This window comes from Nasonia vitripennis, unplaced genomic scaffold (genome assembly GCF_009193385.2).
Source record: "Nasonia vitripennis strain AsymCx unplaced genomic scaffold, Nvit_psr_1.1 unplaced0002, whole genome shotgun sequence".
NCBI classification, from domain to species: domain Eukaryota; kingdom Metazoa; phylum Arthropoda; class Insecta; order Hymenoptera; family Pteromalidae; genus Nasonia; species Nasonia vitripennis.
In genome coordinates, this window is record NW_022279781.1 from 237,637 (window position 1) to 381,815 (window position 144,179).

Sequence of the window (144,179 nt, forward strand, 5' to 3'; positions counted from 1 at the left end):
CGGTACTGCAGACACCTTACCTAGGCCGCGGTATAGTAGAACTCGACAGCATGAGAATACAACCAACGCAGCAACACATCGAATCAACCACGCACACAATTATAACAGACAAGACACGTGTTATGACTCCAAAATTAACCAGGAGGTCATCCGAATGGATCAATACCGAACTTGCAACAAGAAACAAGAAGCTGACAGCTGCCCACCTGAAGAAGGGGAGGTACAAGTTATGAGTGCTCGGTCTCGAAAGTAGGTGACAGGCTGCGACCACCTGATAAGCTATAAATTAGCCATGGGGAGAAGGGACGCCGACGCACTTTCGGAGCACCGCCAAAAAAGACAGACCCTTTGCCTTATCCTTTTCCACACCTCCATCCACCTATAAAAACCCACGTACGTGTGACCACGAGCAGGAGCCTTCTGCACCCGGAGTTCGAACTGACAAGGCTCTGCCCGATCGCCAACTGACTTTTTATTCTAAATCTAACTTAGTTTCTCGAGAGCATCTGAACTTCGTAGTCCTATTTGACTTTCTGTCTTAGAATATTTCACTGTAGAGAATCTTTGTAAAGCTATCAGAGAATAAACTAAACTTCATGATTAAACTCACATCATACGAGTCACGTTGTTTATTCAAACTTCCCGCCCTGAGAACGAGTCAACGTAGTAGCCTGCTAACACTGAGTATAGCTGAGCCAAAAACCGACCGACTTCACTACAAGGTAAGCAACTGCCTTATCCGAGCCTTGTTTCAATGTGTGCATGATTGTTTAAGTGTCGTACAAGAATCTAGTCCTTACTCCCTCTTAACAGAATAGTCGACGGATAGTTAGTACGGGCGCGGCCGACCGTAATCACCGCTTTGTTCGCTCGTGTCTACTTGCGCGTTCGCTACCTTTGCCTAAGGCGGTCGATGTGAACCGTCTTGCTGAACTAAAGGTCCTAGCTTTCCGGACAAAGAATAATTATTTCTATTTTACGCGTGTATTCGCTCTGTGCGGCTTACACGGACGTAACAATACTGTTTATAACCAAGGGATAAAAAAGTGATAATTTATTAAATTAGATCTTTATTTTTTACAAGAAACACATTTTACCCAATAACAAAAGTTGCAATCAATCTAAATAAATTAGTCTAGAATTGCGAGGTAACTTTGTATTATTATTACAGTTTTACAATATTTGAAGCTTGATTCTGTGACATCATCTACATCTTGCAAGCTATTATCGTACTGATCAAAATTCTCTTCATTTTCCGATATCCTTCTTTGCTTTTTTACTTTACTTATACCTAGCTATAGAGTCACAGTAATATACTGGTTGCTTTTTTCTATGCTTTTTCTCCTTACATACTGGAGGTGTTGTCATTTGAATATCACTCGTATCGTGTGAATATAGTAGCGGCTCGCTGTCATCCATCTGGTGCAATGCAGGTTGCCTCAGAAATTCCCTATGTACAGCGAAATGCTCCCCTAAGGCACCTGAAACACATAAGTTTTCTCATCATTGATGTCTCAAAATTATGTTTTTTCTTTGGGGGGGGGGGGACTCATCTAAAATTGACTTAGTTGAAGCCAGTAAAGAAAGCACAAGTCGCAAAGTACCTAAGCTCGCCCAAAGCAGAAGCAACGTATCGTGCCGATTCATATCCTATGTTGGAGAGCAAAGCTACCCCTACCGTTTCCAACCGCGTGCACACTATACGCATGATTTAGGATATAGCTAAGAAAAACTCTCATATGCATCATTCAGGCATATACTCGCGGTGTCCCACAGACTCATTCATACTGTGACGTCGCGCAAAACCCTAGGCGATATGTCTTTAAGAGCACAAAATATATTAACCCCGGGTCATTCGAACGAGCATTGAAATACTCTCTACGATCGCGAAATGGTTTGAAGGTAGTAAATAAACTAGAACAGTGTTTGTAGTTAAACCAGTTTCAAGGATGTATATTGTCTCAAAGAACCTAAATACAAGAATCTACTAATTATCTGACTCTAAAGCTAAGTTGATAATTCTACGGACTCGCGACTCTGACTGTCCTCCGGAGTGGCGGTGATGCTGCAAGACCTCTGCTGCTGGCGTTGAGGGCATGACCTTGAATGAAGGGATGTAGTATTTCCCAATCTTCCAGCAATATTGTTTGAAGGTTGCATTTGCAGATTCGTCAGATTCAAAAATATTGTACCAGGGTTATATAACCTTCGGAAAATTTTCCTGCAATATTGCTGTAAGGCATCATGTCCGTTTTTGGATTGCATTACCAAAAGACAATAACCATATTGTGGCAATATTGCTCGAATATTGTTTGTAATATTGCTCGAATATTGTTTGTAATATTGTGCCAATATTGTAAAATATAGGCGAAAAACACTATAGTTAAAAAAATTAAATAGGCTTTTTCAGGGACTCCCATGCCCTATTCGAGGCGGACTACCATCCGGATGATACTTCCCAAAATGGGCATGGGAGCCCTTGAAAAAGCTTATTTAATTATTTTAATTTGATGTATTTCGCCTATGTTTTACAATATTGCAAATAATCTTTGGGCAATATTGCCACAATATGCTTATTGTCTTTTGGAAATGCGATCCAAAAACGAACATGATGCCTTACATCAATATTGCAGGGAAATTTCTTAAAGGTTATTTAACCTTCGCACAATCTTTTTGAATCTGACGAATCTACAAATGCAACCTTAAGGAAATATTGCCGAAAGATTGACAATATTCTGATGCCTAAAACAAACAGAAATTAATATACAGACGTTGAACTTGAAAAGTACAAGATTAATTACAAAATAAATTTTACCTTTAATAACTTATAGAGATAGCATCTTATATCGTAATCCGTTAAAGTCTGGTATAGCAGTTTCGAATCTATATTTTTAACATAATGTTTAAATATTAATGCTGGTATCCTGGAAACTAGATATTTAATAACAGCTTGCAGTGTTATAATGTTGTTTATGTATCTGTACATATATATCACCTCTCTCCAATAACATTACTACTATATTGATTCTTTCCCTAACTGGTGTTAAAATACGTATGCAATATAGGCATTGTTACAAATGCGTTTTTATACGGAAATTCAATAATTTGGCTGATATTTGCTGAATCTTCCATGAATCCAAATAAGTTTTACTTTTATTGACGACATTTATTTTTAAATAACTTGAGCAAGGAATTTCATAAAGACTATTTGTTATTATCGGTTTTTCCCTAATTACACGTATTTATCCGTTTTGAATAAGTCGTATGAAGTTTACAGCAATTACAACTTGTTCATTATCTATCAATATACAGTTATTATTTGAGTCACCGCATTTTATTTTATAATTTTGCACATTTGTACTAAGATGTTAGTAAAATTATTGTCTAAAAGTGAACCTGCAAAATGCACCCAGGACATTTTTATAATTGTATCATTAATGTTATAATTTTGGTCATTTTTTACTGCATCTATTTCACCGCATCTGTGCATTAGCTGCTGCAATGGATGATTGCCTTTTCTTATTAAATTTTGTATCTGTCTTATAGAATTTTCAAATCGAAATGCTGAAAACTGCTTCAAATCTCCGTATTTTCGCACATCATCTACTAAATGTAGTAAATTGTGAATATTATAGAAGATATATTGTGCTTCATACAGATTTTCGAAATGTTGTACGAATGTTTTTAACAAATCTTCTGCGTATTTAAGGTACGGCTCTTTTTTGCTCAGTATAGGATTGCTTAGAATGGATATTGCAATATGTAAAGTTACTAAATTCAAATATATGTCAATTGATACAACATCTTTTAAAACAATAATAACAGTATATAAAAGAAACTGTCTGAGCTTTGTTGCTTTGAATTTCTTGATATAATATAACTTCAAGGTTTCCTAGCAAATTCATAAGGAATATTCACTTTTAATGATACTAATTTATTCGAGATATTATCTATTTTTGTTTGTTGTAATTTATGTGTAAACGTCGTAAATAACCAAAGTAGAAGTAATTTCCGGGAGTAACCTAAATAAATAAGGTGCATTGGGTCCAGAGGTACTCCTATTACGAGACCTAACCTTGGTATTTCATTTAAGATACTGTTCTTTCTTTGATATTCACCTATATACATGTTATCCCTGTTGAAAATATCAAGGTTGCTATTAACCTTGATATCAAGGTTAACGGTATCTTGATGAAACCTTGATTCAACCTTGATGCTACCTTGATTCAACCTTGATGGTGCAGTCATATATAAATCTTACCCTGGCGAAAAAATCACGTGATTTATCGCATGATTATTCGCGTGATAAATCACTCGATTTATCACGTGATTATTTAGCGTGATCACGTGATATATCACGTTAGAAATCACTCGGTAAATTTAAATATTTGTTTATATTGAAATAAATTGTTTATTTTCCATCTAAATAATTATAAAATAGTTGATGATATTGATAATTCACATAAATAATTCGCAATAGAATAGAAAAAAATTCCCTGACCAAGAGTTGAACCTCTGTCCTCCACTTGACAATCCAATGTCTTACTACCTGAGCTATTTGTGCTGTTGTAAGTTTCAAACACCTAATCTAATCATACACAAAAATATATTTATATTTATCACTTTATATAGTTTATATGGATACTGTAAGATAAATAATGGAAATTTCAAAAGTGTTTATATTATTATTATTAATATATGCTGTATGCGTATAATCTTCAAGTCTTGGTCAGGGATATTTTTTTTAATTTTATTGCGATTTATTTATATGAATTATCAATATCATCAAATATTTTATAATTATTCAGATGGAAAATAAACAATTTATTTAAATATAAACAAATATTTAAAGTTTACGAGTGATTTCTTACGTGATTTTACACGCGATATATCACGTGATAAAACACGCCAAATAATCACGTTTATTACGCGATTAGTCATGCTATTATTCACGTGATATTTTTCGCCAGGGGTGGACAGGTATATCATAATTCATATTCATTACATCGGAGTAGAAACAAAGACCCAAAATATGGCCAATTGTATATTATTGACAATGAAATCGCAAATAAATATAGAGCAAATAACCGGATTCAAACACATGATAATTTTTATGTACTTTTTTATCTTTAAACAATCCTTATGCAAAATCATATAAAATGATGTATGAAATAGAAAATGAAGGAAATATTAATGCTCATAACAATAATATAACACCTCGTTATTATCACGTGATAATCATACAAAGAATAAATCATACTTCGCAACATGAAATGAAGTTGCTGTTGTTATGTAGGAAATGATGGCGAACCTCCGTTTGACCGTAATATACGTATTTATCCCAAAACTGAAAAACCACAACAAATAAATATTCTCAGTAAACATCTTGACCCAATGACATATCCTTTGATATTTGCTTTTGGTCATCCAGGATGGTAACCTTATATAAAATGCACAAAAAAAGGATATAAAAATAATAATATATCAACACTACAGTTTTATTCATATAGATTAAGCATACGTGGTGATTTCAATCCTTATTTGAATTTGTAAAATTTATCACAACAATTCATTGTTGTTGTTTGGACAAGGATCGAAGGATGTCGATTATATTACTTACGTACTCACCAAGCACAATTAAGAAATGAAATGTATAAAGGATTAATGGATTACGTTTCCAATCGGGCAAATATTGATAATTCTTGAATTGGAAAAATGGTAATATTACCATCATCTTATATAGGTAGTCCTAAATCAATACAAAAAAAATTATTTAGATTCAATGACTTAACTACAAGTCAACAGATAACTAGATATTTTTATAACAATAACATGTAATCCAAATTGGAAGGAAATTCAAGAGAATTTATTACAGTATGAAAGCACAAGAGATCGTCCTGATTTAATCATAATAGTTTTCCATGAAAGAGTTAAAATTTTAAAAACCGAATTGTTAAAAAATAATATTTTTGGTAAAGTTAAAGGTTATGTTTACGTAATAGAATTTCAAAAAAGGGGATTACCACATATTCATATGTTATTATGGTTGCATACCAATGATAAATTTAGAGATACTGATCAAACAGATTCATCATAAGTGCTGAAATACCAAATAAAAATAAATATTTAAGATTATACAATATAGTAAAAAACAACATGATCTTTAAAATAAAACCTTTCTTAAAAGGTAAAAGGTAGGCAAGTATAAACTGGTTTTGATTTGCTATTAATTTTTCATTTAATGATGATATAATTTATTCAACTTTAAAGTTTTACATGAGATATTTTAATTTTAATTATTTACATTTACTTTTTACTCTCTCCTTTTCATTTTCATAATGTTTGTGTGTATTTTGTGTGTGATTGCATGTGTATTTGCGTAGTGTATACTTTTATTCATGTGTGTGTAATTCTTGTGTGTGTGTGTGTGTCAGTGTACTTGTTCGTGTGGTGTATTCTCTTCGCTCTTCGCTCTTCTTCTCTTCTCTCTTCATTTATATAGGGTTTCTTTTTTTATCTTCCTTCCTCTCTTCTTCTCTCTGTTTCTTCTCTGTCTTTTCCTTTTTTCTCCTCTTTTGTGCTGACGCTTGTCACATTCTTTATCTCTTCCTTTCCTTTCTCTTCTGCTTCTCCCTGCGTGTTCTTATTCTTTTTTGTTCCATTTCTTTCCTTTCTTGTTCTACTCTTTCTGACTCCTGCATTTTCACCTCTTTCTTCTCTATGTCCTTTTTTTCTTTTCTTACTGCATCCTCATCTCACACAGCATCGCTTCTTTCCAACTCTCTATTAACGGCTCTTTATCTGCTTCTTCTTCTGTGATCTTTTTTAGCCCTCCTTCTTTCCTGTTGCAATTGAACGATTCTTCTCTGATCTTAATCCTTTTGTATTCTAATCTTATCTTAAGTTTCTCACCTTTTCCGTCTTCTTTTCCTCTAACTCTCTTACCATCTTTATCAGGTGGAATCTGTCCTCCCTTTCCTTTAGGCTTAAGCCACTCGTCCAAAACATAAAAGTTTTCCTCTCTTGCCACCCATCTCCATTTCCATAATTTCCTTATGCCTTTAACCTCTTCAAAATCTATCCTCAGCATGTTTTCGTTAACCTTTTCTGTCTACCGCCCTTCTTCTCCTATTTTCTTTTTTATCCACTCTCTTACCTCTCTTACCTATCTGTCTCCAGTATAGTCCTTTCCTGATGAACAGCGACTTTTCGTGTCTCTTTCTTTCTTTCTTGTCTCTTTCTGGTTCTTCCTCACTTTCCTCTATTGTTGTTATCTTTTCCTTCCTTCCTTGTATGTCCTCTTCTGTCTCCTTGCTTTCCAATTTCTCTATTCTTTTTCTCAATTCTCTAATTTCCTCGTCCTTCATCTTGAGCTCTTTCCACCATTTCTCTTTTCTTCTTCTTTCCTCCTTGTTTTTTTCTAGCATCCAGATTTCCAGCTCCCGTATCCATTCTAGAGCCCATTCAAGTCACTCCTCCAGTTTTTTCGTTTCACTCATCTTCCTTTTTACTTCTTTCCTCTTTGTTTTCTTTCTCTCTTTATGGTTGTCTGTTTCTCAGCTTTCTAAGCTGTCCGTTTTTCTCTCCGCCTCGTTTTGCCACCTCCCCTCTTTTGCGCGTTCTTAAATTGCTTGTGCTTGACCCACCTGCTCCGCTCCTTGCGTTCCGTTTTCCTCTTCTTCTTTGTTCCGTTCCGCTCTTTTCCTTATCCATTTCATTTGTTGTGGTTTCCCTAGATTCTTCTGTCCTCCAGTTAGTTTCTCTTGCCATGTTCCTTCCGTTTTTGTATTTTCACACTCTTCCATTGTATGTTTTGCCGTCTCCATTTTTTCTCTACACATTCTGCATTTTCTGTTTTCTTCTTCTGTCCAGTATTTATTTGCTCTCATTTCATTCCCCAGTCTAAATCTTGCCTGCGTCTCTAGTTCTTTGTTTCTTTTTTTTCCTCCTTTTTTGACGTACTCTGGTGTTTCCCCGTAGCTCTCTATTACTTCCTTTATTTCTTTTCGTATTCTGATTTTTTCATTCCACTGCTGTCTCTCTATATCTTTGCTTATCTGTTCTAAATCGGGCCATACTGGTCCTTCTTCCATCTTTTCCATATATCCTTGGAGTGAGATTCCTCTACCTTCCAGATATTTTTTCCTAAAATTCGCGTCTTCTCTTACTCTCTGCTATCCTCTCGCCTCCTTCTGTAGCTCCTTTCAACATTCTTTTAAAAGCGTCCCTTCCTCTGCTGTCCTTAGTTTTTCTTCATATTTTAGCGCTCTTTTCCCTGCCTTAACCGCGATTCCTTCTCTTCTTGTTTCTAACATTAAAACGTGTCTTGGGGTGTTCCTATCTGCTTTTAATACCCATTTCATGTATTTGTCTTGAATCCTCTCTATTTCTTTATATGCTTTCCATCCCCACATTTCAGCTCCATACAATATCAGCGATTTTACCAGGCAGTCGAAGAGCTTCATCCTCAGGTGCCAGTTTTCTTTGAACAGCTTTTCCCCTATACCCCATATTTTCCCTAGTGCTGCGTTTGCCTTCCCTTTTACTTTCTTTATCTGTTCCTCTTCTTTATTGTTACATTTCAGCTCATACCCCAGGTATGTGAAACTTTTAACTTCCTCGATTTCTTTCCCAGATTTTTCGCGCCACGGAAGTTTCGAGGATAAGAACATAAGTGGGAGAAGAAAAAAAATTGAAAAGAAAAACATAACACAAAATTTTGGTCAGCTATAGAATGATAACGGATCGTTCATTTTTTACGAAACTTTTTTTAAATAAAAGTTCATTTAATGTCTTTGAAAGTAACATTGATTTGCCTAATAAAATAACGTATTTCAATAAGATATAAAAGTTTGAATATTTTGTAGAGGTTAGAAAACTCTATTTTAAAGAATATAAGGTTGTGGTGCGCCCGAGAGCGCGTATAGTACTCTAGTACTGATACTTGTCATCGGGGGCGCTACCGCGCCCCTTGATACACGGTCCCTGTGGATCACAAAATAAAAATTGTGTTTGTATGAATAAAGATGAAACACCTTGTACTAAAAATTTTCCTAAACCTTATGTCAATCAAACCCACTATAATCCTGATGGTTCTTACCGACTAAGAACAAATAATAATACTATTACGTTTTCAAAACATAGGATTGCAGATAATAGTTTTATCGTACCGTATTATCCATATTTATTATTACTTTTAGAATGTCATATTAATGTAGAAATATGTAGCACAATTAAAGCTATAAAATATTTGTTTAAATATTTTCATAACGGTCCTGATACAGCTCTTGTGAAATTTGCAAATGAACATAGTCCAGGTAATGAAGACAATGTAAAAAAAGTAACGATACATATAAATATGATGAAATATTACAACATCTCTCCACCAGATATGTATGTGCACCTGAAGCTATATATCGCATATGGAAATTTTTACTACATGAGCAATCTTATATAATTAAAAGATTAACTGTTCATGAAGAAGATGAACAATATGTTTATTATCAAGAAGGATGTGAACACGAAATGATTGATAAAAATGTCCATACTACATTGACATCTTGAATTAAATTAAATAAAGAAGATAAGAATGCAACGCCATATTTACATCACGAAATTCCGTACCATTATGTTTTTAATAAAAAAACAAAAAATGGAATAAAAGAAAAAAATTTATAAAACCTCTCATTAGTAGAATGTATTTTGTTTTGTAAATCCAAAAAAGCGTGAAGCATTTTTCCTACGACTTTTATTATTACATGTACGTGGTGCAAAATCATTGGCGGATATACGTACTGTAGATGGAATTATCTATGATAAATATAGAAATGCTTGTATATCAAGAGGTATTATTAGTACCGATGAAGAATGGAATAAATGTTTGGCAGGAGCTGCAGTATTCAAGTTTCCAAAATCAATGTGTGAATTATTTGCATACATTCTTGTATTTCAAAGAGCTATTAATTCGTTAGAATTATACGATAAATATAAATGTCACTTTATGGACCCAAAATTACCAAACATTCAAGCAGAACAAAGACCTTTGATAAACATAAAAAGTATTTTATTATTACATGGGTTGAGATTTAATGATTTCCATATATCTAGTATTGAATATAATTACTTTGAAGAATATGATAACAAATTACAAGTATGTAAAGATGGTGAAAATTTAGAAACATTAATTAATTCTTTGTCTACCGATAAAAAAAAAATTATGATCTGATCATTAATGCTACAATTAACAGTATAGGGAATAAATATTATTTTATCGATGGTCCCGGTGGTAGTGGTAAAAGTTATTTATATTACGTGATGATTATAGTATATTGTACAACTAGGGGAGAAAATTGGCTTTTTCTAGCGAGGGTGATGTTTTGACACTCGTGCTCAAAAAATCACCCGAGATTGACAAACACGATACTTATAGAATTATTGAATTCATTAACACCTAATGGATTGCCACCACATTAATTAATATTAAAAAAATGTGCAATAATTAGTTGCTTAAGAAATTTAGACATTGATGATGGTCTTTGTAATGGTACAAGATTGATGATTAAAGATATGAAACAATATGTTCTTACAGCAGAAATTGTTACTGGAAAATATTTCGGTTAACAAGTATTATTGCCTCGTATCGATTTAGCTCCATCACTAGATGAAATACCATTTGGTATGGTTAGAAGGCAATTTTCAATAAGACGTAGCTTATTGCTATGACAGTAAATAAATCTTAAGGCCATTTGTTTGACAAAGTTAGTTTATATTTATCCACTCCAGTATTTAGTCACGGTGTTTCATTACCAAGAACAACATCAAAAGAGAAATAAAAAATTTTTAAATGATGATCTGCATACAAAAATAATAAAAATATTACAGATACCGAATGTAAAAAACGAAATAAAAACTTACACAAAAAATTGTCTATTCTGAAATATTCAGAAATTAATTATATTAATTATAAAACATTACTAAAATTTAAAGTATCTTTTGATTGATTTAGTAATCGCTACTAATACAACAATACTACAGTATAAATTATATATTGATTTGCCGAGAACTCTGCACTATTAGTGCATTACTGAAATCTGCGTCGTCTCCACTAATAAGACATTACTCAAATTTAAATTATTTTTTGATTGGTCAAATAATCGCCACTAATTATACATTGCCAAAATTTAAATAATATATTGATTGGCTGAGGTATCACCATGAATAATACATTATTAAAACATTAATTTATATTAATTGGCTGAGTAATCGCTATTAATTACACCGGCACACAAAATAAAAAAAGATGTCTGTACAAAAAATCAGACCCATGTATCCTTATGTTTTTCGAGTCGCTGAATTCAAATCCGGTGTCAGTTTGACCCGATCACGTCAGGGTCAAGGTCATTTGGAGGTCAAATTAAGAAGAAACGGTTCAAAAAAATTAAAATGTCATATATCTATGTTTTTTAGGTCGCTGAATCCGAATCCGGGGTCAGTTTGGCCCTATCAGGTCAGGGTCAAGGTCAGTTCAAGGTCAAACTGAGAAGAAACGGTTCAAAAAAATTAAAATGCCATATATCTATGTTTTTTAGGTCGCTGAATCCGAATCCGGGGTCAGTTTGGCCCTATCACGTCAGGGTCAAGGTCAGTTCAAGGTCAAACTGAGAAGAAACGGTTCAAAAAAATTAAAATGCCATGTATCTATGTTTTTTAGGTCGCTGAATCCGAATCCGGGGTCAGTTTGGCCCTATCACGTCAGGGTCAAGGTCAGTTCAAGGTCAAACTGAGAAGAAACGTTTCAAAAAAATTGAAATGCCATATATTTATGTTTTTTTGGTCGCTAAATCCGAATCCGGGGTCGGTTTGACCCCATCACGTTAGGGTCAAGGCCAGTTCAAGGTCAAACTGAGAAGAAACAGTTTAAACCGATAAAAATGTTATATAAAACTTCCCAAAAACGGAAAAAGATACCAAAAATTGTAAAAAGTCTTATTCAAGAGATTTGATCACTTAATATCTTCCTTGTATACAGAGCAAAGTTGCTTTCGTTTATATTTTTTTCTTATTTTTTTTCCACTAGTTTAGTAACTGTCGATGTCTTTCTTTACTCCTTTTTTCTCTTGTAACGAACTCTTTTTTCTTCAAATGACCTATGCAATGGGTTTCTTTTTCTCTTTTTGTTATTTGCTTTAATGTCTCTCTTCAGCGTCCAGCAAAAATCTGCCATCATGTTGACATTCCATCTTCCTTGGTATCGATTCTCCAGTACATTTATATCTTGATGAAATCGTTCTCCCTGTTCTTCACTGACGCCTCCTAGATTAAGAGGAAAGTAATCAAGATGGAAATGTAAGAAATGCATTTTATAACTCATCAAGCAATCCAAATTTTTGAAATTCTCCAACATTTGTGCAACTAGTTCCTGATAGTTCTCACTCTTTTTATTTCCTAAAAAGTTCTCACGAACAGTTTTGAAACTTAAAAGAAGGTATTTTTGATGGTCCTCAAATTTGTACTCTATTTGAAGACGAAACATTTATTACAAAAATGAACGACACACAAAAAGCTGCATGGCAAATAATTAATTTTTTATATTTAGAGATTTCACTACGTTTAGTAGCCTTTTTCTTGACAGGATTTTCACTTTTGAAAAAACTTTTTGTTTTGAGAGATTTCACATCTTTTACAAAGCATATTCTTCTTGCTATTGCACTTCATTAAATCTTGATATATTCGATAGAAAACAAGCTACTATTGGTTCAGACATTGATGGCATCGCGCATATAATCGTATAGCAATATATGCATATATACGCATAGCATTACATGCATATGTCACCGAACCTAACTGCCGCCGACTTTACAAGGAAACTAGGGGTATTGGAGAACGCTATTAGAGAGTTCCCCGGGGAAATCGTGATCGGGAGCGCGAGGGCCACAAAATGGGGCATGCCGACGACGAACCCAAGAGGCAGAGCCATCCTCGAGATGGCAGCCAGGCTGAACTTGATAGTAGCGAACGAGGGTAATACCACTACCTACCGTAGAACAGGCTTTGGAGAATCAATACCGGATGTAACCTTCGCAAGCGAAATGACGACCCGCAATATAAGGGACTGGCACGTCACGGAAGAATATACAGCTAGCGACCACCAGTATATTCTATTCAATATCAACGAAGACCGTCAGACCAGTACAAGGAGAAATCACAGTCGAGCACCAAGATGGAACACCCGACGCATGAACCGAGAGACACTCGCGGTGATAACCCTACTGAAAAAGGGCACCTGATTATCACCTGATAATCACCTGATTTTCACCTGATAATTATGCCAAAACGTCAGGTGATAATCAGCTGATAATCAGCTGTATAATCATTTGAAATTTGAATGTTGTAATACACTCTTATCATTATCGATTGTTATTTTTATTTTATATTTGCAAAACAGTGCATAAAATTAAGTTTTACGCACACAGAATACAAAGGTAATACAATTTTTTATTGTGAAAAGCATTTTATTAGTTAAAATAAATTACATTTTTAAGAAGGTAGAAAAAACATTATTTTTTTTTATCATAGTTTTATATGAAAAGGAAATTTAAGCAGTCCTTCTTCTTTTTTTAAGCTTCTTTAAATAAATCTTCCGTTCATCTCTTATTACACAAGTATTTTTGTACCTTTTATGTAGTTTAAGAAAATCTTTAAATACGCCTGTAAATGTAAATAATAATTAATCATAAATTGACAATGCATATGCGCGTGTGCGTGTGCGTGTGTGTGGGTGCGTATTCGTGTTCGTGTGTGTGTGCGTGTGTGTGTGTGGTGTGTGCATGAGCGTGGTTTGCGTGTGCGTGGTGTGTGTACGTGTGCTTGTGTGCGTGTTTGCGTGTGCGTGGGTGCATATGTGCGTGTGTGTGTGAGAGTAATATACGTACTTAAGTATAAGTCCAATTTTCGAGGTGAACAAACCTTTAGCTCAGCTCCTCTAGGCATGTTTTTTTTTGCTTTTTTTAAATCAAGGCATCGGTATGTTAATATGCTCTTTCTCCAAAGATAACCTGCTAGATCTCTTAAGAAAAGCGTGTATTTAAGGCTCTTCGATAAGCGCCATGAGTCAGTTCCAACAGTAATATTTTCACCAAGGTAAATCTGAAAAGTCCAGATAATAATTTACATCTCAATTAGAAGTGCTGTGAGTTATTAATACTTATTTTAATATATATATATATATATATATATATATATATATATATATATATATATATATATATATAATATTATACATACGTTATCATCATCAACGCTTTCGTATCTCGCATGGTGCTCTGCAATATTTGGCTTCATATCAATTTTCTCTTGTATGTGTACAAATATTTACACTCAACTTCCTCATCAGCTTCTGAAAAATGTAGAAAATAAATGTTTTGCAAAAATTACATATCAAGTATTAAATATTAAGTAGATAAAAAATATTTAACTACCACTGCTTGTAGATGATGACTCTCCATCAGATTCATTCGACTCGTCTCGGTCACTTGGTATATTATTTGGATTAGGCGGACTCAAATTTCTGCCATTGTTCCGTGTTTCATTGGCTGGGAAATTAGATGGTGTATTTGGAATAAGCGGACTCAAATTTATGTCATTGTTCTGTGTTTCATTGGCTGGCGAATTAGGTGGTGATATCAAATGATTTCTTCCATCATTTTCCTGTGTAATATTAGCTAAGACATTTTGCGATGATTTTGAATGACTACTTTTGCCATTTTCCTTTGTATTATCAGCTGGGAAGTTATGTGATGATTCTAAATAACTAGCTTGATTTGTTACATCCTGCAATGATAATTTTTTTTGTAGCCTGCAAACGAGCAAATCTCTTTCGGACTGCTGATTTTAGTGTTGCACATTGTGAAGATTGTGGCGAATCAGTCTCTGATGGAGAAACTTCTCTCAAACGTGCCAATCTTTTTCGAAATTCTTGTCTTTCTACGGATGATGTTGTAGAGGCATCAGATCCGTTAGGACTATTAAGAGCAGTAGACGAGTTTTCACTTAATGAACGAAGTGTTAAAGTTTGGTTCTGTATACTCTTTAAAGGAGTACAAATTTCTTGTGGCTTTGCAAATATTTTTCTTGCTTTTTGCGCTGGTTGTGCAGTCCGATTATCATGTGCAAGGCTTGAAAGACTTAGATTGCTACTCGACAAAATAGGTTTTCATCGTCTGAACATCGTCTACAGGGTGTCACGAGTATTTCACCAGATATTCATACTTTACCGAATTCTAACCCTCGTAGACGATGTCCCGTCGAACAGAGGGTCTCTCTGGACACCTGGACATCGTCTACAGGGTGTCACGAGTATTTCGCCGTATTTCATACTTTAACGAAATCTCACCCTCGAAGACTATCTCTCGCCGACGTGGGGGCTATTTTTACTCCCGGAGAACATCTATAGGAAATTACGTTTTAATTTCTGAACGTTCTTAGTGCTATCTTCCTTGTAGATTTCACAATTATCACGGTTTGCATACACACAGCCATCCGCGCGGACATTTTCTAAAACGTATGAGACGAACTCCAAATACGTTTCTATGAAATGTTAGCGAAACCGAAAATTTCACTATTACAAAGGTTTTTTTCGAAAGAAGCCAAAAAAATCATACTGTTCAATAGTTAATGTGATAAATAACGTTTAATTTTAAAATACTATTGTTACAAATTATTTATATTTATATTAATATGTATTGTTATTTTCCTGGGTGTGTTTATTTGCTGAAACAAAAAAGTAAAATATTATATTTTAGATATTATGCAGGTTTAAGAACAAAAATGCAAGAACAATATTTGATGAAATAAATATGTTTAGTTATTAAATTAACAAAAACTTTGTGTTCCGCGGTAACCTACTTAATAACAAACATTTAATTAAGGGATTTACCTTTTTTTATAGCGCTGATGACTGAGGCGAGTTCCTCAGTTACGTAATCTCCGACTTTTTTCACTCTGTCTCGTAACTCATCACGATCAATTTCTTTCTTCGATTTCTGCTTCTTTCTTAAGATAACATACTTTAAGCATCCTGCAAACGGAAATAAATAATATTATAAGTATGTGGTATCACTTATTTAGGTTTTCAAAAAATACGGTGTGCAATATGAGGAGAAAACCTATTTCGAATTAACGGGATGTCGTCCCAAAAACACTGTTTTGTATTATATAATACTTTTTAAATAAAGCTTGCAAATGAAAAACCGAGTCGATCGGATTTTCTGTTTTTCTTAGCGGATTTGCGAAGCTCTTGGCCGACATCACCTTAAGGGGAAATTTTTTCAGCCCTCGTGTCTCGATATACGTATCTCGGCGTTAAGAAGAGTCAGCTTAGCAAGAAGTGTGTTAACATTTTTTTAATAAATATCTATTATTACTTAACCAAAATTTGGGCCATATAAGGAATGACATGCTGCATCAGGTACTTGTGTCAGTAATGTGATCAGAGGTAAAGAATTCTTTTGTGCTCTTGTCGATAATAATTACATTGTAGCACTAGTGCGGGAATGTTCTATTTTGCGCGCTACTCCCTGGAAGAAACGTTAACGGGTTTCCAGTTGGAAATAAGCGAGACCTGTTCCAATGTTTACAGTTTCGGTTAATAATTTACCTATACAGAGAAATTACTTCAAATACGTTAACAGGCTAATTAACATATTTTCAGCTAAAAACCAGCCATAAACCTGCATTGCATATTAGCTAACGTTTTTAACTACTTTTTAATAAGTTAACGGGCGAAGCTCGTTGACGCTCTATCAGGGGTGTAGGAAATGCCACAACATGATAAATAATAGTTTTTTGCAAATTTCAAACGTTCACAAAGAAAATAACACACGATCTATCAAATTAAAACACAAAAACATTGAGTGCATGGACCCAAGTATGCTTATTAACTTAATATAAAAATTATTCAATAAGCGAAGCACCAATAGGTACATAAAACTTAAGACTCCGACATCTTTGTAAGCATAAGAGATACAAGTTTGTAATTAACTATATTTATATTGCATAATGGTCCAAAAATATCTTAAGCTTATCATTATTTACAGTTACGATGTACAATCAATGGGTTATGCTCGATAATGATAACGTTAATCTAAACGCAAATGAAGCAAGGGCAGATGTTGAATTTTTGCGTGAGAATCTTCAACAGAATCCTGGAGCAGGTACCAGCAAAAATAGTTTATTATGATACAAGTAGCGTAAGTGACACCTTCTGGCACGGCGATTTTCCGTGCTCGAAAATGTCATTGGAGACATGTGTATCGTACCATATTTTATAGTAGTGCCTGAGTAGTATATAGGCAGTTATGGCGAGATACAACAAATGACGTCATCACTGACGCATCCTTATCTTATCATGTAAACAAGTCAAAAAGATAAGGTGTCATGTTTATACACGTGTAATTAAGATAAAGATATCATGTTTACATAAACAAACAAGATATCTTTACCACAATAATAAACAATGACGGTACTTTACAAGTAATAAAGAAATGGTCAAGGTCGCATACCAATAGTTATAAATACATATTTTGTTTATTGCAAACAAACCATTAAGATAAATCTTAACGTTTTGTATACTTTACACGAACATACGTATTTATAATTATTGGTATGCGACCTTGACCATTACTTTGTAAAAAATTAACATAGCTTATCATGTAAATAATCAATTAAGATACCTTATCTTATAAATAAACAATTAAGATAGCTTATCTTGTAAATAATATATAAAATAATGATGCGACAGTGACGACGTCATTTTTTTGTGTTTTGCCATAACAGTTAAATATGACAATCATAAAAAGCAGATGAGAAAGAGAGAGGGAGAGAGGAGATCCGAGTACAGCTGTGTTTGTGCTATGTGACGTCAGTCCGAGAACTTGCAATGGTATCAGCTGATGTAGTATAGCGCACACCACAGAAAAAACGTAGCATACTCTCTCTCTTCCTCTCCCTCTCTCGGCCTTTCTCTCTCTCTCTCTCTCTCTCCTCTTTTTCTTTCCTCCTCTCCATGACGATGAGAAATCACTGTATTGCGAATACTCTCTACCTCTCTCTCTCTTTCTCTCTTTCTCTCTTGCTCAATCGTTTAAAATAAAATACTATTATTATTATTTTATTAAAATATTATAAATATTATTATTTTTAAAAAATTATTGGATATAGAATATAAATTTTTACCTTTTTTTATATGTCGACTAAATTGATGTATTATTATGTTCACTATAGTTTTTATTGTCACTTAAAACTACACTTATTTTAATCCTTCAAAATTACATTTATTTTAATCCTTAAAAACTACATTTATTTTAATCCTTAAAAACTACATTGATTTTAATATTTTTTAATTGATAACGTCGATGTAATCATCCCCCGAGCACTGTTCTAATTTTATAACTATACTCGCGTGCTCGTAGGCCTCAAATTCAATATCGCATGACTCCTCTTTTATGGCTTTTTTCTCCTTCTCGTGAGCCTCGTCCTCTGAGGAGTACGCCAAATGAAAGTCTTCTAGCTCTTCCTCCTGAGCTTCCGAAGACATTGTTCGTTGCAACTCCATCATTTCGATGTCTGCTGAACATGAAAAGTCATCACATGCGCTAGCAGTTGAAAGATGCAGCGGAGGCTGCTCCTTGCCTCCCGGAGTTATTTCTTTCTTCACCGCAGGCAACATTTCGAAGTGAGACTCGTGTACAGCAGTAGCAGCAGCAGATGAAAAAGGTAGTGACGGATGCTCCTCAGCTTCCCATGGCATTTCTATTTTTACAGCCAACATTTCACTCTCACGTGCTTCGGATGATAGAGACGGCGGCGGCGATGGCTACTTTCTATATTTCGTGTTTTCAGACGGTGTCGACGATGGAGATGCCGGTGAAATATACGCACAACTACTCGTCGAGCCACACATCACACACAAATATCCCATTGAAGGCGGCAACGGTGGAGGCGCTGACGATGCTGCTGTTGCTGCTGAGCATTTATGCTTTCTGCTGCACTTAGTGCACAGCAGAAATCGGCACCTATCACAGATCGTTCAGACCGTTTGCCTCGTTTTCATGTAAAACAAGGCCGAGCAATCATCGCACTTGTCACCCACGTCCATACAATCGAAGCGATTCTTGACGCTGTTTTTTTCTTTATTCATCTGGATGATATTATTCATCCTTGCTTCCTCTTTCACTAGCGCCGGTCTTGCTCGTCCGCGTAAATCGTGATCGTGATTGTACGCCTCGCGGTGCTTTACTATAAGTCTGCTAGACCGATCTAGCTTCACTTGTAATTCCTCGATTTTGATTCTGTACTTTAGAATTTTTGCGCGTGAAGATAACAGTTGAAGAGACATCTTGCACCGGTGACTGCTCGATGGAGACTGATGATGTATAAGAGATCAGTCATCTACCAGTCCCGTATAATTCCGAACTTGATATTTAAGCTTTGGCGATAAGGGCACGTGTGCGTCGAAAATCGGCCGCTTCATCCTCACATCCGATACTCTTGCGACTAGCGAGAATCATAAAGGATGTTTAGACAATTCAGGGCTCGGCTTGACTCGAGAGAGAGAAACCTTTGCTTATCGCAGGATGGTTCGTCTCATGGCAAATCTTAATTGAGCACGTTGCAGATTTGAAGACCGTTGGCTTCGTAAAAACTTTTTTTATTTTTTCAGATGAGAGAATAACGTCTTGATTTTATACAATATGCAAGATGAGTCCTGGTTATCACAGGATGTAGCGTCGAATTTTTTATGCAAGTGTAATCCTGTTACCTTAGTGGTAAAAATAACTTGCTATCGTTTTCAAACTTATTTGCGAGCGTAGTATTTATCACAGGATGCGGCGTCTTCTTTTCACATAAATAAATTTTCATACAAAATCAAACAGGATGTCTCATATGGAAAATTTCATTTGATACATGACATATCAAATGCATCCAAGTGAAATCCCCTCTACCCTTGATTTTTTAAGAATATATAAGGCTCGCAGTGACCACCTCATGATTGTAGTAGTCATGAGGATTGCAGAGCAGCAGCAAGTAGTCATGGAGCCCTTATACAATCAAGCTGAAGAGGGAATACGCAGTGCATTCCTACGCATCGTGCTAAGACTCTCTAACGAAAGTGTTTTAATACGACGTCGATGTAATTTGTTCTGGCGACGTCGTGTAAGGCGTATGGGCGCTGTAGAGCTGAAGAGAGAATTTTGGAAATTGCTACGGTGCTGCGGACCTCGAAAAATATCGGTACTGTACTCAACCGTTTTTCGCAAATCAACCTTCGCGGTTAGATACGCAGCAGAGTTTGCCATCAGCCAAAAAATTAATCATCTATCTGTACTGCATCGTTTGATGGATGAATACGAGGAAAATAACGGTAAGTTTATTAGTATTTTTAACGATTTTTACAAGAAAATATATCCTGACAGTGTCGCGTATTGACTTCACGCTAAGGATGACGGTTCGATCCCAACTGAAGTCAAAATTTTTTACGATCATTTTTTACTTTTATTATTATTTATATTCTACATAGTATTATTTTAAAAAAATTTTAACATTTATTTTCGGGTTATCCATACCGATTTTATTTTGAAAAAATGTCTGTTCAAGTGTACATCCATGCTACGGATTGAAGTTCGATCCCAGACAAAGTGAAAATTTTTTTTATTTTTTTTTACTTTTGTATTATTTGCATATTGCGTTATTGCGTTAAAAAATTTTATAAAATGCTTTTTAGTGAAAATTAATTAAAAATTAGTTTTTTAAATGTGTGTACGCCTTTCTATACACGCTGCAAGTTAACGCTGCGTCTAGAAAAAATGTGCCTATATTTTTATTCTTTGTTTCAGCTTTTGAAAGATTACTTGCTGATTTAAGTAGCGAAGAGGATGAAGACGACGACGACGACGACGACGACGACGACGACGACGACGACGACAAACAAGAACAGCAGCAGCAGCAGTATGGATTCAATCAAGGTCGAGAAGATCAGCAACAATTGGAGCAGCCTCAGCAAGCGGCGCTTATAGATGTCGATGTACGGCGGCAGCAGCAGCAGCAAGCTGATGATATACAAGACCGTTTGAAAATGCAGTTGAAGGGCAAGTTCAGATAGATGACGATGATGATGAGGTTGCGGACGAGGAGGCTGCTATCAATGATAGCGATGCTGAAGACGATGGAGCTTTATCAAACATCGATCATGCTAGCCACCTGTAGGGAGCCTAATATGGCAGTAACATCAGTGTTAAACAAATTGGCGACACAGGCATACGCAGAAATTTCAAGTATGGAAGAATACGATAGCAATCGACATGCTGTGAGGAGACAGCAAATTATTGACTTTATGTCAGGCGATATAGAGGACCGTGAACGCGGATACACTATTTTTGAAGGAGAAAGAGTGCGTTATGGATTTTTCGACCAGGACATTGTGAGAGATCGCCAAATAAATGAACGTAAGTAGCATATACATATTTTTTCGTAAAAATTTATATTTATTTTATAAAAATTTTTCAAGTTATTCGGCGCAGTGGAGATTCTTTCGGTAATCTACCGAGTGAAATACTCAGAGAGATAGGTCGTATGATATACGTGAGAAGAGCTCAAGAAATCAGGTGGCTTTATGACGTTTGTAACGACCAAAATTCTATTATTTACGAAGAGTCTGATTTACCAGAACTATTCTCACGTTTAGGAGAAAGCTTTGCTGGGCCACCGGAGCCATAACAAATTTTAAAAATACAAAAAATGTATGAAATTTGTTTACATGTGTTTTTAATTTATTTTTAATAAAATTTCAGAAAACGAAAATTTTAGCTCGTCTTCTTCTTGTTCATCAGTCTACCCCTTAACTATATCACAATCTTTTAGTAGCAACAGCACTATAGGATCGTCAAATTACGCGGCTGACGAAAGCGACATAGCAACGCAAATCGGATGCGGGATTAATGAGTCACCATCATCAGCCATTGATTCTTCTGACAGCGATGCCATGGAGGAGGAGGAGGAGTCGGTGGAGACTGAAAAAGAAGAGGAGGAGGAAGAAGAAATCGTCAATGGCGAAGCGGAGCAGGGGAAGACGGTTGAAGAAGAGGAGAAGGGTCATAGAGATGACAAAGAAATGGATGTCGAGCAAAATGACGATATTCGGCCGCCTGGTGAGCGTTTTATTATACATGGTCATGAGACTCATTATGTAGCCAAGTATAGATTGGATGGCAGGCGACTTTTGTTAAAAATACGTTCTCCACCAGAGGAAAATATTAATCCTATCATTTGGTTGGAATTAGCAATACGCGATATTTATACATATTTAATTTCTTTAACTAATCAAAACGATATGATCGGTATTTCTATTAGAAGTGTTAATTTCGCACGTGGTCCGGGCGGTTTATCTTTACGTTCAGTCAACAACTTTCTTTACAATGATCTATGGGTATTAATTAGTGGATTATCGCAAAGTAATGCTGATTTTGAAATAGACGAGAGTTTTATATTAACCGTAACATTAGTTAACGTACCGATCGGTGAGCGAGGTAAAAAGTTAAGTATCAATTCAGTAAGTAAGAGATCAATTGTTTCTATTTGTAACAACGATAACCTATGCTTATCTAGAGCTCTAGTTGTGGGAGAGGCATTCATATCCTATCAAAAATCCGATAGGCCCGAGGAGCGTGAAATTTGGAAACCTGTTAGAGACGGAAGACGATGTCTGCAAAAAATTCGTGCTAATCTTTTGCTTGTTACCGCAAACGTAGCGATCCCTTTAAACGGTTGTGGAATACCCGAGATAGAGGCATTTCAACATTATTATGCAGAGCGGAATATTGCAATTATAATTTATGATAGCGCATCTTTCGGAAACGGTGAGCCGCCTTTTTATGATGGTAGGCGAATGTTAAATGACGTTTCATATGATATAATATATCTTTTATACGATGCTCGCTCAAGACATTTTGATACAATATTAAACTTGACCGGTGCAGCTGGTAACAGATTTTTCTGCGATCATTGTAACAGGAGTTATCGTTACGTAGATGAACACAGGTGTACAGCGAAATGCTCTATGTGCTTTTGTACACCGCCGTGCAATTCCGACGTTGATTTAATAAAATGTAATGATTGCAACCGAGATTTTTTAGTCCGGGTATGTTTTGAAAACCATAAAAACGACGGTTCGTATAAAAAGAAAAACAAAAAAGTATGTGACATTGTAAAAGTATGTACAAAGTGTTGTAAACGAATTAATCTTTTCAAATCGAAGCATGAATGTGGTATTAATTGGTGTAATTTATGTCACAAAAAACATAACGTATGTTACATTCAACCTATCGGGCGTGAAATTAACGTTAGTAATATTCGAAAAACTCCTAAGAAGAAGAAGAACTTATTCATTTTCTATGATTTTGAGACTCGTCAAGATTCCTCTTACCGAGCTCATGAGTCTATAAAAATTCATGTCCCAAATCTGTGTATCGTGCAGCAGGTTTGTGATGATAGTATGTTAGAGCAAAATATGAATGTACTTTGTCATACGTGTGGGGTACGTGAATATATATTTTGAGACGACCCTGTGAGAGAATTGGTGGGATTGACTGTTCGCGAAAAAACATCGTTCGGTCAAATTATTTGCATTGCTCACAACTCGCGCGGATTCGATGCGCAATTTATTTTGCGAGAAATCGTTGAAAATACAAAAATAGTACCGAATGTAATTTTGAACGGTCAAAATATAATTATGCTTCTATCCGGACAAACGAAATTTATTGACAGTTTAAACTATTTTCATATGAAGTTGAGTGCTCTTCCTCAAGCTTTTGCTCTACCTCCAGCTAGTAAAAAGGGTTATTTTCCGCATATTTTTAATACACTAGATAATCAAAATTATACTGGCCCCTTACCTGATGCAGCTTTCTACGCGCCTAATTCGATGTCCGCAGCAGAGCGAGAAACATTTTTTGCTTGGTATGAGGAGAATCGCTATACTTATGAATTTGATTTCAAACGAGAAATAGTCGAATATTGCCGTATGGATGTAGAAATTTTAAGACTTTCGTGTATGGCATTTCGGAAAATTTTCATTAAATGTGGCAATACTTGTCCGTTTACAGAAGCTACGACAATAGCTTCAACATGCTCTGTTGTATACAGAAAAATTTCTTACGCGAAAAGACTATAGGTATTATTCCTACAGTCGGATATCGTCGTGCTGATAAGCATTCGCAAAAATCATTACAATGGTTAGTACAGTGTGAACGTGAGATTGGTCGTGAAATCGTGCACGCCGGGAGAGCGCGTGAATTTATGCTACCTGAAGGATTTCGTGTGGATGGATTTTTGTCGCCTGAAAACGCGAATGATGATAATAATAAAGGTGTTGTCTTTGAATACCAAGGGTGTTACACGCACGGTTGTCCAATTTGTTTCGATAGAAAAAGGGATAAAACAATGGCTTACGGAAAAACTATGGATGAAGCTTATGAAAATACTTGTCTAAAAATAGAAAAAATAAAATCTTTAGGATACGAGGTTCAAGAGATGTGGGAATGTACTTTTGATCGAATAAAATCCGAAAATCGGGAAATCAACGATTATGTAACGCATCATCCACTTATGATTCGTGTAACGTTGAATCCTCGCGATGCTTTTTTTGGAGGAAGAACTGAGAATATAGTTACTGCGTATACGATAGGTAATAATGAAAAATTCAATATACAGATATATGCTCTCTTTATCCGTACGTATGCAAGAGAGGAAAGTTTCCTGTAGGACATCCGCGAATTTTTATTGATAGAGAGTGCGACGAATTAACACATGGGGAAAATAACAACCTAAATGATATCGAGGGCTTAGTTAAATGTAGCATTTTACCACCACGTAATTTACACATTCCTCTATTACCAATTAAAATGCACGGGCGGCTTCTTTTTGCTCTCTGTCGTACTTGTTGTGAAGAAATGCAGCAGTCGGATTGCGATCACGAGGACCCAAAAATGCGGGAATTCACGGGTACTTGGGTTGTCGATGAGTTGCGTAAAGCTGTAGAACTCGGCTATAGTGTTACGAAAATTTACATAGTTTGGCACTATAACACGGTATAATCAAGTTAACAGTACCGGTGGTCTTTTTGCTGAATATGTAAATACATTTTTAAAAATCAAACAAGAGGCTAGCGGTTGGCCCTCGTGGTACACGGATGAAACAACGAAATTACAATATATAGAACAGTAAAAACGTGATGAGGGTATAACTTTGGATAAAAATAACATAGACAAAAATGCAGGTTTACGCGCAGTTGCTAAACTGTGTTTAAATTCGTTTTGGGGTAAGTTTGGACAACGAAGTAATTTGAAGCAAACTGAAGTAGTAAAATCACGCGAATCACTTTTAAAACTTCTTACCTGTCCTGAGAGAGAGGTTAATGATTTACTAGTAATAAACGATGAGATACTATACGTAAATTGGCAATACAGAGATGAAGCTGTAACACCTGCACCGCATACTAGTGTTGTAATTGCGGCGTACACTACAGCACAAGCACGCCTAAAACTATACGAATACTTGGAAAACTTAGGTAACCGTGTTCTTTATTACGACACAGATTCATGTATATTTATTTCGCATAATGATGCCCCGGATGAGTATCAACTTTTTATCGGTTCCAAATTAGGAGATATGACAGATGAGCTTTGTGGATATGGTGAGAATACTTATATAGATAATTTTGTTTCGGGTGGTCCAAAGTTTTACACTTACACAGTTATAAGCCTTAATATAAATGATAAAATTGAATGTTGCAAAGTAAAGGGCATTTCCTTAAATTTTTCGAATGGTATAAAAATTAATTTTGATAGCATTAAGAATTTAGTTAACGATGCGTTTACAATCGAAGATCATGAATCTGAAAAGATGAATGATGAATGTAATAAAATACACTTGAAATTCAAAGACGAACTAGAACATATGAAGTTGTAACGCGCGACGAGTCAAAGACATGCTGCGTAGTATTAAAAAAACGACGATACCTAACATCGCGTAGGTTTACCTTCTGGTTATAGGAATATTTAATTTCTGTATAGTAATGTTATATATTGATATTGATAATAATAAAAAAATTTAAATAATTTATATTATTTATTTATTTCTAATATATAAAGTACCTCATTCATCCTGCTACACTCAGTCATCGTTGAGACCACTGTTGCTGCTGCTGCTGCTGATTTTGTAAACTAAGCTTATTTCAACGCTTAACTTAGCTTATTTGACGCGATACTTAGCTTATTTGAGCAGCGGTCATTAGTTTGAACAGTGGTCATTAGCTGATGGTTCAGCACACGTTTAATAAGCTTATTTTTACGTGTGCCGCGCCGCGCCGCCGCTTCCACCGTCCGCCCGCGTGCCATAAGCTTATTTTAAGGTAAATCTCTCGTGTGTGTGTGTATGTGTGAGTACTCGGCGAAATGGATATGCGATTCAAACATCCGTTTACGTGTATCGTTAGCGGACCCACAGGATGTGGTAAAACAGTTTTTGTCAAAAGGTTTCTTCGACATCTTCCACTCATGTGCAGTGTAACTTTTGATCGGATATTACTCTATTATGCCGAGTGGCAGTCTACGTATGAGACAGACTTTGTTCCAGGAGGCATAAGTAGGGAGAGTAGAAAAAAATTGTTGAATTTCACGAGGGATTACCTCAGCCTTCAGATTATTCTCAAGACAATGAAAAGAAAAAATTATTAATTATCGATGATTTAATGAGAGAATCTTCGAATAACATTATTCTCGATTTATTTACAAAGGGAAGTCATCATAAGAATTTAAGTGTGATTTTTATTACACAAAATCTTTTTCACAAAGGAGCTGGTCAATGCTCTCATTAAATGCAAATTACCTCGTTATTTTTAAAAATCCACGTGATCGTTCGCAAATACAATATCTAGCGCGTCAAGTCTATCCCGAAGATCCAAAATTTTTACAAGAAGCGTATCTCGGTAGTACGTCAACTGCTCATGGCTATCTTTTGTTGGATTTGAAACAGTCGACCGAGGATGAATTTCGTTTCCGTACCTCTGTTTTTCCCGATGATAAATTGAGTTACGCATATGTACCGAAGAAGAAGAATAAGAAATTCCGATAAAAGTAGAGGATTCTATGATTAAAGCTTCAGTCTGATTGAAACAATGGCAGTGAGAGGAGCGTCTGCGAGAACCGATAGTCGTAGACAGCGTAGGAGACAGCGTGGAGGTGGTTGTGGTGGTGCTGCTACTACTGAAGAAGAAGATACAAGGAGTGGATGCCTACCAAAGCATTTTACAAAAAAGTGTGTTGCAGTATTGAATGCTCTTTGTCATGCAGATAGTCAACAGCGCTTAGCACTGTTACGTGTAGCTGATAAAAAACTCATTAAAAGCATATGCGAGTGCGTGTTAAATGTATTGCGCGGAGTCGTTAAAATAAAAAATCTCACAAGTCAAAGTTAAAAAAACATAAAAGTGTTTTGAGAAAATTATTAAATAAATCCAGTAGTAATAACAGTGAAAAAGAGTGGAAAAAAAAGAAACGCGTCCTTATTCAAAACGGTGGTGCTTTTTTACCAATGTTACTTGCACCAATTATAGATGCACTTGTGTCAAAAATATTTGGAGTCTCTGGAAATTAAAATATGGAGCACGCTCGTAAAATGGTCATTGTACCAGAGGAAACATACGAGAGAGTAACGAAGCAACAGCATCAACAACAACAACATATAGTAGAAGAGTCGAGTAATGCTTTAGAGCCAACGATATAGACAAAGGGTGATAATTTAAGTCGTCTCGATGCTGAGATGCACGATATACTTTTTTCAAAAAGTATCACCGATGAACGTGAAAAATGTCAAAAATATTTACAAATTTTAAGAAGATATCTTCATTTAAAAAATTTGGAACGTCAGGTACTTTTATCAGATGCAAATATACTTGATGTAGAGCATGAAAAAGAAGATATATCGAGTCCATTGCCCGATGAAGCAATACTTGCAAGCATTTCCAAGGGTTATGTGAGAAAAGCAAGTTTATTGCTTCAACATTGGAAATCAGCATCGCATCGTATTAAATGGGATAATTCAGGTACAGTTAGCATTGATGATAAAGCTATACCACACTCAAATATTATAGATTTACTAGAAGACGTGGTACGGAGTAGACCTGTTGAAGAACCTGTAGGAAGATTTCAATTAGCTAATTTTATAGCAACAACTGACACTCCATCCAAATTAATAAGTAATCCAGAGATGATAAAAATTAGTGAAAGTTTGAAACGTGTATTAAACAAAATTCCTTCAACCAAGAGAAATAATTCCGAGAGCGTTCAGACTTTGGAACAAGGTACTAGACTCGCGGCCGCACAACGCTATAGTGCACGTTTGAATATGAAAAAATCCATACCGCGAAAAGAGACGGCAAGTGGTTGACTTATAAAATTTATCATATCTTATGAAAATCAATACTTTGACACTAGACACGAGACTGGATACGCTGGTGCACGTAATCTGTTACGAATCAATGGTAAAAATAAGAAGAAGAAGAAAAGCGAATTTAATGAGTGGTTAAGTAATCAAGATGCATACACACTACACAAACCTATTAGACGAAAATTTCCTAGATTGATGTACAATGTCACTAATGTGGATGATTGTTGGGAAATGGATTTGTGTGACATGCAATCTCTCAAAACATATAACGATAATTTTGCGTATTTACTTGTAGTTATAGATATTCTCTGCAAATATGCTTGGGTCAAGCCTTTACGTGACAAAAGTACAAAAAGTGTTGTAGCTGCTTTCGATAAAATCTTAAAAAGAGCCGATGGGCGACGCCCAATTCTTATACAAACTGATCGAGGCAAAGAGTTTGTCGGATCAGATTTTCAAAATTATTTAAAACAACACAAGATTAATTTTCGAGTGGCACGTAATCCCGATGTTAAAGCAGCCGTCGTCGAGCGTCTAAATCGCACGCTCAAAAAACGTATGTTCAGATATTTTACTCACAAAAATACTCATAGGTATATCGATGTTATTGAAAATATCGTTTACGCGTATAATCACACTATACATAGTGGTACTAAAATGGTTCCGGCAGTTGTAAATATTCGTAATGCAGTTGTGGCAAGAAAAAATTTAGAAAAAAGAGCTCTTAGTCAGAGAAAAAAGTCTAGAGCACATATATACAGCGTGGGTGACCATGTTCGCATCAGTCGGTTGAAAGGCACCTTCGATAAAGGTTACGAAAAGAATTACAGTGAAGAGATCTTTAAGATTACCCGTGTCTCACGTCGTCAAAATCTCTTCATCTATGAATTGACTGATTTAGAAGGTGAAATAATCGACGGATTTTTTTATCCCTAAGAACTAGCTCGAGTTGGCGATGATCGTTTGTCACAAAATAAGGAATTCAAAGTGGAACGTGTGATCAAGAGTAGGGGACGTGGTGTAAAAACAAGTTTTTGTAAAGTGGCTTGGCTATCCTGATAAATTTAATTCGTGGATTAAAGCAAGCGAAATCGTTACACTTTAAACATGGCTGAGGACGAATTTTATTTGATATTACCGAGTAACAGTAGTATGAAATATTTTTCTGAAAATACAACATCTTGCTTCACCACGCCCTTATCGCACGAAGTACATCTGCATGGTAAGTGGAGTGTTGCTCTCACGGAAATCAGCATACCATGCACGATGATGCATATTCAGAAACACGAATGTAATATAAAGTTTGTTAACGCACGTAGAATAGCAGTTGCAAGAAAGAGAGACATATCTGAATATTTACCGGATTGGACAAACGACAAACACAACGATGCCATATTTCCACCAGGTGTTTACGAGAATCTCAACAATCTCACAGAAGCTATAAACAATATACCTGAATCTCACTTACGTATTGAACAGGCAAAGAAAAAAAGTGGTTATTACAATTTACATAAAAAGTGTGAATGTAAGGAAACTCATTTTTTCAGCTTGAGCGAAAAGGTCAAATGTATATTTGGCTTTGAGAATGAAAAATATAGAAATCAGGAATTTATACCCATGATTCCATCTGTAGAGTCGAAAAAAATGCAACATTGGTAGGAAACAGACCTGGTTGTTTGGCAAGAGCGATAGCTGATCAATTTTTCGTTTACTCAGATATTTGTATTCCGTACACAGTCGGTGACGTTCAAGCATCCCTTTTGCGCATAGTAACACTCGATATAATTCAAAATATAACTTTGGTGCGAGAGTGGTCAAACAATTTGCACCGGGAATTTATCTACCTTTGTTAAATAACACATTTCAGAATATAATAATAGATATAAGAGATGAAAATGGGAATCATATACCATTCGAGTACGGGACGTTGACCGTAACACTACATTTCAAGCGCATTCTCTGAGAAAAAAAATGGCTTATTACACAGAATACTATGCCGATCAACTCGGTGGTGGTGATGGTGGAGGAGGAGGAGGAGGAGGAGTACGTCGAGTGTTTGCAGGTTCAACTTATCAGCGAGGTCATGGTGGAATCGGCAGCATTTTGAGTGGATTATTTCGAAGAGTTTTACCTTACATTACGAGTGGTGCTAAAGCCGTTGAAAAAGAAGCTATCAGAGCAGCAATGCATGTACTAGATGATGTGGGAAATCACGGAATCAATTTTAAACAAGTTGTAAATATGCGCATGCGTGAGTCCGGTAAAAATCTTAAGCATAAAGCCGCTGATAAAATTGCCGCTATGATGAAGGGATCAGGATATAAGATACGCGCTAAAAAGCGGAAGCGTCAATCGTCCAAGAACAGTTCAGCTGTACTCATCAGCAGTAAAAGTGGCCGTGTAAAGAAGAAGAAGAAGAGCCGTGTCAGTGTTCGCAAATCTACGAAAAAGAAAGCGGGTAAGAATAAGCCAAGGAAGAAGAGAAAACAACGCAGTGTGAGCGATATTTTTGGATCTACATAGATATTATTTAATATGGCTTTTCTACACTCATGCATGAAATCAGAATTAGATTTATTTACATTACCACCTACACAGACTTCGGTGGAATTTATACATTATAAACCAGTTTCTTCGCTAACAGACGATGGACCGTTGGAATTCGTCGTTCCAGCTGGTAGTGATTATCTCGATCTTGCACACACAATGCTAAGCATTCGTATGCAGATAGAGCCAAATGTTGAAATAACAGAAGCAGCTAAAGCTACAGAGTATCCGAAGGTAGCAGCAATAAATAACACGTTACATTCGGTATTTAACCAAACAGATGTTTTCTTTAATCAAAAATTGGTTTCACCACCAAACAATGCTTATCCTTACCGAGCTTACATCGAAACACTGTTAAATTATTCAAAGAGTAGTATGGAATCACATCTCACGAGTGGACTCTGGTATGCGGATACCCCTGGAAAATGGGCAGTGCCTCCCAATACCAAGCGTACTGATGTAAATGCAAATATTGGTCAGTGTAACCGTCAGTATTTTACCCAGAATGGTAAAACTGTCGATTTACTCGGTCATTTGCATTGCGATGTTTTTAATCAAAATAAATTTCTGTTAAATGGTGTTGAACTGCGATTACGATTGGTTAGGAGTAAGGATGCTTTTTGTTTGATGGATTTTACAGATGATGATAAATTTACTATACGCATTAAGGAAGCTTCACTGATTGTGCGTCGAGTTAAAATAAGTTCAGGTGTTATACTAGCTCATGCTAATGAACTTACAAAAGCCACTGCTAAATACCCAATCAATCGTGTGGAGGTTAAGGCATTTACAATGCATAGAGGTATTTTTGGCGATACACTGGACAACGTTATTCTCGGTCAAATACCCAAAAGAATAATCATTGGATTTGTGGATAACAAGGCATTCAATGGAAATAGAAAGTTTAATCCATTTAATTTCCAACATTTTAATATAAACTATATTTCTCTTTATGTGGATGGTGTCCAGATTCCCAGCAAACCATTGCAGCCTCGATTTACGGGTGAAAGTCAATTATTTATCGACTCGTTTCATACACTATATTCTGGGACTGGAATTCATTTTCTAAACGAAGCATTAATTATCTCACGATCGGACTACGATGAAGGGTATACATTATTTGCTTTTGATCTAACGCCTGATTTATCAGCAAATTCAGTTTCTCATTGGAATTTAATCAAGCATGGCAGTGTTCGTGTAGAGGTAAAATTTGAAAGAGCACTTGAATCTACAATCAATTGTATAATTTACGCCGAATACGACAATGTCTTGGAAATAGATTCAAGTAGGCAAATAATAACGGATTTTAATGCATAATACCGTTAAAGCGATGGAAAAGTAAGAGGAGAAGGTGGAGAAGGAGAAGAGGGATGGGGAAAGAAGCAACAGCAGTGCCTCTATGCTATAGATGAGCAAAAAAGTTAAACGTCATACTCTCAGTGACGTTTGAGAAGTGAGCGAGTTTGGATCGACTGTGTGAATTTTTTATAGTATCATGGATTACGTTATCAATATTCAGGGTTTGAGAGACCGTAACAACAAGTTTACACCTAAAGAAGTTGGTGTACTTGGTTTAGAGCACAGAATCGTCCAACATTGGATAGTTAAGGAACCCCATAGATTTGAAGAACTTGCAACTGGACTTAAAAGAACTAACGACTACATCTCTAATCATTTTCATGGAATTCGTTGGCATGAAGGTGACACCACCATTGAACAACTACAGTATCATTTACAACAAATAGCCAAAGTGGCTATACGTATTTTTACACGCGGTCATGACAATTGGAGATTCCTGGAGACTGTAATGTGTCGAGAAGTTGTGAACGTTGAAGTAATGTATGCCCCGAGTTTTGACGAATTGAAAATAAATTATTCAGGTAACTTCATGTGTTTAAATCATGGCATTCAAGGTATAAACTCCAGTCGCGATTGTGCTCTCAATCATGCATATGTGCTACGAAAGTGGTTACACTCTATAGCTGAAGGTATAACGCAAGATTCTGCACAGAAATTGAGTGATGCATTGTACTGCAAACTAAACTCGCGGGTACGTACAGCTACTTCTTCGTCTATTTACGCGACACACGAAGAGGACGTAGTAGATCATTGCTGAAATAATAATAATAATAGAATGAATACACAAGAATTACTAAAAGCTCTTGACCCGTTAACCGTCAAGACAGTTGGCGTGTATGCTGCGGATAGAATTCCAAACGTTTTGGAATACCCCGCGGCCATCATAGCTAATACAGATGATCACACGAAGAAAGGAACACATTGGATTGCAATCTACATAGACTCAAACGGTTATGGAACATACTTTGACAGTTACGGACTACCACTAATGTCCCAACATCATCTTAAATGACTCAAAAGAAATTGCAAGCGGTATCAGTGGAATAAAAAAAAGTTGCAAAGTTTTGATACACAGGTGTGTGGCCAGTATTTTGTTATGTTCCTTTACCATATGGTTAGGCTACCTAACTTACGCAGGTTTTGTCATAAGTTCTCGCGAGATTCACGAAAAAATGATGCCGTAGTTGTATCGTTCTATAAAAAGCTGTTACGAAATAATAATCATCGTGTACGCTCGAAAGATGTTAGGAGGTTTGGAAGTGAAGCCTCGCGCGGCTCAGGATTTTCACAAGTATCTACCTCAATATTCTTCCAATACTGGATCATTCCCGAAAAAAGATGGGTACAGGAGTTATTGTCCTGACAAGGAAGCAAATAAAGATTCCAAATATCAAGGACACAACAACACTGATTGGGGATAGCAACAATAAAGTCTTATTCTAAGACTTTTATTTATCAATTAAAATCGGTCCTTTTTAGGACCACAATATTTCTATAAACGTACTACAAACTCATCATACATAAAAATCTCATTATCTTATGACGTCATAAGAGGTGTACATGATGTCAGTAACAATCCATATTTATCTTAATTGTTTACAAGATAAATGCTTAAGACGTTGGCGATACCTTAACTTTATTACCTGTTTTCATAATAAAAAAAAGTATCATCATGGATTATTATTGCGGTAAAGATAGCTTCTTTGTTTATGTAAACATGATATCTTAATTACACACGTATAAACAAGATATCCTTATCTTAATTAACTGTTTATAAACATGATACCTTATCTTATCTTTATTACTTGTAAAGTACCGTCATTGTTTATTATTGTGGTAAAGATATCTTCTTTGTTTATTTAAACATGATATCTTTATCTTAATTACACGTGTATAAACATGATACACTTATCTTAATTACATGTTTAGAAACATGACGCCTTATCTTTATGAATTGTTTACATGATAAGATAAGGATGCGCCAGTGATGACGTAATTTGTTGTGTCTCGCCATAACTGCCTATATACTGCTTGCCTGCTTTAAATCCGTCCAAGACACGCTAAGCCGTTGCGTAAACAGCTGTTTCTGGCAGCGTGAGGCATCTAACAACTAAGTGTCTTAAATGTGGATTTAAGCCACGCATTGCTATAATAAGTATTTTACGTTTAGGCGTAATCTACAAGTTTCCTCCATAAATTTTAACTTTACGTTAACTAGCTTAATCCAACGGAGCTTCGCACACTTCATTTTTTTAATGTTAAAAGTTCAAAATCGTAATTAGGATGTTCGTAGGTTGATTGCAGTTGCAATGAAACTTGATCGTTCTTGCACTTAAGCATCATAATGATCATTCAGTTTAGAAATGAGAGGCGAAGTAAACAGCATTCCCTATTGAATCCTGTACATAGGAAATGAGTGAAAAACCTTTGAAAACGAGTACATCGTAAGAAGACGGCGACGAGAATACGTCGGGAGAGATCGGCAACTAATGCCAGAACCTGCCCCAGCTCCTAGACCAACAGGTAGGCCCAGGCGGAATGTGCAGGTAGATGAACAGCCGGCTGCTCGTCGAAGAAGGGGTCGTCCTGCAGCTCCTGCCCGAAATGCTCTTCAAAGGAGAGATAATCCTGCACCTCCACCTGATGTTGATCCTGGTAGACCGCGAAGGAGACGCAGTCCTGCTCCTCCACCTGATGCTGATGCCGGTAGACCGCGAAGGAGAGGCAATCCTGCACCTCCACCTGATGCTGATAGACCGCGAAGAAGAGGCAAGACAATGCTCAAGTAAATATTTTGATTATGTTTATCCTTTGCGAAATATTAGTAACTTAAAAATGTATATACTCACACATACCCAATAGTCTATAACGATACAAGTTGCTTAAGTAGTCCTTTACATCACGGCGTGTATTAGCACACGTATAGCCAGTTTATGACACGAGTACAGGATATATAATAATTATTGATGTGATGAGAATTAATTTAAAAAAAAATTATAATATTCTTCTACAATTATAAATATCATAGAATGTAGCCAATGGTGAGGAGGACTTAGATTTACCAGCTCCCATCGACGAGGTTGGGTTAGTTCCCCAACAACGCGAAGCTGCTGTTGTAATCAACGATGAGGAGTTGGATTTACAAGATCCTAACAATGCAGCTCAATTAGCTCTACAACAACAGGAGGCTGCTGTTGTTGCACAAGTAAACTTTTGAGATATATGAGGAAAAATGAGAAAAAAATTCTTTCCCATAATTTTAAATGTTTAAAACAATGTAAAACCACTTTCCAACATATAAAAAGTGCCTTGGGGTATTTTTTTTAATTGGCCCTTCGAATTTAACCAGAAAAAGCTATTGTTCAATGTCATGTACTTAATTTCTGAAGGCGCAAACGGAAAATTCATAATTCTGTGGTAAAAGTGCGGGAAAAGAGCTTTAATTAAAAAAAATGCGTTACAAGTGCTAGATTCGGTCAAAAGTTACATATAGTTGAAAATATGAAAAAACCATTAAAAAAGGTACGAATTTTTTGACTTCAAAAAATTTATATGACATTTATATGATTCTTCCATATTTTTAATTCTATTATATTGAAGATAATAAAAATATTTTTTACTATTTTCTGCGTAAAATATTGTTGTGTATATAATATTGAAACTAATTTGCAAAAGCTATTATTATGGTTTCATACATTTGATCAAATGTATGAAATCATATTGTGATAATGTTTTGCTATAAAAGTACACTCACATCTAATACCTAAAACTGGTCATTAATAACAGATATTTCAATGAATTCAAAGAAAATAATATATTCTCTTCGAATTATTAATAACATATATTGCAGTTGGTGGTGAAGATGATTGGGATATGCTGGCGCCTAACAATCAGGCTTGGTTAGATCATCTGCAACACGAAGCTGCTCTTGATGCACAAGTAAATAAATATATATGGGACGTTTCACGTCAACCGGACCATCTGTGCACCCAAAATTTGGGTTAACCTAACAGGACGTTTGAGGTCTCAAAATAATCGTCTGGCCAAGGGCTTCTGAAAAAGTTCTGGCCTTTTCAAAAATCCAATGTGGCGCATAAAATATGGAACCTGAAACCCACGTTTTCATAGTACATTCAACAAAACCAATAGTAAAAATGTTCTAATTTGTGAAATATCCCACCAAAAAGCATGTACAACTCATGATAGGACATATTATTGACAATGCTGACGGAATTCCAAAATCAAAAATGGCGGAATCAAAATGGTGGACATTATACCTCCACCAAACCCATTTTACCGCAACAAATGATTTTTGATCAGTTTAAAGTATCGATATGGGGGTTTTCAGGGTCACTGAATCTTATCTTAACCTCGACATTTCAAAATTCGAAATGGTGGATCCAAAATGGCGGGCATTATACCACCACCAAACTAATTTTACCGCAACAAATGATTTTAGATCATTTTAAAGTATCGATATGAGGGTTTTTGGAGCCACTGCACCTTATTTTAACCTCGAAATTTTAAAATCCAAAATGGCCGATCCAAAATGGCGGACATTATACAACCACCAAAACTATTTTACCGCAATGAACGATTTTAAATCAGTTTAAAGTATCGGGGTTTAAGGGGCCGCTGAATCTTATTTTAACCTCGAAATTTCAAAATTCAATATGGCCAATATAAACTGGCGGATATTTATCATAACCCACCCGCAGGCTCTCTCGCGAAAAGCCCCTGCTAACGCGCAACCCGCCGAACACGCCACGCACGCTGCAGCGCTTATCACCGCGGCGCGCCGCTAGGCGACTGCGCATTACCCACAAGTGAAGTAGCGTCGCGGAGGGCACATAAGGAGGCCGGGTCCAGCGCTGTACCTCGCCTCTCTTCCAACAGCCTAATGCTGCAAGTACACGGCTCGTGTCCAATGACAACTTGTGCAAAGACTTCAGCAGATAAAACTGTTTTGTGGCAAAGGAATTTATTGCTTTCAAGTGATTTATTTCATCCCTCTTTTTTACCTACACCCCCAACCCCTTCCCACGTTTAGCAACCCATAGAAAGGAATATTTTCTTCAAAGAATGCTTTCTTCATCGGCGACTTTTTCTCCAACAGTCTTTTTCAGGATAGTTGGTGAGCAAGTCCATCAGCGGCTTTATTCATAGGCGACTTTTTCTCCAACAGTCCTTTTTAGGATAGTTAATAGGTACATTAATAGATACATTCCTTTTTAAGGCAGTTGTTGAGTAAGTCTTACTTTATCGGCAACTCCTTGTTCAATTGTACTAGCCGTAATTTTGTTATTTCTAACATTTTTTTTGTTTTGGTTGTGCTTTCTCATATCCTACAACAATGTCTTCTCCTGCGAAAAAATATCGTATCGATAGATGCGTTAATCCATTTGATATTAATACAGGACACAGCAAATCTCTTAGGAAGATCTCCAAAGAATTCAAGATGTCTATCCTGATTATCCAACATCTTCACTGATTTGTGATCAGTGAAGATGTTGGATAATCAATGCATCGGTTTTCGTTGCACCTTCGGTTTCAAACACGGATGCACCTATGGAAGATGATCTTACAGATATTTTAACTGGACTTAAAAACAAATTCCAATCCCTGCCGGAGAACGATCCATTACGTGTCAGTATTCTTACTATTTTGCCCGAACACTGGGCAATACGTAAAATTATGAACCAATTTGGTGTGTCTCACAGAATGGCTCGTAAAGCAAAACAGTTAAGAGAATCAGATGGAGTTTTGGCTTCTCCTGTTGCAAAACGTGGAAAAACATTACCTGCAGAAACTACTTAGAAAGTTGAAGATTTTTACGAAAATGATCTTAACAGCAGAATTATGCCAAATAAAAAAGATACCGTCAATATTTATTTATATGGTGAAAAAATAAAAGTGCAGAAAAGATTATTACTTACTGATATTAAGAACCTTCATAATCAATTTAAAGAACAGTTTCCTGAACATCCGATTGGGCTTACCAAGTTTGCGGAACTGAGACCAAAATGTTGTGTCTTTGCAGGATCCTCTGGTACACACAATGTATGTGTATGTACGATACACCAAAATTTCAAGGCGATGATTGACGCTGTAAATATAGAAAAAATCTCAAACAATATTCTGAAGAATTATAAAGATTGTTTGAACTTCGTTCTATGTAAGGATCCCAAACCAAGTTGTTATTTGAATGAATGTCCAAATTTTGTCCGGACATTCAAAAGTTTTCTAATTACGTTGAGAACATTATGGATGAGCACAATATTGATCAAGTCATCTTCAGCACGTGGCAATCAACCGATAGATACACTTTGATAAAACAATGCCTAACATCGCAAGAATTTATTGAAACTTTATGTTCTAGCCTAGAAAAGTTGATACCTCATCACTTCATCGCTAAGGAACAATCAAAGTTTATTTCTGGGAAGAAAAATAATAATCTTTCAGATGAAGAGGTTGTTGCTCAATTAGATTTTGCTGAGAACTATGCTTTTACAGCCCAAGATGCTGCACAGGCATTTCATTTTAATAATGATCAAAGTACGATTTTTCCTGCTGTTGTTTATTATAAATCTGAAGGCAAGCTAAAGCATTTCAGTACAGTATCTATGTCCGACTGTACTACTCATGATGCCACTGCAGTATACATAATGCAGCAAAAGCTTATACCTGAAATACGCAAGGTTTGTCCCACAGTAAAAAAGGTAATATATGCTACTAATGATGCTAAACAGCATTTTAAAAATCGTTATCAAATGAGTAGTTTAATGAGTCATAAGAGAGATTTTGGCGTTGATGCTGAATGGCACTGTTTTGCAACAGCACACGGAAAAGGTAGTTGCGATGGAGTTGGAGCGATAGTAAAGAGAGAAGCTACAAGAGCGAGCTTACAAGCTGCAAAAATAAAGCAATTCTAGATGTTGAAGCTCTTTATTCATGGGCTAATGGGCGATCATTCAATATAAAATTTTTCTTATACACCAAAAAAGATCACGAACAAACTCGTCAATTCCTAAAAAAGAGATTTAAAAACTGTCCACCTGTCACAAATATACAAATGGGGCATGGATTTATCCCAGAACATAATGAAACGTCGATAATACATTTATAACTATTTACCTCACAAACCCCCATATCGATACTTTAAACTCATCAAAAATCATTTGTTGCGGTAAAATGGGTTTGGTGGTGGTATAATGTCCGCCATTTTGATTCCGCCATTTTTGATTTTGGAATTCCGTCAGCATTGTCAATAATATGTCCTATCATGAGTTGTACATGCTTTTTGGTGGGATATTTCACAAATTAGAACATTTTTACTATTGTTTTTGTTGAATGTGCTATGAAAACGTGGGTTTCAGGCTCCATATTTTATGCGCCACATTGGATTTTTGAAAAGGCCAGAACTTTTTCAAAAGCCCTTGACCAGGCGATCATTTTGAGACCTCAAACGTCTTGTTAGGTTAACCCAAATTTTGGGTGCACTGATGGTCCGGTTGACGTGAAACGTCCCATATATAAACAATTTTATAGCACTGCGTGGCATAAATCAGCATTTATGTCACGCCTATCCGTGGCATAAGTAGTCCTTTATTGCACCGTGCATATCGCATAACTACGGTAACCTTACGGTGCAAAAAAAGACTGCTAATGCCACGGATAGGTGTGACAGCGGATTTATGCTAGACAGTGCTATAAAATATCGTACGATACATGCGTCATAAGTCGATGTTCATGGCACTCGCTACGCTCGGGCGCTTATACACGCCGTGCCGTAAAGTACGACTTATGCCACTAGTATCGTAAAGTACTATATTAAGTTAATTTCTATTAGCATAACGCTGATGATAATGCCAATGTCATTATTAATGCACATGGAGCAGACATGGGCCAAATGCTTGATGATATTAATAATGAGCCGCAAGTTGTAAATGAGATTCCTAACGTATTGACGAGACGTAAGTATATATGTTGATGAAATGTTTTTAATTTACCGGATTGCAATGATAAGTTTATATTTTTTGGCTCTTCCCTGGTAGAAACGGTATCCAAGTTATTTGGAAGTTCTGAGGTTGTCAATCTCAAAACTTGGTAGTTTTATTTGTCAGTTTTTGTTACAAGATGTAACGCTTTTTATCCTAGTTCTTTAGGTTAGTTAAAGTTCTTAGCTTTTTCACCATTTTAAATCGGGTAATTTCTACCAGGGTTACAACTCGTTTAGTTGCTTAACATTGAAACTATATTCATTACTACAGGCTTGGTTTTTCATTGCAAGCTTTGTTTAATATGTTATATGTAATAGAAAAACACTGTTTTTAGCTCCCGCATCCCCTTAACTTATGTATTATTTGCAAAATCTTCAATTTCTCAACTATTTTTTGCGTTATATTAATTGTGTGAGTTGCGATTCTAAACTTTTTATAAATCCGGACATCTTTCTCTACACATTCATATTATAGCAAAGGCTGGTTGCAGTATATATATAGCATACACTTTACATAGGGATTATTGTTGAGAAAGGTTTTTAAATCAATATAAAATTGTTTTCCGTGAACAATGAACAGTGTTATTACAGACAGAGACTCTATTATATCTCAGAAACACGAAGTTACCACCAGATGGTGTATATACACATACATCAATAAAATTTTTCAATTACTAGTAAGACAATGCGGTCCGATTGACGAAATTCAGTAGTCCCGCATAATCATTTCTGGTACATAGTTAACGATCTTTAAATCTTCTGCCGGAATATCGTACTACATTTATTAGATTATAAAATATACAATAAAGGTGAGAATAATTGCATTGAAAGGAAATCTTTTTATTTCAATAAAAACTTATGTCCCGCATATAAACCCGGTGTGAAATGTATACTCTGACTTGCCATATTACCTGATCGGCAGAAGCGCCGCCAGCGGCGCGATAGTATTTTTCTTTGCCAATGTCTGTCTGCAAGACCATCTATTACATATAGGCTCAAATAGTCTTCCACCTCCTTTCGGATTGTATTTATTCATCAGCACCTTAGTGGTAACTTTAAGAAATAAAATCTGTTTAAAATCATTTTAAAATCAGGGGTAAGGTGAAGGTAACACACCTGCATAAGTAACATAACAGTTATTAATATTATATTATAATATAGATTGTACCAAATCTAGATCATTATTAACATAATCGATTTTTATCTACGATATAGAACCAGAAAACAGGACAAGAAGGCGTCGAAGAGGAGCAGGCAAAAACAATCGTAATAACAATATGAATTATGTTATATTGTATAAAAGTGTATTGAGTTAATGGACAGTTCTATTAAAACAGTAATTTATTTGTAAGTATGATAATACTTACAAATAAATTACTGTTTTAATAGAAGGCTCTTTGATAGTTTCATGAGAAGTTAATTAGAAAATATGTAAAAATTTCTTATATTTAACTATAATTAAATTTATTTAAAACAAATCTTGTTGAATAAACAATATTATTTTTGAATAAGTTAAATTGTACGATTGCAAAAATAATCATGACCTTAACTCAAATATATCGTTATAAAATGTAACATGCCATTCAAATGTTATTACTGGTGAAACATATGCACAAAATTTATGAGATTATTACAAATATACGACTTTATATTAATTTTATAATAATTATTGTAAACAGATAAGGTAACTTAATCACTAATGAAAATTTGTAACTTTTTAAAAATTTAATTTAACTAGCGGCTTATGAAAAGTTAAGCACGATTTTATCGACATTTTTCAATATTTTCTTTTTAACATTCGTTTAAATTCATACATATAGAAAAGCAATAATTCAGCAAGTTCACAATGACGTTGTAATCACAAGTAAAAAATAACAACCAATCAGAGGGTGAACAAAAATGTTGAAGATGCTATTAAGGGGTCCCATAGTTTCTCGTTTCTAAATTATTGGTTGACTGTGGATAATGAATATGGTAAATCCAGTATCTACGCTAAATGAACGACCGTATCGTTTGTTAACGGCTTTTCTCGAAATTATTTCATAAGCTCATCTCATTGTAATCGCGAATAATAAAATTTAGACAAATGCTTATTTGAAAAGATCAGAATTTTTACAGTTTATTATTTATACACTTAACATTTCTCACGATCAAGAACAAATCTTTACAATGCTGTAACAAGCGCTTACTTGATTACTAAGAATATGCGAGCACGACCGTGTTCCTACTCTTTGGTCTTCAAGTATAGCTTCTAATATACGTTACACTTTTAGCTTCCCTAAGCATACGAGCTCTGTTACAATGCGGCTACCCTAAGCGGGTCTTGGGCGTTGTCGTCCAGATCGGACGGGTGGGCGCCTATCACCACTACACAGCGCGTCCTTAGGTTGCGGATAGAACAGCCCCTGAGAAAGAGGTTAGCTGCGAATAAATTGAATAAGCAGCCGTGGACAGCCGATAGGAACAGGCGTGGGTGTGATAAGCCCACACTGTCGAAAGCATTCATCTAGAAACACTACGCAAGCACCACAACAAAAAAACACTTCACATTATCTCTTATCTCTCAATCTATCTCTTTCATCACACATTACAAAAATGGGCAAAAATCCTGCTGCCGAGGAGGATGCGGGAGCGATGACAACTGCCCCGAAAGGGGATGTGTAGAATGATTCGTCACCTGGTCTTACACGGTAACGATGCCAGCGAAGGCGCGCTGCCTTGCAGGGGGTCGTTAAGATGCGAGAATGAAACCGTAATGTGTCTGACGACGAGTTGACACTGTCCTCGTCAAAGTCGGAAAGCTCTCATACTTAGTTCTAGAGAAGTATGGGGGTTATCACCTCTAGAACGGTGGACTCACCTGCGATCGGAACAGGATCTGAAGCGCGCGGGTTTAACATAATATCATGGCTCAAAAAATCAAATCCGAACCCAAAGGGACTTAAGGGTTGGAACTTGGAATGTTCGCAGTCTATACAGAGCAGGTGCGTTTAAAGAACTCGTAAAGGAAGCTGATAGGTACAATCTAGATTTGGTAGCAATACAGGAATCGCGGTGGCCAGATGGCGGAGTACTAGCATCGGGTAACTTCACGTACCTGTATGGGGCCGGCAGTGGGGGATCTCTAGGCACCGGATTTCTCGTAAGCAAAAGCATCATACATTCGGTTAAAAGTTTCAAATCCGTCAATGATAGGCTCTCGTACATCATTATCGAAGGTGAATGGTATAGCTATGTATTTATTAATGTACACTGTCCTAGGGAGGACAAAGAAGAAGAAGCTAAGGATCTCTATTACGAAACTTTAGAACAGGTAATAGACCAGTTCGCGTCTTACGACACAAGAATAGTATTAGGCGATTTCAATGCTAAAATAGGTAGGGAGGAAATGTTTAGGCCTACTATAGGGAAGGAAAGCCTGCACGAAGCCAGCAATGATAACGGTAGTAGGGTCATAAATTTCGCGGCGGCAAAAGATCTTATAATCAAAACTACGTGTTTTAAGCACAAGGACATACACAAGGCAACGTGGACATCGCCGGACGGGGCCACACAGAACTAAATTGATCATTTCCTCATTGAAAAAAGACGTCATACTAACGTTCTCGACGTAAGGGCTTACAGAGGGGCAGATAGCGACTCGGACCACTTCCTAGTAGTAGCCAAATTAAGAGCTAGACTAGTAGCGAATCAAAATAGTAAGCGATCAAACAAGGTAGAAAGCTTCGATATTGAGAAGCTACGAGAACAGAGCGAATTAGGTACCAGATAGAAATTAATAACAGGTTTCAGGCACTTGAAGAAGCAAACACATCGCCGGAGGGGAATGACGAACCGAATAGCTTATGGGGGGACATCGAAAAAACGGTAAAAGAGGCCGCGAACAAAGTACTGGGTAAAAAGAAAAAGCCAAAGAGCAAACCATGGTTTGACGAAGAGTGCGAACTCTGGTTTGAAAGGCGCAAAAAGGCTAAATTAGATAGCTTACAAAATAGAAGCGATAGGACCGTAGAAGAGTATTCTAACGTAAGGAAACAGACGAGCGCGATCTACAGAAATAAGAAGCGGGAGTATCAAAAGAATCTTATTAGAAAAATAGAAACTAACAGTAAGGAAAATAACCCCCGCGAAATGTACAGAGGGATTAACGCCATCAGAAAGGGTTTTAGGAGTAGAGCACAATTGATGAAGGACGAAAACGGGGACCTCGTAACAATTGACAACGAATTACTGTCGCTGTGGAAAAATTATTTCGATAAATTATTAAACGTGCACGAAAATAGCGAAGAATTAGGTGACGAAATTCACACTGCTGAACCCTACGTGGAGGAACCGAGCTACCAAGAAGTAGAGGCCGCGATTAAAAAATTAAAAAACAACAAAGCCGGCTTATGAAAAGTTAAGCACGATTTTATCGACATTTTTCAATATTTTCTTTTTAACATTCGTTTAAATTCATACATATAGAAAAGCAATAATTCAGCAAGTTCACAATGACGTTGTAATCACAAGTAAAAAATAACAACCAATCAGAGGGTGAACAAAAATGTTGAAGATGCTATTAAGGGGTCCCATAGTTTCTCGTTTCTAAATTATTGGTTGACTGTGGATAATGAATATGGTAAATCCAGTATCTACGCTAAATGAACGACCGTATCGTTTGTTAACGGCTTTTCTCGAAATTATTTCATAAGCTCATCTCATTGTAATCGCGAATAATAAAATTTAGACAAATGCTTATTTGAAAAGATCAGAATTTTTACAGTTTATTATTTATACACTTAACATTTCTCACGATCAAGAACAAATCTTTACAATGCTGTAACAAGCGCTTACTTGATTACTAAGAATATGCGAGCACGACCGTGTTCCTACTCTTTGGTCTTCAAGTATAGCTTCTAATATACGTTACACTTTTAGCTTCCCTAAGCATACGAGCTTGACAATTGACAACGAATTACTGTCGCTGTGGAAAAATTATTTCGATAAATTATTAAACGTGCACGAAAATAGCGAAGAATTAGGTGACGAAATTCACACTGCTGAACCCTACGTGGAGGAACCGAGCTACCAAGAAGTAGAGGCCGCGATTAAAAAATTAAAAAACAACAAAGCCGCGGGAAATGACTCTATACCAGCTGAGTTACTCAAATATGGGGGCGTCGAGCTCACTTTCAAAATCTATAAACTAGTATGTGCCATCTGGAAAAATGAAACAATGCCCGATAATTGGAAGGAATCTATCATTATACCGATTTTTAAAAAGGGGGATAAGACAGACTGCAATAACTATAGGGGTATCTCACTTTTAGCAACGCGCTACAAAGTTCTGTCAAACGTAATACAAGCTAGACTCACTCCATTCGCGGAAGATATAGTAGCAGATTATCAGTGCGGATTTCGGCGCAACAGATCGACGAGCGATCAAATGTTTACCGTAAGACAGTTGTTAGAGAAAAAGTGGGAATTTTGCGAAACCATACACCAACTATTTATAGATTTTAAAAAAGCGTATGACTCTATTAAGCGAAGCAAAATGTATCAAATTTTAGTACTTCTCGGTGTACCGAAAAAACTCGTGAGATTAATTCAAATATGTCTGAACGGAAGCACAGGAAAGGTCCGAGTAGGCGGTAATGTATCAGAACCCTTCATGATACGCGATGGTTTAAAACAAGGGGATGGGCTCTCTACGGTGCTGTTCAACTTAACGTTAGAGTATGCCGTTAGAAAAATGCAGGTTAGCCAGCTGGGCGCAACGCTTAATGGAACAACGCAGATACTAGGCTACGCAGATGATTTGGATATACTGGGGGATTGTAGGGAAATGGTAGCAAGAAACGCAGAAATCCTCATAAAAGCGATGGAGTATACAGGGTTAGAAGTGAGTGAATCAAAAACAAAGTACATGATTGTGGATAAGCTAGGCATCTGCAGAGGGGAGGAAGATCTCAGAGTTGGGAATTTTACTTTTGAAAAGGTTAGCGTATTCAGGTATCTGGGTACGACCATAAATGATAGAAATGAGATTAATGTCGAAATAAATAAGAGACTCCATTCGGGTAATGCTTGCTTCTACGCCGTGAGTAATTTACTTAAGTCGAGGCTGTTGTCTAAAAACGTTAAAATAAGAATATACAGGACAATAATACTGCCGGTGGTTCTGTACGGGTGCGAAACGTTAGCTCTCACTAAGCAGGCGGAAAACCGTTTTAGGGTATTTGAAAATAAAGTCTTGCGAAAAATATACGGGCCGTAGAAAGATGAGGAAACCGGGGAATGGAGGAGACTACACAATGATGAATTACACAATCTGTACGCGTCACCAAATATTAACAGAATAATAAAATCGCGCAGATTGGGATGGGCAGGGCACGTAGCGAGAATGGGAGACGACCGTACGGCAGCGCGGGTCATGAAGGGCAGGCCGATGGTAACGCGACCTCTAGGTAGACTTAGACGTAGATGGGAGAATAACGTAAAAGCGGATCTAGTAGAAATAGGACGGGTGGGTGTCGATCGGAGAGGTGCATCTTGGGTGGGGTTGACACAAGATAGGGCAGCGTGGAAGGCTTGCGTAGATGAGGCGATGAACTTTCGAGTTCCAAATGCCACGTAAAAAAAAAAAGCATACGAGCTTATGATAAAGTTGAATGTGACCAATGAATATAGGTAGTAAAATATCTGTATTTGGTTAATGTAGTTACTTTATCATTCATTTTTTGTAAACACGATGGCAGTTTTATTAAAATCATTTGAAAAAATGTGAAAAGCTTTTTTGAATATAATAGCAGAATATTATTTTAGTATATTATATAACCTTTAAATAGCATTATAATCCATTATCAAATGCAATAACATGATTTCATGAAGTTAATAGTTAAATTTGTTTCAATAATTATAATTTTATTGAATATGCATGAGAAAATATGTACAGCTTACGTAACACGATTTCGTTTAGCTAGTGTAGTGCATAATATAAAGTCGTATATATATATATATATATATATATATATATATATATATATATATATATATATATATATATATATATATATTGGCGTTAAAAAACGATGTATATACAATGTAGTTTTTATTGTTATGTATATTCTGAAAAAGGCTGTTTCCTACACATATATAAGTGTATAGTGACCGTATAGGAAAACAGCTAATTTACTCCTACTTCGTAGTTGTGAAAAACGCGAAAATCCATACATGCGTTACAAAAACTATGTCAATTCGAACTGCAAACTTCACACTACGTCTAAAGTCCACTTTACGCCCTTGATACACATTATACTAATTGTTTTAAGGGTACATTTTAAGCATGAACTTAAATCGATTTTCTTATAAGACACATATATAATTTAATATCACAAATAATCACATAAATATGTCATATGTATAACACCAATTTTATCCAAAAAGTATGCTGCGTCTGCTCGGCTCGCTCTCGAATTCAAAAGCTTTGGCCCTGCGGTCATCGAATTTGTACACCCTACATTCAGAGTATCCTTAGACAGCAAACAACTCTGAATTTACCATCATATGATTGGAACGATGTTTTAATCAGAGAATATGGTCCAGTAATTGGTTAATAAAATTGTTGAAAAATATCAGGCATTGTTCTTATTATAATTAAGATTTTGCTATCATACATTAAAAAATAATTTCTTCTCAATTGATAAATTATGATGAAACAAATTCTATTTTGGTAAGTAATAATTCATACATATATTTATTATTAATGTATGAAATTGATTCTTTAAGATAATATCGTGCGAAGCAATTGATTTTAGTATAAAAAATCGCTGCTAACTTCATTATTAGTAGGGAAGATGCGCCCAGTATAGAACTAATAGCGAATTTTTCTATAACTTTCTATTAGGACCGTGAAAATTGCACAATCTGCAGGATTTACTTGCTGTTATAAGGACCTTTGATGTACTGTATAGTAGGGCCGTTAATTTTGCAAAATAAACCAATAGAATTAAGCAAAATTGTAAAACCTAACATGGGATATCGGAAAAGTGTCGCCCAGATTAGAATACCATTGATATTTACAATAACTAATATATGTATACACTGCAAATGTCCGAAAACCATTAAAATGCTCGCGTTATGTGAAGAAATTTAGTTAAGGGAAATCTCCCTTATGCTTTGTACAAGAGATAAGATGATTAAAAGTTGTTTTGATTATCTTTTCAAAATTTAAGATTTTAACTCATTAAAGCTGTAAATATAGAAAACAAAAAACTTGCAATAAGCTTTGATAGCATAATTTTGGAATTATAAGAAATTACGTCCATTTTCATAGAATAGCAACACAATACGCGATTTACTATTCCGACAAACATAACAAATTAGTTCCTGTTGTGAAAGAAGCTTAATTTAATTAAAATAGACAACTGTAAAGCACTATATATACATTTTCCAACATGTTTACTTTTTATTGATATTTATTCATGAACAAAAACATGAAAGATTCCAGACATGGTGATGAGATATTTACTCTTGAGTTTCGGAATTTCAGAACTTGAAAAGATTCATTATATATACCTAGACTCTTCCCCTCAAAAGATCAAACGTTTACGTCAAAATCCGGTGCTTCAGTCGTTTTATTTTAACAGTGTTCAGACGATCAAGGAAATCTGGAAATCAAGGAAAAGTCATGGAATTTTCTGGGAAATGTATCAGAAAAAATAGGAAATTTTAAACAAAGTCTAAAATTTCTAAAATGCAACTTTGCATACACTAAATCAGAATAGTACATTGTGCAACTAGGTTGGGGGAAGATTGGTGTTTTCTACAGAATATTGTGGGCAAAACTATAAATTGTAAATTAAAATTTATTGCAAAAACACTTTTCGAAGATTTTCAAAATTTTTATAAGCTTCATTATGTCATAAATTATATATATATATATATATATATATATATATATATATATATATATATATATATATATATATATATATATAATTTATAAACTGCGCATACATTTTTGCTTGGGAATTTAAACAAAATGTGTGTATACATTACCAGCAGAGCAACGAAACCATAGATTACTGGCATATCACAACAAACCAAACGCATGATTATATTCATTTCCATTTAGTAAGCAGACACTTCACGCCATACATAAAAGTAGAATCCAATACGTTGCCGGACTTCGAACATTCCGAACCTAAAGAATCATACAATGCAAACAGCGGCAACAAACAGTCGCATGGTGCGAGCGACAAACAAAACCTCTTAGGCCAAAACAATTTGAAAACCTCTCAGATTCAACATGCAAGCAGCAACAACACTACTACACCGAAATCTGTTTATATGAGCACTAGAGAGGCTATGATAATTGAAAGGGATAAAAATGCACTGTTGAATCGGTATCTTGTAGTAAATACATGCCACCAAGGGAAAAACCTCCATGGTCAATATAGTCCGGGCGCAGGATAGAGGTCGAGTATGCAATTCGAGGTCCAGAAGGTAACTCAACATTTTTATACGTTTTTTGGGGCGCTGATTCGATTTTTCGAGGTTACTAGGCCCAAAAATGGGCCGTTTATAAGTTAAGGCCCCTTTTGACCAAAAAAAGCGACTTATATCGTTTTTCGCCTAAAAATTGTGTTTTATTTTTATTTTAATGCATATTTATTGTTGTAAATAAACGACTTTTTTATTTTTTGTTAATTTCATATTTTATTACGTAGATATTGAATAGCTTCGACGCAGCGCAAAGAATAAAAACAATACTGGATCTCATTTGCGTTATTTATACAGTATATACAGTGATAGGGTATACAACATCTGCATTACCGAAAGTATGTACTTTAAAATAAATAATTTTTAAATGAACTTTCTTTGGAATCAAATGTTTCTCTTGTTGAATATAACCGAATTCTAAAGGATCTAATTTTGGACATTCTGCATTTAGCAAATTCATTTGTTCAAAGGTTGCATAGAAGGCTCTCAATATATATAATTTAATTGAGTTACTAGTTGGTGGGAGATCTAATATCGATGCTGTATTTCCATAATGATACATCCAAAATCTAAGTTCGTCGAATGTTAGACAAGCGTTACCTTTTAATATCACTTGCACAAGGTATTTCTCGGCTTCCTCGATAGAATTTTCTATTTCTAACTTCGATATACCTATAATAAAATTATACATTTTTGTATAAACTTTACTTCATCATAAAATTTTTTGTTGTTGTTTTAATTATATTATATGTACCTTGGGCAAAGCTTCTAAGAAATTTTTTGGGACTACTTTGTAAAGCACTATATTTGGTACCAATTTTGCTGGTGTAATCAGAGCCTGTAAGGTGGTGTACTGCTAGCAACGTTGAACAAAGTTGAATGCCAGTTTGTTCATGTTTAGCAACAATATGTACAAGTAAAAACCGTTTTTTTTGCTGCTGCTCCTACTCTAATCCACGATTCCTGAAAAATTATTTTTATTTATCGATAATTTAATGTACATATACGCATTTAACTGTAATATTTACGCAAAAATTACCTTTAAGTTTTTCTCTTCGAATTTAACCCAATAATATAGCAACAACATTACAACATCAGTATCAGACGACAAAACTACTATTTTTTTTTCACCCTCTCTGCTAGCTTGCATGACGTGTATAATAATTCTAGAATCTGCCTCTTCAATCTCGTTTCGTTGTAATTCTTTCAATTTTAAATTGTCTATGGTATGATTAGATTCGCATGATAGTTCATTGGTAGCACTGCATATAATTTCTACACCTGACCAAATACTCGAGCTTTTTTCCAGGACGTATTTGCGAATAGAATTCTGCAATCAAACTTTATTTTTATTTGATCCCCAAAACAGTTTTTCTTCTTTCGGAGTAGGTACGTTTTCATGAATTACGTGTATATCTATTGATTAATTTTGATATCTAATCAGTCTTTCTACAAACTTCTTAGATGTGTCTGTGTAAGAATCAAAAACAAAGTCGATTCGATGTGCTGCTTGGTTCGAAATGTTGGAAACTGAGCCACAAAAAGCTTTTGCAAAGTCTCCAAATGTATCCATCTTTTTGAAGCTCAATTGTCTACAAATGATCATAACGTCTACAATTAAAGTAAAACTATGAAAATCTCTCACATCTACATTGCATTGAACATCGGTTTGTTTTTCTAATACTTTGACAAGATCGCTTTTGCTAGTTTCTTTCTTTAATGAACCATCATCGTTGAATAAAATATTATTTGGGCATAACTCAAACGAAAATAATCTTTCTAAACTAAAATTTCTTTCTTTTGCAATATCGATTATTTTATGAGCCATTACATTAATTTTTTTATTAGAAACACTTTTATCTACATTAGACTGTGCTTTTTTTTGCGTCTTGAAATTTGGTAAATTCACATTAGATATTTTATCAGACAAGCTTTTTACTTTGTCAACAAATCTTTCATTATAAAAATGTTTATCAAGTTTCAGCTATTCTGAAAAATATTTAAGAGAGCCTCGGTATTCTCAGAATTTACAAGCTCTTGAGTTACAATATTTCGAAGCTGCTGTTCACCTTTTTCAAAGGGATTACTATGAGAAGTAATGAATTGTATGATAGTATCGACTTCTTGTTCAGACCGTTGATTGTCAGTCGAAGTATAATCATGATGAATTTGTAACTCATCATTTTCTGGTCTGACATTTGTTACTTCTCTATAATAATTACTGATAGATAATATTTCGTGGTAATTTAAATTCCACGATGCAACAAATTCTTTTTTTTTCGTGCAACCTATGATTCCTGAATTACTCTTTTGAGCTCGATTGATCGTTTGCTCAAGACCTTGATCAGTCGCAACTGACGCACCAGAAATCGGCGACCTCTTGACAACGAATTTGCCTTTCAAAAATTCTTCGTATATTTCTGTTTTTTTTCTGGCAATTGAACGATATCTTGAACATAAAGTGAGCACCAGCGAGTGTAATTCGTGCGGTCAAAGATAAGTAAGATTGGAAAAAAATTTTTAAACGTATTTACGTGCAAGTTCCATTTGCAACAGCATTAAAACATTCACCCAATATTTAAACGACATTGACTCTTCACTTCTTTTTTTAATAAAATTTTTAAAATCATTCATTAATTTTTCAAAATTTTCATTGAATATCTTAAAAAGCGACCTGCATTCGTCAAAACTTTTTTCTGAAAATGCATCCTGTAGTGCCTGTATTGTTGTTAATTCACTATCATATTCATTCGAATTGCATTCATCAAAAAAGCTTCTATTAAAAGACGCTCTAACGGTTCTCCAAGCAGAAAAAATCCTTTAATTGATCTCGCATAATGTGTACCACATGTCTGTATTTTCAGGTTGAACGGTATCTATCACTTGATCAATAGTTACACTTGAAGCATAAAATAAAGTACTTTTACTGCAATTCGAAGGTACAGAATATTCTATTTGGTCGCCATAATTTTTTATCAAATAATTTTTTACATCTCTGTTTTCAATTTTTCTTTTTTTAAAATTAAGATTATTTATTTGATCTCGAATCTTAGATAACGAAAATATTTCACCAGATTTTACTCGATCCATAACAGAATCAACTACGATTTTTATTGCTTCACTCTTGCTTGTAAACAAATTTACCGTATCATTGTTAGAGCTATTAATATCGTCCTGTAATTCGCCGCTAGTATCAACTTCTCGTGAATATTTTTGCTTATATGATCTCAAGCACTTACTATGATAATATAAATCAGCAGCAAATACATCATCTGAATTTTGCAAATGACATACACGTGTAAAAACATATTCTTTCCAGAAATTAGCCATTTTAAGTAAACGCGTAGCTCTTTCAACTTCGCATATTCTATATAATTCTTTGTTTTTCAAAATTCCATATCCGCACACAACACATATTTTTTTAGTGCTTACCCCACTTACGGTTGACTGCGATCTTGTTACTTTTCGTGAAGTGTCGGGAATACTTTTACTTGTGCTTGAGGAAGAAATATTGATATTTGTGCATAATTTATTAGAAGCTCTTTCTACTTTATTTTTATCTGTATAAGTTTTGTAGCACGAATTGGTCATGTGATAACTAAACAGTTCATCTGATTGAAATTTCCGCAATCTCTCTTTCAATACAGTATCATCTCGCTCAGTTGCAGCTCATCGAACTTTTTCACAGCCAGTAGAAGTACTTGTTAGCGGCTGGTCACCCGCAAGACAAATTATACACCTTTTTTCAGACATCTTTATAGTCTGACGCTCCAAGAGATACTGATCGACGCGCGGATTTGATCCCTGAACGGAAAGTGCAATGCTGCCTTAACAGACAAGCTCGAGCGTGAAAAAGCCCGACTCGCGCTCGACGCGTACGCGACTTGCAGTGACTTGCGCGCTTGAGACGAGCTATTTCGCTAGGTGGAAATGTCAAGCAAATATTAGCAGAGAAAGCATACTTATTATTATTTCTTGAAACTTTTATTTTATATAAAAAAAAAATTGACAGGTCGATTAACTGAGAAAAGTATGATTTGATATGGTATTCTATATCGATCATAAAGGTCAATTTTATCATATACATCGCTACGTAATTATTATTTATCAATTTTAAAAATGAATATGATAAAAAATATTAAAAATGTGTTTATTAACAACAATAAGTATGCATTAAAATGAAAATAAAACAAATTTTTCTGTGAAAAACGATATAAGTCGCTTTTTGGGTTAAAAAGGGCCTAAACTCATAAATGGCCCATTTTTGGCCTGGTAACCTCGAAAAATCGAATCAGCGCCCCAAAAAACATATAAAAACGTTGAGTTACCTTCTGGACCTCGAATTGCATACTCGACCTCTATCCTGCGCCCGGACTAATACCAGAAAATCAAGTACCTGCATTATTTTCCGATCTAAAGGAAGTTCCAGAACATCCATTCAGATACAAAGAAAACTTGATTTTCTTACTAACCACAGACATATACCTGGAAACGGAAATCCTTGACGCTATGCTGGAAAGAGGATGTGTAAATGAAAATACTCCGAAAAACACCGAAAGAAATTTGGGAGATGTTTTCATAACAGATTTTAAAGGCATGAAACTTTTCGGATTATTCGTCAAAAGTCACGTTAATGAAAACCCGCTGAAAGCGCATTTAAGGAAATATATTAAAAATCTAAGATCAGAAATTGCAAAATCAAATATAAATTCTTTTGAATTAATTAGAGATCTAGGAATGTTGAGTTTATCGGAGTGGGCGGACTTCATAAGCCTATTTGAGTCGATCCTCAATGGCATACCAGCCATTGGAATAATTTATCTTAACTCCTTACCTGTTTCTCCGGTGGCAGACAGGTACAAACTAATTAAGGAATACCACGAAGCCGCTATGGGTGAACATAGAGGCATAAACAAGACTATAAGTAAAATTGTAAACGATTATTATTGGCGTAATATGAGACCAGATGTACGGCAATTTGTATTGGGCTGCCCTCAATGCCAAACCAACAAACTTATAAGGGTAAAAACAAGAATGACCCTAAAAATAATGGACACGCCGTCTAAACCATTTCTGAAAGTCTCAATGGACTTTTACGGTCCGTTAAAAAGTTCTAAATGTTACAATTATATTTTAACAGTACAAGACTGGCTAACAAAATATTGCATTTTGATACCGGTAAGAAGAGCGACAGCTGAAGAGGTTGCAAGAGCATTCACGGACAAAGTAATATGTTATTTTGGCCCGCCAGCAGCTATCTTGACAGATCAAGGCACACACTTCCAAACTAGACTCTTGGAAGAATTTGCTAGACTGTTCAAAATAGATAAATACTGCTTAACAGCCTATCACCCGCAATCAAACGGCGTATCGAAAGAATGCATCATACACTAACTGAATATTTAAAAAAGTACATCGAATCACAAACAGATTGGAGTAGGTGACTTCCAATTTGCCAGCATGCATATAACTGCACGGAACACGAGGCGTCGGATTTCACGCCGCACGAGTTAGTCTTCGGACAAAAACCACGTACACCGTCAAGCTTCCAGCCGAGAGACACTGACACGTCCATAACTTATAACCAATATATTACTAATTGAATGAACAATTTATCTCAATTGCAAATTTTGTCAGTAATGAACTTAGTTCAGGCGAAATATAGATCAAAATACTACTACGATAAGAAACTGAATGTAAAACATTTTAGAGAAGGGGAACTAGTCTATATGCAAAAAGAACCACAGAAGTGCAAGCACGACCGAGATTACGAAGGACCCTACGAAATCATCGATATAGATTATAAGACAAAAAATGTCAAATTGAAAAACGGGGATATAATCAAAATAACGATCATGGATAAAGTTAAAAGATGCACGGCGCTCAAAGATCCACCGCCTTGCTCTCAAAGCATTTTACAACACACCGAGGCAAATTCGTCAAATCACAGCAATCATTCATATGTACAGAATTAAAGTAATTTACAATCCACAGGATCGATCATCAGGCGCAATATAACACTCAACGTCATATCATTTTATTACTCGCATTCTACGAACACATTATTCAATTTATCAGAAAAGCTTTCGTCTTATTTATCCCGCGGCCATAGGGCGCGCGGCAGTACGCAAAAAAATGTTAATACAAAATTAGTGCTATACATTTTTTTGCTGTTCTCAGAATAACACCTGCACATCTAGCAAAACTGCAGAGGAATAAATACATTTCTATTTATTCTTAACATATTCATCTCACGTAACTAGTGTAAAGTTATTATATATCAGAAACTAGATGCACCATTATGATAATTTGCAACACACAATATACCTCATCAAAATAAGTGAAGCCAAAAAAATCAAAACACCAATAATTCTTACAAAAAAAAGAGAGAAGAAAATTTACCGAGCAAGTCTTTAACCTAAAATATTAAATTAAAATGCATTATCTACCCAGAAAAACAAAATAATCAACCACTCAGAATTCAACAAAATTTAATATGCTATTAAATATTGATAGATTATACGCTTGGTCAAATTCTAGCAAAGTATGTGGTAAAAGTTATAAATATTTTAATTCACAAAAATCTACATTTTTTAAGGATTATTGCCTGATTTATCAATACTGATCATTTATAATTCATCCAAACTTTACAAATTTGTCAACAAACATTCAACGAGTAAATTAATACCTCGTAAATTGAAATTTATAACAAATATCTTTCTTCTCGTTTAAGAATATTCTATACCTTTAGCTGGCAGGGTGAGGAACGGAACATTCCTCTGCGATATGCAACGGCTCACTGTACATCTCCTCGCACAGCCTACAAATTTAGCATTTTATTCACGTTACAAGTAGTAGGGGCTATGCGGGTTCTGCGCCACTTACCATCCGATCTGGCATTTCTACCATACCGACGCCGGTAACTGTCGGTATGGCAGTTCTGCCTTATCGGCCCGCTTCCCTGTGTCATCTCGCGTCCAGCGGCACCCTGCATTTTCAGCAGCCCGCGATCCCTGGGTAAAAGAATCGATGATCTATAATGATTATTCCTGCCATGCCGACGTCTGTAACTCGCAGACATATAAGTATTTGGCTGCTTATATATTTTTTTCATCCATAGGCCCGATGCCCGAATCCCGCGTCCCGATTTTTTCTTCACGATTACAGGCTGCTGCCCGTGGGCCGAGTCTCACTACAAACTTGATGTTTATTAAAATATTAATCACCCGAGTCTCACTACAAACTTGATGTTTATTAAAATATTAATCACTCGAGTCTCACTACAAAATTTGATGTTTATTAAAATATTAATCATTGAATTTGTTTGCGAGGCTAGCTCCCCACTTTCACGATCACTTTTTTTTATATTCACTTTATATTAATTATAAAATAACAGTGTTTTATATAATATAACGAATAATTCATCAACTGAATTTGGAATGAAGAGGAGTATAGGTTAAATAAATAAAATTTGCAGGTAAGATTAATACATATATTTAAACAAAAATTATAAAATTATCAGTATTCTTTTACAAAATGTCTTAAATTCACTAGGCTGTTTTTTTTATTCTTCTTAAACGTCTATCAAATAAATTCAATTAGACAATTGCCTAGATATTTTAATCCAACTTCTCTTTTTTTTAGTATCTTCTTTAAAATTATTGTACGCCTCTTCTTTTTCAACGAGTATAGCGTTAACTCTAGTTGGTAAGAAAACATCAAACAAAGAATCTAGCTGTAACACAATTTTCATTCCAAACCTAGTAGCAACTTTTTTCACGTCTGTAATCAAATACGATTTATTAACTTCCAAGTCTCTTAATTTCTTAGTTAGAAGGTAACTTGGATTTGATTGACTTATTCATATTTTTTATTTTATAGGTGCAAGAGCTGCAGGAGCCACTTGAAGAGCCGCAGCTCGATGTACAGTCAGATCAGAAGCTCGATCTACAGTCAGAGCTGCAGCCCGATCTAAAGTCAGAGCTGCAGCTCGATGTACATTCGGAGCAGAAGCTCGATCTACAGTCAGAGCTGCAGCCCCATCTAAAGTCAGAGCCACAGCTAGATCTACAATCGAAGCTCGATGTACAATCAGAGTTGCAGCTGGAGCCGCGGTCGAACCTGTACTCGGAGTCGCAGCTCGATCTACAGTCAGAGACGCAGCTCGATCTGCAATCAGAGTTGCAGCTGGAGCCGCGGTCGAAGCAGGCCCTTGAACAACATCATCAGGTATTACACATTTTCTCTTTATTATTATGTATTTATACATATCTGAGTATTTGGATTATTAACAAAAAAAAAAAAAATCCCTGCCCTTATACCTATTCCCATTGTAAGTCCACCTTATGAAATTCCTGAATAACGTATAAAAAAAAAAAAAAAATCCCTGCCCTTATACCTATTCCCATTGTAAGTCCACCTTATGAAATTCCTAAATATATCATTTTTCTACTAAAGTGCCATATTAATTAAATAAGTTATTTAGCATAATTTAAAATTGATATTATATAAACTTCATTATACTTTTTTATGTTTTTATATATTAAAATTAAAAGAAATTATATATTCAAACAATCTGTTCTTATTTGTTACTATTCATAATTTTTTATAATATAAAAAGCTAATCATAAAAAAATCTATTTACTGTGATCTAAAATCTAAAATCTTTGATAATTTCTTGTTGAAAATTATAATTGTTTGAAAAAGTTGATTTATTATAGATTCAAACCGTAGTTGCTAAATACTATAAATGTCTACTTATGAGTTTAAATGATATTAGTTTAGGCGCTGCATTCTTCTGCTTAGTTGGTAGCAGTCATACAGGCATACTCTTTTATGAATTCGTATCAATAACCTTGTAAGAATCCCTTTTACTAACTTCTATAATGACCTTCAATTTATCCCCACTGACTTGTTACAATAACCTTGAATTAATTCCCCACTATCATACTTTGACCTTGAATAACATGGAATATAAGGAGCGCTACAGCTTCGCAGAGTCACTTTCTTTTCTATCGTGTACACAAAAAAGTAAATCATGACGATATTAGTTGACGAATGTGTTACTTACTTGAAGTTTTTAGAAGAAGCAGCTAATCTTCTAAAGTCTCATAATCCAAAAGAGGTACTTGATCGATGGAAAAAACATTACAAGCTTGCTCTCAAAACTTTGCGAAAAGTCTTGAATAATAGCAGTCTAACAGTGCAACAAAAGCAAAGTGTTTTACACATTACAGCAAGAGTGGAGTGTATTCACGTGAAACTTCATACTTTAGTAGTTAAAAAAGGTGGAACACTCATACAAAGTTTAAGTCAACGTATACAATGGATTAATTTAGATAGTGCTTTTAAAAATCGCATGCGCACAAGCGTTATTGCTAATATTGAGCATATCGATATTAGTGCATTTTTAGATGACTCATGTCAGCTTTTTACAAGACGTATAAAGAACATTTTAAAAAAGTGTGGAAGCGCTTTAAAAATAAATACTGTTTTATCGTGTAAGTTTAAAAAGTTAAGTGCTGAAGGTGATAGTACATCTAATGCAGAAATTTTCTTATCAACTTCATTAAAACAGTGGTTTGTTGAGAACGTTAAACTACCTCTTTTAAATGCGATTGAAGAATTTCAAGATAAGGATTCCGGCTGGACATTAGATTCAATTATCAATATTCAACTAAATATGAACAATTTAAACGCAATGCGAGGTGGTAGTTCATATATACCATTACCTAAATTTATTAAAGAAAGAAAAGCTTGTATAAATGTTAAAAATACAGACAATCAATGTTTTAAGTGGGCAATTTTGTCCGCGCTTCATCCAGTTTCTCGCACAAGATCATCCTGACAGAGTCATTAATTATGTCAGATTTGATGGAGAATTATATATGAAAGGAATTGAATTTCCAGTAGCTTTGAAACAAGTATCTAAATTCAAAACGCAAAATAATGAAATTTCAGTGAATGTTTTTGGTTTAGATGGTCGAGAGGTTGTACCACTTCATCTTACGTCGGAAAAGAAAGTAAATCATATTAATCTCCTTTTGATTGAAGCTGGAAAAGATATGTATGATAGAGATGATGATAGTAACATGAATTGTAACGATTATCATTACGTTTACATTAAAAATCTATCAAGATTGGTGAGTAGTAGTCTGACACATACAAAGAAGAAGATTCACATATGTGACCGATGTCTACACTTTTTTTCTACTCAACAATATTTAGAAGCACATCTGCAGCAATGTATGCTGATTAATGATTGCAAGGTTAAATTACCAAAAGTTGGTAATGATATCATAACCTTTAAAAACGATAGATTTAAAGAAAAAATACCATTTGTTATCTATGCAGATTGTGAATGTTTATTAACACCGATTAATGAGTCAGAAGATGAAGAAGAAGATGAACCAAAGAATACTACAGCATACCAAAAACATGATATCTTTAGTATTGGATATTTCTTGAAATGCAGTTATTATGATTCTTTATCTCGATTTAGCAGTTATCAAGGAGAAGAACCAGCATTGTGGTTTGCTAAGGAATTGAAATTGATAGCTGAACAAATAGATAATATATATGGAAATCCTATACCAATGGAAAATCTTAGTTTAGAGCAACAAATATCTTTTAACGAGTCAGATACCTGTCATGTTTATGAAAAATCGATAGATGGTAGAATTAAAGTTCATGATCACTGTCACTTAACCTCAAAATATCGAGGATCTGCTCATGCTGGATGTAATTTGAACTATCAAGATTCAAGAATAATTCCAGTGGTTTTTCATAATTTAAGTGGGTATGATGCTCATTTTATAATCAAAGATATATCTAATTGTTTTCTAGGCAAAGTTGATCTTCTTCCCTTAACAAAGGAAAAATATATTGCTTTTACTAAGCATATTGAAAATAGTGTGATAAAGCTCCGTTTCGTCGACTCATTCCGCTTTATGGCATCATCTCTCGATCAATTAGCATCTTTTCTGAACGAGTTTAAAATACTGAAATCTGTTTTCTCAGATTTGGAGGCTAGGAAATTTCAACTTTTGACAAAAAAAGTGTTTTTCCCTACGAATACATTAATTGTATGGAAAAACTAAATGAAACTGAGCTGCCTGCTATAGAGAAGTTTTTGAGTTCACTCACAGATTCAACAGTACCGCAAGATGATTATGCTCATACGCAGAAAGTGTGGACAGAGTTTGAAATAACAACTCTTGGAGAATATTCAGATCTTTACATGAAAACAGACATACTACTATTAGCTGATGTTTTTGAAAATTTTCGTGATCAGTGTTTGACTGTATATGGTCTTGATCCAGCACATTATTATACAACACCTGGCTTCACCTGGGATGCAATGCTTAAAATTACTGGTGTTAAATTGAAACTGATCACGGATATTGATATGTTACTTTTTATTGAGCATGGTATCAGAGGAGGATTAAGTCAATGTTCTCATAGATATGCTAAAGCTAATCATAAATATATGAAAGATCATTATAAATGCGATCAAGATAATGTATATCTCATATATTTAGATGCTAATAATCTTTATGGTTATGCAATGACACAATCTCTACCATATGATGCATTTGAATGGATTCAAGATTTTACAAATATAAACGTTCAAACTATAGACGATGAAGCACTTGAAGGATATATCTTGGAAGTAGATCTTAAGTATCCTAAGGACATTCACAGTATACATAATGATTTACCTTTCTGCCCAGAACATATGAAACCTCCTGGATCCAAGCAAGAAAAACTATTAGCTACTTTGATGAATAAAAACAATTATGTTATTCATTATTGAGCTTTAAAACAGGCTTTAGCAAATGGACTTGAGCTTGTTAAAATTCATCGAGTGTTAAAGTTTAAACAATCTCAATGGTTGAAGCCTTACATAGATTTAAATAGTTCTATGAGAGCTAAAGCAAAAAATGAGTTTGAAAAAAATCTTTTTAAACTAATGAATAATGCTGTTTACGGCAAGACTATGGAGAATGTATATAAGCATGTTGATGTAAAACTCATGACAAAGTGAGAAGGACGATATGGCGTGGAAGCTCTCATTTCAAAACCAAATTTTCATAGCAGTGCAATATTTAGTGAAAATTTAGTTGCTATAGAAATGAGAAAGACTAGTGTATATGTGAATAAAACTTTATATATTGGTTTGTCAGTATTGGATATTTCAAAGACTGTTATGTACGGCTTTCATTATGATTATATGTTAAAAAAGTATGAAAATAATTGTAAGTTGTTGTACACAGACATTGATAGTTTGATTTATGCAGTAACCTGTAATGATTTGTATGAAGATATTAAATCAAATATTGAACGATTTGATACATCAGATTATCCTGAAAACAATGTTTTTGGAATGCCACGTATGAATAAGAAAGTTGTAGGACTAATGAAAGATGAATGCAATGGAAATATACTTACTGAATTCATTGGATTGAGAAGTAAAATGTACAGCACACATGTTGATAATGTGGATTTTGTAAAGAAAATCAAAGGTATAAATAAAGTCGTCAGTTGTGAAAAAAACTATTTGTTTTGATGACTATGTAGACTGTTTGCAAAATCAAAGAATTTTGAAAAGAAAGCAATCTGTTATTAGACCAAAATTACACAATGTTGAAACCATACAGCAAGAAAAAATTGCACTAAGTCCGTACGATGATAAAAGATTCCTGATACCAGACAGCAATGAAACACTGGCTTGGGGACATTATAGAATAAAGTGAGTATAAACCTTTACAAAATCAATAATGATACATCATGTTATTAGAAATATTATGAGAAAATTTAAGTTAGTATACATTAATTTCAGGTTATCGAGTGCTGATAATAACTCAAGCAAACAAAATAAGAATCTACGTTTTAGTGATAAAGTTTTGATTCATAATATGTGTACATGGACGTTTGCATATCAGAGTGCTCGACGTGGTGAATGGATGCAGGCTGCATGTGATCGTAAACGTTTTAGAATGAGGATTGAAAGAACGGGAGTAATTATTAATCCAGTGCTTTTAAAAAAAATCTCAGTTTTGTTAATACTAAGCAGAAAAACATATAATGGAAAGTTATGTATATGTATATATATAAATAAATTAATTAAAACGAAATTAGTTATAAATGTTGTTTATTAATTTTTTCCTCATTACAAATCATTTTTACTTATCCAACTATTATGTGTATCATCGAATCCTAACCATTTTACATAGTAATTATTACCGCCCTTTTTAACAACTTTTTCTATCAAATAGACATCCGGACACTTCGTTTTTTGTAGTTCTTCTTCATAAAATCCTCCAACTATCGATAGATTTTGATAGTCTTTCAAGAGATAAGTATATGGACTCGTATGATGTACTCGATCAACAGTAAAAATCTCAGTAGACCAGTTGGGTGTATAACCTTTCTCAAAAATCTGTTTACTTTTACTTACTCGAACTCTATCACCTACTTTGAATTTAGCACATTTAAATAATAGATTTGGAACTTTTCGCTTCTTGATTTTGTCATATATACTAGATGCATTATCAACTGTGAGATTTCTAGGTTTAATGACAATTGTTCGATGCTTAGTATCATTATATTGATAAATTTGATAAAATTTGCAACCATTTATGATTTCCATTCAAACTAAACAGTTTCCACATTCGAGTTTTAAGTGTACGATTAAAACGTTCACAGATTGAAGCTTTCAGATTGCTGTAGGTAGAGTACAAGTGTATTTTATATCGTTTCATGAGATTTTCAAATTCCTTATTATAGAATTCCTTGCCACGATCAGTTTGTAAATTTTTCGGAACGCGTCCTTGCTTCAAAATAGACAGCATCGCTGCTGCTACATCTTTTCCAGTCTTCTGCTTGATTGGAACTGCCCATGCATATTTGGAAAAAATATCAATTACTGTGAGCATATACTTATAGTTCTTATTGTCTCGAGCGTAAGGTATCATCTCGACAAGATCAGCTTGCCACGTTTCATTAATATCTCGAATATCAACTTTTCTGCGTGTATAATTACGTCGAGCAGGCTTATGCAATTCTTCCACAACTTGATGCCGTTGATCCATAGTTTTAGAATCTTTTATAACCTTGTTTTTCAGGAAAAGAATTAGTATTAATAGAATATTTCTCAGTACACTTCTTCCAGCTATTAGAAGATTGGCTATCTTTTGTTTTCTGATTTTCAAATATATTGTTATCAAGCTTTTTATAGCTTTGTTGTCCAGGAAAAGGGTAAGTATTCGTAGAATACTTATGTCGATCCATATTCACTTTTTTTTTTTTTATTTCAAGTAGCAGTTTGTGTATTGTCTCAATCTTAACTGTAAGTATTCTTAACTTTTCATCAATTTCGTCTCTATGCAGCTTAACTATTTCATCTAAATTAGTAATTTCACTTTTTAGTTGTGATGTTGTAGCTTGAGTAACAGTGCGTAGAGTATTTAAGTTAACAGCATCACTTAAGGAGGTTCGATAGATCTCTGGCGGGGCAGGCGGTGCGGGGGGCACGCCTATGCTTATACACGGGGACCTCGCTGTAGTACCAACCTTAGATAAATTAATTTGAGCGAACTAAATATTCTATTTATGTGTGAATTTTTATTACAAATATTAGCTTTTGTCCTTTTTTCGCATTACAAGTGAATCAATTAACTTTTTATTTGAATAAAAGTGCATATTCATTAATTAAAAGCATCCAGAACTTTGAAGTGAAATCTGGCAACGCTGCATATTAGTGTCGTGTAATCTTATAAGGTGGCTACGCTGTGCTGAGATTGTATACAGTTTCTACGGCGTAAACATGAATGAGCGTCCAAGATACAAAGGGAAAATAATGACAGAAAAGCAGTATAAAAGGCGTATGAAACAAATAGAAAGTGGATTAATGAGAAAAAAGGAAAAAGTGCAAACCAAGAATCAATGTGATGACGACCAACAAGCTGAGTGCATGATAGAACGACGCCGCATTATAGATTTGAAGGTTATGGCGCAACATCTTTACTGTTCATTTTGTACGGAGATTCTTTCTCTTGAAGACATAGAGAAAGAAGCAAAGAAAGGATTGGCTTCAGATTTTACGGTTAGATGCAGAAAATGTCTTGCAACAAGTATTGTTCCTACAAGCAAAGTGCATCTAGGACCTAATGGACAGCTTTTATACGATAATAATACGAAAGCTGCTCTTAGTAAGTTTATGTTGATTTTTGTATTATGTTACAGTCTTTACAAACATTTCATTTAATTTAACATTTATAGGTGCAATACACAATGGAAATGGACATACAACTCTAAAAAAATTCTGTGGCTCGATGAATATGCCATGCATGACTGCAAAAACTTATAAATCTTACGAAAGAGAAATTGGACCTGTCATTGAGAGCGTAGCCAAGGAAAGTTGTCTAGAAGCTTGTAAAGAAGAAAAACGTTTAACGAAGAGTCAATTAGACATTCTACAAAAGCGTTTGTAAGTTTATTTGGATCAATGAGAATTTAAAATCATAAGAATGAATTCTAATCTTTGATTTTTACACGCTGAAATTGTACATTTTTTTTAATTTTGATTAATTATTAACGAACAATGATGAGTCAATTAGACATACTACAAAAGCGTTCGAAAGTTTATTTGGATCAGTGAGAATATAAAATCATAAGAATGGATTCTAATCCTTAATTTTTACACGATGAAATTGTACATTTCTTAACTTTGATTAATTATTTATTTTTGGTAAGGAGATTGATTTTTTTTGTAGTCCCAGTTGTGAAATTACGTAACTTTCAAGCTGTTTATCAAAATCTTATTTACTAATTTTGTGTATATTACATATTTAAACTTTTATTTTCTAATTCATTATTTATAAAGAAAATATTGAAAGTATGAATTGGCTTCAATGAAATTTATTTTAGTTTGGTTATTTTAGAAATTCAGTTATACTAACAGTTTTTGCTCAATTTTATGGAAATAGAACCTTAATTAATAATGAGATATTTCTAATAAATAAAACAGATGTTGAATAAAAAGTGATATATTTACTTTATTTCTCTTTCCTTAGACCACATTCCATCGAACCAAATTTTCTCACTCCAGAAAGAGCTAATTTATCGTCGTTACCCATTGTCGTCGAACCCAATTTTATAGAAAGTTCTACGGCGGATGAAAATCAAGTTCAGTCATCGAATTCATCTACTACTTCTCTACCAGTCATTGATAATTGCATAACGACACCTCTAGACTTATCAAAAAATGCGAAAACTACATTAGTTTCGCAACCTTCATTAACTATCGACTCAAATAATAATAATGAGAAAATAAGAATTTTAGCAAGTTACGACATGGGTTGGCACATACGCGGGTCAGGATATCAGTATGATAGTTTGAGTGGAGTAGGGCATCTAATCGGTAGTCAATCAGGAAAAGTGATAGATTTTGCGACCAGAAATCGGAAATGTCGCATGTGTGACAAAGGTCGTGCCAAGACTGATCATGACTGTAGATTAAATTACTTTGGAACAGCAAAAGCCATGGAGCCAGATGTAGCCGTACAATTAGTTGCTCGAAGCTCAGTGTTGAAAGAAGAAAATCTCGAAGTGGGAGTTTTCATTGGAGACAATGATAGCTCCAGCATCTGTGCAATTAAAAAAGCAGTAAACCATAATATTGTAAAACAGTCTGATAAAAATCATACGTCTAAAGGTGTGAAAAGTTTATTGTATAAATTTGATAAAAGTAAAGATCCAGATAAAGAGTTGACTTCAGAAGCGATAAAATATCTACATAAATGCTTTACATATGCTATGTCGCAGAATCGTGGTAATGTTATACAAATGGCAGCTGCTGTAAAAAATATTCCTTATCATGCCTTCAATATTCATGATGAATGTGGTGAGTGGTGTGGATATGTAAAAGACAAAGAAAATTACGAACATCGCACAGTAATTGGAGGTTTAAAAAATGAGGTGCTTTTTGAAGAACTTAAAACTGTTTTCAAAAGATTAGCTGACAATGCTGAAACTTTTGTATGTTACGCTTCAACGCAAGCAAACGAGAGTTTAAATAATATTATTTCTAAAAAAGCGCCAAAAGCTGTACCGTACGACTGCTCGGAATCATATGATTATCGAGTGGCTAGTTCCATAGCACAGAAAAATATAGGTGAAAGGTATCTTCAAGACACATTACAAAAATGGAACTTGAGTCCTGGATCTCATCTATCTAAACACATCGAACAAATCACAAGATCTGCAAAAATGCGATCGAATAAAGCTAAAACACCAGCTTTCAAATTACATCGACATACTCTTCAAAAAAATCGAGCTCAGTTGAAAAATCAACGTGAGGCTATGGAAGGACCAACTTACGAAAGTAATATAGGATTATTCAAGATGGCTGCGGATATTTCTACCGAGAATAGTACTATAAACAATGAACTCGTAGACGATATTCAAGATCAAACTGAACATTCTACAGCAATAGTTTTTTTCGATCTCGAAACCGGTGGCTTTTCTATGGATGACGATATTTTACAAGTATCTGTGAAGTATAAAAATTCCGTTTTTAATAAATACGTTAATTCTACAAAACGTATTAATCCAAAGGCTTCTGCAGTACATGGATTATCCAATGAAGGCAGTGATTTGTATCTTCGTGGAGTAAGAGTACAATCATCGCCTATAAGATTAGTTTTAAATGACTTGTTAACTTTTTTAACTGAGATAAACAAGCCCTGTGTATTCGTGGCACATAATTGCAACTTTGACTCTTCCCGACTTCTATTAAGAATACAAGAAGCTTCTTTAAAAGAAGAATTCCGCAAAATAGTTGTGGGATTTAGCGATAGCTTAAGTTTATTTAGAAAGCGATTTCCTGATAGAAGAGAGAAAGGTGCTTTGAAATTAACTACGTTAGCCGAACAGTTAATGAATTTACCTACCAAAGATGCACACGATGCCATGTGTGATGTAATTTTATTAGAAAAATTAGTTTATAAGTTTCTATCATATAATGATATAGTGCAAAGTGCAAAAACTTTTGATTCTCTTATAGAATCTATGGATAAAGACAAAAGAAGTCAAATTTATCTAAAAAGTTTAAATCCTCTTGTACAAGTAGTATCTAAACCGATGTTGAAAAGAATGGCCGGTGCCGCTATTACTTACGAGGCTTTACTAAGTGAATACCAAAAAAGTGAAAAACATGTGATTGATTTACTTGAGCAAAGAGTTGAAGGAAAAACTCAAATAATAAAGAGTAAACGAGTATTAAAAAGTATTTTAGATTTTTTAAGTAAAAAATGAACGTTATGAAAAGACTATATAAACTTTATTTATATGTAATTTAACTGAGAAAAAATAAAAGTTTAATTATGTTCCTATTTATCATTGTTATTGATTTAGATTATAACCAATTTATTTTCTAATAATTATTGCTGCATTTCCAACTAGAAGCCAATCGAGGTATTCAAATATAGCGGGTCAGTCAGACCGTTGAATATAGCGTACAGCGTTGCCATATTTCCCTCCATTGAATCAGATGTTTGTCAAAATTTATCACAACGTAGCCTATTCATTCTATTATCTCAATAATTAAATTGTAAGTGCATAATTTTCTTGTTTTAAAACGTTCAATAATATTTAATTATGAAATTACAACTTTACTTTTTCCGACTCTAACCATTTTCAACAGAAATATTCACGTCCCATTAAAATTTTTTGCTTAGCTCCCATAAGAGCCTGTGTATAAGAACGTGATTTTTCATATCACTTTTTAGAAAAACTAAATTGGCAATCGATCTGATATTTTTACACCAAGCGTTTCTCATGTTTATTAACAGTTTTAAATTATTTTAAAAACTTTCTAACCATTTTCATTTCGGTATCGAACCTCCTTAAATCCTTAGGATCTGCTATGTTGCATAATCTTTTATCTTGTAAACTATATTGACCGTCAACAGTGAGTTTATATCCAATTCCTGGAGGACCTCGAAGGCCCTCTGAGCTATTCAAATGCCGTCCGAACAGGTCAACACTCATAGTTCTTTAATTATAGACTGAATTTCATTCACATGGTTTTGATTGCCAGCTGATGTTTCAGCTATTAATAATCTCAATCGATTAACAAGTTCGTTTGGATCATCCCAGTATATATAATCAGTATTTGTATAACGTCTTGCAATTTTGAAGGGAGGGGGTAAACCTGAACCTTCTTTAGACGTACGTTTATTATCCTTAATGACTGACATTTTTGCAATGTAGTCGACGAATTTTTTTGAATTTGAATCACGTATTGATTCCTCTTCCTTGTAATATTTCTTATGTGCACTAGTTTGTTTAACAATTTTAGCATAGTCTGATAAATCAGTTTTATTTATATTAGTGGATTCGGGTTCTTTTTTAAACAATAATTCAATCAATCCGGGACTCTTTTTATACTGTTTGTTTCCCAGAATAATAAACTCATTATCGTAGGAAAAAGGAGTGTTTCCAATATAAAAATCATCAGATTTTTTACGTACACCATATATTAGATCTAATGCTTTTGTCTCACCTCTTCTTATCATCGTAATATATTTATCTATTACCAAATCTTTTTTATTACCTCTACTCAGTGTATTAGTATGTTTTACTGTATCTACTTTTAAGCTTTCATCGACATACACTGGTTTTTCTTCTTCTTCGTTCACTACTTCCCTTTCTTCTTGTTTTAATTCATAATCATCAATACCATCATCGCTATTTTCTTCTTTTTTCACTATACCTTTTTTTCTTGAAACTACTCTGCGTTTCTGTGATATCAATCAATTTTTCAAACAATAGGTTTAAAAGTAGTATTTGCCACATGTTCAGCATCTAATTTACTTAATTTTAAACTATTATATTTTCGTTTGATAGCTTCTCGAGCTTTTTCCATCTGCTGAAGAATACCAATTTGCTCTTCAAAATTAGCCATGTTGACCTGTTAGTGTCTTACATTCAAATGTTTGATCTATTTCAAATTTGTCATATTTATAATGAATTGATCAAAGCCTTTTCTATATCTTCCATTTTCCATATTACAATCTTTATTAATTACAATAAAGCTATGATTATCAGTCCAGCAAAATCCACAGAAATCTTTAAAGCGCTGAAACGACATATCCGTATTAACGTGGTCATTATAAATATGCTTTAGATTCATATCATTTTGACGGAATATAATTAAAAGGTTAACATTATCACGTACAAGATGTTTAGGAACTTGAGCATATGACTGACAGAGGTAGAAAGAATCTACACACTTATGTCTACCCATGCAAAAAAAAAATGCTTTAACATTATCTTGTTTTTCACAGGCAATATCATCCAATATCATTATCGAATTTTCTCGAGCTTTGTCTGGCGATACAACAAGATCATGTTCACTAAACGGTAGATATTGAATCCCCTCGATAGGTTCAACGAGTTTCCTTAATAGCCGATACTTAGGTTGATTCAAAGACTTTGAATAAACGTAAATATTCTCAAATTTCAATCCATTTGGATGTGTAATAAGAGATAACAGAGCATTTGTTTTACCACAGTTTGACGGTCCACAAAAAAACTGCTCGGATGTTATCTGGTAAAAGATCCCCATGTCTTTTTCCCTTACGTCGATCTGACTCTGTCAGTGTCAAAATTTATAACAGGAAGTTTGAGTAATTGTTGTTTCACATCCATACTGTATGAAATCTAAATCGTAACTGACATACGAAATTATAAAAAGTAACATTTTATAACTTAAGTCCAGTAGTGTATAAATCATTGAACAGTCATGATCGTGCTTTAAGGTCAAGGTTTAATAGATAAATTTATTAATAAGTTACCGTTTGAAATGCATATTCCAGGCTATCAATACTGTGGTCCAGGTACAAAGCTATATAAACGGCTAGCACGAGGAGATCCTGGCATTAATCCTCTAGACGCAGCGTGTAAAGAACACGATATTGCACACTCCAAAAATCGTGAAGATATAAACGCTCGGAACGCTGCAGATCGAGTATTGGCTGAAAAAGCTTGGCAACATGTTAAAGCTTCAGACTCTAGTTTGGGTGAAAAGGCTGCAGCATACGCTGTTACAAATATCATGAATGTTAAATCAAAATTTGGAATGGGGTTAAAGAAGTGTAATAAGAGAAACAAGAAGTTAACCTTCAAAAAAATAATAAAACTGCTTCGAAAGCGGTAACACATAGCAATGACTCACGCGTTGCTATTAAAAGTACTGTTCAAGTAGCTCGCACTATCATGAAAAAAGCTGGTGATAAACGTAATGTGAGTTTACCAAGAATACTACCTGTTCCAAAAGTAGGCGGCTTTCTTCCTGCACTCATTCCACTGTTTGCAGGACTAAACGCAGTTGGTTCATTAGCTGGTGGTGCTGCTGGAATAGCGCAAGTTGTAAACAGAGCGAATGCTGCTAAGCAACAACTAGAAGAACAGCAGCGACATAATAAAAAACTGGAAGCACAAGCACTTGGATAAGGTTTATATTTAAAACCTCATCACAAAGGTTACGGAATACTATTGAAAAAACAGGTTGTCAAGAAGAAAAGAATAGTTCGACGAGGAAAAAAAAACTTCGTTGAAGTAAAGCTGCCTAAGCATCCATTGACAGACTATGATCTACAAAAATTTGCTAAAAAACTACAAACATCTGACTTTCGAGGAGTATTCATGAGAAATGCACTTCCAGCTAGCGAACCTCTGTTTAGAGAGAGCGCTATTGTAAATCTTGATGATAATACTGGCCCTGGTACACATTGGGTAGCCTGCCGCAAGAATGGTAAAAACGTTTTGTACTTCGATAGTTTTGGTGATTTGCGACCGCCTATAGATTTAATTAATTATTTTAACCTTGATACTATTAAATATAATTATAAATGTTGTCAAGAGTATAATACTTTTACTTGTGGTCATATTTGTCTCAAGTTTTTAAATGATTTATTAGATCATCCTGATAATTATCATCTATATAAGCTGTTATAAACCTCATATATTTTTAGTTACGTTTGAGTGTTCAAGATGAATGAGTCTCTGACTCTCAGTTTATCAGATACTTCATCAGTACTTGAAACACATTATTTTCCACCGATAGAGCTCGATAGAGACAAAAGTTATGTTCTTGGACTTGTTGAATTACTTACATTCAACTCTATACCAAATGTTGACCTTGGACAAAATAAATTCTATGTTGGCAATAAAGTTATTGAGCTTCCAGTTGGTAGCTATGAAATATCTGATATTGAACATTTTCTGAAAAAGCAACTTGAATCTGAAGAAATAGAGCTTAGCATAAAACCAAACAATAATACCTTACGTAGTGAAATATACTGCAGTCATAAGATTGATTTTCAACCACTAAATTCCATAGGAAGATTACTTGGTTTTACACGTGTTCTGCAACCATATAAAAGTCACGTATCTGACTTACCAGTATCCATTCTCAAAGTGAATGCTCTACGTGTTGAATGTAATATAACATCAGGAGCGTACATCAATCAAAACAAAGTTAATACCATACACGAATTTTTATACGCTGTACCGCCGGGATATAAAATTATTGAAGTACCAAAACAAATAATTTACTTACCAGTGTCAGTGAAAATAATTGACTATTTACAGTTGCGTATTGTTGATCAGAACGGTGACCTTGTAAATCTTCGGGGAGAAGTAGTCACTATTAGACTACACATCAAGAAGGTCACGTAATGGGTATTGTTTATAACAGAAAGGTGGGCTTAGGCTATATAACCAGACTACCATGTCAAAAGAAAGTTATTCATCGACAAGTAATCAAAGGTCTAACACCACAGAACGCTCAGTATCTGAAGAGTCTCGGACTCAAAGTGATCGCAGACGTCAGAAAAAGAAGAAAAACTGTAAAAAAGATCAAATAAGCTGTATTCTTATTTGCTGTTGTCGTTGAAACGATAGAAGAAAAAATGGAAGCGATTCTTAGTGTACAGACACCGATCGTCTTTGACGAATCCATCGCTCACTACGGAATACATGCTCATCAACCATACACTTCACTAAATTTTAATAATAGTGATGAGATACGTATATCAATTCAACATCAAGATTTATGTCTTTTACCTTCAAAAAGTTCATTACATATTTGTGGAAAGATAAAGAAATCAGATAATACAAACGTATCAGCAACAAAGTTGGTAAACAATGCTATATGTCATTTATTTGATGAAATTCGTTATGAAATTAACGCTATTGAAATTGATAAGTGTAAGAATGTTGGTATAACCAGTGTCATAAAAGGTTATGTTTCATATAGTTCAAATCAAAGTAAGCTGTTAGAGAATGCTGGATGGCTTGATATTGAAGAGACTGCTAAAATAATCGATGAAAATGGACAATTTGACGTATCAATCCCGCTATCAATGATTTTAGAATTTGCTGAAGATTATCATAAAATTGTTGTAAACGTTAAGCATGAACTTATACTCACAAGATCAAGAAATAATATTAATGCTATTATACAAACAGCTCCTGCAGCAGGTGCATCAGCTGAAGAGTATAAGTTTGAACTCACTCGGATTGAGTGGATGATGCTTGCTATGTCAGACAAAACGTAAAATACAATTGTTCAGTCATATTAAAAAGGATATTCCTATTGCTATGAGTTTTCGTTCATGGGAATTATATGAATATTAATGATATTCATATAATTAATTTATATAAATATCCAATGCTTCCAGCATCATCAAGACATATTTGGACAGTAAAAACGTCGAATCAATTAGAGAAGCCGAGATTTGTTATTTTAGCCTTTCAGACAAACAGAAAAGGTATAGCTCTAAAAAATGCAAGTCAATTTGATCATTGTAAAATCGCCAATGTAAAACTTTTTCTTAACTCACAGTACTACCCATATGGTAACTTAAATCTCGACATAGAGCAGAATCAATATGCTTTACTTTATGAAATGTTCATACAATTTCAAAATGCTTACTAGGAAAACAAAGATTTACAATCTGATTTGCTAGTTAGTAAAAGTGATTTTATCAAATATACGCCATTTATTGTCATCGATTGCTCAAAACAAAATGAGTGTGAAACAAGCTGCTGTAGATTCGTATTGAATTTGAAACTAAAGAACCCATAGCTCAGGCAACGACAGCTTATTGTTTAATTTTACATGATCGCATAATTCAATATAATCCTATTAGCGGAGATGTAAAAAAACTAGTGTGAATATAGTATATTATAGCATAATAAGTAATATACAAATGTATACTTTTTTGAAAAAATAAATATGTAAAAAATGTATTTAAGTAATATAATAATTTGAATACTCATATTCCATTTCCTTCCATAATTCTCAATTTAAAAAATTAAACACCTGTGTAGAGATGTGAAAAAAAATTATATAATAATAAGCAAAATATTTAGAAGTTTAAAAAATTAAAATCTGTAAGTGAGAAAAGAATGTGACATTATAGGCTTCGTGAGAGTGAGAGAGATAGAGAAAGAGAGAGAAAGAGAAAGAGGGAGAGATATAGCTTTGACTGCATAGGCATAGTTCAAGAGAGCGGCAGTAGGAAGCGCACGAGAATGGCCTTGATGTAGTGCATGAGAGCTGGCGGTGTGATAGCGGGGACCCGCAAGTGGGAAAGGAGCCAGAGATTCGCCTTAGATGCGCGCGCAATTCGAAAGTGCGACCTTGAATCAGCGCAAATGGTCGAGTGGGAGGTCGCGGGTGACCTCGGATCCGCGCGAGAGTAGGAGGTAGCGAATATCCTTGAGTGTGCGCGCATGAAATTTTTCGAACGGGTGGGATTGACCTTGATCTCTGCCTATAAAATCGGCTGCAAATCGCTCGTCTGGTCAATTGGTGCATTTTGTGTATAGTGTCTAGTGCAAAGTGATGGCTCGTTGTCAACCAGTGTAATTTTTAATTCTTTATTGTGAATTTTATTAAAAAATTTTTTTACATAATGTTTTTTTTCTATGATTTTTAGACTCACAATTATGGAGATTGTTGTGGATATCCAGTGCTTTAAATATGCAAATAATATAATTATTAAAGAACTTGCTGCATTCGACATGGATGGACTCTTAATACCGAGAGTGTATGTGTTTCAACCACCTTGTGCATGGAATGAATTATCACCAGAAGAAGCTAGGGAAAACGGTTGGCTGCAGCGTAATTATCATGGACTTGAATTGGATAAGGGAACTAGACCATTCAATGATATTCAGGATGTTTTTAAAGAGCTCAAGATGATTGGAGGAGATGGTGTTAGAGTAAAGTTTAATTGCAAAGGTTTAAATAAAAAGAGAATATTAGAGCGATAGTTAGATGATGTTTATAATTTAGAAGATATGCATTGTCCATCACTGCATACACCAGGATTTCGACGGTCTGAAGTATGCGTATACTATCGAGAAGGATGGGTAAAAAACTGTGCATTGCAAAATGTAATAGCGATACGTGCGTGGATATTTAGAGAATATTTAAATTGGATGACTCGTGAGGGTATTGATACAGTTAATTAAATTGAAAAATAAAGATAATATTATTAAAAAATGAGTATACATTTTTTTCATTAACCATACATCCTTTTCTTCCTTATATTATTACAGTAAATAGTGTAATGAAGTGTTATTGTGTGATTAATATGAAGTGAATATAAAAAAAGTGTTGTATAACAAAATTGTGAAAAAAGTGATAACTAACGTAAAAAATTCAGTGATTAATATTTTAATAAACATCAAGTTTGTAGTGAGACTCGGCCCACGGGCAGCAGCCTGTAATCGTGAGGAAAAAATCGGGACGCGGGATTCGGGCATCGGGCCTATGGATGAAAAAAGTATATAAGCAGCCAGATACTTATATGCCTGCGAGTTACAGACGTCGGCATGGCAGAAATAATCGTTATAGATCATCGATTGTTTTTACCCAGGGGACGCGGGCTGCTGAAAATGCAGGGTGCCGCTGGACGCGAGATGCCACAGGGAAGCGGGCCGATAAGGCAGAACTGTCATACCGACAGTTACCGGCGTCGGTATGGTAGAAATGCCAGATCGGATGGTAAGTGGCGCAGAACCCGCATAGCCCCTACTACTGTTACACTTCAATTTTTTTAGAGGCTCGTACAGTAACGTGAGCTGAAATTTTGTGTAGATCTTCTTAAAATTATTTCAATTGTGCTCAATAATTTTCTTTATATCACTAGACTTGGCGCAGTGCGCTGCGCGCACTATAGTAGACTATAATTTTATTAACTTATTAAATGGAATATAAATACTTGATTGATATTTTTAATATTTGTTTTCTATCACGGAAATATATGAAACTTTACAATATATGATTCATTTCGCGTTCATATAAATCTCAAAGTTGCCGCGGTTTCGTCGCCAACTTCCTTTTAAAATTTTAAGGTTATGTCTCGAGAGTAGAATGTCTCTAGAATATTATAAATACACAAATTATTATTTGATATGTATTATAGTATTATATTACATTTTTAATATTAGAATCAATTTTAGAAATCAAAAACAAATCAAAAAATTCTAACGATACTTTTGACGCATGCGCACTACATGAGCCAATCATATTGACGCATTCTTGGCTTCACTTCATCCGGTCATGACTTTTTTATATAGGGATTCTATCAACCTTGTAAACATCATGCTCTATATTATCAAAATATTCACGTAATTTTCAGTTCATTTTTTTTTTAAACTTTCATGCAACTTAATTCATTAATTTATCATATAAAATTTGAATGCTTGACAGATATTTTAACATTTATTTTCTATCACGAAAGTATATCAAACTTTATGATGTATAATTCATTTCACCCTCGTGCGGATTTCAAAATTTTCTTTTCTCAAAAATATATACTTTACATAATTAAAAACTGCATCGCTTATATCTCTAGCTTTCTTACAATAGCAGACGGATTAGATAATTTTAAATTCATCGAGCGGATATATACTAGTCAAATGTACATGCATCTATATTCATTTAGCTATGCCAGCCATGTAAATAAAAAAAAGGATATGAAGAGCGAGAGAATAAGAGATTTAATTATATATATATACACACACACACACACACACATATATATATATATATATATATATATATATATAAAATTAAATCTCTCTTATTCTATATATATATATATATATATATATATAATTAAATCTCTCTTATTCTATATATATATATATATATATATATATATAATGTAATTGATTTAAAATAATTTATATCCATCAAACAACATTTTTTTTATTTTTTTGATAAAGTCATGATTATATATATATATTATATACAGGGTGACCCAATTTAAACGGGCACCGCTCATAACTCGTCAGGGACAGCCACAATCGAAAAAATGGTAGAGACCAAAGTTGTAGGATATCGAAGGGGCAACCCGATGGTGACCTTGGATTTGACCTTGAACGCGTTTTTCAAGGTCATTTGAAGGTCAACTTTGGATTTTTAAATAGGAACCCCATTCTTTTATTGCGGGAATGGAAAGAGCGGTAAATTTTACGTTCAGAATAGTATGTTCGGTTGCGGCACTGAAGGTCATCTCAATGTCCTGCAGCCAGAATGAAACCCCGCCTACGTAATTCCTCTAGCAACGCCAAATTAAAAAAAAGTGGTAGAGACCAAAGTTGTTGTATAGGGGGGGGGGGGGGGGAGAATTGTGACCTCGAATTTGAGCCAGTCCTACAAGGTCATTTCAGGGTCAAATTATTTTTTTTCAAACAGCACCCACTTTTTCGACTCCGGATCCTGAAAGCGTGTAAAATGTTGCACTTTAAACGAAGTAGTAAATTTAAAATAGAAGAAAAGATTTTAATCATTTAGCGTACCATTTCCTGCGTTTTGTCATCATTATAAAACTTGATGTCCAGGACCCACGACGAGGACGTAGCAGGGTGGATTTTCAGGTCCCATTTTGATCCGGCCGATGAAGGCAAGACGTGAAGACACCGGCCGATTAAGGCAAGAATCATAGCCCGGCCGATGAAGGCAAGACGTGAAGACACCGGCCGATTAAGGCAAGAATCATAGCCCGGCCGATGAAGGCAAGACGTGAAGACACCGGCCGATTAAGGCAAGAATCATAGCCCGGCCGATGAAGGCAAGAAGTGAAGACACCGGCAGATGAAGGCAAGACCATGAAAAAATCACTTTATAAATAGAGTTTAAGCTTTACCTAATTAAGTGTTCAAAAATCCCTCCATGATGTCTAATACATAGTTGAATTCTTCGCTCAAAGCTTCCAACAGTCGACAGAAGCACATGCCTTGGTATGCCTCTGCAAGTATTAATGATTCTTTGCATTTGATTTAAAAAATCTTGAACATCTAAACTTCTATGCGCAGGTGCACCATCATGTTGAAGCCACATACGCATTCTGGTTTGTATATTAACATCTTCTAACAGATTTGGTAATTCATTTGTCAGAAAATGGAGGTATCTATCTCTGTTAACATTACCGTCAAAAAAGTAAGGCCCAATTAGATAGCCATTAACAATACCACACCATACTACAAGACTCCATTGATGTTGGTGATCGACTGCACGGGTCCAATGAGGATTTTCAATGGACCAATAGTGGGAATTGTGTCGGTTTAGTTGACCTGTATTATGGAAAGTGGCTTCATCGGAAAACATGACGTACCTGAAAAAATGTGGATCGTTTTGCAATCTTTCCTGTGCCCATTGGCAAAATCGTAACCTTCTTTCAAAATCACGTTCTGTTAGCTCTTGGGTCAAAGTAATATGATATGGATGGTAACGATGGAGTCTTGTTATTCTTCTCACTGTTTCTCTCGGGATGCCAGATCGTACTTCTATTTGTCGAATTGAAATATGAGGATCTAAATAAATCATAGCAAGCACCACCAATACTCGTGGATCATTTCGCTCGATAGTCATTACTCTATGACGTTGTCGTGATCTTTGAGGTCCTCGCCTCTCTCGCTGTTCAATTCTCTGGATCGTACTTCGAGATGGATGATGATTTCTGTTTGGGAAACGCCTCCGATATAATTGTGCTGCTGCATTATAATTTCTTCGACACTCTCCCAAAATCAATAAAATATCAACAATTTCGCTTCGACTATAGTCCGGCATATTTACTTAGATTATAAATATTACAAAAATAAAAAAAATGACTCAAATCACATATTTTCAATTATTAAATTAGTATTTGAAGTCGATAAATATCTAAATAAATTTAAAAATTCTACTGCATTACTAGAACTTAGACTGTTTTCTGCAAAAAATAATAAATAAAAAACTACTTAAACAATTATTTAATTGCAAATAGTAATTATTAATTTTTTATTATAAAATAATTTATTGATTAGGAAGCTTTTATGAAATAGATAATAAATAAATATTTTGTAATTCCAAAAGTGTTAAAAGTAAATTTTAATAGATAACTTATAAAATAGTTAAAATTGTATTTTAGTAAAAGATTTATTTTAACTTATTAAATTTTATGAAGTGAAATCAAACTTATACATACATTTAAAATATGGGTAATTAATCGGAATATTTAGCTCTTAAACAATATTTTCTAGAATAATCGCTATGACTTGAAATTATATCAAACATTTTTTAATTTTAAGTAAATTGATTCTTCAAGAAATACCTTCATTACGTATTGCAGAACTTTTTTTATACAAGACATTAATACAAAAATTTTAATAGAAAATGTATATTCGTATTATTTTTAATATTAAATGAAATGATGTAAAAAGTACAATCTTCATTTGTTAACAATAATAAATATTCTGTTACGTTAGATAAAAATTTTTTTACATTAACATAACTTTAGATGCAATATTTTATATTAATATGTATGTTATTAATTAATTATTATCGTGTTAAATACAATATTTTACAGCTTACATATTGTACAAGTTTAAATAATGAACATACATTTTTTAGTGTTGTTGGTTGTTTATTATTACTTATCTAATAGAAAAGTGCAAAAAATTTAAGTACCTACCAATTTCTGCTGCAAAAATATTTCTAATAGAATTAAAATATTTATACAGTGGAATTATCACTAAATAATTATATTAACTGTTGCCAGTAATTGTATGTATAATCTGTGTGACGACATGGTATGTATTACAAACTTTATAATTCTGCTTATACATATGTATTTTCAACATGCGTGTTTACATGTATGTGTGTATAGCATATGTATACAAACATACGTATGTATGTATATCTATGCATACTTAAAACAATAATAATTTATGAATAAATTAAATGGAAAAACAACAACGTTATTTAAAAAAACATAATGCAATTTATTTCTGATTCAAATAATAAATGTGTGTAAAATAAATATAAAAACTTTTTTACTTTATACTTCGATGTTTTACTTTTTCTTTTTCTGTATCGATGGCTTTTTATTGTAAAATTCTATTCATATTTTGGCATTACGGTTTATCAATTTATGATTTTTTAAAAATAAAACATTTAATATTTTTTTTACGTTTTTATCAAACTTTGACGTTTTTCTACAATACTTCGATGTTTTACTTAATCTTTTTCTGTATCGATGATTGGCTTGTTAATAAAAATTTTCGTTAATATTTTTGGCGGAAGGCCGAGTGTGAGACTCTTTCGACAATTTTCGGAGGCTATTTTTATTTTTGCAAATCGAAAGTTCGGGCGGCAGGTACGGCGCGGGGCCGGGGCGCCTGCTTGAAAATCATTCGTGAGTTAAGCGTCGTAGGGGAAGGTTCGACGGAGTCGCGGTGGCAAGACTGAGCGCGGGACTTATTTTAAAAGGCTTATTTCGGGAGCCATTTTTATTTTTCGCACATCAGGAGTTCGGGTAGGTAGGTGGCGACCACCTAGAGGAGTCATTCGCAAGTTAACCGTCGGAAGGGACCATTCGGGGAATAGCGAGACTTATGTTTGGACGCTAGCGAGGGCTCATTTGCGTCTTGGCCGCTGGACAGAGAACATCTAAGAAGGGATTTCATCTCGGATACAAAGTAAAAGTAAAGTTTGAAAAAAAATAATTTGACTTTGAAATGACCTTGTAGGACTGGCTCAAATTCAAGGTCACAATTCTCCCCCCCCCCCCCCCCTATACAACAACTTTGATCTCTACCACTTTTTTTTAATTTGGCGTTGCTAGAGGAATTACGTAGGCGGGGTTTCATTCTGGCTGCAGGACATTGAGATGACCTTCAGTGCCGCAACCGAACATACCATTCTGAACGTAAAATTTACCGCTCTTTCCATTCCCGCAATAAAAGAATGCGGTTCCTATTTAAAAATCCAAAGTTGACCTTCAAATAACCTTGAAAAACGCGTTCAAGGTCAAATCCAAGGTCACCATCAGGTTGTCCCCTCGATATCCTACAACTTTGGTCTCTACCAATTTTTTTAATTTGGCGTTGCTAGAGGAATTACGTAGGCGGGGTTTCATTCTGGCTGCATGACCTTGCGATGACCTTCAGTGCCGCAACCGAACATACCATTCTGAACGTAAAATTTACCGCTCTTTCCATTCCCGCAATAAAAGAATGGGGTTCCTATTTAAAAATCCAAAGTTGACCTTCAAATGACCTTGAAAAACGCGTTCAAGGTCAAATCCAAGGTCACCATCGGGTTGCCCCTTTGATATCCTACAACTTTGGTCTCTACCATTTTTTCGATTGTGGCTGTCCCTGACGAGTTATGAGCGGTGCCCGTTTAAATTGGGTCACCCTGTATATATTATACCCAATTTAAACGGGCACCGCTCATAACTCGTCAGGGACAGCCACAATCGAAAAAATGGTAGAGACCAAACTTGTAGGATATCGAAGGGGCAACCCGATGGTGACCTTGGATTTGACTTTGAACGCGTTTTTCAAGGTCATTTGAAGGTCAACTTTGGTTTTTTAAATAGGAACCCCATTCTTTTATTGCGGGAATGGAAAGAGCGGTAAATTTTACGTTCAGAATGGTATGTTCGGTTGCGGCACTGAAGGTCATCTCAATGTCCTGCAGCCAGAATGAAACCCCGCCTACGTAATTCCTCTAGCAACGCCAAATTAAAAAAAAGTGGTAGAGACCAAAGTTGTTGTATAGGGGGGGGGGGGGGGGGAGAATTGTGACCTCGAATTTGAGCCAGTCCTACAAGGTCATTTCAAGGTCAAATTATTTTTTTTCAAACTTTACTTTTACTTTGTATCCGAGATGAAATCCCTTCTTAGATATTCTCTGTCCAGCGGCCAAGACGCAAATGAGCCCTCGCTAGCGTCCAAACATAAGTCTCGCTATTCCCCGAATGATCCCTTCCGACGGTTAACTTGCGAATGACTCTTCTAGGTGGTCGCCACCTACCTACCCGAACTCCTGATGTGCGAAAAATAAAAATGGCTCCCGAAATAAGCCTTTTAAAATAAGTCCCGCACTCAGTCTTGCCACCGCGACTCCGTCGAACCTTCCCCTACGACGCTTAACTCACGAATGATTTTCAAGCAGGCGCCCCGGCCCCGCGCCGTACCTGCCGCCCGAACTTTCGATTTGCAAAAATAAAAATAGCCTCCGAAAATTGTCGAAAGTGTCTCACACTCGGCCTTCCGCCAAAAATATTAACGAAAATTTTTATTAAAAAGCCAATCATCGATACAGAAAAAGATTAAGTAAAACATCGAAGTATTGTAGAAAAACGTCAAAGTTTGATGAAAACGTAAAAAAAATATTAAATGTTTTATTTTTAAAAAAATCATAAATTGATAAACCGTAATGCCAAAATATGAATAGAATTTTACAATAAAAAGCCATCGATACAGAAAAAGAAAAAGTAAAACATCGAAGTATAAAGTAAAAAAGTTTTTATATTTATTTTACACACATTTATTATTTGAATCAGAAATAAATTGCATTATGTTTTTTTAAATAACGTTGTTGTTTTTCCATTTAATTTATTCATAAATTATTATTGTTTTAAGTATACATAGATATACATACATACGTATGTTTGTATACATATGCTATACACACATACATGTAAACACGCATGTTGAAAATACATATGTATAAGCAGAATTATAAAGTTTGTAATACATACCATGTCGTCACACAGATTATACATACAATTACTGGCAACAGTTAATATAATTATTTAGTGATAATTCCACTGTATAAATATTTTAATTCTATTAGAAATATTTTTGCAGCAGAAATTGGTAGGTACTTAAATTTTTTGCACTTTTCTATTAGATAAGTAATAATAAACAACCAACAACACTAAAAAATGTATGTTCATTATTTAAACTTGTACAATATGTAAGTAACTGTAGTAAAAGTACAATATGTATTTAACACGATAATAATTAATTAATAACATACATATTAATATAAAATATTGCATCTAAAGTTATGTTAATGTAAAAAAATTTTTATCTAACGTAACAGAATATTTATTATTGTTAACAAATGAAGATTGTACTTTTTACATCATTTCATTTAATATTAAAAATAATACGAATATACATTTTCTATTAAAATTTTTGTATTAATGTCTTGTATAAAAAAAGTTCTGCAATACGTAATGAAGGTATTTCTTGAAGAATCAATTTACTTAAAATTAAAAAATGTTTGATATAATTTCAAGTCATAGCGATTATTCTAGAAAATATTGTTTAAGAGCTAAATATTCCGATTAATTACCCATATTTTAAATGTATGTATAAGTTTGATTTCACTTCATAAAATTTAATAAGTTAAAATAAATCTTTTACTAAAATACAATTTTAACTATTTTAGAAGTTATCTATTAAAATTTACTTTTAACACTTTTGGAATTACAAAATATTTATTTATTATCATTTCATAAAAGCTTCCTAATCAATAAATTATTTTATAATAAAAAATTAATAATTACTATTTGCAATTAAATAATTGTTTAAGTAGTTTTTTATTTATTATTTTTTGCAGAAAACAGTCTAAGTTCTAGTAATGCAGTAGAATTTTAGATATTTATCGACTTCAAATACTAATTTAATAATTGCAAATATGTGATTTGAGTCATTTTTTTTATTTTTGTAATATTTATAATCTAAGTAAATATGCCGGACTATAGTCGAAGCGAAATTGTTGATATTTTATTGATTTTGGGAGAGTGTCGAAGAAATTATAATGCAGCAGCACAATTATATCGGAGGCGTTTCCCAAACAGAAATCATCATCCATCTCGAAGTACGATCCAGAGAATTGAACAGCGAGAGAGGCGAGGACCTCAAAGATGGTACGCTAAATGATGAAAATCTTTTCTTCTATTTTAAATTTACTACTTCGTTTAAAGTGCAACATTTTACACGCTTTCAGGATCCGGAGTCGAAAAAGTGGGTGCTGTTTGAAAAAAAATAATTTGACCTTGAAATGACCTTGTAGGACTGGCTCAAATTCGAGGTCACAATTCCCCCCCCCCCCCCCTATACAACAACTTTGGTCTCTACCACTTTTTTTTAATTCGGCGTTGCTAGAGGAATTACGTAGGCGGGGTTTCATTCTGGCTGCAAGACATTGAGATGACCTTCAGTGCCGCAACCGAACATACCATTCTGAACGTAAAATTTACCGCTCTTTCCATTCCCGCAATAAAAGAATGGGGTTCCTATTTAAAAATCCAAAGTTGACCTTCAAATGACCTTGAAAAACGCGTTCAAGGTCAAATCCAAGGTCACCATCGGGTTGCCCCTTCGATATCCTACAACTTTAGTCTCTACCATTTTTTCGATTGTGGCTGTCCCTGACGAGTTATGAGCGGTGCCCGTTTAAATTGGGTCACCCTGTATATATATATATATAACGTCAAAGGAAACTACATGTAAAGAAGAAAAATTGGCAGCATTTTGATATGGGAACAAAAGGAGTGGCAGGGTATACACAAATAAAAACACAAATTTTTTTTTCTTCTTCAGCATACAAAACATTATATTGTTGATAAAACTAATAAAATTTAAAACATAATATTAGCTTTAGTCGGAGGCGCTTGTCACGACTTCAAATAATAAAAAGCTACCGTGACAGCGACACCGCAACATCTTCTGGTACGACGTGCATCCCTCTTGCACGTCGCACCGCAAAAAAATCACATTGAGCTTCTGCACCGTATTTAGATGTTTCACGCTTGACGGCAAGTACGCTGGACGTCGTGATCCGATATGGACAATTACTGAATATGGCTGCAACATACAAACAATTTAAAAAAGATTATGCAATTAAACATATTAGGAAGAAGAAGATTAAGGAAAATATGTGAAAACTAACCTTTCCCCATGGACATTTATACTTAAATATACGGACACGCTTCCCTCTATACTGCACGCTCTTGCGCTCCTCCATGAGCACATCTCCGAACTGTTCGGGGTCAAACTCTTCATAATCCGTACGCTCCATAACGGGCCACATCGACACACGAGTCCCAAGCTATAACAATATACAGTCATATTATAACAATAATGCAATTTAATATAAAAAGATAAATAAAATCATAGTGAATATACACTTACGTAGCCATCATTGGGGCATATGACTGGAAAACGAGTCTCACCGCGCTCCCCCAAGAGATAATGCCCACCACCTGCCTTCCAGTTTCCGAAATCGGTATAGCCATGTACCTTAGTCTCTACATGAAAGTCAAGGTCCTGTAAAAAAAAAAATAAATAAATAAAGAGATTAGAAGAATTTAATACACATATTAATACGTACATCCAAATACACACATATTTGTAATTATACGAAATTAACACGCATTCGCACATTCACTTTTCAAGCATTTACACTCTGTAACATAAAATAAGCACATTCACATACATCTACGATATATGCAACACACTCATACGCAAGCGAGCACGTATCCACACTCTCACTTAAACAAACACACACGTTCAGTCGCATATAAGCATGTACATTCGCATATATCTGTACATAAATAACGTATACTACTTTTTTTAAATATCGCATACAAAAATAAATAAAAGCACGAATATACGCGCATTTACTTTACACTCACTCACATATCATACGAGCGCAACACACGCTATACTTTCATTCATACTCACAAACAAAAACACATATACACAATTACTCCTACTAACATTCACATGGATTCATACGGCGACGCACACACTCTCACTCGTTCAAGCATGCTCAACACATACTACACAATCAATCACACGTTCAATTAGACACATGCGTAAACGTGCACCAGAGCAAACATTTACACTTATTTACACAAAGAAACTCATATTTCCATTTTACACAAGCAATTCAATAGGAAGAGACACCCTCATTGATTTGCAATTTTACACACTCACATACATAAAGCAAACTAAAATTAGGAACATTTCCATTTATGCAGTCTAACTGTTCGGACACACACAGAAAAACAATGAGGAAAATATATCAAACTTTTACTTACGGCATCACAAAATCGGCATTGCAACCGGTCTATCAAACGCTCATGAACGAGCACTCCAAACCGTGTTCAGTCCAGGCTCCGAAACAGCATCCCCTTGGCGTATGTTTCATAATCCGTCAAGGAAGCTGTTGCCCACCTTGCCACGGACATCGCGCAGGCCAGGTCGAACGGCGAATTTATGGAACTCGGCATGAAGCACATGTTTAATCAATTTTAAAAACACTTCCGCATACTTTGAGAATCGAATTAGTTATGCGCGCAGTCGAAGATGCAGCGTCGAAACAACCGAGATCGTGTTGTCCTCGCACCCGCACGGTCATCTCATTCATAAACGGCAGCGGTGGAGAGCCGTCACGCCAAGCAAAGCTCACCTCTCTTCCCCCGCTCCCCTATACACAAGCGCTATGCTCTCTCAAAGCCTGTTCGGAACACCGCTCGAGACATAAACACGTGTAAACGCGCATTCCAACAAGCTGATAAAACAGCGACACTCATTCTAGCCAGTGACAACCATACTAATTCACTTAAAAAAAAAAAAACGATAATTTAATTTCGCATTCTCGCGGCCATTAGGCGCGCAAGTTCATATACAATCAATGCACAAATAACACAGTTTCAGCCTTTTCTTTTGTACTCATAAAATATTTATATTTAAATGTACATACGTATTAATTACTTTATTACCCGCAATTACCGGTGTAATATTTTTATTGACTAGAATATATGTATTTCGAGCGTTTCACATCAATCGTGCTCAGCACAGCATTTAATTTATTGCAATCTAATTTTGATAAAACATATAGAGCATTTGAAATCACATAAAGTTTTTCTTTGTTTCAAAAGGCCCGATATTAATCGAAAATGTAAAGTAGAAATAAAAATACAAGCAAGGATAGTTCTTGTAAAATTTTTGTAATAATAAACGTACAGTACGCATCATAGTTATTATGTAAAATATACATAGATAGTACGTAAAATTTTTGTATTATAACTTAGCTAAAGCAAATTTTGCATCAAAAATTATAATATGCTTCCCTTGTTTTAGATAGACTAATATTTTCTTGAATTTCTACAGCAGGAATGATGTAATAAATGAAGGTAATTCTTAACAAAAATTTTGTGACTATGATCGCGCAGTATACACCACTATGTTATATACTCATCGTGGTATGAATGTGCGCACATCGAGCCTTTCTCATGCAACACATTAAATACAGCGCATACATTTTTGCATACTAATTAAGCTGAAGCATGTTTTACGACAAGAATCACAAGATATTTCCCTTATGTTAAATAAATTGATATTTGCTTAACATTTTTTACGATAGGAATATGAGCGGACTTTCTTTTTGACAAAATTTCATAACAATGAGCATCGCTGCACTGTGTGTTTATTGCGGCACAAATACATACGCATCAGGCTATCCTAGCACATTATACTAATTGCAACATGATAGGCACGGCACGTGAATTTTATGTATTATAAGTTGGTTAAAGCATGTTTTGCCTCAGAAATTGCGAGATATTTTCTCTGTTTAAGATGCTCTGATGGTTATTCGAATTTCTACAATAAAAATTAAGATGTATTTGAAAATATGAACGTATAATATATGTCGCTGTGTTACGCGCTTATCGCGGCAAGAATATGCGCGCGTCAACTCTCTCATGCAACATGCTTAACTCGGCGCGTGAACCTTTTGTGTTATAACTTGACTAAATCATGTTTTGCGTCGAAATTGCGAGACATTTTTCCTTATTCTAAATGCCTAAATATTCGTTCAAATTTATACATTAGAAACTGAGACGCACCTGAAAGTATTTTTCATCAAAATCTAGAGGAAAACATATGCGCATAAGATTTTATATTCTAACTTAGCCGAAATATATTTAGTATCAAAATTTATGAATTACTTCATTTAATTTAGACAGTTCCGTGCTGGTATGAATTTTTACATTATAAATGAATGTATGAATGTAAGTATGTTTTATCAAATCTTCGTAGTAATGAACTATAATATCAGCTGCTGCCTTGTATATCCATTATAGCGCAATATATTGCGCTAGTGCATATAATCGGATACTATTTGCTTAAATTTATTTTGCCAACACATATACTCTGCCACACTTTATTTCAAATAAGTTCAGGCATGTATACAAAGCCGTGATGTTTTAGTATAGCCGTTGCTAGGTTTTTCCCGATTTTCATTAGGCGATTTTGTACCAAACTACTCCGCACACCTGTCTACCTGTGTCGCTCTACGGTTTATATTCCCAAAACCTCCATATCTCGTCTTATCCTGTCCCTGGCGCAATTATCCCGCTTTTACCTATTCAGATAATAGCATTGCTAGCACTTATAAGCGTTGACACCGACAGATACAAATTAGAACTGATGTAACCTCTGAACACACAAGACCTTTTCGGTCTCCGCGACACTTTGTAAATAGTGTAAAGTTTGTTAAAATATATTTAAGTGTTAAACATCATCCATATACGCTTCAACTTATTCACATATCAGTTGTTCGCCATTAAGGGGATGTCGTCGCTAAAAACACTGTTTTTCTATTACATATAACTTTTTAAATAAAGCGTGTAATGAAAAACCAAGCTTGGAGCGCTCTAGTGTTAGGTTTAATAAATCACTCTACCAAAGGAAATTTCGATCGGACATTTAGTTTTTATAAAATCTTGGAAATACGAACAGATGTTTACGCGTACTCGCGTGATTACAGCGCCAACCTCAAAATCTAATTTTACATAAAACTTTTTAAATAAAGCTTGCAATGGAAATCGAGTCTGTAACGCCGTAGTGTTAAGTTTTATGAATCGTTTTACCGAAGAAATTTCAATCAGACTTTTTGTTTTTCTAAAAGTTTGAAAATACAAAATACCCCGTGGCGGATTTTCAAAATTTGGCCAGCTTGCTCTGATCAATTAACTATAAAAAATTTTCTGGTTGATTTTGTACTATACTATATGTATGATAGATAACTTGTACATTGTGCATGAAAGCCCTTGAATCTTCTCTACATTAGGGATGCCATGTTACAGGATACAAGATACAAGGTATATGCAGAGATAATCAGAGAAAAACTGGAGAAGGTACTAGAAGGAAAAAGGAAGCTGAAGAACAAACAAATAGGTTTTGAGTACTATATTAGCTATTATTGATTACTCTTTATTTTCATTCGATTTTATTGTTCATTTTTGCTCTATTTTTATTAACATCTATTATTATTTGTTAGTAGATTTTTAAATATTTTTTTCAATGTAAGAAAACGTCTACCACAACAGGATCATATTGCTTCTATCAATAATCACAGAAAGATTCACTAGAAAAAATACAATTTTATTATATGGTTTTACTATACAATCCGAGAAATTTATATTGACATCCGGTTATTTTTAATATTTTATTTCAAGAAAACTATCTAATTTAACATCTAAACTACCTCAATGAAGTTGTAATTAACTTATTCGAGATGAGCATTAAAAGTAAAACTTTTAATTATTGTACTGTCTTGATAATCAAACTTAGGTTTTCCTCGTAGATCTTCTTCGTACCTTGTAAATCATTTTTCAGTGTATATATCTTATCGAGCATCAAATACAACAACTGTAAAAAAAGGTTAAGAAAAAATATTGTTTTAAAAATGTGATACCCCTGGTAGAAATTTACCCAACCAAAATGGCCAACTTACCAATTATTCGCCAATATTTTTTACCAATATGCTTGGCGAAAGTTTGACGAATTTAAGAGCAACGGTTGGCGAGTTCAATATTGATAATATTTTTATATCCCGGTTGTAGGTTATGTCAGCAATATAGTTTTCGATGCTTAAATGCGAATATCGACTAACTCCGTAACTTTTTGTGCATATATGTGCACATCGATTATGGATGGTATCTAGGTGTATAGGACACTGATGGCGGGATCCAGATTGTGCACCAAATGGATTTTGATATCTACAACTAAATTCAAAGGGCTTCGAAACGCCGAGAGGGGGAAAGAGGGAGGAGGAGGAGTAGGTAAGGCGGGAATTATACTTAAACAAAGGAAATTAGAAGACAGTTTAAAGCCGAAGGAAAAGATACAAAATAAAAAGAAAGATGGAAATCCAGAAGAGGTAGTAGGAAAGGTAAAGAAGGAAAGAACAGGCGGAACAGAGGAAAACAAGTAAGAAAGAGATACGTTTGCTAGAGGCGGGTGAGTAAAGAGGTCGCCTCAGGCGGAGAATAAAACAGGGGAATGGGTAAAAGGGACTATGAACAAGATATTAAAGAAGTTAGAGGAGATAAGCGGAAAAATGGATAAGGAACAAGAAGAAAGGACGAAGATGATGAAAAGCTAGGATCAGAGATACAATGTTTTGAAAGACGAAATTAACAGAAAGATAGATAAAGGGCTGACAACGATAGAGGGTAAGATAAAGGAAGAAAGAGAAGAAAGGAAAAGAGGAAGAAAACAGGGAGACGGTAGAGGGATGGGTAAAAAAGCAAACTAGAAATAGAGGTAACTTAGGAGTGCGTGGTTAGTGAAATGTAAAATATGCAAGATAAGGGCAGAATGTAGGAATTGTGAGGACAAGGGGTCGATGATGAGAGAAAAGGCAAAGCTGTAAGGTTCAGATATTTATATTGAACATGACCTCACATAGAAGGAAAGGAGGAATAAGGATAAGCTAAGGGGATTGTAGTTCTGGGAAGTGGTAAAAAGAAGAAGGAAGAAGAGAGTCCGATGTAGCAGTGCCATAGGAAATGAAGAATGGATAAATCACTTTAAAGAGCACCTAGGCGAAGAAGAAGAGAAAGGAGATGAAGAAAGAAAGGCAGGAATAGAAGAGAACAGAGAGATTATAGGAGAAGAAGAGCTCATAACTGAAGACGAGGTGAGGAAAGCAATAGGAAAATTGAAGAAAGAACTAGCGCAGGTGGGTTTGAGATACATAAGCGGGTTAGACAAGGGTGCCCGCTAAGTCCTACGCTCTTTAACGTGGCCACATGGCAGACACAGAAAGGGAACCAAGCAAGGTGCAAGAAGGAGGGATAGCATTAGGTAAAAAGAAATTTTGGTCGATTTCATACGCGGATGATGTGGTGCTGCTGGCGACGAGCGCAGGAGGGCTAAAGCAAGATGTTGAGGATATTTAAGTAAATAATAATAGATAAAAAAGGCTTGGATTTGACCACGGAATAATCGAAGATTATGGTGTTTAAGAACGGAGGTAAGAGAAAAAAAGAGGAAAGATCTTATTAGGAAGACAAAGAACTAGAAGTAGTAAAAAGTTTTGAATATCTGGGGTATACTATGAAAGAGAACGGGAGGAAAAAGGATTAGATCAAAAAGCTAAAATAAAAAACGAACACAGTAATGAGTTCAATGTGAGGACTACAGGAAGAGCTCTTTCAGAGATAACTGGCAGATAATGATGAGGTTATTTGACACGATGGTCGAAACGGTAATGGAGTATGGGGCGGAGGTATGGGAATGGAAGAGAAAGGAGGACCTGGAAAAGATACAAAAAAATATATGAAATGGGTATTGAAGTTGGACAGGACCACACCGGAACACATACTACATCTGGAGACAAAACGATTCAGACTCGAAAAAAGGACAAGGAGAAGAAGAATGAAATATAAGGCAAACGAAGGCACCGTGTGGAGAGAATGCTGGTCAATGTTGGAAAAGGAAGAAGGGGAAGGAAAGAGAAAAGGAAGGAGGAGAATAGTAAGAGAAGAAGAGATTAACAAAAGAGGCTGGGCACAGGCAGAATATCACTAAAAATTTTTATTTTCTAATAATTTGATTTAAACAAAAATTTTTTTAAATATTAAAAAATAAATATTTTGTAACTCACGGCCAGTGTTTTGGTGTTATCATCTGAATGGTAAAACCGTAATGGCCATCATTATGTGAATTTTATAAATTTTATTAATTTAAAACGACTTCGAAAAAATATACTGAAGGTTAAAAAATGTTTGATGATTATCACCTGATAATCAGCTGATTATCATTAGCATTTTATCTCATATAAACGCATATTTGTAACTATCCGCTTAAATAAAAATATTAAGCTGATATCACCTGATAATCAGCTGACGTTTCGGCATGATTATCAGCAGATTATCAGCTAATAATCAGTTGATTGTCGATCTCCTTTTTTTTCAGTAGGGTGAGAAAGAGAAGAGGGGGGCCAGGAAAAGAGAAAGAGAGAGGAATTTGCTAAAGAAGAGGGAGATATAAGTACATAGAAGTCGTGGATAGTGGAGATAGAAGGAGAAAGATATACATGGGACAAAGAGAAGGAGAGGATGGTGAAGAGAGGAAAAGAGACGGATCAGGGAAGTCAACAGAGGACAAGGACTGAAAAGGAAAGAAGAATGAGACACGTGTACACACAGAGACACAGAAGCATAGCATTCAAACTATGTAATTTGCCTGGTAATATGTATTAAAAATATGTACTGATTTGGGACTGACTATTTAAAATATATTAAATATAAATATAAGTATTTGATGTGGTCATAAATGGTGTTATTATCCTTACTTGTTTTGTTTAAACTTTTAAATGTTAAGTGGCAGATAACATAGACATATGACCTATTTTTGGTGATATCATCCGCATGGTACTACCATTTATGGTCACCAAATATAATAAATGTGTCGCTTTTAAGTTTTATTTTTGATTAAAAATCAGGAAAGTTATTAGTATGTGTTTTTATTACATGTTTTTATCATGTGATTTTATCATATGTTAAATTGAAACCACAAAAACATAAAGTTTAAAATGTAGGTTTTAATCTTTTTATTTCCAGATTTTCAACTTTAGGTTTAGAGTGTACAAAACTGTTATTTTACAATAATTTAAAAAAAAAAAGATTTGCTTAACCGTGTGAAATAAAAGTTTTGGATAACCTTAAATTATCATATAACACCCTTAAAATGAGGGATGATTCCAGCATGGTTGTCAAGTTTGAAACGACTTGAAAACCACCTGCGAATATTTTTTCACAAAAACATATGATAAAAGTACATATTTTTAACATATTGATAAATTCATATGATTTTTTTCAACTGGGATGATAGCATTACAATTAAGTGTAAATCTGTAGAATTGATTTGCATAAAGATTAAAATCCATCAATTAATTCTCTGTGATGATACCATTTTAACATACTTATAAAGTTTAAAATGTAGGTTTTAATCTTTTCACTTCCTCATTTTCAACTTTAGCTTTAGAGCTCATGGCCATAGTTTTGGTGTTATCATCCGGATGGTATCACCTTATTAGGCCCAAATTATATTAATTTTATGATATTTAATAATTTTAAACAACTTTAATGATAATTGATAACTTTAAGTTTTAATAAAAATATTAAACTGATATCATGTAATAATCGGCTGATTGACCTAGCGGAAATACAAAAGTGTACATAAGTGTGAATTAAGTAGCGTATTGGGAATATGCAATGAACATCATGATCTCGATCTACCCTCAAATATAAGTAAAGAAACGCTGAGTAATGATGCGAGGCATACAGTCACTCAGATAAACTCAAACCATAACTCGGAATCTAGAAAGAAATTGCTAAATAATTTAGAAATCATCAGTGACGAAGAAGAAGGAGAAGTGTATGAGAATAGTTTGAAAAGAGAAAATTCACTGTTAAGAGAACTAAATAAAGAATTAACAGAAAAAAACAAGATGCTAAGAGATTTACTGAAGAACAAAAAAGTGACACAAATACAGTGAAAAATAAAACTTTTGCGGAAGTAATGTCTTATTCAAAAACTAGTACCAGGTCAAAAAGGGTACCTAGCATAATAATAAAAAACAAATCATCACATACTATTGATCAGATAAACTTGTTGAAAAAGGATGAAGTGATTGTTAATTGTTTGAATGAAGAAAGTACAAGTAAAGCTTTTAGTATATTAAAGAAAAAACTAGCTGATGAATGTGAAGTGAACAGAGAAAAAGTAAAAGATCCAAAAGTAAAAGTAGTTGGAATTAATAATTTTGAAAACCTGGATGATAACAAATTGGAAGAAGATATAAACGAAAGAAACTTTAGTAAATTTTCAAAAAAATGTATAGTCCTACATACATATAAGAACAACAAGACTAACTTGCAAACAGTGTTAATTGAAATGCCAGCAGAATTGTATCAAAGTGTCATAGAAAGCAATAATAAACTATTTGTAGAATGCAGAGTTTATAATTATTGCAATATTAAACCATGCTTCAACTGTGGCAGATTTGGACATAATGGTCTGAAATGCAATAATAGGCCTATCTTTTTTATGTGTACGGGCAACCATAAAACTAGAGAGTGTGAAAGACAAGGAAACATAATGAAATGTCCAAATTGTATATACAGCAATAGTAAATACAAGACAGAATACAAGACAGAACATATGGTAACAGACAGCCAAGAATGCAAAATTTTGCAAGCCAACATAAGAAAATGTATATTAAAAATAATATTTATGAAAAAACTAAAGTAGAAGTAATTGATAAATTGAGGGTGGTTAACTCAGATCTTAAGCTTCAATCAGGTGAATCATTAAGAGTTTCGGCTATGTACAGGTGTCATGATGTTCCCAAAACAGAATTTCTAAATAGTGTACAAAAATTTCTATCAAAACACATTAGAACCAAAAACCACTGTATAATAGGAGATTTTAATATGGATATAATAGAAAGTAATGTACAAAATAATCATATAGGTGCAATATCAATAAGCCAGGAATTCTTAAATAATTTCTTTGAATAAGAATTCATTCCATACTATAGAGGCGTAAAACCCTCTCTAGATAACGAATCGGGTTCTTGTATTGATAATTTTTTTGCAAAGACTTGAGATGTTAATATTGAATCTTATAAATTATGTACTCCGTTTAACGACCACTATCCACTTGTAATAAGTATCGTTCAGCTTAAAGTGCAGAATGAGCAAGAAAATTGTATTAATTATAGAAAGTTAAAGGAATATGCAAAGAATCATGCAAATCTTGCTTTGGATGAACTAATAAAAATGATACATAGCTGTGTTGGAAAAGCCACTTGTCACAAAAAAACTAAGAATAAACAATTACCTAGGAAAAAATGGATAACTAAAGCAATATTAGTATCGTGTAAAAATAAAGAAAATCTATATAATATATGGAAAAAAAAATCCTACAAATATAACTCTAAAGCATGAATATAAAAATTATGAAAAAATTTTGAATAAAACAATAAAAGATGCTAAATACAAATTCGAAAACAATGAGATAAGAAGAAGTGGCGATAATTCAAGATAGCTATGGAGCATCATAAACAGTAAAATGGGCAAAAGCAACAAACAAATGAAATAGCCTGACTGTATAGTGGTTAATCACCAAAAAATAGTGAACAAGACAAATATAGCGAATGAAATGAATGATTATTTTAGTCAAGTTGGAATAGACTTAAGTAACCAAATAAATAATAAGTGCGATGATCAAATAAGACTGCCAGCAAGAAATAGCAAATCCATATTTATACAACCAACTAATATTTGTGAAATCCATAGATTAATAAGCGAAATGAAGAAAAAAGCTGGTGGGGTAGACAACATCAATGCAAGTACAATCAAGTGCATTGCTATGTTTCTGACAAAACCCTTGGAACATATTTTTAACATGAGTATACAGCAATCAATTTGGCTGAATGCGCTAAAACAAGCTGATATATTACCAATTCACAAGTCTGGAGATAGTACATGTATTGCAAACTATCGCCCAATATCACTGATTTCTAATATAGCTAAAATATTTGAAAAAATTATATGCAACAGACTTTTCAATTTTATAATGAAGCATAATATTATATCAGAAAGACAGTTTGGTTTCGTCAGAGGCAGAGAAGCATCAGATGCGCTTGATTGTCTTACGGATATTATAGACAAAAGTCTAAACAAAAGTAAACCAATAATAACAACATTTCTAGATCTAGCCAAAGCTTTCGATACTGTTGATCACAGAATATTATTGGATAAATTGGAAAGATATGGAATAAGAGGATGTGCCTTAAAACTCTTAACTAGCTATCTATTAGGTAGGAAACAATGCGTTAAGATAAATAATTTCAAAAGTGAATACAAACCCGCGTGAAAATATTATATGAGATCTCATGTAGATCTCAGTACGAATTTCAGTCATATGAGATCTCATATGAGATCTCGTATAATATTTTTACGCGGGAAGATATTTCCATAGGTGTTCCGCAAGGAACCATTTAGGTCCTTTATTTTTTATCCTATATGTAAATAACCTACTGATAGATATGCTAAAAGACTATAATGTCTTATGGAGATGACACAGTCATCATCTCGAGTGATGACTCGTGGTCGGCAGCACAGGACATGATGAATTTTTATCTTAGCAAGGTTGCCAAATGGCTGATTTTAAATAAACTATCGTTAAATGTAAATAAAACTGTATACATAACATATGGCAACTACTGTGATAGTGTACCAGAGGATATAAATATTAAAATTGGAGGCAACTTTATAAATAGGGTTGAAAGCCATGAATATTTAGGGTTACATTTCGATTACAATATGAAATGGAATATACGCATTGACTCCATTATAAAAAGAACAAGATATTTAATTTTTGTCTTTGCAAAAATTAAAAGTATAATGGATAGAAAAACGTTAATGATGATCTACCATGCATTCTTCCAGGGCCTAGTCAATTATGGAATAATTGCCTGGGGTGGGGCATATAACAATTGTATGTACTCGATACAAGGAGTACAAAAAAAATTGTTAAAAATTATTAATAATTAATAGAAATCATTTTGAAACACATAATTCCCTACTAACAGTTAGGCAATTGTTCCAAATTGAAGCAATAACATATCACTATGGGAAACTAAGGGATATTTATAGTAAAAATACGAAAAGTACTAGGAAAAAGAGTATATCATTGCCAAAAATTAATAAATCTATAAGTAAGAAAAGCAGCTACTACAGGGCTGTGAAAATTTTCAATTTACCCTCTAATGATCTCAAAGAGTTAACAGTTAGAAAAGTAACTATAATAAATAAATCAAAGGATTTCATAAGAAATCTAATAGTATGAAATGAATTAGAGACACTAGTTTAACTTCTGTTATAAGTACAAGTAAGAACAGTATGAAAAGATTAATTTTAGTTTTAAGTTTTTAAGCTATCTGTATAATTATTGTGCCATATCCTAGTGGAAATGGATTGTGTGCCAAAATGTGCCATAGTGTGCCAAAGTGTAATAAAGTGTGCCATGCTGTGCCAAACTGTGCTATACTGTGCCATACTTTGTCAAAAAAGAGATGTTTGTTTCCAAAAAACCCATGTGTGTTAAAGTGTGCCAAAGTGTGCCAAAGTGCAGCAAATTTCCGAATTTGAACACTTTGGCACACTGGCACACTATGGCACAGTATGGCACATTTTGGCACACTTTGCCACACTTTGCCACACTTTAGCATACTTTGCCACACTTTGGCACACCCCATTATTTCCACTAGGGTACCTATGTACAGGCAACTTGTTTGCCTCTATAGGAAGCCTTTAAAATGCTTATGTCATAAATAAATAAATAAATAAATAAATACATATGTAATTAAGAACAGCGAGTTGGAGATATGGCAACGTCACGCCTTGTAAACCTTTTCTGTGACTTGTTTTCTATTCCAAAACCACTTTTGCTCTTTATTCTCACTCATATTTTATAAATATTAATGAACAACTTGGTGATCAAAATACAACAGACATGATGAACTACACGCTTTTATACACGGCCATCAAGGTTATAAAGTCGAGCAGAAGCGCGACATTGCCAAACAATTGGTTGTAAATATTGCAACCAACACATATTGGTTGCAAATATTAAAAACTATGGCACTAGGTGAGATATTTTTCAAATATCACACCAATACCCTTTTTCAAAACTGTAAAGATGACTGCATTAAAACCAACTTAAAAAAATTTGGACAAAAAATTTATTTGTGCTTGTCTTTATAGAGAGGGATGATATCGTCGCTTCCTATGAAGACTATCACGTTTCAAATCCCTCTGGAAGAATAGTACTTTTCACTTTTTGCCGTGAAAAGTAGCACAGGTGAAGCTTTTGCCGCAAAGACTAGCACTTTTCACAACTTCGCCATAAAGACTAGCTTGTTTCACGTCTTTGCCATGAAGACTAGCACTTTTCACGAACAAACTAGAGATTTCAGGGCTTTATGCATAAAAATTTGATGATATTTATGAACGCAAAAGTGGTACATTTATTTATTTATTTATTTATTTAAAAGTGCTAATCTTCGCGGCAAACAACGAAACGAATCGACGAAATCTACTACTCTTTGTAGGGGCCAACAATATGATGTCATTTAATCGCACAAATTAATAATCAGTGTACCAAAAAAAGCCAGTTCACATTTAGCTGATTGTTAGCTCCTTATTAATCAATAATCATGCCAAAACCAGTAGCTCATCATCAGATGATAGTTATCCTACTATTTTATTGAAGCTATTAATTATGAATATTTGTTTATGATAAATAAAATGTTAATGATCATAATTTTATTCTAACTTATTTATTAAAATTATTAAAATGAATAATATTCCAGTACCAGCAAAAAATTTGTATTCATATGAATAAAAATCTATTCATCAGAATAAAAATTTAGTACTTCACAACAAGAATTTTGGTGTTTTCATACAGATTGTAACATCTATTTTGGCCCTCATTATGTGAATATTATATAATAATTTTAAATAACTTAGAATGTAAAGAATCAAGGATCCAAATATTATCATGATTATTACCAAACAGTCAGCTTATAATCATTAACATTTTATTCAATACCCTAGTGGAAAAAAGAATGTAAAAATTGTAATAAAACGTAAAAAAGATGTAAGAAAATGTAAGAAACTGTACCTTTTTGTTGGACTTCGGACCTTTTTTCTCCTACGTTTTTGTACACTTTCTTACATTTTCAGATTTGTTAACTCTTTTAATACATTTAAAGTTACATTTTATTACATATGTTATTTTACCGCCTACTATAGTTAATATATTTTTTTAATTATTAATTTTATAATAAAATGTAACAATGCGTAATAAATTGTAAGAAAAAGTAAAAGGATGTAAGCAGAAGTAAGAAAATAAAAAAATCGCCATTTTTGTATATAATATTACACTTACAGACAATTTTTTACATTTTGTTATACTTTTTTACGTATTGTTATATTTGTCATTTCAAAGAAGAGACCCCCATGAAATCCTGGATCAATGGATTTGTAATAAATTGTAATAAAACGTAACAAAATGTAGCAAACTGTAATAAAACGTAAAAAAGGTCAGAAATCCAACAAAAATGTACAAAATAGTACAATTTGTTACATTTTAGTATTAAAATATTAGTGTAATTATCACCTAATGATCAACTGCTGTTTTTTGGCACGATTATCAATTAATAAGGAGCTGTTAATCAACTAAATGTCATCTGATCTTTTTAAGTAGAGCAATTTTTGTACCTGTGTAAAAAAAGTAGTATCACACGTAAAATAAAAGATAATAATGTCGTATAAGTTATTTTTTTGTTTGTATCATGGTGCTTCCATTTGTAGTTAATAAAAATATACATAGCATTATTGCATGATCTTTTTTTCGTGAAAATACTGTATGGTTCTACTACATTATAACTAACTCAATAATATAATAAGTAAAGAAACCGAGGGTTAGATTGCCACATGATCCTACTAAACACGGAGACCAAGTCATTAATGTCATTAAATGAAAGAATATATGTTTAAAAACTCAAAGGATACGTCTCTTAGTACGTTTTTTGTACATTATTCGATAACCACATTCTCTACAGCGTATAGGATCTCTTGGACGAATTTCATTATCATGATGGCACTCTGCAAAGAATAATATCCAATAAAAACTAGTTCAAGCATATATAATTCAAGTAATTATAAGTTTAAATATAACAAACCACCACAAATGTAAACCATAGTTTGCTTTGGAGTGTTATCAGTTTTATTCGATTCCATTTCTGAAATTTAAAGACTTAATCCAATTCTTTTTTCCTAAATTTTAAAATAGAAGAAGATAGAATAAGTATTTGATTTATAGGTTGATTTTTTACTCATTATTAGGCACCCGTTATACCCGTTATAACAAAACGATGCAGACTCACCTCAAAGGCCGCGACACAAGAAATGTCAGTGCTGGGGTCACGATTATTCAGAGGGTCGCTCAAATGCCAACTTCAGGGGGCATCGCGGTAAGAGCATTCCGCTTCGTCCCCTGAAGTCAGCCATCGGGCGACCCTGCATCAATTCGAAAATGTTCGAATTACCGGTGGCTGCACCGATAAATAAGAATATGTCAAACTAAAGCTAAAAAACAAGAACCCTAAGCACCAAATCAAGTTACACAAGATTTGAATATCATACGTAAATATTAATATATCCCTTAAACTTAAATCTACTTTCCCCATGCACAGCGAGATGCAAATAAAAAAATAATACTAAACTAAAATCTGCTAAGACCATCCACACCAGGCACAGCAAATTGCTAACATAAAACGAAAATATTAAATCCTAAGCAAAAATCAAATTAAATTTTTAAATATGTCTGCACGTTGAAGAAAGGCGAGCGAGCGCAAGAGTGAGATTAAAAACTAAAATCTTTAAACCCACCTACTCCATTCAGTAAGGTATATTGTTGTTTAAACGTTCAAAAATTTTAAAATTACAACATAACATTTGATGTGGAGGTGGGCCAGAGAGAGAGAGAGAGGATAATATTAACTAAGATGATAATATCATCTATGGAGAATAATTTAGCAAGAGTCCCTGAAATCAAACTCTTACCTTTGGGTAAAACTAGTAGTGTGAGGTTGGTAGGTTTAGGAATTTTGGTTTTTGATGCTACTTTCAAGCTCACTCGCCTCTTTTTAATATGCCGACGCATTTGAAATAATATTTTACGAGTCAAACTCTTACTGAATGCGGTAGGTGGGTTTAAAGGTTTTAGTTTTTAACCTCACTCTTGCGCTCGTTCGCCTTCCTTCAACGTGCAGACATATTTAAAAATTTAATTTGATTTTTGTGTCGGCTTATGTACTTAGGATTTAATATTTTCGTTTTATATTAGCAACTTGCTGTGCCTGGTGTGGATGGTTTTAGGAGATTTTAGTTTAGTATTATTTTTTCATTTGCATCTCGCTGTGCATGGGGTCGGTAGATTTAAGTTTATGGGGATATATATATTTACGTATGATATTCAAATCTTGGGTAACTTGATTTGGTGCTTAGGGTTCTTTGTTTTTTAGCTTTAGTTTGACATATTCTTATTTATCGGTGCAGCCACCGGTAATTCGAACATTTTCGAATTGATGTAGGATCGCCCGATGGCTGACTTCAGGGAACGAAGCGGAATGCTCTTACCGCGATGCCCCCTGAAGTTGGCATTTGAGCGACCCTCCGAATAATCGTAACCCCAGCACTGAGAACAGTAATAAGTATCATATGACATGCCGTAAGTGTCGTAGATGGCGTGGCTGTTGTACGGCTGTAGGATTGAACGTACTCTCTCAAGGATAAGAGCCTGAGGGTTAGTAATAACCACCAGATTCTTCGAAAATGCTTTATTTGACTACTAGGACGACTTGCCAGTTCAAGCACCAGAAACGTTGTGCGGCACGCAGGCCACGAAATGCGCTCGTTCTCTCTCTCTCTCTCTCTCTCTCTCTCTCTCTCTCTCTCTCTCTCTCTCTCTCTCTCCTCTCTGGTAGTGTCTCAGGTGAGTCTCGCACGCGTGTCAGATCGCTCCATCATCGAAACTAGTTTTCGCCTGTTTTCTGACTCCGTGTGAGTCTGTATATTTTTATAAAATCTGGCCTCCCGCAGGCTCCACATGCCGGAGTATTACTGCATGGTTCCTTAAAAAAGAGCCAGGGAGACCGTGTAAAACTTGAAGTGTCCTGGAGAGGTTAGGAGCGCAGTAGAGCAATTCGGCGGGATTCTGGCAGACTTTTTATCTTGGCCGTTGGCATCCCTGCTCCTTGGTGGTGACGTCAAGACTGGCGCGAAATTTGAGCATCACTCAATTGGATACAGCAATGGCACCAGCGGTTTGCTCAATCTGCAATGACGACTCCAAGCCACCAACAAGTACGTGCCCGACCTGCCGTCCTGGAAGACAGAGACGCTTCCGCCAGAGACCTCTAATCGATGCCTGCAACCAAGTCGGCCCAACAGAGTGACAAATCAGCACAGAGGAATCCCTCCCCGCCTCTTGGAAAATCTCAGGTGAGCGTTCGCGCCGGGCCAGTGCTCCGAACCAAGTCGGCAATATCTCGCGTCTCTCCCCACTAGCAGACGCGGCTCGCGGCGTCGATGAGCAGCTTACAGAGCCGCAATACCTCTACCAGGCGGGTCATTGACATCCAGGCGCCTGCCTCGCTGGGACAGCGGGAGAGTAGCCAGCAGAGCCTGAACGCATCTGTCGAGCGGGTCACCGACTCACAGGCGCCGGCTTCGCTAACTTCGGCGTCGGCTGACGAGTCATCTGCACAGAACACCGTGAATACACAGATGACTCGAGCAAAGGATGTGCCATTGGGAGACACCAGCCTTTTGGGTGTCTCTAATATTTGAATTCCTGTGAGCACGATGGAGCTTTTCTTTCAGCAATTTGACATGCTCCAGGATCAGTTTGATGGGCTGAGGGCTCTCGTGAGCAGGGGTTCGGTGCCACGTGGCATCTCCTCCGCCCTAGTAGAAGGGGGCAGAGGAATTGAATAACCGTATCTCTCGAGACCCAGCTAGCCGATAACATCAGTGCGTCAAATAGATTGCTCGACGCCAACAGGCTGCTCCTGGACGAAAATAGTACTCTTAGGGACGAGTTGCAACAACTACTCAAAAAGCTTCATCGTGCTCGCCAGGACCATGACACGGGCTCGATGCCAGTTTCGGACAGCGGTCCGATGCTGGCCTCGGGTCCTAGTATTATTATCGAGCGTGAAGCCACCGAGTTAGCGGGAGCGCGAAAATGCTCTTCTCCTCGGATGGCACTTACTGGCGACGGCGCGGGGTCGGAGAGAGGCGGTGCTGAGGGGTGCAAGGTCATAATCAATGGATTAATACAAGATGGTGATAATTTCAACGAGAAAATCTCGGACGTAGCTGCCTTCGCACTGCTCAGCACCGTCCTTCCGGCCCTGCAGAAGAGCGACATTACCAGTACTCGAGTACTGCGTATGCGTAGACCAGATAGGGCTCAGAGAAATGGCACGACCGCGACAAAATCAGCGACACCTCGTGCTGTGCTGCCATCACTCGTGGTCAAGCTTGCGAGTCCGGGCTTGGTCAGGGAAGTCATGCGAGCGAAAAGCGCGCTGGCTAACAACTACCTGACCACAAACGACATCAAGTCCGGTGTTCTAGACCCGGAGGCTGCTGCCTGCTTGACCGGACATAAAGTTTTTATAAATGAAATGTTGTCCCAGGAAAAATTCTCGTTGTTCAAAAACTTGAGGCCCATTGCACAGGGACTGGGCTTCAAATATGTCTGGCACGCGGGTGGCAGGTTCCTGGCTAGGCGTAGGTGGGGGGGGGGCTTACGTGTTTGCATCTGCTGCCGATTTGCAGGCCATTTTCACGGCGTGTCAGGCCGGCTCGAAACAACCTCGACGACAGAACACACGCATGACTGTCACTGAAATGGACGTAAACTCTGACACTACTTCAAGTAACGGACCTGAGTCGGACCTGGCGTCTGTCAAGCGTCTGTCCGAAGAGTTATCTCTTCAGATCATCCGGCATGGTCCCACGCATCATCTCTCATCGTCTCATACATGGATTGACCTTATCATGACCGACGATAACGACACGATTCTGAAATCTAAGAATAAGTGGCTGCCTAGTTTCGGCAAGCATTGTGTCATAGATGTCTCGCTAGACATCTATACTCCCACTCCCGTGAGTGACACCTTCTCTTACCGAAACTACAAGTGCATAGACACTTCTAGTCTTGTCGACCTCTTGTCTTGTTGTGACTGGACAGCCATGAATTCCATCGAAACCGATCTGGAGGGCGCCTTATGCGTTCTTAATAACAATGTAAAATTAGTAATTGATGAATTGGCACCTTTGAAAACGGTTTGCCCACGTAGGAAATATGCTTCTTGGTCTGGACCAGAGCTGAGGATCCTCATGGATAGACGCAATGCTACACTCTGGCGCTATGAGCGCACAGGGAGAGCGGAGCTTTTCGATGAGGTTCTTCGACTCACCAATGAGGTCGACATACGTTCTGCTCAAGAGCGTGAATCCTTCCTTCGCCAACAATTATCGGACGCTCTTGATGATAACAGAAATATATGGAAGGTAATGCGTCATCTCGGCCTCTTGCCTGGGAGTAAGGAGGAGGAGTTTTTTGGTTTCACGCCGGGGGAGTTAAATGAGCACTTCGCGTGAGTCTCGGTGTCACCCCTCGAAAATATAGACAATGCAACGGACACTACCTTACTTGCAAGCGAGGAGGGCTTTAATTTTAGCCCTGTTAGTATGAGCGACGTCGTCCTTGCTATATCACATTTTTCCTCGCAAGCGAGGGGTGTCGATGGTATTCCGTGCCGCGTGGTTGTCAAGGCCCTCCCAATTATTGGCGAATTTATTCTTAATCTATTTAACTGCTCCTTCGCTCAGGGAATCTTTCCGAGAATCTGGAAACAGGCACAGTTAATCGCGCTAAGAAAGACCAGCGCTCCTTCCAACGTTAAGGACTTTCGTCCAATTGCACTGCTCTGCTTCCTCTCAAAGGTACTGGAGAAGATTGCGCACACCCAGATCACGGAGTATCTTAATAAAAATCATATACTCGACCCCTTCCAGGCCGGTTTCAGAAAACACCACAGTACATAGACTGCGTTATTAAAAGTGACCGACAACGTACGCATGGCTATTGACAAAAAGAAGGTGACGATTATGCTGCTGTTTGATTTCAGCAAGGCCTTTGACACTGTAATGTCCCACGTTTATACTCTTAAATTATATATTTGTACATCCTGCGAACCGGCAACCGTGTGAGCACGTAGAGAGTGCATACGGATCGCAGGTGCTTTCGACTGCGACATTACACAACTGAGCGCCGAAAAACGGAGCGAGTGCTCTGACCTCTGTGTCAGTACTCCTCGTGCGCGTGAAAGACGACTACAAAGCGTACGCGTCGATCCTTTGTGGCGAATGTTGATTGGACTACCACGATCTTTTTCATCTAAATTTCATAACTGCGTGAATCGATACCGAGACTTTAAAAACCCCGGAGCCGATCCACGCAGTGCCTTTTTGCGTAGTGACTTACTCACTGTCGACTACAACTGATTCTAAGGTGAAGCGGCGGTGTTTGCCAACACCTTGGGAGCGTCCTAAATTCGTCCCTTGACATAGCATACACCGGAGAGCTTTTTGAATACAGATCAGTGCCACAGAGAGAAGTACAAGCTAAGGTCCGTCGATTGGAATCTCCGGCGTTAGCAAGAGCAGTTGACCATCCCTATTTTAAATTGCCATGTGAACGCGGTAGATAATACAGTCAGCATCTGCCGCAAAGGGTGAGTAGAACCATCTAGAGTGCGCAGGATATTAATAATAGTAAATTGTTAAGATAAATCATAAGTACTTTCAATTAAAAAATAAATAAGACTAAACTTACTAAATACAACTGTAAAACAACAACATTCTAAGCTAAATATAGCGAATCTCCGTCAACTCTGTAAACTGAACGTCTGTGAAGTGCTCTGGGCCAATAAAAACATAACGTTCAATATAAATAAAACCCTTGTGTATTAAATTGATAATAACTAAACCTCAATCAGAACAAATAAATTTGAATCAGCTTCGCAGTCACGACGTGCAGGTAAGAGTACTTTACTTGTGGACTAACCATCAGCAACTACACACGAAACAAGTTGAGCGGACATAACGTAGAGTCCGCAGGACACCGAAGTGTCCCAAGCGACTTGCCTGCTACGACGTAAGTACAACGGACACTCACACGTCCACCAAACGCAGTCTAGGACAGAATACCGTCCGCACGCAAAATACGCGTCCGCGCTGCTAATCATCAATTTCACACTCCACCTGAAAACGTCGCGAAGGTCAACGGAAACCTGTCGCGCTAATGGAGTGATATACATAACTCCACGGCCTCGCGACGGCTTGGTGGACCCGGCGGGGAGTGGTCTCGGTGGCGCGATGGTCCTGCCACCACAGACTCTACGTGAGGTGGCGTAACGGGTTATATTTCCACCGCTTACCGTTAGGGCCTCGGAATCGGGGGTACTCCTCCACGGCTTCTGCCCTCTCGATGGCGATGGTAATTGTGAGATCCCCGCCTTCCCCAACTAGTATCTCCAACTCGTCGACCGCGGCGCGACTCGCCTCAAGGGTGGAGGGCTCCTCCTCCACAGGAATCCCCTCCCGTTGGTAGGCCTCTCTTTCCTCCTCCGTGAGGGGCAGAGGGCCCGCGGCGCCAGTCATGGTCTTGCGGGGGAGTCGGGTATCAGTGACGCTAGCACTCCAGCGCTCCTCCTCCTCCGTGGAGCTTGCGCTAGGGCAGGCGGGACTCCGACGAGCCCAAATCTCCGCCGCCAGAGTCATTTTGGTTTTCGGACGACTCTGGCGCAGCTTCTACCTCTGATCCTCAATGGCGCGCAGTTCCCACTCACACTCGCCTTTCATCCCTGCGACGTGGTCCTGGGGATTTAACGTCCATTAGTATGGAGTCAGTAAGTCGTCGCATACCCGTCACCAGACGCAACGACGCTATGGCACAAAACAAGAACAGCACAACCTACCTTCGTTGTGGACGCTACGTGTTCGCGGGACGATTTCGTGAAGGCACATACTTACGCAACTCGCTCAAGTGAACCTTGGCGGTCTGGCGCTTATCTTTTGTCTCCAGGATATACACGAGTGTCGATAACTTCTGGAGAAGCACGGGTCACTATAATTCGCGTCTAACTTTTCGCTCTTTCCGTCTACTCCTTTGGAGAAGGAATGTATTTTCCTACGTACAACGTCGCCCACCTCAAATTCTAATACGCCTTTTCCTTGGTTGTACACGGCGGCTTGTTTTCCCCAAGCTTTCAGTACTATATCGCGAAGAGCATCCAGACGCTTTACTCTATCTATCCACACGGAATGGTCTAATTCAATTTTGGGCCCTCTGACTTTCACCTCCCGGCGCAAACTTTTAACTGGTTGGGGATGGCATCCATAGTTCAAGAACGCCGGCGAAACCCTAGTACTCGATTGCATCGCCGTGTTTACCGCGTGACGAAATTCATGCAAATGTTGATCCCAAGTACGGTGATCTTTCCCCACGAACGTCGCAATCATTGTTTTTAAAGTTCAGTTACTCCGCTCTACCGGATTCGCCTGCGGGTGATACGGTGGGGCGGTCACATGGCTGACGCCATATTCTTCCAAGGTATCCTTCAGAGTTTTATTGATGAATTCCTTCCCGTTATCGGTTAACAGAAAATCTGACGTTTCCCAACGAAATAAAATTAACTCTTCGAATGCTTTTGCTACTGTCTGACCCGTCGCTTTTCTAATTGGCTTCAATTCGACCCAATGCGTGAATAAGTCCTGGAAAACTATTAAGTACTTGTATTGGCTCTTACTTGTGGGAAATTCCATCAAGTCGGCAGCTGCTACCGCCCACGGGCGCTCAACAATTCTCTGCCCCATTTGACCGGTCGTTCCTAACTGGGAGATTTTATAACGCTGGTACTTGTCGCACTCTTGTACGTAGTGGTTAACACCGTGCCATACTCCCGGCCAGTAATATTCTCTCACGACGCGATCGTATGTCTTTTCTATACCTAAATGACCGATATTCTATCGGCACCACCAGGCGCCAACCCTCTGACGAGTGAGTAATCGGGTCTTATAATGGGTCACGGCGGTATCGGTACAGCATCTCGTCCTCGACTTTACACTCCCTAAATTTCTTTGGCGACGTAAGCACGTCTCGCCGGCGCGGAAGGTACCACTCATCCGTAATTACATCAAAGGCGCTAACTACTTCTTCGTCTTCTCCCTGACTACGAGATAACGCGTCGGGTACGTGATGGTTGTCTATTAAGAGCCTTGATTCAAGGTATTGTGAGACTTGCCTGTGCACCAGCCACTCCAGGGCCTTGGAGAGAAAGCAGAGAAGTGAAATCGGACGGTAGTCAGTCAGGGCTGCTGGTGAACTGACTTTGTTGAGTGCACGCACAAGTGACAATTTCCAGGCAGATGGGAAACGGGTTTCGCTCAGAGACAGGTTGAAAATGTGACATAGTAGAGGAGCGAGAACTGGCAGTGCTTTTGAGATAACAACCTGAGGGATGCCGTCGCTTCCCCTGGCCTCAGTGTCGAAGTGCCATACTGCAGCCAACACGTCCGATTCCGTTATGGTGCTAAACTCGAAATGTTCCGGGAGGTCAAGACTTTCCAGGGTTAGAAGATAATCCTCAACAGCAGGAGCTAATGGATCACTGGAGATCGAGCTGAAATGCTTATTGAGTTCATCTGTGCTAAAGCGAGGTGGCAAAGGGGCCTTAGTGGCAGAAATTCCAAGTTTCTCCAGCTCTCTCCAGATCTCGGCAACATCAGTCAAGGTTGACAGGCGTGAATAGTAATAATTCAGCCTGGCTTCCTCGACCTGTTTGTGAGCATTGTCTCTAGCTAGTCTGTATAAGCGGAGATCTGAATCAAGCCTGTTGTCCCTGAAACGCCTGTAAAGTCTCTCCCTCTCAGATACAAGGTCACGAAGAGCCGTGGTGAACCACGGGTGACGCTGTTTTCACGGTGTCACAGTCCGTAATGGGGCGAGATTATTAATGGCGTTAGTGAGGTTAGCGTTAAGTGTAGAGATGCATTTGCCAAGTGATGAAGCGGTGAGGGATGACCAGTCACATGCGCTAAGAAAGTCCCTTAGCTTCTCGGTGCGCTGATTCCCTTAAACTTTCTGTAGGAGTATGTGTTAGGTACGTATCGTGGAATCTATACGTCGAGAGTGGCCGTTGCTGATGTTGTAGCAGAGGTGGACTTAGTCCTCACTTTGGCACCCGTGGCGTTGTTTTTGTCTGCACATGGGAGACAGGCGATGGTCTGCCTATCATTCACCACGATGGCCTTCACGTTGGCTGTGTTCTGGCACCTGGCGTGGTAGTACAAACCACAAAACTCACACCTTTTGGGGTCTTTGTGCTGTATAGGTTGTGTACAGCTGTATACTGTAAACGTAATACATGGAAAAAGGAATAGGGATGAGGAATAAGGAATATGGATCGAGCAGAACAGTAAAACATGTGGTGTAGTACAAGTGAAAAGAGGATAGCAAAAATACGACAGACACAGAAAAAAGAAGTAAAGAGTGAAAAGGGAAAGATGTCTTTTGGAGAAAGGAAAAAAGGAAGGGAGATAAGGGTGCGACGGTGCCTTTTTGCACGTCGCATGAAGGCGAGATATCAAACATGGAGACCACTGGCGACAAAATGTTGCCAGGGCTCTTCTAATTTTCACGGGTTTTCGTCCGAGGTACGGCGCGAGTGGAACAGTGCACGATGACATGGAGCATCACCAGAGCAGAGGAAGATAGCGCCGAGGAAGAAAGAAGAGAATGAGAGAAACGTGTAGAGAGCGGCACTGCGTGAGAGTGCGTGCGCCAATCGGCACCGAACCGAGCCGAGCTTCGCGCGTCGGGGTAACGAGGAGCGGAGAAGATGAGCTGTGCGAGCCTCGTACGCGTCGGGTTTCGGCTGATAGGACCGCGCGAGGAGAACTAAGGAGTGAGAGAAGCGGGAGCGAGCGGTGGAGAGCGCGGTTTTCTCCCGCTCGCGCACTTTTTGTGTGACGCCCAAGCTGAACACACGCGCCGGAGAGAATTAGCAAGTTAGAGCCTTTGTGAGATTTTTGAGTGTGGGGTGTAGAGTTTCGTTGGGTTTCGTAGGGACGTACTAAAGAAGACGAAGCGAGCAGCCAGATCGAGAGGACGACCTGGACTTCCCTAGGCCACTTGATCCGCAAGAGAGAGCGAGAGAGAAAGCTGCGCCAAGGTCATCGTCAGGAAGTCGCCATCCCGAGCTGCCCTCATCGGACCAAGTGTCGAGGCGAAAATAAGTAGGTGTACTCAGGGACGAGTTAGGAGATTCACGAACGTGATCGTGAGAGGAACGCGAAGGCTAGGGTGATTGAGAGTGTGCTTACGTGAGTGAGAGAAAACAAAGGGAGACAACAAAGAAGAGTGAGGCGCGATCGTAAACGCTAGGATAACGACGTGCAGTAACCGCTTCGTCGTGGAAATTCGGCATAAGCCATGCCGGCGTGGCTCACGAGGGAGCGCGCCTTTGTTCGTAGATTGCCACGCAACGCGCGGGAACGGAGGTGAACGCGCGCGCGCGCGCGCGCGAGAGAGAGAGAGAGAGAGAGAGAGAGAGAATGATTGGAGATTTTATATAGGATCGGAGGACGGGTGAGTGAATAAAGTGTTGTTAAACGAGAAATCGAGGGTAGTAATTTCCGATTACCCCCTTGCAAACCCGAGTGAGGGAAAAAGGATTCGGCGAAACCTCCTCAGAGAAACGCGGAAAAAATGTATAAAAATTAGTTGTGCGGGCCTCGTGGAAGACTTTCAAATTTCCCCGAGATTGGCCACGTCGCAAGGGAGTTGAAGAATGAAGTAGAAGGCTGGAAGATTAAAGCGAGATTTGAAAAAGAGAGAAAAGAGGCGCTGGAGAGAAAATTGCAGGAGGTGAGAGAAAAGGTAGAGATGATGAAGGGGAAAATGAAAAGTTTCCAGGGAGAAATGTAAGAGCTGAGAGAAGGAATGCTGGAAAAAAAGAATAAAGTGGAGGCGATAAAGAAGAAGCAGGGGATGGGAAGAGTAAGGAGAGTGGGAGAACGTCAAGAAGGGAATATATTAAGAGAGAGAAGGACAGACGGACCAGGTGAAAGGAAAGTTGAGAGCAGGTGCAAGGTATGGGAGAGAAGTCTTATAGTAGTCGTATAGTACACTTTAATAACTGAACGGAGGAGGACTCGAAGAAACAATGGAGTAGAATGGGAATTGGAGGACACAAGAACAGAGACGCCAAAAAGGTAATTTTTAAAAGGAAAGAGGACATGGAGATGATAGGGGAAAAGAGGGCAGAAATCAAAAAAGGAATAAAAATTAGATTTGAGCAATGGCTATCGTATGAGGAGAGGAGAGCTAGAGCTCCCATCATGAAATAAAAAAGAAGGAGGGAAGAAGATGATAATGAAGAGGGAGATGCTGTGTACAGAAAGGAATGGGTGGCGGAGTTAGAAGGAGAATTATACAATTCGGACGAAAAAAAGGAAATAATTACAGTGAAGAGAGGAAGGGGGACAGACCAGGGAGAAGAGGATAGATACAGGAAATGGAGATCAGGAGACTTGGAGGAGAACGAGGAATATTGAAAGAGAGATAAAGAGAATACAAAAACATGTACACACACAGACACGGAATCAGAACACTCACACATACACATACACACACTAACAACCACAAACATACGAACGCACAAAGCGCCGGAGCACACACATACGCATACACGAGAGCACAGATCCATAACTTAAAAACACAAAACAAAAAACATACACATAACAGAGTTAGAATTAACAGGATTGAAAGATTCGATATGAAATATTGTAAATACTTGTATATAGTAAAAACAATAAAGTTTTTACAATTTGTGCATGAAAAAGGCCCTTTTCAATCCCAGGGACTCGCGAGGCAGGTCATCCACTACGGCTTCTGTCTCCAGCTACTTGAGGTTAAGAGGGACGCCTCTCAGAGCTGTGAATCGCTACATAGTCCAGGTGAGGATTTCTCAGTGCGTGCGAGCGGACTCGAATACCGGCGACGTTTTGTGCCACCGAAATGTCCTCGATAAATACGCGGATATCGTTACGCGAACTGGTGGCAAACTCGGCAAGATAGATATATGCTACGGCCGGTAAAAACATGAGGCCAAGATTTTACTGACATACTCGAGGAGAGTTATAGGCGCATTCAGTTCATTGCGCATCTTTTAAATCCCTATGGTTTTTAAGATATCAAGGTTTCAATTTTTTTTGAAAAATTTTTTGATTCCTTATATTTCTAAAACAATGTAGTCAAATGCTTCAAAATTTTATTTGGCGATTTACAATAAAAAAGCTATCTGCTGCTAAAATGTTAAACAATTTCGTCAAGCGGTTCTTAAGTAAAGAGCTAAAACGTAAAAACGAATTTTTCTCAAAATTTTTGCTTCCTCTTATAGGGGTGTTGTTGCACGTCGTTAAAGTCCCTCCCTATGAATTCATGTAATACTGATATATTCTGTGAAAAAAATTGACGGCAGTGTTCGTATTCTATAATAAAAAAACAGAGGGGTCTGCAAACTTTTGGACAATGAACCATCCAAAACTTATATATTATATATTATGTATCAACAACAGTCTCGTACATTAGCAGGCAGATTATACTGTATATTAAAACAATATTTTATATATTAGACCTATAAATTTAGTTGGAGAAAGCTACGTGCCAATAAATTGGCAGCGGTTTTGCTACTAGGATTAGTAGCGTTTAAGGTTTTTACAGCAACAGGCGACCAAGACATAAGCGTGCGGTAAGCACATAAATAAGTATAGCGGCATATTGCGAATAGACACACATGCGACCGCATAGACAAAAATTGTCAGCGCTACATTTAAGAGCGTGCGTTTAGATAATAAGCAGTCAAGAATGTCGGAAGAAACCCAGAATAATGTAGAAGGTTGGATTTTGTCCCTGGGACCACGAGAAGTCCTAGAAGAAGGGAAAATACCAGCGTACCAAATACATCCACTGCGCCAGTGGCTGTAGGAGGACGAAATCGTGCAGCAGCGTCTGGCAAGCTCGCGACAAGAGAACAGTGGCGAGAAAACGGAGAATAACGAAAATCGGCCGGCAGGCGAACTGATTGAGTTAGATGTGATCAGGGATACGGAAGGCAACAAGTATACGCTGCCATGACAATTCGTAGACTACGTGTAGTCAGCCAACAATATCCAGAAACAATGGCAGCAGCCGCGAGCAACAGAGCGTCAAGTACGAGAATAGACCAGGCACAGCAAAGACTTCCGGAATTCAGCAGGCTTAGCGAGCGATGACAGAGCACGCAGATGACGTTCGGCAGCGACGGACCGCACGTAAACTTCGACGATAAGACGGTCTCAATAAACAGCAGCCCAATTTTACCGAGGGGAAGAGTAGCATCAATGCTGAAGCTCACAGGCAGCATCAGAATTCCGACAGATACGGCGGGCGACGTCCACAGTACGGCACGTAGTCGCAGGCGGCTGAGTGAGAGGTCGTCAGATCACTCCGACGGCGACGAACAAAGCCGTGGAGACATCGGAGCCATAGTCAGGAAGTGGAATTTAAAATACAATAGAGAGTGTACAAGCCAAATCGACTATTTTCTTGATAGAGTCGAAGAGTGCAGATGAATGGCGAAGCTGTCGGAAGACGACATGATAGAGGCTCTGCCAGAGCTAATGACAGGCGTGGCTGATGTCTGGTACCTCAATAACAGACACAGATGGGAAACGTGGGAAAATTTCAAGAATGCAGCACGAAGATGGTACGGGTCAAACCGTAGATACCAACAGAGGCTCCAATCAGATGTAGAAAATCGCTATCAGGGCGAACTGGAGCCAGTGCTTGACTATGTCACAAAACTGTCAGGAATTGTGCAATTCGTCCTGCTCTACACCCAAAGCATGCCATCATTTTTCCTGAAAATCTCTCATTTTACACGCCAATTTCTCATTTTTCCGCAAATTTCTCATTTTTCCTGCAAATCTCTCATTTTACACGCAAATTTCTCATTTTTGTCGCAAATTTCTCATTTTCCCGCAAATCTCTAATTTTTCCCGCAAATGCTGAGGCTGCTCCTTTGATCGAGTAAAATTGTCGACGAAAACTGTATCAAGGATTTCTATGCAATTTTGAGGCCAGATGGCATTGGTGGCTTTCATTAGGCGGGATTTATAGATATCATAAAAGTGGCGGAGACGTAAAAGGGATATTTGGCCCTAACTATATATGAAAATAGTTTAAATAACCAAGATTCCGTTTAAAAGAGTGGAATGCTCAATAAAAACTTGATTACAGATTGTTATGCGATTTTGAGTTCTAAACACCTTCGTGGCTCCCATTCGGCCGGATTGACAGATATCAATTACATTATTGTTATTTATATTAATTTATCTCTTGACGGAGTTACTGCAGAATATTGATGACAAAACCTCTTTATTTATTGTGGCATTAATATAATTGAAAAAAGCATCTTTTTTGTAAAATCATACACACTTCCGCCTGGGGTATAATACTTTTTTTGAAACTATTTATGCTTGGCGAGTGCCTGGAAATCACAAAAATTGATACGATATATTTACTGGCGTAGTTCAAGTTATGATAGTTAAAGAGAATCCGCAAGCTTCATTTTTTAATCTTCTGAATTGATCACTCTTTTTACCGTTGCAAGGTCGGTAGCCAGCTCGCGACGAACGAGCGCGCCAGAATGCCAATATCTCGAAGCTCACTTAAATGCGTCATTTAGACTGAAATATTTTAAAATTTGATAAAAAATATTAACAAATAGGTGATAAATACAATTTTAGACTTAGTAATTTATTCTTAAAATATTTTAATATATACATACATTACTTTGATTGACATAGTAAAAAACTGCGCCTTTGAATTTATTATTTATAATCATAATATTTCATACTAGTTAAAAAGTTTATATGCGAAAAAAATTATATTTAATTTTCCTATTCAAGATTATATTAAATATGAGAGTATATAGTAATTTAAAAACTACTATATTATAACACGTTATGAAATATCAGTTCTAATAAAATAAACTATAAGTGAAAAAACGATATCAAAACATCCGGCTGTTTAAAATTAAATAATTAAAAATCAATTAAAAATAAATATTAGAAATCTACTACAAAAGATGTCGGTTATGAGTTTATCTATTTTAATGTTCTAATACAAAGTTAGCAGTAAAAAATCGTTATTTGAAAATTATTTATATGTATGGCTTTGGCTCCAAAAATAATATTTGTTTTTCTTCTGATTCAGGAATTGTTCTCATCTGTGATAATATTTTTCTCCGCAACTGATTTAGTACCATGGTTTTCTGTCAAAAGCCTCTCATCGGATGACTTTAGGAACTTAATAACCTTTTCTGTAGCTGCGATTCCGCAATTACTAGTTTCATTCTAGAAAAAAATTAAATGAATTATGAAAAACTTACATATAAAAATATGTATTAAAAGACGTTAAATTATATATTTTTTTTAATTTATAAGAAATTAGTTGTAGAAAATAAATCTTCAGTAACGTTTTAATATGTGAAGAAGACACGTTAATATCCTGTCTTAGAAAAATGATGGCCTTTGTTGTGAAGCATTTTAAATGATTCCAATTGGCCGCTGATTTGTCTCCTAGGTAACGAGATCAGAATCGCACTCTGAATTCATAAACATGATTGAAGTTTTTGAGGTGTTTAAAATAAAATGAGGTTTAAGAGTATAAAATCTGGATGGCAGATACAGAAATAATATGTATGATATTACTAGCAAGAAACCTATAGGCATATTATTCATTACCAAGAGTGTAACTTTAAATGTGCAATAAAAAGTGCTATGCTAGTAGGACTAAAGTTGCTATGTTACCTAGAAACGTGTAACCTAGTTTTACTGTCCCATTTTACTGTCTTCGTTTATACTTGTACATCGGGGCCCAAGTAATTTTTTACATTTAATGAATTAAATTTTTCTTCGGATGAAAGACCATTAGGGAAATTATGCAGGAACTAATACCTCTAGTACATTACATTTCTGGTTTCTGATGTATTTTCACACGCCATAGTAAATTAAGATACGAGTGTGCAAGCGAGGGTGACGCAAGAGCAAGTGTGGGTACACCTACTTAAAGCACGAGTATTTTACGGTTTTGCTTTCTCCTAGAGCTTTGTAATAGTCAAATTTTCAATTTCGCTAAAACTTCATAGAAACGTATTTGGAGGTGTTTGGAGTTAGAATCGTACGTTTTTAGAAAATGTCCGTGCGGATGGCTGTGTGTGTGTGTACACCGTCATAATTCTGGAAGTACGCGACCGATCGTAATAAAATTTGATATGCATGTATTTTTTCTGATATTGAGTAGAGTATTAAGTAGAAATTTTAAGCCATTTTGGCGACTAGTTTTTGAGCTAAAAATCGAAAACCAAAAAATGGGTTTTCTGTGTCTTACGATTACGGGAGTAAAATAGTATATTGTGCAACTAGGGGGGGAAATTGGCTATTTCTAGAAAGGGTGATGTTTTGAGCACGAGTGGGTCAAAACCACTCGTGCTCAAAACATCACCCGAATCTGAAAAAGCCCTCTTGTTGCACACCGTACTTTTTATGATAAGTGCACGAATAGGCCACATATCATGCATATGAAAGGAATGGGAAATTCGAGGACTTTTCAAAGTAAAACAATAGTATATTAAAAATTTCGAAAATTTCGAAAAATTTGAAAATACTTCAATAGACACACATCCATTCGATAGGCTGCAGAGTGAGGAAAAAACTACTCCCTTGGGAGGAAAAAGTTTTTTCCTCCCAAAGGAGTAGTTTTTTCCCGCTGCTAAGAAAAACTCGATTTTCCATTCATTTTACATGCATCGAAAGTGGCCTTTTTCGTGCACGTATGATGAAAAAACTTTTATTAAGTTAAAATTTTGGGGAAAGATAGATCTTTTGCTTACTTCGGCTAAGATCTTCTTGCGGCTTATGAAACCGATTTGTTTAAAATATATTAAAATTTTAATTCTTTGTCTCTTACCCTTTATATACCCTGTATAACTCAAAACTACTATTTTTGTTAAACCTTATAACTCACTAACTAAAGTTCAGAATTTTTTATTTATGGTTTTATGAGGTTATGAGGACCCTATAGTATTTAAAATATTGAGGTTAAAATTTTTACTTGATTGCAGGGCGCCCCACCTTTGGAACTGTCACCCTTCCCCTATTTTAATGATTTTGATCGCACCTTTCTGATTACCACAGTCTTTTGCTGAGAACATTGCTTCTTCAGTAAAATAATTAAGATTGGAAATATTTTAAAAAAACATTAATATACTGAATATTTTATTCATTGAAACTATAAATTTAGTTGGAGGAAGCTACGTGCCAAAGAATTTGCAACGGTTTTTTTGTCTACTGATGTGCACCATGTTCGATTTTGCAGACGCATTTACGTGCTGACAATGAAGGGTCCCCAGGTGTACCTCACCGATTTTGATAAATTTGTGATATGTCGTAGTACTTAAAAAAATATTATATACGCATTTTGTCTTACGCGCTAACTCGTCGATTTAAGGCGTAAAAATTGCTTTCTAAGTTGACCCCCAAAAAAAGTTTTTCTCTAATATCTCAAAAACTTTTTAGAGTTTTTAAATAAAACCAACGCCTAATTCTTAACCTTCTCAAAGGTTGCCAATCCATATTTTTTTAGGGGTAAATATGCAATTTTTCGCTATTTCTTCAATATAAAAATGATCAAATTGGATGGTTTTGGTTAAAAATTGCACTATCATCGAGAAAATAAAAAATTAAAACGTTTCGAGATTTACGAAGCAAAACTTTTTCTAGATTGTTTTATTCTTAAGCTTTTTTTTTACTTCCCTATATAAAAAATACATGCATGAATAATTTTTCAATTTTGTATAGATTTAAAATTAGAATAAATATTTAGCGAGCAATATAAAATTAAAAAATTTTTTCCATTATTTTTTCCATTCATTTTTAGAGTTTATATATATATATATATATGAACATTGCTACGTATGAAAATAATACGTTCGAAAGAACCATCAAAGAACAGGGCACTAATTGAGGGTCACTAATATATATTTATTATGAATGCAGGGATTTTGATTTAAATGCTTGGAAATGGTTTGGCGATGAAAAACTGAATTTTTTCTTTTTTTCGCTTATTATGCCACCTTTATGGGTATACAACATATTTTAAATATTTAAATTAAAATCCCTGCATTCATACCAAAACTACGGGTGTACAAAGTATCCTTCCGGAATTTGAGCCCAAAAGAACCATTTGTACACTTGGAATCCTACGGTCAGTGAAAAAATTCACAAAGCATTTCACAGAGTGCCACAATGGGCCAGCAGGGGATAATTAAGGTTTTAGCACGGTACAGTTAAAGGTATTTATACTAAATATTGCTAAAAAAAAAATGTCTAATGATTTACTTTAAATTTGTCATTTTTACTCATAATTCTTTTTTTCGGGATTTAAAGGTGTTTTGTCCCCTTAATTTTTTAGAGTTTCAATTTTAGTATTTTAGTTTTCTTTCCGGTTATATTAGTTTTTTTTTATTGATTTCTCTACTATTAAACTCAACGTTGTTGTTTTTTAAACGATTTTGTTCTTCTATTTTGACGTGCATCATTTTGTATGATTTAGAGTATATGTTTGTCAAAAAAATTATCTAATTCCTTTAATAGCATTAATGAATATGACACATTAGTTTGTGATCGTGACTGCGAGGCGATTTTATTATCAATGATGTATAGTTGCCTATATCTTCTGGCTTCGTTTTCGTCTGGATGTAAGGTATAAATATTGTAGTAAATTTTACCACTTATTCGAATAACTTGAGGGCCTTTTCCGAAAAGAGCGTCAAATCTAGCTCCAAAACGTGCGAAGGCAAGTGCATTATTATATTGTCTAATATTATTTAAAAAGTGTTTACTTTCGTCAGTATTTCCACAAAGTAATTCTTTTAAACGTTAATGATAAGTGATATTGTCAGATAATACAACGTTTTCTCTATTGAACAATTAGAAAACTTCTTATCACATAATATTTTAAATTTGAAACGTTTAGCATTACAGAATTCACATACGTCACTCATGCTACCCGAATTATTCTGCATAATTGCTGAATTGTGAAGCAGGTTTTTTTGTTATTCGTAGCATGTACAGCAAATGACTTACATAAGTATAAGTATATAGTAAGTATAAGTAACTTATAAATACTATATATACATGGCGAATGCGTGACAAAGCGCTCGCACGTACAATAATGTATCATATATTCGTACTCGATTACATCGTTTCTTTTTGTTTTTGCATCTGTTTTTGAGCGTACTGTAACTGTAGTCTCATCAAGCCTTCGAGTCGAGACAAGTGCACTACATTACGTAACACAAGAAACAAACAGAAAGCGACTAATTCAGCGCAATGGTCCACAAATTGCAGCGGGAGCGTCGCTTTCCAGCAACATTGATGCGAGCTTAACTACAAACATTGCTCTATTTGTCCCGTCCGTGTATGATCGGCATTAAGCTATTACACTAACGAGCGCGCGTGAGAGCGTTTTGCAGTATATGAGACATATCGGAAATTCCACGTGTCATGCTGATTCGTGCATTGTATTCTCCGAAGACCTGAAAATGCAACCGAAAATTGCGTATCTGCTACTGCTGCTTCTGTAGACAGTTGCCGGATACGACGCGGTGCTCTCTATCCTGTTCAATACTAAGAACGAAGTGGTGTACCATGTGCCGATCACCATAAAGAACCGACTAGAGACGCCGATCTCGGTATCCAACACTACGATCTCATACCTCTTGCGATTTCATTTTATTATACGAAAATTTCGCCACCGCTGCCGCCACCGGTTCAACAATTTTGTCTCTCAATTAATGTCCTTCAATTAGTGCCCTTCTATTATTATATTTATTATTGTCCTCGATTACTACTACTAGATTACTCGATTCAGCATGTAAAATGCAATAATAAATGATAACGCCTATTGAGAAAATCATTGCTTTGTGTATTCTTCAAATTCGATTCGCAATTGTTTTGTTAAAAATTTATAATCAAGAAAAATTGTTTATCGAAGTGTAAAAGTTTTTATTTTCTTGGCCACTTTTGAAGAGTTCATTGAACTTATGGCAGGGGTAGCGTTTTTGCGGGGACACGTTGTGGAAGAGGATCAAGTAAGTGTATGTAGAATTCTAATATTATATCAAGTCCTATTTCAATTTTTCCATCACAAATTTTTAATAAAAATGGTGAAAAATGATTATTTTCTGATTTCATGTTAGTTTTTAATTTCAATACCTTGAAATTTATCCATAAATCTGAATTTTTAATCAATTCATTTAAATTTAAAACTATGATGCTTTAGTATCACACAATATAATAAGATTTTAGCATATTTATTTTAAACCATGTTCTTAAAGTTGTCTCATGATTAAGAGAATCATTATTGATATGATTTTCATAAAAAATTACTTTTTGTTAATTCTCTAAATGAACAGTTAATTTAATTGCACTATCAGAACGACCGCAAATAGGTAATTCTACGATATGCCAAGCAGCTTCCATTGGACATATGTATTTACAATCCATGTATTTTGTAATTTCATTATATTTTATTGTGTTTTCATTATATTTATTCATTTTAATATAAGCTCAATAGTGTCCTTTGTATAAATATTTGTATAAATATTTTATACTCATAATAGATTGACAGTATTCAATATTAATATGGCAATTGTATTTTCTCAGTAGAGTTGGATTATACGGAACAACCGTAGAATTATCAACTTTTACAGTTTTTCCATAAAGTCTTTTGTCATAGACGTAGTTTTTGTTTTTATTATTTCGACGACGATATCTAGGGAAAACATTCTTTTCAAATTGTGTTGAATCACAAAAAGATTTCGGAAATTTTTTTTAACCAGTTTTTGTAGTTTAATTATTACGCAGTGTTTCCATTTTTAAAAACAATTTTTTGAAACAATTAATATACATGAAACAGAATATAACAAACACTAAAATTTACAAATAGGAGTTGGCGAGCGAAGCAAGCAGGGGGAGGGCACCCCCCTAGTAATTTATGAAGAGAGATTAGTCAGCTAATAAATGTATATAGGACTTTGAAAATAATATTCTTAATGAGAATATGTAAATAATTTAGGAAATCGTCTCTCTCTCTCTCTCTCTCTCTCTCTCTCTCTCTCTCTCTCTCTCTCTCTCTCTCCACACACACAAACACGCGCGCGCACACACACACCGGCGTGGTGACAATACTCAAAAGGAAGTTTGGAAATCCGCAAAGGAACAAACCCTAACTAAGTGGCAAAGACGATGGGACTCCAGTGAAAAGGGGCGATGGACGTACCGCCTCATACCACGTATTGTTGGCTGGACCAATAGACGACACGAGGAAATGAATTACTACCTTATGCAGTTTTTGAGCGGACATGGGTGCTTTCAAGCCTACCTACACCGCTCCAATATAGAGGATAATCCAAATTGCCCAGTATGTTTGGAAGCAAACGAAGACGCGGAGCATGTCTTCTGTAACTGTTCGCAATACGAAATGGAACGAGAAGAACTCGAACGTTACCTTTAGACTAGGGTGACCCCTGAGTAAATGATGACAGCTATGCTAGCGTCAAATGATGGCTGGTGCGCAGTAAACAACTACGTAAGGACCATTCTCATACTGAAAAAAACAGCCATTTTAACTAAACTCGAACTAGTAATCCGTCATTGTACGAAGACTCGCCAAAATTACCGTAGAGTTCAGCAGTTTTAAAGAATCAGTTCGGTCGTTTTTGCTGGTGTCCCACGTAAGCGGCCAATTTTACGAGTCGCGACTCGCCAAAACTACCTGTGGCACACCGTTGTTCTTACTGAACAGTCGTTACGGTGTCAGAACGGTTAAAACTACCGGACTTTACAGCAGAAACGACTGTGTTTTTTTCAGTGCAAGAAGGTTAGCAATGACGAAGAGAATAGAAGGGAAGGGCAAGGTAAAACAGCTGAGTAAAACTGTTGCTAGACGAATATTCTTTAGAATCATATTTATAAAAAAATGTATATCTTCCACTCTGAAAATTTACAACATTATAAAATATATTCCAAAGAGTTTAAGTATGAAGTTTAAATTATACATAAGCAATAACTAAGTGATAACGCTTAATGTAAAATTTCTTTCTAAAAATATCATTAATTCTATATTAGAACAACATTCAAATATACATATTTCATATAACTCCTTAGTACATATTTTATAAATAATTGCATGAAGAGTTTCATAAGTTTGTGGAGTTTTGTTATCATTGAATTTAAAATGTTTTTTTAAATGTAATTTTTTTATACTCACACTGGATCTAGATTTTGTACTTTATTCTTGACTCCTTGGTATATGTTTTAAAATATTTAAGAGAATTGTCAAGTTTTTAGAAAGTGGAAAATTTACTTTGTTCTAAAGCATAGACGTTGATTCCTTATTTATTCATCAAAATAAATCTTCCTCATTATGAATCATGATTAATCTTAACGAATATAATAAAATACACATTAAATAAATAATGATAAAATAGGATTTATTGCTAATTCTGAATATGATGACAAGGCATTACTTAGGCAAAATGAATCAAGAATATGAATTTTGTAGTGCTAAACACTTTTTATTGTTGTCATAAATGAAAAGTTATAATAAAAGATAATTTTCAATATCCGATTTGTTTGTTGCAGTTGACTAATCGCAAATCACAAGAAAGTTAACAATTTATGCGATTAATACGAAATTATAATAATGCTATAGCTTTTGCCAGTTTTCGGGCTAAACTAGATATTGTTCCTGGCCATGGCTCTTGAGTTTTTCGCACTTGTGGTCAAACTTATCATAATGCTTATTCATTAAACCCAGTAACAAATGAAAATCGAAAATTTGGATAATTATACATAATAGACAATGAAATAGCTAATGAAATTCGGTTTCCAACTGATATAAAATGCAACATAAAATTGCTAAATGAAAATGACAATATCTTACGTAAAATAAATCCTTATGCTGAAGCATACAAAATGATGCATAAAGTTGAGGAAGAAATTGAAACGTGCTCGGAATGCCAATAAATTACCCAGAGAAGTTAAAATGTTTATTACACGGCAAAATTATTCTTATGATAAAACCTTTGAACTTCCATCATGTAATGAAGTTGCAGTAGTTTTTGTAGGTGAGAAAAGAGAACCTCCATTTAATCGTGATTTTTGTATTGATTCTAAAATTCAAAACCTGAAATATTCCAATTAACATATCCTTTAATTTTTCCTTTCGGACGAGGAGGATGGCAGCAACCTAAGTATGAAAGTGAAATAAAACTAAAACAAACTAAAACAACAAAAATAAAACTCAAGTTACAGAGTTTCTATATTATTCCTTTCTTTTAAGTGTACGAAATGAATTTGATCCTTGTTTAAATTTAGGTAAATTAACTCAACAATTTATAGTCGATTCATGGTGTAAATTTTATATTAGAAATCAGCAAGCAAAATTAACAACTGAAACAGATCGTCGATTAATGAATTATGTAGCAAATAAAGCTTAACCAATTAATGTCAACATTGACAAAATGGTTATTTTACCATCAACATTTATTGGAAGTCCGCGTTCTTTGCAACAAAATTATATCGACGCAATGACAGTTGTCCAAACATTTGGAAAACCTGATTTATTTGTTACTATGACTTGTAATTCTAAATGGATTGAAATTGTAGAAAATTTAAATAAGAATGAAAATACATTAGATAGACCTGATTTAGTAGCTCGAGTTTTTTATCTTGAAGTAGCTGCATTCTGGAATGAATTACAAAAAAAAATTTTCGGTAAAATTATTGGTTGCATTTATGTAATTGAATTTCAAAAGCGAGGATTACCTCATATGCATGCACTACTACATTTAGATTTTAAAGATAAATTTCACAGTTCTGATCAAATTGACAATATTATTAGCGCTTAAATACCAGATGAAAGTAATCAAGGGGCGCGGTAGCGCCCCGATGGCAAGTACAAGTTTTATACACTGTGCCGTCGGGAGCGCGCCGCGACCTATTATACTTTGAATTTGCTAAATAACCTATTTGCGTCTTACGAATTCTGTATATATTTTATTAGATCTCCTGTTGATGTTCATGTATGAGTATAGATTTTTAAAGATTTTCATAAGATCTTTCTAATTACCGTATTACTTTGTTAAGAAAATTGCTCATATGTAAAATAATCAAGTTTGAAAATTAATTTTGCGAAAAAAATTAATTTTTCGCCTCTCCAATTCTCTTTTTTTTTCTTCAAGTCAGTTATAGCTACAGATATACATACGATTCTTTATTTATTACAAAGGCTACTTGATAGATATTACAAATATTGTAACGAGGAACGTCTCTCGCCACGCCGGTAATCGAGGCAGGATAGAAAGTGATGAAATAGGGCGGCGTTGGCTCAAGTGGTAGTACGCACGCCTAGAGATCTCGAAAACGCCGGATCGATTCTCGGTCCCGACGTCTCCTTTTGTGATTTTCTCCTCTCATCGTCAAGTCTCACCCCGTTACAATATAAAAGAATTAAAATCATGTGTCCTGTTGACTCATCTGTTGTATTATAGACGTAAAGAAGCTTGATTGCTGTACACCCAACGGTGATAATTTTGAATGAAAAAACGTCCGCGCCATGTCTTATCGGATTAGGTTAATTGATCAGCTAATGCGAGTAAACACTCTGCGCAAAGCGTCCTCCTAGCAAATACTTTCTCTGTTTGTTATTAACAATAATAACGGCAAATTCATGGTTTTTTAAAAATATCTCAAAAACCTACAACCTACAAAAGAATCATCGTGATTGAAAGTTTCTTGAAATATTGAAATGCATAAATTATCATCTGACGTATTATCGCGTAGAAGAAGTTTTTGCAAAAATATGACTCCTAGCATTATGTCCCTAAAACTGTTCAACTGGATATTATTGTAATCGAGCAGCTTATTACAAATAATTTTGTTTTTCAGCTGTCAAATACTTTCTTTGTACATTATGAACAATGATCAACGTGGTTTTTCAAGAATAACTCAAAAACGACTGCTCTTATTACGAATAAAGTTATTAAAACTTGGTGAAGACAAAATGCATAAACTATTATTTAAAGCATTTCAGTGCAAGTGTAGTAGATTTTGCAAAAATTAAACCTAAACTTTTAACTGTGCTATGCTGTAATTCAAATTGAATTTTTCTTTAAACATTTCTTAATGAGTTTATTTGAAACTCATTAAAAGGTTATGAAATCAGTTAAAAAAAAACACCTGTTTCAAGGTAAAATGTTGGCAACTTTAAGTTTTGTACCCATCTTCACCGTTCTGTATCTTAGTATTATAATTATGATTTCTTCTCTAAAAAGTTATGCAATCCTTAAAGAAATTGTCTAATGTTTATAGCATACATAAGTTTTTCTGTATTTTTATCAATATACGCTAATGAATGTAGTGAAATCAGTTTTAAAAATGTCAAGTGTTAAAAATCAGCACACTGACAAAAATCATTACTTACTCCAAGAAGAATCGTACATACTTGATAAACTCGTCGCTTTATAATTTTACGGCGATCCAGGTAAAAAAAATAATTTTTTAATGATAATTTTTCGTTTCTCAATATTTGCTTTATTATTAATGATGTTGTGTTGCACTAAATTTGAAAGATGTTATAAAGTTTAAAGTTTGTTATATCGAAAGAATGACAGTTTCAATTCTGTTAAACGCAAAGCGTATTATTAATAAACTAAACTCGACGATGTCGAGGTGTCAAAATCACCTTCCGAATGACGAGACATGGTCTATGATACAACGCACTAGGTATACAACAAATATACCAAAAAAATATTGTTACTTCTAGTAGACGATGTCTAGGTGTCAGGATGATCCTGAGGTTAATCCATTATAAATGTAGTATACACGATATATGATGCTACCTTCTAAGTTATACAAAGTTTAACCACAAAAAAACCTCGTTTATAATAATAAATATATTATCAGCGTTAGAATTCCAGGAAGACTAAAATTTCAAGAAGTCCAGAAAAATTCCCTGAATAACCCGGAAAGTGCAAAATTTAATCTTCACATTAAAATATCACAATATTGGCGCACAAAAACATTAGAATTGAAGGGATTTGAATACATTAAACTGGAAATGACGTTTTGGACAAATTTAAGCAAATTAATATTATGTAGATTTTGGAATCGATATTTCTGTATGTTGTTGGTTTTTAAATATTTATAAATTCTTTTGTTTCAGACTTTTTTTAGTCTTATCTGCTTACATACATTGCAGTCTCCCATTTTTTATGTTAATCTCTGACTATATTTATAGTCTCTCGAACTGATGTTAGAGACTTGTGGATCTCGAAGGACTGGTTGGCAATAAACAAAAACACTCTCAACCGTTAACTTGAATTAATATGCCGTAAGAAAAGGCTTTGATATTTATTGAAAGATAGAGTGTATTTACAAGTGTTTAAACTACGGAAAAGAAATGAAGGCTACAGTGTTGCAAGTACTGACGCGTTAACAAACGATATTGTTTAACGGTCGTCACTGTGAGGCGAGTCCTCACAGCGCTTCGGCAATACGATAACTGAATAACACAAATCAGCGAAAGCGGCGGAGAGAGACAGAGTAGGAGCGAGCGAGCGCGCGTTGCCATGGCAACCTCATTGGTGCCGTGCGGGCTAGCGAAAACCGTCGAATTTGAACTTAAGGTGACAAGCTTCTCGAACCTTCTCGCTCTCTCTTCGTATATTAGACTAATATTCGAACAGACTATAAACAAAAAACTTTAACTACTCATAAAAACAGGTCAGTGTGAACAATCATTATTGACATTATTTTTATTGATGATACTTTATATATTTTTAATTTAACAAAAACATTTACTTTCTTTTTTCAGATTACTATCATAATAAGGAAACAGCGTACATCTAAGATTCTAATTTTCCATGTAATGCTTTGATAGAAGACAAGATAATTAATAAAATCAAAATTAAAAAGGTATATATCAAAAATGAGTTTTTAGTTACAATATTATTCATAATGCAAAATACAATTATGATTCTTTTTCAATATTACAACCTCTTTCTAAATACAGTTTTGTTTTTTTTCTAAATAATTAGTATTGGTATTCATTTTATTACATAAAACAGACAACAGGTCATATTTTCAGCTATCGCAGACTCAATTTGGATCTGGATGTCGTAGAGCACTTTAAAACCTTTAGATCTGCTTCTAATAAATATGATAAGTTAACATATAACAGTTTTTACAATGTAAAATGTTTTGTATTTTTAGTAAGTCTTAAGGTGTGAAAATACTGTTATTACACAGAACAAATTGAGTCTCTGGTAAAAGAAGAATGATTATGAATTCTGACTTTCTAAAAATGTTATCTTGGTACTTACATGAAGTATGCACCTATTGTTATACAGTATGTCTACGATCAAGCGTACAGATACTTAAATTGGTGATTTTAGCAAAATTAGCGGGGGTGCAAACAAATCTTTTTTAGTGAAAAGTTAGAGTAAACTTAGCTCTAGCTTCTGTCGTTTGCTCCGTTCGATAGGATTTATCAGTAAAAAAATTGTCAGAGGCTAAAAATAATAAGTGCAAAAAAAAGTATGGCAGGATGTTTTTTACCCTTCCATCGCATAGGCCGTGGCCAATAATGCTTAAAACCACCAAAAAACATTATCGTTAGATGTAGATTTTATTTTTTAATAATTAACGAAATAAATTTTGTAAGATGTGAATTAGTTCGCGAGAGCTAGACATGGCGACCACAGCGGAACGCGGAACAGGGCGGACCGAAGCAAGACGGTACTACACCGGTTTGTTATTGTTATGACTCAAGGTTAGTTCGTCTGCTAGAGGTGTCCCTGTCACAACGCTCGACTCCGAAATCCGAGCACAGTTTTTCGCGAAACGTCGGTAGATCGCTAAAGAAGCGATCTCGGAGCTTTCGCGAAAGAGTGCTCATTGAAATTTGATTTTTCGGAGCTCGTAAATCTGTCAGCAGCGGTGCTTTTCCTTTTCAATAAAAATCCAAGCCCAGTCTCAGAATTTAAAAAAATCATAGTGCTCTGAATTTTGGAGAGGTATCGAGTTAGTTTGAGATCTTGAATGTCAGGCGTCCTTGGCCTGACTCGAACGTTCCTTTTTAAACGTCATCAACAATTCTCTGGGTTTGAGAGCAAAATCTGCCGAATAATTGAGTGTGTATGCTAAGTTTGTATTGTAAAAGAATTTTAAAGCATTATTTTCATTAGTGCTTTAGAAAAAAAATTACTTGATTGTTAATTTTTAGATATAAGTTACAATTTTCAGAACCATAATCTAGTAAGCGGCCAGTTTGAACGGCAATTAGGACAATTTAAACGCGTGCTCATTGTGCAAATAAAAAGTATAATCCATACAAATTCTTTACGTGACAGATCGTGTAAGAAGTTTATTCGGGCTGCTGGTCAACTTGCCAACCTCTCCTACATCCTGCTGCGAATCCTTTTCCATCGGCGCGATCCCATACTACTCCTACTCAGTGAATTTGCTCTCTACCTTCTAATCAGCTTGTTTTTGACGAAGTGAGTTGTTTCATTTTAAATTTTCAATATTTTTTAAGTATCAAACGAATTGCAACGAGTGTTCAAAGACACCCGTTTGTGTATGATTTACTCCTTCATCTCAACCTCTTAATTAACATGCAGTCGTCAATACAGAAGATGAATACGCAAGATCCGTTACATAGCCCAGTACCGAAGTGGCCAACAAGGTTGAACTCAGCGACTTCGCAGATACCGTAACCAAAGGTTGCTGTTCAATAGTTTAACGCGAAGATGCAAACGTCTGCTCAAGCCACAGCTAGCCATCGCAACTAAATGCTGCAGAAGTTTTCTACAAGCATCATTATAGGAAACGATAATGATGTTCGAGATGATCAGTTGGCTACACCCGGACGTAAGAAAATCGGTACGGGGAGACGCACCTCATGTTAAACTGCTATAAAAGCAAATTTCTAGTTCGTCAGCTAACACCTGCAAAGCAGGTCTCCTCTAGCAGACTTGCAATACGACAAAGACAAACGCACACTCACACTTGAGCAAAAAATTCATGCGTAATTGGCATAGCTATAACACTGTCAGTCATAAATCGATGAACTTTTCATTTAACTTGATCCTGTAAGTGATTTATAATGAAAATAAAATTTGTAATAAAGAATGAATGTTTTATAATGAATGTAGAGGTCAGCCAGGTAAGACCTATACAATTTGAATTTAATTCTTCATCCATAAAATTATAAAATTAATTTTTTGTAGCTCTAAAACCTGCCAAAAGTAGCACTACCCGTATTTGATTAAAATCCGAGAATAGTTGTTCAGAACTTGTTATTTGGTCAGGAGTGCTGCTTTTCTTTGTTTATAAAAATCCAAGCACAGTTTCTAGCGGAATATCGATAAATCACTCGAGCAGCGATCTCTGAGCTTTCGCGAATGAGTGCGCATTAAAAATTGATTATTTGGAGCTTGTAAATCAGTCAGCAGCGCTGCCTTTTCTTTGTTTATAAAAATCCAAGCCCAGTTTCTAGCGATGTCGATAGATCACTCGAGCAGCGATTTCGGAGCTTTCGCGAAAGTGTGCACATTGAAAATTCATTTTTCAGAACTTGTAATTTGGTCAGGAGTGCTGCTTTTTCTTTGTTTATAAAAATCCAAGCACAGTTTCTAGCGAAATGTCGATAGATCACTCGAGCAGCGATCTCTGAGCTTTCGCGAATGAGTGCGTATTAAAAATTGATTATTTGGAGCTTGTAAATCAGTCAGCAGTGCTGCTTTTCTTTGTTTATAAAAATCCAAGCCCAGTTTCTAGCGAAATGTCGATAGATCACTCGAGCAGCGATTTCGGAGCTTTCGCGAATGAGTGCGTATTAAAAATTGATTATTTGGAGCTTGTAAATCAGTCAGCAGTGCTGCTTTTTCTTTGTTTATAAAAATCCAAGCCCAGTTTCTAGCGAAATGTCGATAGATCACTCGAGCAGCGATCTCTGAGCTTTCGCGAATGAGTGCGTATTAAAAATTGATTATTTGGAGCTTGTAAATCAGTCAGCAGTGCTGCTTTTTCTTTGTTTATAAAAATCCAAGCCCAGTTTCTAGCGAAATGTCGATAGATCACTCGAGCAGCGATCTCTGAGCTTTCGCGAATGAGTGCGTATTAAAAATTGGTTATTTGGAGCTTGTAAATCAGTCAGAAGTGCTGCTTTTTCTTTCTTTATAAAAATCCAAGCCCAGTTTCAAGTGAAACGTCGATAGATCGCTTAAGCAGCGCGTTCGTAGCTTTCGCGGAAAAGTGCGTATTATAAATTGATTATTTGGAGCTTGTAAATCAGTCAGCAGTGCTGCTTTTTCTTTGTTTATAAAAATCCAAGCCCAGTTTCTAGCGAAATGTCGATAGATCACTCGAGCAGCGATCTCTGAGCTTTCGCGAATGAGTGCGTATTAAAAATTGATTATTTGGAGCTTGTAAATCAGTCATCAGCGCTGCTTTTTCTTTGTTTATAAAAATCCGAGCCCAGTTTCAAGTGAAACGTCGATAGATCGCTTAAGCAGCGCGTTCGTAGCTTTCGCGGAAAAGTGCGTATTAAAAATTGATTATTTGGAGCTTGTAAATCAGTCAGCAGTGCTGCTTTTTCTTTGTTTATAAAAATCGAAGCCCAGTTTCTAGCGAAATGTCGATAGATCACTCGAGCAGCGATCTCTGAGCTTTCGCGAATGAGTGCGTATTAAAAATTGATTATTTGGAGCTTGTAAATCAGTCAGCAGTGCTGCTTTTTCTTTGTTTATAAAAATCCAAGCACAGTTTCTAGCAAAATGTCGATAGATCGCTTAAGCAGCGCGTTCGTAGCTTTCGCGGAAAAGTGCGTATTAAAAATTGATTATTTGGAGCTTGTAAATCAGTCAGCAGTGCTGCTTTTTCTTTGTTTATAAAAATCCAAGCCCAGTTTCTAGCGAAATGTCGATAGATCACTCGAGCAGCGATCTCTGAGCTTTCGCGAATGAGTGCGTATTAAAAATTGATTATTTGGAGCTTGTAAATCAGTCATCAGCGCTGCTTTTTCTTTGTTTATAAAAATCCAAGCCCAGTTTCTAGCGAAATGTCGATAGATCACTCGAGCAGCGATCTCTGAGCTTTCGCGAATGAGTGCGTATTAAAAATTGATTATTTGGAGCTTGTAAATCAGTCAGCAGTGCTGCTTTTTCTTTGTTTATAAAAATCCAAGCCCAGTTTCTAGCGAAATGTCGATAGATCACTCGAGCAGCGATCTCTGAGCTTTCGCGAATGAGTGCGTATTAAAAATTGATTATTTGGAGCTTGTAAATCAGTCAGCAGTGCTGCTTTTTCTTTGTTTATAAAAATCCAAGCCCAGTTTCTAGCGAAATGTCGATAGATCACTCGAGCAGCGATCTCTGAGCTTTCGCGAATGAGTGCGTATTAAAAATTGATTATTTGGAGCTTGTAAATCAGGCATCAGCGCTGCTTTTTCTTTGTTTATAAAAATCCGAGCCCAGTTTCAAGTGAAACGTCGATAGATCGCTTAAGCAGCGCGTTCGTAGCTTTCGCGGAAAAGTGCGTATTATAAATTGATTATTTGGAGCTTGTAAATCAGTCAGCAGTGCTGCTTTTTCTTTGTTTATAAAAATCCAAGCACAGTTTCTAGCGGAATATCGATAAATCACTCGAGCAGCGATCTCTGAGCTTTCGCGAATGAGTGCGCATTAAAAATTGATTATTTGGAGCTTGTAAATCAGTCAGCAGCGCTGCCTTTTCTTTGTTTATAAAAATCCAAGCCCAGTTTCTAGCGATGTCGATAGATCACTCGAGCAGCGATTTCGGAGCTTTCGCGAAAGTGTGCACATTGAAAATTCATTTTTCAGAACTTGTAATTTGGTCAGGAGTGCTGCTTTTTCTTTGTTTATAAAAATCCAAGCACAGTTTCTAGCGAAATGTCGATAGATCACTCGAGCAGCGATCTCTGAGCTTTCGCGAATGAGTGCGTATTAAAAATTGATTATTTGGAGCTTGTAAATCAGTCAGCAGTGCTGCTTTTCTTTGTTTATAAAAATCCAAGCCCAGTTTCTAGCGAAATGTCGATAGATCACTCGAGCAGCGATTTCGGAGCTTTCGCGAATGAGTGCGTATTAAAAATTGATTATTTGGAGCTTGTAAATCAGTCAGCAGTGCTGCTTTTTCTTTGTTTATAAAAATCCAAGCCCAGTTTCTAGCGAAATGTCGATAGATCACTCGAGCAGCGATCTCTGAGCTTTCGCGAATGAGTGCGTATTAAAAATTGATTATTTGGAGCTTGTAAATCAGTCAGCAGTGCTGCTTTTTCTTTGTTTATAAAAATCCAAGCCCAGTTTCTAGCGAAATGTCGATAGATCACTCGAGCAGCGATCTCTGAGCTTTCGCGAATGAGTGCGTATTAAAAATTGGTTATTTGGAGCTTGTAAATCAGTCAGAAGTGCTGCTTTTTCTTTCTTTATAAAAATCCAAGCCCAGTTTCAAGTGAAACGTCGATAGATCGCTTAAGCAGCGCGTTCGTAGCTTTCGCGGAAAAGTGCGTATTATAAATTGATTATTTGGAGCTTGTAAATCAGTCAGCAGTGCTGCTTTTTCTTTGTTTATAAAAATCCAAGCCCAGTTTCTAGCGAAATGTCGATAGATCACTCGAGCAGCGATCTCTGAGCTTTCGCGAATGAGTGCGTATTAAAAATTGATTATTTGGAGCTTGTAAATCAGTCATCAGCGCTGCTTTTTCTTTGTTTATAAAAATCCGAGCCCAGTTTCAAGTGAAACGTCGATAGATCGCTTAAGCAGCGCGTTCGTAGCTTTCGCGGAAAAGTGCGTATTAAAAATTGATTATTTGGAGCTTGTAAATCAGTCAGCAGTGCTGCTTTTTCTTTGTTTATAAAAATCGAAGCCCAGTTTCTAGCGAAATGTCGATAGATCACTCGAGCAGCGATCTCTGAGCTTTCGCGAATGAGTGCGTATTAAAAATTGATTATTTGGAGCTTGTAAATCAGTCAGCAGTGCTGCTTTTTCTTTGTTTATAAAAATCCAAGCACAGTTTCTAGCAAAATGTCGATAGATCGCTTAAGCAGCGCGTTCGTAGCTTTCGCGGAAAAGTGCGTATTAAAAATTGGTTATTTGGAGCTTGTAAATCAGTCAGAAGTGCTGCTTTTTCTTTCTTTATAAAAATCCAAGCCCAGTTTCAAGTGAAACGTCGATAGATCGCTTAAGCAGCGCGTTCGTAGCTTTCGCGGAAAAGTGCGTATTATAAATTGATTATTTGGAGCTTGTAAATCAGTCAGCAGTGCTGCTTTTTCTTTGTTTATAAAAATCCAAGCCCAGTTTCTAGCGAAATGTCGATAGATCACTCGAGCAGCGATCTCTGAGCTTTCGCGAATGAGTGCGTATTAAAAATTGATTATTTGGAGCTTGTAAATCAGTCAGCAGTGCTGCTTTTTCTTTGTTTATAAAAATCCAAGCCCAGTTTCTAGCGAAATGTCGATAGATCACTCGAGCAGCGATCTCTGAGCTTTCGCGAATGAGTGCGTATTAAAAATTGATTATTTGGAGCTTGTAAATCAGTCAGCAGTGCTGCTTTTTCTTTGTTTATAAAAATCCAAGCCCAGTTTCTAGCGAAATGTCGATAGATCACTCGAGCAGCGATCTCTGAACTTTCGCGAATGAGTGCGTATTAAAAATTGATTATTTGTAGCTTGTAAATCAGTCAGCAGTGCTGCTTTTTCTTTGTTTATAAAAATCCAAGCCCAGTTTCAAGTGAAACGTCGATAGATCGCTTAAGCAGCGATCTCTGAGCTTTCGCGAATGAGTGCGCATTAAAAATTGATTATTTGGAGCTTGTAAATCAGTCAGCAGCGCTGCCTTTTCTTTGTTTATAAAAATCCAAGCCCAGTTTCTAGCGATGTCGATAGATCACTCGAGCAGCGATTTCGGAGCTTTCGCGAAAGTGTGCACATTGAAAATTCATTTTTCAGAACTAGTAATTTGGTCAGGAGTGCTGCTTTTTCTTTGTTTATAAAAATCCAAGCACAGTTTCTAGCGAAATGTCGATAGATCACTCGAGCAGCGATCTCTGAGCTTTCGCGAATGAGTGCGTATTAAAAATTGATTATTTGGAGCTTGTAAATCAGTCAGCAGTGCTGCTTTTCTTTGTTTATAAAAATCCAAGCCCAGTTTCTAGCGAAATGTCGATAGATCACTCGAGCAGCGATTTCGGAGCTTTCGCGAATGAGTGCGTATTAAAAATTGATTATTTGGAGCTTGTAAATCAGTCAGCAGTGCTGCTTTTTCTTTGTTTATAAAAATCCAAGCCCAGTTTCTAGCGAAATGTCGATAGATCACTCGAGCAGCGATCTCTGAGCTTTCGCGAATGAGTGCGTATTAAAAATTGATTATTTGGAGCTTGTAAATCAGTCAGCAGTGCTGCTTTTTCTTTGTTTATAAAAATCCAAGCCCAGTTTCTAGCGAAATGTCGATAGATCACTCGAGCAGCGATCTCTGAGCTTTCGCGAATGAGTGCGTATTAAAAATTGATTATTTGGAGCTTGTAAATCAGGCATCAGCGCTGCTTTTTCTTTGTTTATAAAAATCCGAGCCCAGTTTCAAGTGAAACGTCGATAGATCGCTTAAGCAGCGCGTTCGTAGCTTTCGCGGAAAAGTGCGTATTAAAAATTGATTATTTGGAGCTTGTAAATCAGTCAGCAGTGCTGCTTTTTCTTTGTTTATAAAAATCCAAGCCCAGTTTCTAGCGAAATGTCGATAGATCACTCGAGCAGCGATCTCTGAGCTTTCGCGAATGAGTGCGTATTAAAAATTGATTATTTGGAGCTTGTAAATCAGTCAGCAGTGCTGCTTTTTCTTTGTTTATAAAAATCCAAGCCCAGTTTCTAGCGAAATGTCGATAGATCACTCGAGCAGCGATCTCTGAGCTTTCGCGAATGAGTGCGTATTAAAAATTGATTATTTGGAGCTTGTAAATCAGGCATCAGCGCTGCTTTTTCTTTGTTTATAAAAATCCGAGCCCAGTTTCAAGTGAAACGTCGATAGATCGCTTAAGCAGCGCGTTCGTAGCTTTCGCGGAAAAGTGCGTATTATAAATTGATTATTTGGAGCTTGTAAATCAGTCAGCAGTGCTGCTTTTTCTTTGTTTATAAAAATCCAAGCCCAGTTTCTAGCGAAATGTCGATAGATCACTCGAGCAGCGATCTCTGAGCTTTCGCGAATGAGTGCGTATTAAAAATTGATTATTTGGAGCTTGTAAATCAGTCATCAGCGCTGCTTTTTCTTTGTTTATAAAAATCCGAGCCCAGTTTCAAGTGAAACGTCGATAGATCGCTTAAGCAGCGCGTTCGTAGCTTTCGCGGAAAAGTGCGTATTAAAAATTGATTATTTGGAGCTTGTAAATCAGTCAGCAGTGCTGCTTTTTCTTTGTTTATAAAAATCGAAGCCCAGTTTCTAGCGAAATGTCGATAGATCACTCGAGCAGCGATCTCTGAGCTTTCGCGAATGAGTGCGTATTAAAAATTGATTATTTGGAGCTTGTAAATCAGTCAGCAGTGCTGCTTTTTCTTTGTTTATAAAAATCCAAGCACAGTTTCTAGCAAAATGTCGATAGATCGCTTAAGCAGCGCGTTCGTAGCTTTCGCGGAAAAGTGCGTATTAAAAATTGGTTATTTGGAGCTTGTAAATCAGTCAGAAGTGCTGCTTTTTCTTTCTTTATAAAAATCCAAGCCCAGTTTCAAGTGAAACGTCGATAGATCGCTTAAGCAGCGCGTTCGTAGCTTTCGCGGAAAAGTGCGTATTAAAAATTGATTATTTGGAGCTTGTAAATCAGTCAGCAGTGCTGCTTTTTCTTTGTTTATAAAAATCCAAGCCCAGTTTCTAGCGAAATGTCGATAGATCACTCGAGCAGCGATCTCTGAGCTTTCGCGAATGAGTGCGTATTAAAAATTGATTATTTGGAGCTTGTAAATCAGTCAGCAGTGCTGCTTTTTCTTTGTTTATAAAAATCCAAGCCCAGTTTCTAGCGAAATGTCGATAGATCACTCGAGCAGCGATCTCTGAGCTTTCGCGAATGAGTGCGTATTAAAAATTGATTATTTGGAGCTTGTAAATCAGGCATCAGCGCTGCTTTTTCTTTGTTTATAAAAATCCGAGCCCAGTTTCAAGTGAAACGTCGATAGATCGCTTAAGCAGCGCGTTCGTAGCTTTCGCGGAAAAGTGCGTATTAAAAATTGATTATTTGGAGCTTGTAAATCAGTCAGCAGTGCTGCTTTTTCTTTGTTTATAAAAATCCAAGCCCAGTTTCTAGCGAAATGTCGATAGATCACTCGAGCAGCGATCTCTGAGCTTTCGCGAATGAGTGCGTATTAAAAATTGATTATTTGGAGCTTGTAAATCAGTCAGCAGTGCTGCTTTTTCTTTGTTTATAAAAATCCAAGCCCAGTTTCTAGCGAAATGTCGATAGATCACTCGAGCAGCGATCTCTGAGCTTTCGCGAATGAGTGCGTATTAAAAATTGATTATTTGGAGCTTGTAAATCAGGCATCAGCGCTGCTTTTTCTTTGTTTATAAAAATCCGAGCCCAGTTTCAAGTGAAACGTCGATAGATCGCTTAAGCAGCGCGTTCGTAGCTTTCGCGGAAAAGTGCGTATTATAAATTGATTATTTGGAGCTTGTAAATCAGTCAGCAGTGCTGCTTTTTCTTTGTTTATAAAAATCCAAGCCCAGTTTCTAGCGAAATGTCGATAGATCACTCGAGCAGCGATCTCTGAGCTTTCGCGAATGAGTGCGTATTAAAAATTGATTATTTGGAGCTTGTAAATCAGTCATCAGCGCTGCTTTTTCTTTGTTTATAAAAATCCGAGCCCAGTTTCAAGTGAAACGTCGATAGATCGCTTAAGCAGCGCGTTCGTAGCTTTCGCGGAAAAGTGCGTATTAAAAATTGATTATTTGGAGCTTGTAAATCAGTCAGCAGTGCTGCTTTTTCTTTGTTTATAAAAATCGAAGCCCAGTTTCTAGCGAAATGTCGATAGATCACTCGAGCAGCGATCTCTGAGCTTTCGCGAATGAGTGCGTATTAAAAATTGATTATTTGGAGCTTGTAAATCAGGCATCAGCGCTGCTTTTTCTTTGTTTATAAAAATCCGAGCCCAGTTTCAAGTGAAACGTCGATAGATCGCTTAAGCAGCGCGTTCGTAGCTTTCGCGGAAAAGTGCGTATTAAAAATTGATTATTTGGAGCTTGTAAATCAGTCAGCAGTGCTGCTTTTTCTTTGTTTATAAAAATCCAAGCCCAGTTTCTAGCGAAATGTCGATAGATCACTCGAGCAGCGATCTCTGAGCTTTCGCGAATGAGTGCGTATTAAAAATTGATTATTTGGAGCTTGTAAATCAGTCAGCAGTGCTGCTTTTTCTTTGTTTATAAAAATCCAAGCCCAGTTTCTAGCGAAATGTCGATAGATCACTCGAGCAGCGATCTCTGAGCTTTCGCGAATGAGTGCGTATTAAAAATTGATTATTTGGAGCTTGTAAATCAGGCATCAGCGCTGCTTTTTCTTTGTTTATAAAAATCCGAGCCCAGTTTCAAGTGAAACGTCGATAGATCGCTTAAGCAGCGCGTTCGTAGCTTTCGCGGAAAAGTGCGTATTATAAATTGATTATTTGGAGCTTGTAAATCAGTCAGCAGTGCTGCTTTTTCTTTGTTTATAAAAATCCAAGCCCAGTTTCTAGCGAAATGTCGATAGATCACTCGAGCAGCGATCTCTGAGCTTTCGCGAATGAGTGCGTATTAAAAATTGATTATTTGGAGCTTGTAAATCAGTCATCAGCGCTGCTTTTTCTTTGTTTATAAAAATCCGAGCCCAGTTTCAAGTGAAACGTCGATAGATCGCTTAAGCAGCGCGTTCGTAGCTTTCGCGGAAAAGTGCGTATTAAAAATTGATTATTTGGAGCTTGTAAATCAGTCAGCAGTGCTGCTTTTTCTTTGTTTATAAAAATCCAAGCCCAGTTTCTAGCGAAATGTCGATAGATCACTCGAGCAGCGATCTCTGAGCTTTCGCGAATGAGTGCGTATTAAAAATTGATTATTTGGAGCTTGTAAATCAGGCATCAGCGCTGCTTTTTCTTTGTTTATAAAAATCCGAGCCCAGTTTCAAGTGAAACGTCGATAGATCGCTTAAGCAGCGCGTTCGTAGCTTTCGCGGAAAAGTGCGTATTATAAATTGATTATTTGGAGCTTGTAAATCAGTCAGCAGTGCTGCTTTTTCTTTGTTTATAAAAATCCAAGCCCAGTTTCTAGCGAAATGTCGATAGATCACTCGAGCAGCGATCTCTGAGCTTTCGCGAATGAGTGCGTATTAAAAATTGATTATTTGGAGCTTGTAAATCAGTCATCAGCGCTGCTTTTTCTTTGTTTATAAAAATCCGAGCCCAGTTTCAAGTGAAACGTCGATAGATCGCTTAAGCAGCGCGTTCGTAGCTTTCGCGGAAAAGTGCGTATTAAAAATTGATTATTTGGAGCTTGTAAATCAGTCAGCAGTGCTGCTTATTCTTTGTTTATAAAAATCGAAGCCCAGTTTCTAGCGAAATGTCGATAGATCACTCGAGCAGCGATCTCTGAGCTTTCGCGAATGAGTGCGTATTAAAAATTGATTATTTGGAGCTTGTAAATCAGGCATCAGCGCTGCTTTTTCTTTGTTTATAAAAATCCGAGCCCAGTTTCAAGTGAAACGTCGATAGATCGCTTAAGCAGCGCGTTCGTAGCTTTCGCGGAAAAGTGCGTATTAAAAATTGATTATTTGGAGCTTGTAAATCAGTCAGCAGTGCTGCTTTTTCTTTGTTTATAAAAATCCAAGCCCAGTTTCTAGCGAAATGTCGATAGATCACTCGAGCAGCGATCTCTGAGCTTTCGCGAATGAGTGCGTATTAAAAATTGATTATTTGGAGCTTGTAAATCAGTCAGCAGTGCTGCTTTTTCTTTGTTTATAAAAATCCAAGCCCAGTTTCTAGCGAAATGTCGATAGATCACTCGAGCAGCGATCTCTGAGCTTTCGCGAATGAGTGCGTATTAAAAATTGATTATTTGGAGCTTGTAAATCAGGCATCAGCGCTGCTTTTTCTTTGTTTATAAAAATCCGAGCCCAGTTTCAAGTGAAACGTCGATAGATCGCTTAAGCAGCGCGTTCGTAGCTTTCGCGGAAAAGTGCGTATTATAAATTGATTATTTGGAGCTTGTAAATCAGTCAGCAGTGCTGCTTTTTCTTTGTTTATAAAAATCCAAGCCCAGTTTCTAGCGAAATGTCGATAGATCACTCGAGCAGCGATCTCTGAGCTTTCGCGAATGAGTGCGTATTAAAAATTGATTATTTGGAGCTTGTAAATCAGTCATCAGCGCTGCTTTTTCTTTGTTTATAAAAATCCAAGCCCAGTTTCTAGCGAAATGTCGATAGATCACTCGAGCAGCGATCTCTGAGCTTTCGCGAATGAGTGCGTATTAAAAATTGATTATTTGGAGCTTGTAAATCAGTCAGCAGTGCTGCTTTTTCTTTGTTTATAAAAATCCAAGCCCAGTTTCTAGCGAAATGTCGATAGATCACTCGAGCAGCGATCTCTGAGCTTTCGCGAATGAGTGCGTATTAAAAATTGATTATTTGGAGCTTGTAAATCAGTCAGCAGTGCTGCTTTTTCTTTGTTTATAAAAATCCAAGCCCAGTTTCTAGCGAAATGTCGATAGATCACTCGAGCAGCGATCTCTGAGCTTTCGCGAATGAGTGCGTATTAAAAATTGATTATTTGGAGCTTGTAAATCAGGCATCAGCGCTGCTTTTTCTTTGTTTATAAAAATCCGAGCCCAGTTTCAAGTGAAACGTCGATAGATCGCTTAAGCAGCGCGTTCGTAGCTTTCGCGGAAAAGTGCGTATTATAAATTGATTATTTGGAGCTTGTAAATCAGTCAGCAGTGCTGCTTTTTCTTTGTTTATAAAAATCCAAGCCCAGTTTCTAGCGAAATGTCGATAGATCACTCGAGCAGCGATCTCTGAGCTTTCGCGAATGAGTGCGTATTAAAAATTGATTATTTGGAGCTTGTAAATCAGTCATCAGCGCTGCTTTTTCTTTGTTTATAAAAATCCGAGCCCAGTTTCAAGTGAAACGTCGATAGATCGCTTAAGCAGCGCGTTCGTAGCTTTCGCGGAAAAGTGCGTATTAAAAATTGATTATTTGGAGCTTGTAAATCAGTCAGCAGTGCTGCTTTTTCTTTGTTTATAAAAATCCAAGCACAGTTTCTAGCGAAATGTCGATAGATCACTCGAGCAGCGATCTCTGAGCTTTCGCGAATGAGTGCGTATTAAAAATTGATTATTTGGAGCTTGTAAATCAGTCAGCAGTGCTGCTTTTTCTTTGTTTATAAAAATCCAAGCCCAGTTTCTAGCGAAATGTCGATAGATCACTCGAGCAGCGATCTCTGAGCTTTCGCGAATGAGTGCGTATTAAAAATTGGTTAATTGGAGCTTGTAAATCAGTCAGAAGTGCTGCTTTTTCTTTCTTTATAAAAATCCAAGCCCAGTTTCAAGTGAAACGTCGATAGATCGCTTAAGCAGCGCGTTCGTAGCTTTCGCGGAAAAGTGCGTATTATAAATTGATTATTTGGAGCTTGTAAATCAGTCAGCAGTGCTGCTTTTTCTTTGTTTATAAAAATCCAAGCCCAGTTTCTAGCGAAATGTCGATAGATCACTCGAGCAGCGATCTCTGAGCTTTCGCGAATGAGTGCGTATTAAAAATTGATTATTTGGAGCTTGTAAATCAGTCATCAGCGCTGCTTTTTCTTTGTTTATAAAAATCCGAGCCCAGTTTCAAGTGAAACGTCGATAGATCGCTTAAGCAGCGCGTTCGTAGCTTTCGCGGAAAAGTGCGTATTAAAAATTGATTATTTGGAGCTTGTAAATCAGTCAGCAGTGCTGCTTTTTCTTTGTTTATAAAAATCGAAGCCCAGTTTCTAGCGAAATGTCGATAGATCACTCGAGCAGCGATCTCTGAGCTTTCGCGAATGAGTGCGTATTAAAAATTGATTATTTGGAGCTTGTAAATCAGTCAGCAGTGCTGCTTTTTCTTTGTTTATAAAAATCCAAGCCCAGTTTCTAGCGAAATGTCGATAGATCACTCGAGCAGCGATCTCTGAGCTTTCGCGAATGAGTGCGTATTAAAAATTGGTTATTTGGAGCTTGTAAATCAGTCAGAAGTGCTGCTTTTTCTTTCTATATAAAAATCCAAGCCCAGTTTCAAGTGAAACGTCGATAGATCGCTTAAGCAGCGCGTTCGTAGCTTTCGCGGAAAAGTGCGTATTATAAATTGATTATTTGGAGCTTGTAAATCAGTCAGCAGTGCTGCTTTTTCTTTGTTTATAAAAATCCAAGCCCAGTTTCTAGCGAAATGTCGATAGATCACTCGAGCAGCGATCTCTGAGCTTTCGCGGAAAAGTGCGTATTAAAAATTGATTATTTGGAGCTTGTAAATCAGTCAGCAGTGCTGCTTTTTCTTTGTTTATAAAAATCGAAGCCCAGTTTCTAGCGAAATGTCGATAGATCACTCGAGCAGCGATCTCTGAGCTTTCGCGAATGAGTGCGTATTAAAAATTGATTATTTGGAGCTTGTAAATCAGTCAGCAGTGCTGCTTTTTCTTTGTTTATAAAAATCCAAGCACAGTTTCTAGCAAAATGTCGATAGATCGCTTAAGCAGCGCGTTCGTAGCTTTCGCGGAAAAGTGCGTATTAAAAATTGGTTATTTGGAGCTTGTAAATCAGTCAGAAGTGCTGCTTTTTCTTTCTTTATAAAATCCAAGCCCAGTTTCAAGTGAAACGTCGATAGATCGCTTAAGCAGCGCGTTCGTAGCTTTCGCGGAATGAGTGCGTATTAAAAATTGATTATTTGGAGCTTGTAAATCAGTCAGCAGTGCTGCTTTTTCTTTGTTTATAAAATCCAAGCCAGTTTCTAGCGAAATGTCGATAGATCACTCGAGCAGCGATCTCTGAGCTTTCGCGAATGAGTGCGTATTAAAAATTGATTATTTGGAGCTTGTAAATCAGTCAGCAGTGCTGCTTTTTCTTTGTTTATAAAAATCCAAGCCCAGTTTCTAGCGAAATGTCGATAGATCACTCGAGCAGCGATCTCTGAGCTTTCGCGGAAAGTGCGTATTAAAAATTGGTTATTTGGAGCTTGTAAATCAGTCACAGCGCTGCTTTTTCTTTGTTTATAAAAATCCAAGCCCAGTTTCAAGTGAAACGTCGATAGATCGCTTAAGCAGGCGTTCGTAGCTTTCGCGGAAAAGTGCGTATTAAAAATTGATTATTTGGAGCTTGTAAATCAGTCAGCAGTGCTGCTTTTTCTTTGTTTATAAAAATCCAAGCCCAGTTTCTAGCGAAACGTCGATAGATCGCTTAAGCAGCGCGTTCGTAGCTTTCGCGAAAAGTGCGTATTAAAATTGATTATTTGGAGCTTGTAAATCAGTCAGCAGTGCTGCTTTTTCTTTGTTTATAAAAATCCAAGCCCAGTTCTAGCGAAATGTCGATAGATCACTCGAGCAGCGATCTCTGAGCTTTCGCGAATGAGTGCGTATTAAAAATTGATTATTTGGAGCTTGTAAATCAGTCAGCAGTGCTGCTTTTCTTTGTTTATAAAATCCAAGCCCAGTTTCAAGTGAAACGTCGATAGATCGCTTAAGCAGCGATCTCGAGCTTTCGCGGAAAAGTGCGTATTAAAAATTGATTATTTGGAGCTTGTAAATCAGTCAGCAGTGCTGCTTTTTCTTTGTTTATAAAAATCCAAGCCCAGTTTCTAGCGAAATGTCGATAGATCACTCGAGCAGCGATCTCTGAGCTTTCGCGAATGAGTGCGTATTAAAAATTGATTTGAATCAGTCAGCAGTGTGCTTTTTCTTTGATAAAAATTCGAGCCCAGTTTCAAGTGAAACGTCGATAGATCGCTTAAGCAGCGCGTTCGTAGCTTTCGCGGAAAGTGCGTATTAAAATTGGTTATTTGGAGCTTGTAAATCGTCAGAAGTGCTGCTTTTTCTTTCTTTATAAAAATCCAAGCCCAGTTTCAAGTGAAACGTCGATAGATCGCTTAAGCAGCGCGTTCGTAGCTTTCGCGGAAAAGTGCGTATTAAAAATTGATTATTTGGAGCTTGTAAATCAGTCAGCAGTGCTGCTTTTTCTTTGTTTATAAAATCCAAGCCACAGTTTCTAGCGAAATGTCGATAGATCACTCGAGCAGCGATCTCTGAGCTTTCGCGAATGAGTGCGTATTAAAAATTGATTATTTGGAGCTTGTAAATCAGTCAGCAGTGCTGCTTTTTCTTTGTTTATAAAAATCCAAGCCCAGTTTCTAGCGAAATGTCGATAGATCACTCGAGCAGCGATCTCTGAGCTTTCGCGAATGAGTGCGTATTAAAAATTGGTTATTTGGAGCTTGTAAATCAGTCAGAGTGCTGCTTTTTCTTTCTTTATAAAAATCCAAGCCCAGTTTCAGTGAAACGTCGATAGATCGCTTAAGCAGCGCGTTCGTAGCTTTCGCGGAAAGTGCGTATTAAAATTGTTATTTGGAGCTTGTAAATCAGTCAGCAGTGCTGCTTTTCTTTGTTTATAAAAATCCAAGCCCAGTTTCTAGCGAAATGTCGATAGATCA

The 144,179-nt window shown here is 35.9% G+C and overlaps 2 protein-coding genes and 2 long non-coding RNA genes across 18 annotated transcripts; 2 read left to right on the forward strand and 2 right to left on the reverse strand.

The window, feature by feature from the left end:
- Positions 1-1,050: 1,050 nt before the first annotated feature.
- On the reverse strand, positions 1,051-100,603 carry LOC100118293 (DNA-directed RNA polymerases I, II, and III subunit RPABC4). Of its 15 annotated transcripts, XR_004345320.1 has the most exons (7): positions 100,380-100,602; positions 100,207-100,299; positions 89,817-89,980; positions 86,365-89,696; positions 85,454-85,588; positions 85,212-85,370; positions 84,739-85,126 (listed from the first exon to the last, which is right to left on the reverse strand). XR_004345320.1 is itself a non-coding variant. In XM_031933235.2 (4 exons), the coding sequence occupies exons 1-3, from the start codon at positions 100,432-100,434 to the stop codon at positions 1,282-1,284; spliced, it is 396 nt and encodes a 131-aa protein (XP_031789095.1). In that variant the 5' UTR covers positions 100,435-100,602; the 3' UTR covers positions 1,051-1,221; positions 1,259-1,281. The 15 variants fall into 15 exon arrangements, 7 of the variants coding, with proteins under 7 accessions (XP_031789095.1, XP_032458091.1, XP_031789098.1 ...); XR_004228175.2 differs by lacking the exons at positions 84,739-85,126; positions 85,212-85,370; positions 85,454-85,588; ... (1 more) ...; positions 89,817-89,980; positions 100,207-100,299 and adding exons at positions 13,404-13,707; positions 13,966-14,145; positions 14,284-14,392; positions 14,478-15,768; positions 15,935-16,075 and having other exon boundaries at positions 100,380-100,603; XR_004345321.1 differs by lacking the exons at positions 84,739-85,126; positions 85,212-85,370; positions 85,454-85,588; ... (1 more) ...; positions 89,817-89,980; positions 100,207-100,299 and adding exons at positions 13,404-13,707; positions 13,966-14,145; positions 14,284-14,395; positions 14,478-15,768; positions 15,935-16,075.
- On the reverse strand, positions 50,496-53,883 carry LOC116418055. Its single transcript, XR_004228176.1, has 3 exons — positions 50,928-53,883; positions 50,643-50,851; positions 50,496-50,560 (listed from the first exon to the last, which is right to left on the reverse strand). It is a non-coding gene; the product is annotated as an uncharacterized LOC116418055 (long non-coding RNA).
- LOC103317124 lies at positions 64,059-65,926 on the forward strand. Its single transcript, XM_008213912.4, has 2 exons — positions 64,059-65,100; positions 65,171-65,926. Exons 1-2 carry the CDS (start codon positions 64,716-64,718, stop codon positions 65,380-65,382), a joined length of 597 nt encoding a protein of 198 aa, XP_008212134.1. The 5' UTR covers positions 64,059-64,715; the 3' UTR covers positions 65,383-65,926.
- Positions 100,604-127,818: 27,215 nt separating the features above from the next.
- Positions 127,819-129,639, forward strand: LOC116418053. Its single transcript, XR_004228171.1, has 2 exons — positions 127,819-129,005; positions 129,129-129,639. It is a non-coding gene; the product is annotated as an uncharacterized LOC116418053 (long non-coding RNA).
- The last annotated feature ends 14,540 nt before the right edge of the window (positions 129,640-144,179 follow it).

Coding starts and splice junctions, on each gene's coding strand:
- LOC103317124 (XM_008213912.4), top strand. CDS start 64,716: ATGAATGAGCGTCCAAGATACAAAGGGAAAATAATGACAGAAAAGCAG. Junction 65,101..65,170: donor TAATACGAAAGCTGCTCTTA/GTAAGTTTATGT, acceptor TAACATTTATAG/GTGCAATACACAATGGAAAT.
- LOC100118293 (XM_031933235.2), bottom strand. CDS start 100,434: ATGGAATCGAATAAAACTGATAACACTCCAAAGCAAACTATGGTTTAC. Junction 16,076..100,379: donor AACTATGGTTTACATTTGTG/GTGGTTTGTTAT, acceptor TTCCGTTTGCAG/GATGCTTAAAGTATGTTATC. Junction 1,482..15,934: donor CATCAGCGCTATAAAAAAAG/GTAAATCCCTTA, acceptor TATGTGTTTCAG/GTGCCTTAGGGGAGCATTTC.